The 144,179-nt window shown below is 35.3% G+C and overlaps 1 pseudogene; it reads right to left on the bottom strand.

Moving 5' to 3' along the window:
* Positions 1-63,122: 63,122 nt before the first annotated feature.
* On the bottom strand, positions 63,123-106,890 carry LOC120226284 (annotated as a pseudogene).
* Positions 106,891-144,179: the final 37,289 nt, after the last annotated feature.

Raw genomic sequence — 144,179 nt, 5'->3', positions numbered from 1 at the left:
AAAATGTGAAATCAAAATTAAAAGACTATTGAAAGTTTAATATTTAAACCTAGACCTCCTTTATCTGTTGTGAGGCTGTACTCAGCTGTCAATAGCATTTATATATTCATGAATTGTATATAGGGAACATTGATGTAGCCTAAATGATAATCACAGTATAACTATATTGAGAGAATGAGGATTATAGTAAATGTGTATGAGAGTGGGAATGGGGTGGTGAGAGGGAAGTGGCAGTATACAAAGGGACATGTAGATCCTCATCTTCCATGGAGGGATGTCAACAGGGAATGCCCACAGTCATGCCAACAGAGAAGCCAACAATTTAAAAATAGTAATAAAATAATTTCTTTAGATATATGGAGATATATATCAAAAGAATAAATTACAAGAGATGAAAGTGGTTGCTGCTGGAGAATGGTAACTTGAAGTGGGTATTAAGATATTGCTAATTTTTGCCATAAGTCCTGTAGTATTATTTGAGTCTTTAAACTACATGCAACCGTTACTTAGATATACAAACTAAATCAAAAGAAATAGCATCAGGTTCCCATAAATCTGACATTCTCCCAGAGGAGTAATTGTAGGGCTATCATTCCATGTTGCATTTCAATTGTATCCTTAATAATCAGCTGAGCTAAAGGTCATTTTTACCCATATTTGAACCTTCCTGGTTTCTCCACCTATAAAATAAACACACTGTGTGCAGTCTTATATTCCTTGCATGAATGTTCTGAGAATACTTGACATACCACAGGATAGAAATATAATCTATTTAGATCAACTGTAAGTAATTTAAATGTTATATACCATTTGATCGATGTTGAGAGGAAAAGTAAATGAGACCCTTGCAAGTTAATGACTTGCTGAAGGAATTTCTACTGGCAAATAATAATAATGATAGGAAAGTCTGAATGAAATGATAAGAAAGTACTGTCATATGCTTAACAGAGACATCCAATTAGCATTCTTTAATTCTCTTATTCACGCCAAATAAAAGTAGGGACTTTGTTAAATTTTAATTCAGATTGCTTTTACAGAAACTTGAAGCAGTTATCTCTATAGAAATATCCTGGAATATTTCATAAACATATCATGCTGCATGATAGTTCCATTAATCTAATTTGAAAATGTCAGCATGAAAAATCTTTGATTCATAGAGTATTTTAAAAATATATCTCTGATGTTTTTTTGTTTTGTTTTGTTTTGACATGTCATTCATAATCTTCTCTCGGCACTTAGTCTAGATGACTGCAGTCAGCAGAACCAACTAGCCAAGGATCATCCTTGATCTTTTTGCATACATGTTACAGAACATTTTCTTTATCATCACCTCCAGAAAATGCTATTTATCAAGGCCCTCAGGCAAAACCTCCCTAGGGTAGAGTGAGGCCCAGAATCAACTTTAAGAGTACAGGGAAATCTAGTTGAAATAAATACTAAGGAGAGATTCAGGGGAATAAATCAATCACAAAATGGATTGTGTATAAAATGGGAAACATAAGGGATCCAGTGGTTCCTTTGTATACCTTGGATACCTTTGTATACCTTTGTATACCTTTAATTTTTCACTCATTAGAGAGCGAAATTGAAGTATCTCTGAGCCCTTTACTTCTTCCTATATGTATGGGTTATTAGCAAGAATGATTAAATTAACCATATAATTTCTTCTTGCCAAAACATTAGATTACTGTAAATCTTCAGTACTTCTATGAGATGATTTAATCAAGTTTTTTGGGGGTAAGACATGTTAAGTAATCAGTACTTATCATAAGAAATAAAGATTAGCTTAGATCAAGGTCCACTTTCTGTAAAGGATCAAGCAGTAAATATTTTCAGCTTTGCAGACCGTATAATATTTGACAACTTCCACTCTTCCATATAGCATTAAAGCAGCCAGAAATTATACACAAATGAATGGGCATGGCTATATTCCAATAAACCTTTATCTACAAAACAGGCAGCAAATAGAATTTGGCTCATGAGCCATCAGATACCAACCCCCTGGATTAGGTAATATTAGAGCCAAGAAATCAAGGGTGACTAAATCTTGCCATGAATATCATGTCCACTATTTCTCAAGGAGTCCCCTAGAAGAATATACACAGTAGTAGTAGTCATGTGGGGAATCAAATACGTATGGGGTATTTGATTTTTACATGGATAGAAGTTGAGCAATTGCCAGTGCAGAGCCATGGATCTATCTGGTTGAATCACATGAATAAGCCTATAGGCCTAAATGAGAGTTTCTTTTCTATCTACACTGAAAGAGAATCTGACTCTTTGGATATTATTGATTTCTTGTGGCAGTCTCATGACACAAGAAAAAGAAACAGTGGCAATAATGCAGAGATAAAGAATGTTTTCATGGCTCCTGAAGACAGGTGGGCACCCACCAAACCACCATACTTAATGGAGTAGGGATGGGTGGAATGGAGCATCTCTAACTACACAACTGGCAACAGTGTACTTTAGTGAGATGGCTAGATGCCCAGAGAAAATATAAAAGAGATCATTCTTAAATTAGTATGAATTTGTTTTTTAGACAATGGTGATCATAATTAGTAGTGAATGTAGAATAACAGACCATTTATGGGGTCCCTATGGGAGAGCCAAGAAGTAGAATAAAATGAACTGAAACTCCTGAGAGAAAGAGAATAAATGAGGTAAAAACAAGTGATCTTTTAAAGCAGTTTCTAACAATTGATAGTGCCTCAATAAATGTTACTTTTAACTCCCCCTGAGATCTAGTGTTGACCTTTGTACAAATTGCTAGGCAGTTATTTAGACATAAGCAAGGAGAGATAAAGCAGGTGTTGGCTATACCCGCAGTGCCATCCCCAAGGACTAACTCCCACACCTTCAGAGCCACCTCTAAGGGCTAATGGAACTGGAAAGGCCTGGCCTCAGAGCTGGCTCAAAAGCTCAACTCCTAAGAGCTGAGCATATGCACAAAGGGTGAAACTTGTTCTTAACTAACTTTAAGATCACAACAAAAGCTCTTTAGACATTCATAAATACACAGTACATAAATAAATACAATTATAACAGAATGTATCATGTGTAGGTGCATGCCAGAGGCCAAAATGTTATATAACCACCAGATGTCAATCAAAAATGGCAATCAAAGCCAAATTTACCTGTACACAAAGCAGGCTTAAAAGGATGCAGCTAGAGCTTCTTGGGGCTGTTGCCACTCTTGCTGTGGCAGTGGCCTGCGTTCACTCTTGAGAGTATACTATATTTACCTTCTTAATAAACTCTATCTCTCCAGTCTGGTCTTGGGTCTGCAATTCTTTGGTGCCTCTGGGACAAGAACAAAGCAACCCAGTAACACAAATTAGTTGCATATATGGCAAATTTATAAACATTCTCAGGTCCTAATTTTATTATCAGAAAGATGTGGTAATATCAAATTAACCTTACCCAAAGCCTGTTCCTGATTTCAGCTCTATTTTAAATTCTGCAGAAAAGCCTGGCATGATTCCCTCCTGATTTAGGGAAATCAGCCTAGTATACATTTTCATTGCTCCATCTACCACAATATCATACACCTTTCTTTTATTATCACACAGTTATTACAGTTGTTTTATATTCATTTGTGGAATTACTTGATTAACTTCTATCTCCTTACTAAACTATAGGTCTATTAGGGGAGACATACCTTATTCATTCCTTAGCCCAGATTTTGGAACTATTTTATAGTAGTAATTCTAAGGAATATGCACTCAGATTTGAGAAAAAAGAAAAGAGGAGGAGGAGAAGGAGGAGGAGGAAGAAGAGAGAAGGAGGAGGAGGAGGAGGAGGAGGAGGAGGAGAATTAAAGATCTTCAATATTATTTATTCATGTGTTTGTTCATTTTTATATTCATGCATTATGAATCCACTCCTAATTTATGACCATGCATTGTGCTAGGTCCTGGTGAGACAGGCAAGGATTGGCCGGAAAGGTCACCACCTCATGGAGCATACTGTCAAGAGCAAGAAACCAATACAGCAATACACAAATACTTATTCAAATATGCTTTTAAGAAAATGTGTTAAAAGACAAGTATAGAGAGTATACTATACTTGTCTATATGGCTTGTTTATACACTATGCTATATAGCCTATAAAATTAACATATTTAGGGGCGCCTGGGTGGCTCAGTCAGTTAAATGTCTGACTTCGATATAGGTGATGATCTCACAGTTTGTGGGTTCAAGCCCCACATCTGGCTCACTGCTCTCAGCTCAGAGACTGCTTTGGATCCTCTGTGCCCCTCTCTCTATGCCCCTTCTTTGCTCACATGCTCATTCCATCTCAAAAATAAATAAACATTTTATTAAAAACCTTAAAAAATCAAATTAAATCAAAATACCTTATTTTGTTTGGGAGTGATCTCAGTAGGCTTTAAAGAGGAAGTGGCATTTAGGCTTATACTTAAAAGATGAATGCATAGGTGGAAAGATTACTCAAACACACATGCACATGCATGTGTAAATAGGCAGATTACTCACACACACATGCACATAGCCCACAAGGCAGTGAATGATAAATGCACATTCAGTAATAACTGTAGTTAAAAAAAAAACAACCTCAGAATGTCCAGAAATGGTCTAAGTTTAGACTTGAGGCATGATTTGTTCAGATCAGGACAAACACTTAAGGTTTGGATATTATCTTAGTAATAACTTTAAAGGGAATCTAGGTTAGATCAGTCTGTCTGTCTGTCTGTTTTTCCTCTATGTATACACACACATGTACACATGTACTACATTTACCACAACTCAGCCATGAAGTCTAATGGAGTATAATTAAAATATTTTTTTCAGATAATTTGGAATTTTACTGATATAAAGTGCTTTATTCATACTCATATAATTTTTTAATTCTCTATTTTATAATCTTTATTGTATGAGAACTGATCATCCACATTGCTTTCCTTCTGAATTTTAATAAGAGATAATTTAAGACACAAGTATACTCCTTTTTCCCCTTTAGTTTTCTTTTTTCTTTGGCAAGGATAATTAAAGTAAATGGAGCATAATAAAGAAAGAATATTAGCTTCCAAGCAAGAGTTTCTAAAATGAAAAAAAAAAAAAATCTCAGTACATTGGACTCATAGAAAAGAAGGCCAGTTTAAATGGCAAACTATTTTAAATGTGTATATTTTAGTTATTTTAACTACATTCAGTAACAAAAATTGGATGTCAGGACTACATATTGGAAATTCGTTTTAGGAACAGATAAGAATGATTTATAGGTAGAGAGATTGGTAAGATAATTAATTTGAAATATGAAAGACTGCTTAAAAACAGTTATCCAAATAACAGACTATTTAGACCTAATAGTCTATCCACAATTTCTTTTAGTATCGATGCTTTTCACGGAGAAAATTTTCTTCATAATTAGTAAAAAGATCAGAGTCAACTAAGATATTTATTTGATCATGTGAAGTTATAAAAGTAACAAGGTTTCCTCTTTGTATTTTTATCTTTGTATTATAAATTTTTGGAATTCCTCTAGAAGTATCACCATCACCAAAAATAAAAATGAGCAGTTTTAATGTATACACAACTTTCACGAAATAGAATAACAAAAACTCAACAATGTTTAGCGATTTTCTTGTTTTGTTTAACTCTGCTCCCGACATGGAGATTATTATTTAATTGTAAACAGAGTCAAATGATTTTTTTTCCCTTGAAACAAGTGGTGAGTCATTGAATGGGAAATGCAGTTTTACACTTATTTTAAGGGAGCCTTTTGCGAGCTTTAAAAACAAACCTTGGGGAGAAGAAGAGACCCTTGGGTGCTGAGCTGTCAATCCAGAGATAATAATAACACATGTTTTTGGAATACTGCTGCCTCAGAGATGTTATAATGTGTCAGAAGTAAACACCCCCTACTCATTCTGGTAGTTTTATTGCTTCTGGCATGTTATGATTAGAGATGTGTGTGGCTTTAAAACTGAAAAGATTGAATTGCTTAACACACTATGTATTGGAAAGCCGGGGCCAAATGGAAGCTTAATCAGCATTTTTCTTCCTTCTAAATGTAAATGGTATGATGTAGTGTCCTGTAAATGATGCTGTTTATCATATACTGTCAGACGATGCTGCTGAAAGATGCATTTCCATTTGTTTCCTTACTTGAGTTTGATTTGTAAAATCAGATTTAAACAGTGGATGAAATTGAATTTAAATTTCAAGGACAGACAACCTAATAATATTTAGCATAACTGGGACTAAGTCTAGAAATAGTTATTCTAACTTCAGCCTTTAGGATTTGAAAGAACAATGTGTCTTTATTTTTACTTTAAAATAATTAGCCCAAATGTAATGAATTTTATGGTAATTACAGTCATTAGCAATGGAAACTTAATCTCAGCCAAAGTATTCATGTGCACACCACAATTTGTGTACGGAGCTCCAAAAGATCTTTTGTTTTCCCTACACGTCTATAGTACCACAATATAAAAAATGTGATGGAGATATTGCTTTGATTTATAAGTATTTTTATAAGTATTATAGTTATTTTAATGTGATTTTTCAGTGGCTGGGAGAGAACATCACAATTTACATATGCAAATATTTCTGGCAGAGATTCATGTGCTCAAAAAATTTAGAAAACCTAAATTTACCTTGTCCATGTTCTCAGCTGATTATACCCGTCTACAATCAATGTGAACCACATATGCATGTCAAAAGCTTCCATTATTATTTTCGTTATAAAAATATCTTTCAAGACTGCCAATTTAGAAATTAGGACAATATTATTCTTAGTTCCAGGCATCAGTAGCAATATACTATAGTGTCTGCAATTCACAGACACTAAAACAGACTTTATTTTTCCATTATGCTTATATGGAAACTTTTTCATGTTTCCTAACAAATTGCAATTATGTTAAAGAGTTGCTCAAACCAGACTGGAGTCTACAGGCAAGAAGATGAGGGATTATGAGTTTATAAATGTCCACTTGGCTGCAAGTGAAGGAGAAGTAGAAAACCTAGGAAAGGGTGGTTGCTTTTGTTAAACATTGCTGCCTTAAGACACCCAAAGTGGTTCCCAGGTTTGTACTACTTCCTCTTTGTGGAGTTAGTACAGAGAAGCACTTAAAACGGCCAGTTCTGAGTTGGAGAAGTGAAGCTGGTGGAAGGAACCTGGTTCACCCTGGATCATTGGGAAGCTTGACTACGTCAGTCAACATCTGGACCTGGATTGGGTTCAACCACTATCCAGGAATTCTGGGCTCGTCATCAATTTATACAATGCCCTATATCCAGCCCTGCTCTGTGAAATCCTTAGCCTTGGAGAAAAACAAGAAGTCTATAGTGGAGTATACCATTGCTGAATGGGCTGGGGCTGGGGTGGGGGTCCTTGGTAGAAATGCCAGCTGGATCATGGATGTAGCTGAATTTATACATTAAATATTTGGAACATGCTTGATGATTTGTACTTGGCCCCAGACCTCAGAATTATTAGAAGTGAGCCTGAAACCGGGAACTTTGTTGAACATTGTTTCAGACAGTACTAGATAACTTTACAAAAAAATCTCGGACTCCATGTGTTAGTATTGACTTGAAGCTCCTCTTGGACTCCATTCTTTCACATGTATACATGTATACACATGTAGAGAACATCCAAGCCCTCACATACTATGATGAATTTTACTTTATTCTGAATACTAATTCATGAAATATAATAATATACATTTGTCACCTACAGAATTTTATGTTGCAAAACTCTACATTACAGACATTTTTTTTAGGGCTTTGGGGAACAACAGTATTTTAAGTTCGGTGCCACTTAGAAAAAAATTGCAGTGCAATCAACAATTCATATGAATACAATTTGTTAATAGAAGCTTCAATAAAAACTTTGACATATGATATGTACTTAAAATATAGAAATGTTACTTTTCCCTAATACTTCTTTTTTTTCATAAAATCTATTTTCTCTATATTTTTGAAAATCTAGAAATCGAAGAGTATATTAACAGACATTTCCCTGATTTCTGTGTATAAGCCAAGATCGACATGGTTTGTATCATGAACTCTAAAATATGGTGTAGAACTCTTGATAGTGGGTTAAATAGTAAAGAGCATTTTTGAAGTACAGTTTATTCCACAAGTATGTATTAAGTGCCTACAATAATGCCAGACAATGCAAGAGGTAGTAAAAACAATAGAGATTTATACTAGTATTTTTGTAAGAGAGATACACATATAATTAGATAATTCTGCCACAAAATGATGAATGGATGAATGTTGAAAGGAAAAATGCTTTGGGAATTTATAGTAAAGGAATGACAAATTCTGCTTGCAGGAATCCAGAAAGATATTGTTTGCTGTCAATGCAGCTAGATGTCAGGGATAAATAGCAGTTTCCAAGGCTAGAGAAAGAGGAAGAATATCGTAGAAGTTCTATAGAACTATAATTCTATAACTGTAGCGAAAAAGAGCTTGTCAGAGAAACTGAGCAATTTCATTTGTCTGATCACTGAGCCAGTTAAGTATGGCAGATGTAAGAGACAGTGTCCAAACATGAAGGGGATGAAAGTGCCAAGATAGGTAGAGATCTAAAGATGAAGAGTCTCTATGGCATGTCACATTGTATGTTATTTTTCCCCATGAGGCCTCAGGATTTGGGAAAACTCTTCATTGAATAAGTATTTTGCATAAATAGTAATGTATTTTATACATATATGTGAAAAGTAATCTTGACAGAGTGCAGAGCACTGACTACAATGGGGGCAGACCAATTGCAAAGACATAGTGAGAAAGTTTATGGTTATGTATACATAGCCATATGTATACAGAGAAGAGGCTCTGAAAGCCTGAATTTAAGCAGTGCCAATGGGTTTTAGGGGTAAATATAATATTAAATGCATTCACTCAAAATAATTCATTTAAAGTGAGTCTACTATGGGCTACTCATTGTACTAGGCAATAAGATAGAGTTTTGAATATAACACACAGGTTATTGATTCTGAGATATATTGAAGGTAGAAGTTTCAGGCCCTACTAATGGAGAGAGTATGTGTGCATATGGGTAGGAGATAAGAAAGGAAAACAGGAAATAATGAGAAAAAGTCAGAATTTTTGTGTAGAACATAGAATTTTTTATATATTAATTTTTAAATATTTGTTTATTTTTGAGAGAGAGAGAAAGAGACAAAGCACAAGCAGAGGAGGGACAGAGAGAGAGGGAGACACAGGATCTGAAACAGAAGGGCAGAAAGAGGGGGGGACACAGAACCTGAAACAGGCTCCAGGCTCCAAACTGTCAGCAGAGAGCCTGATGCAGGTTCAAACTCACAGACCATGAGATCATGACCTGAGCTGAAGTTGGGCACTTAACTGACTGAGCCATCGAAGCACCCTGGAACATGGAATTTTTGACAATGCACATATGATAGGAAAATGGAGTTTTAGAAGAAGATGAGGAGTGCCTGGGTGGCTCAGTTGGTCAACCATCGACTCAGTTTTGCTTCAGGTCATGATCTCAGGGTTCATAAAATTGAGCCCCCAATGGAGCTGTGCTCTGACAGCATGGAGCCTGCTTGGGATTCTCTGTCTCCTCTGTCTCTGCCCCTACCCCACTCCCAAAATAAATAAATAAGCTTAAAAAAAGAAGGTGAAACAGTTGATTTAGGTACATGTTTAATGTGTGTTTGTGACACATGTAGAGATGTCATTCTAGAATGCAATGATGAATGCCAGTCTTTGACCCAAGAAAATGAGAGGAGATCATTTAGATTTGGGAATTTAAAAATCATGTCTCCCCCTGAGGAATGGGGGAGGAATTTCTCCCTTCACTTTGAGGGAGAAATCTTCAAAATTGTAAGAAATAGTAAAAAACAAAAGAAAACAAATGTTGTAACAGAAGTCTAGGAGAGTTTGAGGGATATAAAGTATTCACTCTCAATTTAATTTGTGGAGATGCTGGGATGCCTCGGTAGCTCAGTCAGTTAAGCCTCTGACTTTGGCTCAGGTCATGATCTTACGGTTCACGAGTTCGAGCCCCATGTCAGCCTCTGTGCCAACAGCTCAGAGCCTGGAGCCTGCTTTGCATTCTATGTCTCCCTCTCTCTCAAAAATAAATAAACATTTAAAAAAAATTTGTGGAGATGCCAATGAACATTTAGGCAGTTGGAAGAGAAGGGAACAGAAAAACAAGATAAAGGATCAAAAGGGTATTTTATTTTTCTTTTTGTCTTTGTTTCTAATATGAGAATCCAGCTTGTGTTTTAGACAGAGAATCCAAAGGAGATTGTAGCTGTTTAAAAGAATATAATTAACTGGGCAAGATCTCAGAAGGAAGGCTGGAAAGGATAAAGTCCAATGAAAAGGTTATCAGGAGTAGAAAGAAGGAAAATCATCTTCCCCTTGACAAACGGAAGCATTAGGTATAGATTATCCTAATGTCATTTTAATCTAAAATTCATAGAAACATTACTGAGAGAAAAACAAGTTACTTTCTTTTAAAATACTCAGAGCGAGCTGACATCCAATTCCAGCTACGTAATTAAATTACATTTATAACAATGGACATAGGCCATGACTATGCTGAGACCTCAGATATGGTCTCCCAAATGTAGTGATAATTTTTGAATAGAATAGAAATCCATGTAAACAGAGATTTCATTAGCTGCTAATGAGAATTTGTGTCCACACATCCCAAATACCACTTTAAAGTATATGATAGCATTAGTACAAATGGGAGTGTGGGGACAATTTATAGTAGGTTGATGCCATCTTGTATCTTCCAGTGTAGAAAAAACAGAGCTAGGAAGCTGAGTCTGACATTCAGGTATTTAATGAAAGTCTTTAATTTCAAGAAAATTTGGGAAAACCTCTCCCGACTATTAATTACACTTTTTCAATGATAGCACTGAGAGATGGTTAGACATATATATAAGAACATAAACCTTATAATGTGAAAACAAAATTCATACAAATTTCAGAATTTTGGTATCAAAATAGCACATGTGAACATTCACCACTTTATTCATGGCTTCTATGTATATCTATTGCCCCTATTATTCCTTATTTTGTCTTTCTTCCTTTATTATTTGTTTTATTTTATTGCATGTATTGTGTTGCCTAAGCTTATTTTTTAAACCAGTCAAATATATGTGAATAGATTAATGTGTCAGTATCACACTTTTGCATTAAATTTATGAATGTGCAGTGATCACTTATTTATCCTAATGAAAATATTTGTATTTTTCCAAGATTATAAATAATGCTGCCAAGAATATTTTGTCACTACATCATGTTTACATAAACATACATTTGGTATACATGATATTAACATCACTAGAAATTTCTATGCTGCTTTCAAAAGTAGCTATACCATCTGTAGGGTATGAGTATCCCTAATATTCCCAGGGCAGGGATTATGGTCAGGAATGTCCTTTTGACACTGAAAATTGGGCATTCTCTCTCCAAGGTTTTATTTCTCCAGTGCTAGAGAACATACTGAGCAATGATATCCTAAAAGATCAACCTCTGCAAACCTCTATCAGTGAAAACCACCTTCAGGTTAGAGTGATCCAACAGGTGCTTTGAACTGCCAACTGGGAACCAGCACCACTCCTCAAACAAAATAAGCTGCTTGGGGAGCATAAGGGAATAGGAGAAACTACCTAAGAACCACGTAGAGTGGATATTATACATCCTGTCCATAGTGCTTTTGATAGCCAGGGATAGACAGTAAAAAAGCCAGGTGGCTCATGGGAGATGACTGTGGGCTACTGATAACTGAACAAGGTATGCCTCTTGTTGATGCAGCTGTGCTCAACACTGCCACCATCTTAGATACGTTGGCCATAGTCTTAGGAGTGTATTGTGCCATCTTGGACTTAACAAAAAGGTTGTTGTTGTTTTCCAGTGTACCCCAGCCACCATTGAGTCACAAGATCAATTTGCCTTCAAGTGGAAGGAGCAGCAATGTATCTTTCAAGTGCTTCCCCAAGGCTACCTACACAGCTCTGTGATATATCATGGAATGGTATCTAAGACTTGTTCTCCTTCTCCACATCAATAAAATGGGCCCTTTACATTGACCTCTCCTGTTGACATGTGAAACCTTGTCTCTGCTACAGGACACTCTGCAGACTTTGCTGGAATATCTGTGAGTGAGCAGATGAGAGGAAAATTCAGAAATTCAAGGCCCAGGTATTGCCAAGTTTTGTGGAGTCGTATGGTCAGGTCAGACCTGCACTGTCCGAGAGACCGTTATCGCCAAGGTGCAGCCTGTCCAACCCATAAGAATGTGAAAGAGGAGCCAGCTTTTGTAGAGATTGGGGGATTTGGAAGACTTTTATTCCCCACTTGGCACAGTGCCTCTGTCCCCTATTCCACCTGGTAAAGAAAGGACATGTAGAGGACCAGAGCAACAAGCTGTCTTTGAGAAGGCAAAAATGCCAGGGAAGCAGATTAAAGCTCTGGGCATCTCCCAATCAGGGCTATCATCTGAGTTCAATGTATTTGTGACTCTGGAAGGTATGGGTTGGGTACTGTGGCTGAGACAACAAAAGGAGAGAATCCCCTTAGGATTTTGGTCCCATCTCTAGAAGGGGATAGAAATTCAATATATGCCCATGCAACAACAGCTCCTCACAGTATACATTGTGCTTCTCCAGACAGAGGTAGAGCCTTTCACAAAGGAACAGCATATCATGGTAAGAACTTACCTTGCTAATCAAGGGGTGGATTGAGAATATGTTCAGTGATCTACTTTTGGTAGCGCTCAAAACTCCCACTTTGACTAAATGGCCCTATCTGCACCTGGGAGTTTCCTTGTCCACCTGCCAACTGTATCTAGAAATATGGATGCTACTAAGCCTGGCAGAATATTTAGATCCTTCAAATGGCCCTACCTCTATTCCTGTGGTGGCCTTTGTGTTCTATAGTGGGAATGGAGGAAATTCCCGCTGTTACCTGGTATACAGATGGGTCTAGTCAGGGTAACCAGCTTACCTGGATTGTAGTCACTATTGAGCCCTGAGACCTTTGGATGGAAATAGGAATGAACTGTAGCAGTTGAGGATAATGGGAAGCTGATGGATGGATGATCATGAATAAGCCCTTGTGGGGTCAGAATTTGTGGAAGAATATTTGGGTTCACGTGTAAGAACCTGAAGCTTTCCTCACTGTCTTCTATATCCTGGCTTATAAAGTGCTCACACTCCCTACAAATCAGGAAACTGGTGCTCTAGGTCAGGTACCAGTCCTAACAACTTGACCTTTCAGTAGATACAGCAGATTGGGTGCACAGAAAGAGCAACTACTTTAGTGGCTGAGAGGAAAGGCATATTGCCAAGGATGCCAGACTGTCCTTAAAATATAGTAACTTAGTTAATGCAGTAATAACATGATCTGTGTGTTCTAAACAATGCCCAAGGTAACTGATAAAGGGGTCTGAGGCCATCCACAGGAGTTCCCAACTAATGAGGGATTGGCAAATTGATTATATCAGCCCCCTCCTTCCTAGTGAGAGTTCTAAATATGTCTTGGTTTGTGTGGACACGTGTCTGACCTAACCCAAGCTTCTCCTATTGCCACACAAACCAGACTGCTGCCATTAGGGAATTAGAGATGCAGACTACCAATTATAGATACGTTTGTTGAATAGATAGTGATGGAGATCACATTTCAAAGGTTATGATACATGAGTGGGCAAAACAAACAAACAGAAAAACCAAAAAAAACAAAAAACAAAAAACGACATGACATTGAATGATGGTTTCATCTCCCTATAACACACAAGCAGGGGGATTTATAGAAAGGAAAAATGAGATATTAAAATGTTTTTTTTTTTTTATTTATTTCTAGGAGAGAGAGAGAGAGACAGCATGAGCAGGGGAGGGTCAGAGAGAGAGGGAGTCACAGACTGAAACAGGCTCCAGGCTCTGAGCTGGCAGTCAGCACAGAGCCCGACGCGGGGCTCGAACCCACGAACCGCGAGATCATGACCTAAGCGAAAGTTGGACGCTTAGCCGACTAAGCCACCCAGGCGCCCCTGAAAAATGAGATATTAAAGCATCAGATTAAATTACAAGTAAAACCACCATGGCTTGACCAACTATTAATTTATGATGTACTAATGTTATATCATCTTTCCTAGATCATAAGGATACAAAGGGATTCTCTGAATGATTTGATCCCCGCCTATGGGACTTAATAAATCAGTGGTTTGGGTCATGGAGCTCTTGGTGGAAAACTAAATTGTTACTGACTTGGGGGATCATTATCTTAATCTGTATTTCCTCTGGCATGTGCTTATAGTGCTGCTCCAGTATCTGCCTGCACTGCAGCTAGATAGCTGCCAAGTGAACTACCCACGCTAACTAGCCTGGGGACCACCCAGGGTACATGGCCAAAGGTGGGGAGACATGTTAAATTGCACGACCTGGTCAGGAAGGGTGGAGTGTTGGAGGGAGTCATCAAGAGGAGGATATGACGGCTGGGTGACACTCGACTTGGACCCCGTTGTTAGAGGCTCCTTATTCCCTCCCCCCTTCTTAGAATGTATGTTCTACACTCTTCCCACACTCAGAGATACTGCATCCTTGAGAGAGTCCTGTGGCATTGAGACCATCTAGACTACATCCGTGTGTCTGAACCCTGTTATGGACTCTAATCTCTTAAGATTCTGGCAGGGAGATGCACAGATCTATTCCTCTTGCCACCATCCAAAACAAGTCTGGTTTGTAAATTCTTTTTGTTGACACAAAATGAACAATCTTTTTTTTTTTCATGTTTATTTTTGAGAGAGGGGTGGGGAGGGACGGAGAGGGGAGCAGGGGACAGAGGGCCTGAAGCAGACTCTGTGCTGACAACAGACAGCCCAATGTGGAGCTCAGACTCAACTGGTGAGATTGTGGCCTGAGCTGAATTTAGATGCTTAACTGACTGAGTCACCCAGGCACCCTCAAATGAACAAAGCTTTTTAAAATTTTTTAAAAAACAAGGAAAAGAATTTTATCTGAGCCCAAGTTAGGACACCTGCCAGGATACATATAATTTTCACGGAGAAGAGAGTGCTCTGGAAAGGAACATTTGGTACAGGGTCATATATGTTTTCTACATAAAGAGTTACAAATCATCATGATAAAGGACATTCCAGAAAGTTATAGACTTTATCTTATGTTTTAATATGTGCAGGCCTTATGAATTTAATCTTATGGGAACCAGGGAAGTTTCTTTCTTTTTCTTATCTTGTGTTCAGAATGCTCCTTTTTCATTATTTTTTTAAATTTATTTTTAAAGAAGCAGACATTCAGTATGAGCTCGGGGCAGAAATACGGCCGATGCTTTTGGATTTTGCTGAGTCATTTTGACCTTGATAAATGTTAAAGTATAGCTTCCCTGGGAGCCCAGAAGTAGGGCCCACAAACATAAGAAGTAGCACATTTCCTCTTGCTTGTTAAAACTGCCACCTACCAATCTGGAATGGTCTGCCTCTTCAGTCTCTCCTTGCCCTCTCATATATATGGGCCAGTTTTGAAATCACTCTGGGGAAATACCAGAGCTGCAAACCAACAGACTCCACTATATCAAAGTGATATACTGTCTGCACCCTTTACTTCTTCACCCTGATGATGTTATAAACGTAATATGGAAAGAAGCACCTTGAATAGAGGATTGTAGAAGGCATAGATGCAATCGCCCCATAGTTCTGGCCCTAAATTTATCATGTTTATACATCTTTATTCTTGCCTCAATAATCTTTGCCAGAGTAAGGCATGCTCCACGAAAACAGCTGCTTTCAATGACTGCTTTGTCTGTTAATTTGTTACAATTGGGGCCTTGCCAGGTGTGAATTGAAAACCCTTCGCTCAATCCAGGGTCAGAAGCAACAACTGAAAGAGCTTCTCCAGCAACTGCCAATCAGGTTAGGCCTTTGAAAGTAAAAGGGGGAAAAGAGCTGGAGGGCAGGGAGACTGGCAGCGTTTCTGCCGCAGGGGTCCAGAGCCATGTGGGACAACACCCTCAGGGTGCCTTTCCACCATCCCGCCAGAAGTTGCCCAGCTGGTAGTCAGGCCACTTCCAACTTCTCCCAAATCGCAACTTTCCTTGGAGAATCCGAATAAACTGAGGCAATGAAGTTCTCAGCTTCCCACTTTCCTGTCTCCAGTGGAAATGCCTGTTCACCGAGATGTGAAGGTAAGCCATGCACGTCTACCCAGAGTTTCACTTAATATTTTCATTCACACTCTGATTTAAGGAAAGCCTCTGCATGGCGAGGGTCATTTCTGGAATGCCTAGAATTAGTCTGAGCTGTTGGGTTGAAGTAAGATATGTACCAAGACGGTATTGACTCTCCACAGGGCATGACTTGTACATGTTAATAGTGTTGCTTTTCAACCACGGGGCCCAGGTGAGTTTCTGGTGGTGTTTACTGGCTTAATGAAAATTGTTAACGGTGAGATGATGGTCTGCACCTGGTTTAGGAAACCCTCCCCCACCCCACCCCCCATTCTGCCATTGGGGCCGGTTGCTTCACAGTAATGTGTTTACATTAGGTCGCATGGTTCCCAGGTACTCTGTACCTATCTTTGTGGTTTGTTATTTGAGTAAGAGTACATCAGCTACCGCCCTGCAGATGCGGGACAATAAGAGCTAGTTGGAGGCTTCCAATTTGTGCAGTGAGGCAGCCTTTAGTTGAGATGCACAGTATCTTACTTCAGTGCTCCTGCCATTTTGTGTTCTTTTCTTGACATAACCAGTCGATTCTTAAGCTTTGTAATAGTGAGTCCTGTGAATTCTTTGGTACTTGAAACTTGTCACATTTAGTGAAGTCTCCACCAAGAAGAGCAAAGAATAAAACAAATACACCAAGCAAAACAACCCAGAGGAAACTGAGGGGATGAAAATAAGAGAAAACAAACAAAAAGGCCAAAAACACATAACTCATATCCTTAAGAAGAAAAGAGGTGTTTATTGTATCTAAAACAATAGACTTGGAGGCTCTTGGTGAAAAAAATCTAGAAAGTTTGGAAGATAAGTAGAGGAAATCTGAAAAGCAGGAAAGAAAGCAAAGAGATGAAAAATAGTGGAGAAAAGATCCGGATGTTTAAAATTTTCTAAAATAAGTTCTAGGATATCAGAAAAATGAAATGAGAGAAAATTAACAAATCATTCATAAGAGTGCCTAGAAAGGAAATGGCAGTCACCAAGTACCAGCCCAATGAGTTTAAGGTCCCAACTAAAGTATATTGTGCTATGTTGTAACACTAGAAATAGAAATAGGAAAAAAAGATTTCAGAAAGAAAAAAAGGAAACACCCTAAAATACAGGATTGTGTGATTATCAAATTCCAGCAATACAGAAAAAATCAAATATTTCTGGAGAAATTTTTTAAAAGTTACTTACAGGGGTATCTGGGTGGTTGAGTAGGTTAATGGTCAGATTTTGCCTCAATCATGATCACCTGATTGATGAGTTTGAGCCCTGCTTTGGCCTCTGTGCTGACAGCTTGGAGCCTGGAGCCTATTTCAGATTCTGTGTCTCCCTCTCTCTCTATCTGCCCCTTCCCCACTTGATTTCTGTCTCTCTCCCTCTCAAAAAGAAACATTAAAAAAAAGTTAAAGTTACTTACAAAGTATGATCTCAAACTTAAAAAGTTAGAAAATTACAAATATTTCAAAATCTATATTTTTAAGATAATCATAAGCATATTCTTTCAAAAAGTATCAATGTGTGGGGGAGCAACAGAGAGAAAGGGAGAAAGAATCCGAAGCAGGCTCCAGGCTCTGAGCTATCAGCCCAGAACCCCATGTGGGGCTCAAACTCACAAGCTGTGAGATCATGACTTGAGCCAAAGTAAGATGTTTAACTGACTGAGCTACCCTGGAACCCCCAAAAGATAGTTTCTAAAGGCATTACTAATATTTTGGTAATATTACTTTTTTTTATTACATTTCAAAGAAAATCTTCTTTCTTTTTCCCCTCTTTTATATTGAATGATATGTACCTTGATAGCAGGAAATAAAGAAGATAAATTTGTTGTGACCTTAAATGAGAGACTTTGATTAAACAATGTGTTTCTATGGCTGTAGTGCTTATGCATGTGTCCATGTATGTGTTAATGTCATCAGGTTTTAATCCTTTACTGTACTATTGGAGATTACTCAGCACGGGCTTTCTATTAATAACTTGAAAGAAGTGATTTTTTGAAGGAGGGATAATCTTTGTTGTCCTATTTACAGCATGCAATGCAGCTTGGTAAATTATACACAAATACAGTTTGTTGTATGAGGGAGAATCTGTACAGAGCAAAGATGACTTGCACTTGTATGCTCAGCACTAATCCCTCATGCTTTTTGTATTTGTGCCAAGGTACTTTGGGTAATTCTAATTGAGAAGAGCCATGTGGTGTTTTAAATAGAGTCATGGGAATTTGCCCCATTATAAAACTGAGTAACTATACAAAACATCCATCAGTACTGACCACACCATCAAATATTGCATTGTGGCATCAACCCAAGACATTGCATTTATCCAATCATTGACTTTACATTTACCTCAATCTATTTCAAGACAAGAAATGAAATGCTTGCTGCAAAATTACATTTCCAGCAATCTCTGATATAGGAAGGAGATGAACTTTGAATGGAGCAATTGTTTTCTAAATGGATTTTTAAGACATGGTATATTGGGTCTTGAGTTCATTGATTTGTATTGGACCAAGAGACAGACTGAAAGGGGACATCTCTCCAGAAGAGAGTTGGAGATGGGTTGTTCCCTGAATCAAAGGCTTCAGGCCAAACTGCAAAACCTGCTCACAGGGCAAATTTCTTTTGATTCCTTAAAATAAAATTTCAAAATCCTATAAGCATGAGGACATCTTATATCTCTTAGGACATTTAAAAGAGAAAAATATATTAGTTCAGTAGATGGTTCAAAGAATTGAAAATGGGATATAGGACCTTTTACCCCTGGGTTACCATTTGATGAATGCCACCCAGATTTAAAGTGATCATAATTCTTTTTATTGTGTTGAACTATGGTTGTTAAAGGAATAGTTATAAGAGTTTCATCAAGGTAGAAACCCTTGGATTCCCAGATTCCCAGATAGAAGGGCTTCTGAACCTTAAATTTATGCTAGTTGTTTGTGAGAATACATTCACTTACAATAAACCACCAGAATAAAAGGGTATGTTTTCCCCAGCTAAACATCTAATTTTTATTTCAAAGTATGTAAACATAAAGGACTTTGTCTTATCCCCAGCTAAAATAACTACAGATATTTTCTGTTCATTAAATCAAATCCAGTTTTTAATGTCACAAAGCTATTTGCTTTAGTATTATGCTATGGAAATATGTTACTTTAATAGAAAAGTTTAATCTTATTTCTCATTACTGTCAGTTGTTTCCTCTTCCTTTAAGCAGATAAAAGTTAAATCAAAATATATAGGTAGTATTCTCTCTCCTTTCATAATTTTGGAAGTTCAGTTTCTCCACCCTTAAGATGAATGAATTTGCCTTTTTTTTTTCCCTCTTCCTTTAGTAAATGCTTCTCATTAGAATTTAATTTAAAAATACATAAAACATCTATTCAAAGGGGTGACATGGAAATTCCAAGCTATTTCAGAGAACCTGAGAGGTTCTTGTGTAGTCAATGACCAATTTTATCCCTACCTTGCTTTCAAACTGTTGCTGATTTTAGAGGATGGTGATGTACCAAGAATCTCTCATCAAGGGGTTTTGCCTGTAAAAAGCATCTATCTGATGGGGCTATTCAGTGATCCTGTGGATGCATTCTATGTAAAGAATCAGGTCATGCACACTGTGGTACAGAGTTGCTTATTTTTCTAGATGAAGAATGTTAGAAGTGCTTAACAACAACAACAACAAAAACCTTTCCATGTTCTCCTTGTGAGTAAATCCAGGGTTATTCATTTGAGTTTGAATTCAAGATGCCATGGTTCAAAGAGTGACTACTCCCCCCAACCTGTTTCTCTTCAAAATACATATAAAAGGGGCACCTGGGTAGCTCAGTTGGGTGGATGTCTGACTCTTGGTTTTGGCTCAGGACATGATCCAGGGTTGGGCTGAGCACTGAGCTAGCACGGAGCCTGCTTGAGATACTCTCACTCTCACTCTCTCCCTCCCTCCCCCCCCCCCCAGCCACTTGTGTGCACATTCTTTCAGTCTCTTTAAAGTAATAATAATACAGATAAAAAAGCTTTAGGGAAAATGAGTTTATTGCCCATTTCAGATTTAAATAATCCGAAGTCTTAAAAATCAATGGCATAAAATTCCAAATGACTTCAAAGTGAGCCTGAGAAAATATATTTTCATTTATACTAGAAACTGGTGGGCTGATACAGTCAAATTGTGTCTAACCCTCTCACTTCTTCAGTGTTGAGTATTCACACCTGCTCTCCCTTTCCCTGCCCCCGCTGTTCTCTTGTCTCTTGTCTTCTCTCTTGGTTTCTTTCATTAAGGAAAAGAAAATCCGCATATTACACTTTTGACTTCTCCATTATTGCTTCATTTTTTTGGAGACTAGATGGCATATATCCTAATAGCTGTTCAAATAGAATTTAAACATAGTTAAAAACAGGTTGGTGTCAATAAATTATACTCCTGAAGTACTCAAGCATATATAGGTTCAAAGCTGGCAAAAATTTAAAGCTTACATTCTAATTGAATGTGGTGATTTCAGTGTTCAATTTATCATTTTACATTCTTCCATCAAATCTGCATCCCCGAAACATTCTATTATCTATGAGAAAAACAGTATTAATGGGCAAATATGAAATTGATTATTCAGGGACTACATTATATAATACATAATTATCAAAAATAACTAATAATATACTATATACACTTCAAGTTCTCCAATTTTGCCTGAGATTGTATAGGATATGGAAAAATATGCATGTTACCCACAAATAAATATGCAGAAATACTTTTTAGTATGCTCCATATACAGAATGACTTTTGTGGTTGCTTTTGTTGTGGAATTTTGTTTACATTTTATTTTAGCTCTTCTGTCACTTTGCCTTGAAGTTACCTATGATAATTCAAATCTACATTGTACAGTGTGCAGAAATTTAATGACAATATAATCTACCTCAAGATGAAGGCAAATACCTTCGTGGCTTACATTATCATAATTATTTCTGATGAATGGCTTCTCCTTCAACACATTAGTAATTTCATGAATTGGGTCCATATCCTACTCCTACTTTGATTTCCACACACTTGGATGTAAAGCTGTCCATTCATGAAACCACACACAATTTCATGAGGTATTTCTGATGAATAACTTAACAATTTCGGAAATTGTAACAGTCAAGATCCCCAAAATGGAGTCTTTTAAAGACTCTCTGATAGCTTTCATTGTTCTAAATATTTTTTTTTGTTTTTGTTTTTACTTTCCCAAGTCTTCATGGTAATATTCACATGTCATGATGGCTCAAATAATGTATGTTCTTACCACACTTTTTGATTATTTTACCTTCCTTTCCTCTTGTCCCTTTTCATTTTGAAGAAATCCTTGCAGAAGCAAACAAAATGGTTCTATATTTCTGAGGCAAAGGAATATAATCTTCCCTTCGTTCTTCCCCCCCTCCATCTAGACTCCGCCACTGACTCTTTTCCTTCCTCAAAGAGGTTGTTTCAATTTTTTTCCATCAAAGATGTTTCTTAACAAGGACAGTTTACTCTAATGACAAATTATTCTATTTTACAATACTCTAAGTACTTACAAAGCATGAGAGTTATTACTTATTTGTCTGTTAACATGCTTATTTTATAAAATCCTACTTAAAATGACTAATACATTTAAGTACAACAGTTCATTTAACAATAATAGGTGTAATTTTTGCCCACAAACAGAGCAGTTTTTCAAGATCATATTTTCCCCTAAGAATATGAGAGCCTGGGGGAGCCTAGGTAGCTCATTCTGCTAAGGATCTGACTCTTCATGTAGGCTCAGGTTGTGGGATCACTCCATGTTGGTCTTCATGTTGAACATGGAGCCTTCTTGAGATTCTCCCCCCATCTCCCCCCTCCCCTGCTTGCTCGCTCTCGCTCTCTCTCTTTCTCTCTCTCTAAAATAAAATAAAATTTCAAAATGGAATATGAGGGCCTGGTAACCAGTCAGCAATTTTTCATTGGTGGTCCCTAACCAGATATCATCTAGTTAACTGTCATTCTGAAATCAGTTTTCCTCTCCACTGCAGATATATGGGAACATTTCCAGTGGAATTCTAGTTAAATTCACACATAAAGATGGCAGTGACTTCAATGTCACCTTTTTTTATTCAAGAATTTATTCATTTCCTACTATGTGCCAGTCATAACATGAGAGCCTGAGTTTATAGTAGTGTATACAAAAGACAAAGAACCATCCCTCAGAGAGCTCACTAATATAAAAGGCCAACCTTTCTCAAAGCCATGTCTTCCTGGCAGTTCAGCTTCCATTGTCTTAAAAATCAATTCCAGTGCAGGGTGTTCAATCTTAAATCTTAATGTATCTTACAAATACTTCTTTTTTTAAAATTTTTCCTCATGTTTTATTTTTATTTCTGAGAGAAAGACCGCATGAGGAGGGGAGGGTCAGAGAGAGAAGAAGATACAGAATCTGAAACAGGCTCCAGACTCTGAGCTGGCTGTGAGCACAGAGCCTGACATGGAGCTTGAACCCACGAACCTTGAGATCATGACGTGAGCTGAAGTCAGACGCTTAACCGACTGAGGCACCCAGGTGCCCCAATACTTCCTAACACCAATTGAATATAAATAACTAATACTATGAAATATACCAGTGGCAGCTATACATTAACTGTATGATGAACTCCCCAGAAGAGCACAAAAAAAAACATATCTATGAAGTCTAAGTTTATTACACTTTGAGAAAGATAGAACACCATCTTGACATTGCTTAAGGAGTGTCTGAGGGAATTCAGGACCAGATATTTATAAGATTTTAAGGCCTAGGCTAGATGGTTACATGGTGAATCTTCTAAGTCTAGAAACTAGGTGGTGTTGGTCAGAGTTGATGACCTAAAAAATTGGAAATGGAGAACAGGTAACTGAGAAAGCTGTGAAAAGTTTGTCTTTGTAAGTGATTTCAGTTGCTTCATTGTTTTCTAGGAATATGGTTTCTTGAAGCAAGTAGCTAAGTTATTTTTGGTTATTCTGAGTATTATTTAGAGTACAAAAAGGAGCATATATCCAATACCAACATTGTACAATACAGGGAATCATAAATTACTTGTTTCAATGTTTAGCTCACTTAAAAAGAAGAATGTTCTTAAAACATTTTTTACATTTTTAATGAGCTACATTTGTGAAACTTTCTTTTTTTTAAAGTAGGCTTCATACCCAGCATGGAGCCCAACATGGGGGTTGAACTCATGACTGTAAGATCAAGACCTGAGCTAAAATCAAGAGTCGGACACTTGACCAACTGAGCCACCCAGTCTTGAATTTTGTTAGGATTTTCCTTTGGTTGACTCCTTTCTGTAGTGATGTAGGACCTAAAGTCACATCACTTCCTTCAGTTGGAAAACCTATATGTATACATACACATTATTTAATTATATATAATCATAAATATATAGTATTACATAACAAATTTATATATTATATATTACATATTATATGTTACATGTGTTGAGCTTTTTTTTTTTGTTTTTACTTCTCAGGGGTGGAAGGATCCTTTCCATAGTATTGACACCAAATATCCTGCTACCTCACTACTATCAAGTTCATTTCTTTATGGTTAATCCTATATGATGCTTCTATGGAGAATCATTTCTATTAAAAACAAAACAAAACAAAACTCTCTTTCATGAAAAATCCCTTCAAAAAATGTTTACAGTGACCTCCGATTTACAACAGGTACCACCTAAAACATTGGCAAGCTCTTTGGTGGTCAAATTGATCCTGACCGGATATCTTCGTATCATAATTTTCTACATTCCTTACTATTCTCCTGGGTGCTTTAGCCACAATGAATTCTCCATTACTAAATACATTTTCACCTGTATTTTCTCCTGCTTTATGAAGGACCCTTCTTGTTGTGCCTATTTAATGTTACTCTCCAAGATTCATTACAAGCATTTCATTCTTAGGGAAAATTTCTTTAATGGCTTAAGGCAAAATTAATTATTTCTAATCAAATGGTGCATTATAAACATAGTTTCCTAAGAAAAGCACTTCAACTAAACTTATTAATAACCATGAGATACAGTTATGTTAGTAATACAAATAATAGCCAAAAAATGTTTTAAAAAAATCATTCATTTATTCATCACAGATAAAGCAAAGAAAGGAAATTAAAAAAGATGATCTTACAGAACCAAAGGAAGAAAACTGCATTGGGATAAATGGGGGGAAAAAAACAAAAACCTGTTTTCAAAGTGTCAAAAACTGTAGGATAGGGGCACCTTGGTGGTTGTCAGTGAAGTGAAGTGTCCACTTTGGCTCAGGTCATGATCTCACGGTTCCTGGGTTCAAGTCCTACCTTGGGCTCTGTGCTGACAGCTCAGATCCTGGAGCTTGCTTTAGATTATATCCCCCTTTCTCTTTGCTCTTCCCCCTACTCACACTTTGTCTCTCTCAAATGCAGGATAAAGCAGTACAGTGACAAAAAATTAAGCATAAAGAAAAGTTTCAGGTAATGACAAGTTCATCAAAGTGGCTTAAATGTAAAGGTGGAGATAAAAATCAGATTAAAGAGGGCTGAGGTGTGTTTGGGAGGAGCTGTTAACAAACCACACTTGAAGTTTGGGTGTGACAGAGACCGATTAGGTAGAAGGACCTATAGTCGGGTTTTGGTGTTCCTTTGTTTGGCAGGATGGAAAAACCCCAAAAGTGATATTTTTGTAACTCAGGAGAGAGAGTGTAGCACAATTCTCACACAGAGTCCTGACACCGAGGCTTTTCTTTCCAGGAAGCAATTTTATTCCAGCTGGTGTCGCTCAGTAGGGTTCGTACCCACAGGACTGAGCCCTGAACACCACGTGGTGTGTGTTTTCAAATATTTTTTGTTTCTTTGTCTCCTGTATATGATAACCCACAAACATGCAGTCTGATTAAATGGTGTCATGTTACAAGGGCTTGAGGGATGTTGTCACATACAGGAATAGCAAGGTTGCCTTGAGATGTTCTTCTTCTTCTTCTTTTTTTTTTTTCTTTCTTAGGGAGGGGACCCTACCACAAAAGAAGATAATACTTGTATCAAAGTCCAAGGGTCCAAGAGGATATAAGATGTGGTAGTCACTAGGTAAAACATGAGTAATGATATTGCTCTTGAACTGGAAAAGTGACACTGGATCTAGAGATGGGGAGAAAAAGGGAGGGAAATGGCTACAGATGTAAATAAGTACCTGAATAAAGATCAATAAATGAGTGGGACACAAGGCAATTTGCTGAGAGAGAAGGGTGTGTTGGCTGCGTAGGACACTTGAGAGGAGAAGGTCTAAATTGCATTTGAGGAAAATAGAAGTTGTGGATCAAGGATAACTAAAAAAAAAAAAAAAAAACCTGATCAATGGCGTTCAGAGTTTGGCTAAGTCTGGAAATTGATAACATATAATGGCAACAAAGTATACATTTATGTATTTTTTTTATCATAAATCTTTAGAACATGAATTGAAACCATGTTTCAGAATGGAGACCTTTTTTGGGTTCTTTTGTGTTCTTTGTGAGACAGAAAATCAGGGTGGAATAGAGTTAAGATGTTGGTGAGAGGTACTCAGCCCTGGGGCTCCTTTTGGGAAGGATTTGGCCTTATTGCTGGCAACAAACAATGCTACAGTCTTAGTGGATGATGGCAACACACTCGTATGATGGCTGACAGATGTACAGGTCAGCATTGGTTTGGCTGAGTCGTGCCTTGTTTGTCTTCTTAGAATCTTCTCTACACAGCACTTGTCATGTCCACTGACCTCTCATAGACCACAACAAGGCATATCACACAGTCAAGTGGAATATAGGGTATTGTACACATTATATAGACGGGTTTGGCAAATTGAAGAAATATAAAACTCTATTGGGAAAAGAGTGGATTCCTGGGAGAAATAATAGAATATATTACATCTAGCAAACATGCAAGGCTTAGTGGTAGTGTATGGGTTAGAATTAAATGAAGTGGAAAGTAACTGAAGACTAAAATAAAAGTAATGAGATTAATGGGAAGAAAGGAGGGAGCCAGATATTTATATAAGATGGAGCTAATTAAAGCTTCTGAGGTAGACCACTAACCAGCAGCGGGATCTAGAATGTCATCGTGAGAGAATGTTGCTGAAGTAATAGGATGGTGGTATCACTGTTAGAGTTGTAGAGGGCAAGTAATCGTGGGACTTAAATTTAGGGTTGTCACCACATTAATGTTGAAAATGGCTAATTTAATAACAAGGGAAAAGAAGTCTGTGAAGTTCCTAGTCCTGCAGGGAGATGAAGGAGTAGTCTGGGGGTAAATGAATATAAAATTATAGAGTGGGTATTGAAGACTTCCAGTTTGTACTCCAAAACTCTCCACTCTGCCCTAACAACAAGTAAGAACCTAAAGAGACTGAAAAATCAGTAACTTTTCTTTGATCCTTAAGAGAGGGGAGGACGTGGTAAGCATCTCAAGATTGGAGAGACAGATAAGCAAGTGAAGAAGCTGGACTTCCCAAAACAGTCTCCTGGGCAAAAACTGCTACAGGAGCCAGTGTGTGGGTAAGAAAACCAGAATGTCATGGATGAATTGCTGGATCTTAGGTGTGGACATATCTGGGTTAATATAAATAGATGGGGGTCCAGTGATCAAGGACCCTAAAAATATGTTTAGGTCTAGGAGCTCAATGAGATTCCTACAGTAAACATCAGAGAAAAATCTCCTTTTGCTTTCTGCTGGGGAAGGGTAAAATAAGCCATTTTGGAATATGTCAGAGCACTCTGCTCTTTTCAATAAGGCCTGCCTCTGCCTGGGTGGTTCAGTTGGTTTAGCATCCAACTTTTGCTCAGGTATGATTTCACAATTGGGTTTGTGAGTATGAGCCTGGCATTGAACTCACTGCTGTCAGTGTAAAGCCTGCTTTGCATCCTCTGACTCTCTCTCTGACCCTCCCCTACTCATGTTCTCTCTCAAAAATTAATAAACATTTATTAAGAAAATAAAGGAAAAAGAAATAAGGACTGTCCTCTGGGAAAGTTAACCAGAGTCTAACAGGCTGGGATAGTATCAGAGACTAATTGGCTTGGGGAGGGAAATCAACAACTCCACCCCACTCTAACCATAATGTCACACCAAAGGAGGGAGAAGACAAACACTTGTGAAGTGCCGTAGGCTCCTTGAAATACTGAAACCGAAGCATATAGAATGCTTCCCCTATTCAGGCACTTGACCACCATGTTACTAAAAGCCTATTTACAGCAGTTCCTTTTACTCAGTATATCATATCTGACTAATAATAAAAAAAAATTGTAAAACATACCAAAAGGCAAAAAAAAAAAAAAAATGAAGAGACAGAACTAGACATAGCAGGGATGTTGAAATAATCCAACTATGAAGTATAAAACAAAAACAAATCAAACTATGATTAATATGATAAGCGTTCTAATGAATAGAATAGATAGTATGTAAGAGCAGATGGGTAATATAAGCAGAGAGATGGGGAATCCTAAAACAACAAAAAAATGCTAGAGATCGGGTCAAAAGAGAAAGACTATTTGAGAACTTACATAATAATTATATGTAATAATTTCCCAAATACATGTACATTAATACATACATAAATACATACATTATGACAGATGGATAGGAAACAATCAAGATATGTAGTAGCGACACCTACTGCGAGAGGTGGGATCCTTTTTTTCCCCCTTCTTTTGGTTAAAAGCAAGTCCTCTATCCCACCAACACTCCAAGCCTAAGTGTTGAGTAGAAAAGAACAGAAGTACTGGAGACAGACATCACTGGGGACTATCTCTGATATCTGCTATCACAGGTCTCCTTAGGCTTCTTTATTTTTTATTTCTTAATTCCAACTCTCCTGAGATAAAATTGACATTGTATGAGTTTAAAGTGTGCAACATGGTTTGATATGTGTGTGTATTGTGAAGCGATTATAATAAGGTTAGTTAACACACCCATCACCTCACACAGGTACGGTTTTTGTTTTTGTGATGAGAACTTAAAAGATTCACTTTCTTAACTCTCAAATACACAGTATGGTGTTGTTAACCATAGTCATCATGCCATATATTATATACCCAGAACGTACTCCTCTTTTAACTGAAAGTTTGTACCCTTTGACCCCATGCACCCACTTATCCTGCCCTTGCACACATACACACACACCCTCACTGTTGACAACCAACAATCTACTGTTTACATAAATTCTTTTGTTTTCTACATATAAATGAGATCATACAGTATTTGTCTTTCTCTTATTTCACACAGCATAATGCTGAGGCCATCAGTATTATTGAAAGTGGCAGAATTTCCTGCCTTTTTTGGTTGCCTAATGTTTCATTGCATGTCAAGCAACTTTTATGTTCCTGTTGACTGTTTGTATGTCTTCTTTAAAAAGATATATATTCAAGTCCTCTGCCCATTGTATGATGAGATTATTTTTTGATATTGAGTTGTAGGAGTTTCTTACATAGTGTAAAATTAACCTGTTTTCACATGTGTGGTTTGCAAATATTTTCTGTCATTCCATAGATTGCCTTTCCATTTGGATGATTGTTTCTTGTGCTGAGCTGAAGCTTCTTAGTTTACTATAGCCCCACTTGTTCATTTTCGCTTTTGTTGCTTGTCCTTTTGGTATGGTATTTTGGTAATGTATCCATAAAATCATTGCTGAGACATTGTCAGGAGGTTTTCGCCTACATTTTTTGTATAGGAGTTATATGGCATCTTACATTTAAATCTTTAATTCATTTCATTTAAATTTTTGTGAGTGGTACTGCTTCATTCTTCTATGTGTGATTATTCATTTTCCCAATACCTTTTCCTGGAAGAGACTGTTCTTTCTCCATTGTGTATTCTTGGCACCCTTGCAAAAGATCAGTTGACTTTGTGGGGTGTGTGTGTGTGTGTGTGTGTGTGTGTGTGTGTGTGTGCAGGGTGAGAGTATCGTAGTTTTGAGCTCTATATTTCTTTGATGAACCTAGATGTATGTTTTATGCCAGTCCCATACTGTCTTGATTATTGTAACTCTTTAATATATTTGGAACTAGAAAGACTGGTGCCTGTAGGTTTAGTGTGATGCATATAGGTTTATCATTATGTCTTTTCCTCCACGTATGTTATTTACCAGTGGCTATTAGCATCCACTTTATCACTACATTGAAAGTAGTCTGCCTTTGGGTTATACCTCCTATGTTTCAGAAAATACTTAAATAATGATCACTTAGTGATGAGTTGGTTCTTGAACAACATTATCTCAACCAAGCCATTATTGTGAATGGATATTGAAAGTTCCACTTTATGATGTGATATGATTGAACAATAGGTCCCTCAACAGCACACAAATGAGCAGGCAACCATCATGCAAGAGTATAATCTCCATTCATTTACTCTATTCCGAATAGTCTATTAAATGCATTCATTCCAACACTAATTGGCTTCCCTGAGCTGCCCTCTTTTTCCAGATACTTCTGCAAATAATATTCATATAACTTCCAAAACAATTTCTACTATAACTCTTTTGACTGCAAAAAATAACAACAAGAAAAACAAGCATTTACTAGGGTTTTACCAAGAACAAAAGACTGTAAATACATTATCTCACTTAATACGTGACAGTAATCTATAACACAAATAGTGTAAGGTAAGGATTTTAATTAACTTAAGAAAGAATAGCTAGTAGTCAAGATTTGAACAGATGACTTTGAAACAACTTTTGTATGCTGGAAAGTTACTTTCTTTTCAGTACAGAATCATTTAGATATGGCATTAAAGGTAAATGCAGAGAATAATTACAATAAAGTACCTCTGTAAAGTACCATTCATATGAATAGCTCAAAGCACTTTTTATTACATTACTTCATTAATCTTTGTGGTATCCTACTGAGTGAGGGTGGCAGGAATTTTACTTCTCTTTTATGGATTTTTTTTTTTTTAAAGTGAAACAAGAACTTTAACTTCCAGGTGCTTTCTCCATAGCACATCAATGACTGCATGAAACTAAAGGTGGTAGGCTTAGATCTCCTATTCCAAAATACTTCATTAATTTATTAAATCATACCTTTTAACCAATAGTTACTGAGTGGAAATTTAAGTTATATAATTATTAAAAATGAAAGCTCTGAAAGAACCCTACAATCTGAGAAAAGCTTTAAATATTAGGCTGTGTTTTTAATGGGTGCAGAAGACAATGGGAACGCCAGAAGGGTTTGAATTAGGGGTGACCTAATAAAAGATGCAATCTAGCATTATAAATGTTCATTTTTATTAAGTAAGTAGCCAAAGAATCTCTGATTAGATTTATGCAAAGCTCTCCTTGGAATATACAGCTTAACAGCCCTCCACCATGACTTATATAAAGGCATCACTCAAGGTGATTTGATCTGAGTCCTTCAATTCAGGACATACTTAAGAAACCCCTGTTGTAGTCAAGGTGCTAAATATAGGAGTGAGAATATCTCTGCCTGCTCCTTAAAACTATTCAATCTAATGAGAAGGATGAAATAAGTAACTAAATATTTGTAGTATGTAACTGAATAAAGATATCATTAGAGAGGTGAAACAAAGTGTCTTGAGGTATAAAGGGAAAGAAACCACTAACTACTGGCTGCAAATCAAGAGATTTCAGAGAGATTATAACTCTCGGAGTAGTGTAGATACACTTGTGGATGAAGCTCTTTGACCTCGTATCTTACAGTGGTATGAATAAACAGATTTTAAGGAAGCTCAAGGACATTTTTTAAACAAAGATAAATGTTCACTGTGCAACAATGAATGGCTGTGTAATTTTCCTTGAGAGTAAATACATAGAGAGGATCTAGCACCATCACTGTACATATGTACATATGGTATCCTACTGAGTGAGGGTGGCAGGAATTTTATTTCTATGTACATATGGTTGCCCACAAAGTAATTTATAATTAATATTATAATGGACAGTTGGGTTCTTCCCATTATTTGGCTATTGTTGATAGTGTTGCCATAAAAATCAGGGTACATGTCCTCCTTCAAATCAGTATTTTTGTATCCTTTGGGTAAATACCCAGTAGTGCAATTGCTGTGTCTTAGGGTAGTTCTATTTTTAACTTTTTGAGGAATCTCCACACTGTTCTCCAGAATGGCTGCACCAGGTTGTATTCCCACCAACAGTGTAAGAGGGTTTCTCCTTTCTCCCCTTTCTCCTCACCAACATCTGTTGTTTTCTGTGTTGGTTACTTTTAGCCGTTCTGACAGGTGTGAGATAGTGTCTCATTGTGGTTTTGATTTGTATGTCCCTGAGGATGAGTGATTGTTGAATATCTTTTCATGTGTGTGTTGGCCATCTGGATGTCTTCTTTGGAAAAATGTTCATATCTTATGTTCATTTCTTAACTGGATTGTTTATGTATTGGGTGTTGGTTTGGTTAAGTTCTTTATAGCAAATTTTGGACACTAACTCTTTATTAGATATGTCATCGCAAATATTTTCTCCTCTTCCATAGGTTATCTTTTAGTTTTGTTGATTGTTTACTTTGCTGTGCAGAAGATTTTTATCATGATCAAGTCCTAATAGTTGATACTTGTATTTGTTTCCCTTGCCTCTGGTGACGTGTCAAGTAAGAAGTTGCTCTGGCCAACATCAAAGAGGTTGCTGCCTGTGTTCTCCTCCAGGATTTTGACTGTTTCCTTTCTCACATTTAGGTCTTTGAACCATTTTGAATTTCTTTTAGTGTGTGGTGTAACAAAGTGGTCCAGGTTCATTCTTCTGCATATTGCTGTCCAGTTGTCCTAATACCTTTTGCTGAAGAGACTATCTTTTTTCCCATTGGATATTCTATCCTGCTTTGTAAAAAAATTAGTTGGCCATATAGTTGTGGGTCCATTTCTGAGTTTTCTATTCTGTTCCATTGATCTACATGTATGTATTTGTGCCAGTAATGATATGGTAGGTGGAACTTTTAGGTCATTTCTGATGGTAGGTGGGACATAAAAGCTGGTAGACTTAAGCTAAGAATGAGCTGGTAGGAATTTAGCTAGTATGTAGGGTATCTCTAAACCCATAACAGCAATAATGTGTGGAGATTCTGTTACTGTGTGGTACAGATATCCTATTATCCTGTGCATTTTAAGACTCTTGGTTCAAACTCTTTAGAGGTGACTTTTTAAAAAATCTGTATGTTTTTTCTGTAATAGGAATAGAAGAGGCCTGGGAAAGGTCCAGGGGGACCAATGAATATACATGCATTCAGTACCTTCATTTCTCACTCCTCTGCATGTTACTGTATTTCTGAAGTTCAACATACATTGGTGTTCTTCAAGGCCATTCAACTGTGTCCTCTGCTACTGTTAACATTTTATTAACTTTTGTTTTTAAGGTGTATTGATATTTCAACTATTTTTTTGCCTTCTAGAGAAGTTTTAGCATTTCTTACCTATTCATATCCTATATTATATACTCTTTGCTGACTGATATAGTCTTCTGTTTTCCTCTTATTATATTCTTAAGTGCAATGGATTATAAACACATGTGCTTGATTTGCCTTCTCTTTTTACTTTTTATTTTTTTTAATGTTTATTCATTTTTGAGAGAGAGAGTGATCATGAACAGAGGAGGGGCAGAGGAGAGAGGGAGCCAGAGAATGTCAAGCAGGCTCTGCATTGCCAGCACGAAGCCTGACTCCAGGCTCAAATTCAAAATCCATGAGATCATGACCTGAGCTGAAACCAAGAGTCAGATGCTTAACTAACTGAGCCACCCAGGTGCCCTTCATTTGCCTCCTTTTTTTTTTTTTTTTTATTTCTAGGGGAGGGAGAGAGAGTCAGAGAGACAGAGACAGCGTGAGCAGGGGAGGGCAGAGAGAGAGGGAGACACAGAACTCCAAAACAGGCTCCAGGCTCTGAGCTGGCAGTCAGCACAGAGCCCGACGCGGGGCTCGAAGCCACGAACCACAAGATCATGACCTTAGCGAAAGTCGGATGCTCAACCGACTAAGCCACCCGGGTGCCCCTCATTTGCCTTCTTAAATCATAAATTGATACCTTTTTTTATTCAGGGAAGTGATATGATCTGTGCAGTGATTTTAAAAAACCATAATCTGTGTAATATGGATTTGAGTGGTTTTAGGAAATACAATTTTTGAGGTTGTGTCTAGTCAACATATAAAAAGATCTATTATGTGAACAGTGGAAATGGGAAGGTAGAGATTTTTAGAGTTAAATCTGTGGAATCTATCAACTTTACTAATGTGCTTTGAAACAAATTTTGCTGCTCTGGAAGTGCCAGACATGAAAGAAAAAAGCATATCTAATACCATAAAATAGAGAAAAAGTATATGATTCAAGACTTAATTTAAAAATATTTTAATAAAAAGTATTTTACTCTGAAAAAATAAAACATCAATTGAAAAATGCATGAACCTGTTAGTATGACTTAAATTGTGAAAAAGTGATCACCTGTTGGAATTACAATGAAAATATAACAAACCCCAAAGTTCTAATATAAAACATCCATTATTGAACTTACTACTTCTATGAGCAAGGAATGTGGACGGAGGCCCTGGGAGATGGTTTCTCTCTGCTCGACTGTGTCTGGCCTCATCTAGAAGGGTTGGAGTCTTACTTATGAATTTGGTGATTAACATTGCTAGTTGGTTGGAGGCATCTGTTCCTCTCCACTGAAGTCTATGTAGTCTCTCTATAAGATCACTTTTCATTGACTAAATTGGACATCCTTACATCATGGTAATTAGAGTCCAACGACAAGTGCCCTGACCTAGAGAACAAGGTCTATCATGACCTAGCTCACTTCATCTGCTACTCTTCTGACCATTCACAAGTACCCATTTTATGTTGGGAAGTAGTCACAGTGGAAGAGCATAGAAATATTCCTACGGAAGCCTGGAATGGTGTTTTCTGCAGAGGACAGTTTTGGAAGGTTGTTATCTATGGAAAGTACAACCCAGATCAGTAATCAGAATATTGCCAACAGGGTATAATTTACTTGTGTATCTTTCTTGATCTTAAATATCCTCCAACAGGGTCCTAGCAGACAGATTCCATCAAAGATGGATGCTTAACAAGCTCCATGTTAGAGCCCCTGCTTGACACCCAAGTTGGTTTTAAGAATATACAGGCCATGGAGTATTTCTCACTAAACTTAGAGCCTTGTGGCTGGTGAAAGATACCTTCCTTTCTACAGTGGAGAGACATGTGTATACCAGGAACACTCAGAATCTGCAATGTGACCAAAGAGGGCATTAGGGAGACAGTTCCCTAAGGAAGGATTGATTTGGGAGCTTGAATCATAAATCAGTTTAAACTGATTAATTTTGTGCCATGGAATTGTTGGACTAATTTGTTAAAAAAAAAAAATAAAATCAGAAGTAAACATTGGACTCCTGATTTCAACTCAGGTCATGATCTCTCAGTTTGTGGGATCCAGCCCTGTCTATGCCTTGCTGGCAGCCCAGAGCCTGCTTGGGAGTCTCTCTCTGCTCCTCCCCCAATCATGATCATCCTTTTTTCTCCCTCAAGAAAGTAAATAACCATAATTTTAAAAAAGCCTGAAGAGCTCATTTTGTCAAAAACAGACATATGTACATATATAAACACACACACATACATCCATCCCTGTGTAGGTACATTAGCTTGGAATGGTGCTCTCTGCAGTGGACAGTTTTGGAAGGTTTGGAAACTCTTTATTGTGAAGTGTGTAGAATTATACTTGATCTCCCTATAATTTCAGTCTCTTCCTTTGTTTTCATCCCTCTTTTAGGTGAATCTCAGTTTGGGTTCCTGTAGTCGACTTTTTTAGTGAAAGTTGGCAAACTTTGTTTTTTGCAAAGAGGCAAATAAAACATATTTTTGCCCTGTGTAACAGACTCTATGACAACTCCTCAGAAAAGCAGAAAATCAGAAAAGCAGCCATAGACAATATTTAAAGAAATAGGTGTAACAGTGTTCCACTAGTTATTTACAAAATCGGTGGGACAGGTATGGCTAGCAGACTGTAGTTTTCTGACTTGTGATTACAGTGCAAAACTCAAATTTTCTGCTTGGTGACAGAGAAACAGTATATGGGATGTGGGTGGAAGGTTAACTTCCTTTCCACATACTAGTCAAAATCTGAATTTTAACCTTATGACTCACTATCACTTGTGGTTTCTGCTTACACTTCATGAACATCTCTGGGATTCTATAAGAAAATTTGTTTACTTCTGATCAGTTTATGCCCAAGTAGGAACTTAAGTATTCTCTAAAGTTCAGAGAAGTTATTTCTTCTGAAAAATCAGTGATTTCTCATATACTTGTTTTCAATCTTTCCAAAAGGCAAAAGATAAAAATAGACAACTTTTATTGACTCCCTTTATATCATCTCTTGCCTTTACCCTTTCAGATTTGTACTTTACATCTGTAATGTATTTTATTAGAGTATTAGAAAGAAGTAGAGGTAAAGGCATATCTTCAGCTGCTTGACTTCAGCCAGAAGCTGACCTCTTCTTCTTGAATCTGATTTCTACTGGTTAGCATACCCAGCTTTTCCAAGTTTACTTTTAGCACAGTAATAACTACTTACTGACAACAGGCTAATAATCTCTTTATGAAGCAAATCTTGAGAATGGGATAAATACAGTAAACCTGAATAATAACTAGAGAATAAGGCCTGTGTGGCTTTTTTTCTACCTAGTTAAAAAAAGCAGATTATCATAGCTACACTGGATTTTGCAACGGCATATGTTAGTAATCCAACCAATTTGACTAAGTTGTACAACTTCCGCTATGATGAGCAACTGGAATACTCCAATTAATATTTGGGGTTTTCTTTTGGTATGTTTTTCACCATATTTTTGTACATAATTTAAAAATTATTTGATACCACTCATCTTGGTTATCAAGATGGGTATAATCTGTATTATAGTAAAGGTTATATACTAATAATTCTATAATAATGTTTACTTTTTAAATATCTTTATGTATTATCTTTTTGCCACTGGGCATTTTTCTTCCAAAGAATATTAAAGAGAAAGGAAGATTCGATCCTCTAATATATATATGTTTTATTTCCCTCTAATAGAAAGAGGAGGATGATACTTCAGAATATGAACCAATATCAAAGTGTAACTGCTGAGAGAATTTATGTACATCTTGAGGGATTTTTTGTTGTTGCTACTTTAGGGCAGTAAGATACATTAGTAGGAATTAAGTTTAATACAGTCTATCCCCCATCTTTAATGGTATAAACTAGGGTGGCATAATGTTTCTAGTTTTATTCTATCCATTTTATTCAGCTGTATGGGAAAAGAAAGTATATACTTGCATTAAGCCATATTTCTGCTCTAAAAGGAACTTTTCCATCTCAGCAAGCTGTGGGAACTGATAAGTCCTTCAGCTAATCACTTGTAAACCACTGTGCAGTGACAAGTTTCCTCTCAGTGAGATATTCTCTAGCATTCTCTACAGAAACCAGTACACTGTAGTTAGACTTGAGAAATGGTGAGCCTGATCATGAGACCAGTTTTGATTATGTTAAATATCTGATTAGATACCTTAAGACTAATACTGAATTTTTATCTTGGCAGCATGCACATACATTGACAGATGATTCACTGGCTTGCAGTATAAATTAGGCATTATTCTTCTTATGAAGACACTAGGACCCAGTAAATCCCAGGAGTTATTCTACGCATTATAAGAAATGTGTTCCTCGTAAATCTAAGCTTAGGGTATAGGCCCAAGGTAATGGTATCCCATATAATATTACTCCCTACCAAGAAAGTAATTGTAGAGGAAATGTAGGCAATTGGTTTACTCTCTAAGTTTCAGAGGTTTTACTACTATATACCACATAATGAGAAATTGTTGGCTTCTTGGGATAGTGTATTGACTTATTAAAGACCTTATTAATATGCTTACTAAAAGTGGAGGGATGTCCTACAAAAGGCAGTAAATGCTCTGAGCCAGCAGTCAATAAATGGTTTTCTTTCTCCTCTAACTGGAAAATATAAGTTCAGGAACCAAGGCTAAACATGAGAGTGGTTCTGTATTGATTCTAATAACCCACTCATCAATGTTGCTTCCTATCTCTGCAAGATTAAATACTGCTGGTCTAAAGATTTTAGCTGTCAAAGAATAATATTTCTACTAAGATAAACAGTGTTTCCACCAAATTGCATGCTGGGACTGCCACTTGATTTCTTAGGCTACTGAACCAATGTGGAGGCACAATATACTCTAGTACCCTTATATTGACACCAGTGATTAACCTTACTGGTTTTAAAGCAGATCTTCATTTGCTCCTCCTGGTCTACTCTTTACCATCTCTACTCTTCACTTCATTCTAGGATGATAAATGGTATAAACCATATCTGCAATCTCTGATTTCTAGTTTGTTGAAACTATCAGAGGAGCCCCGGAAAAGGATCTGAAGGATGGAGAGAGTGAAGTCAGCCTATTTGTGTTCTAGAACTCTCCCTGTAAGATTTCCTCATGGTAACTGTTTGCCTTTACTAAAGGTCACTGCAATGAGATAGGTGAATTTACAGATCATTTTTTAATTTTAAATTCACTCCATTCCTTTATCCCTTTAGACATGAGCATGGTAGTAACTCAATTGCTAAAGAACCACAGGTTAATATACTGTTCAATTTGGGACTCGTCAGAGGTTAGCATGTCTTCCTTTGTTTAACGATATCTTGCTTGAGAGTAGTTACATGATAATAGTGAAGAATGATGATGTAATTATTATTTGCGGTGTAAACATGCATAGAAGCTGTAGAGATGCTAATAGCCAAGGTGATAGAATGTTTCTGATTGACTGTTAACAGCTTTGCAACATTGTCTTTCTTCTGTGCTCCTTACATTATCACAAGAAGTGAAAGATGAGGAACTATGTTCTCAGTGTCTTTACTAAAAGAATATAGGTTAGATTCTGCCAGGTATTCGTTTGAGTTTTGGAAGGCAGGAAAAAAGGCACAATTCACACTATTGTAACTTCAAGTAGTGACAAGCACACCCATGAGCATCGATAAACACATATCTTGTCTGACTATTTGGAAAACTATCGCCCTACTTCTGCAGGTAGCTGTGACCTAATTGGTGGTTTTCCTTGATTCCTGAATCTATCCAATTTCATCTATCTAAATTTTTTTGTTTAGAATTAATTCTTTGTGTGTGAAAGGCACACAGTGATTTATTTTTTCTTGAGTATTTTTGATTACACAGATGGTATATATTTCCTTTTAATATGTGTAATATATTGAGAAAGTATAGAGAGTAATATAATACGAATATTACACATGTATATATGTATATATACATATTTAACCACTATATGTCCATAACCAGAGTAAAGGGAGATGAATTATTTATGCTTTCACTTAATTCAGGGTGTGTTTGTGAATAGAGAGATGATTACAGTACCAAATTAGAAATGCACCTAAGTTCTAGGGATAGCAAGAAGATAAAACCAGTTAGAATGCTCCAGTTTAGAAGTATCAGGGAGGGTTTACTCAAGGTTCATTTTAGCTAAGTCTAACTATATGATTAAGGATTAATCAAGTGAACAAGAATCTAAAGATAGTCTCATTGGAGGAAAACTGTGGGAAGTGTGGCATTGAAGTAAAAAAGAGCCTAGCATGTGAAAACAAATATTTTGATACTATAGGACCACTGTAGAGTGGTGAGAGATGAATACTGAACCTAGATCATGTAGAGGTGTGTTGCTGTTTTAAAGCTCTTGGACTTTGCCTAAATGCAATGTGCAACTAAAACTGAAAGTATACTAGCTGGACATGGAATAGATGGATTCAAAGCTCATGAATTAAGAATCAACACAAGTTTGAGGCTCCTGGGTGGCTCAGTCGGTTAAGTGTCTAACTCTTGGTTTTAGCTCAGGTCATGATCTCAGGGTTTGTGAGTTCAACATAGGGCTTGGTGCTGACAGTGTGGAACCAGCCTGTGGTTCTCTTTCTCCCTCTCTCTCTGTCCCTCCCTTGGAGGCGTGCTCTCTCTCTCTCTCTCTCTCTCTCTCTCTCTCATTCTCTCAAAATTAATAAACATGAAAATTTTTTTAAAAAATCGTAACAAATTTGTATTATGTCAGGAAATGGTCTTTAAAATATTAAACTATTTACCCTTAAAATATTGCATACTACTTTATATGTGAGTAAAAGTCTCCTTCCCATAACTACAGTATAAATCAGGAGCTAACTGTAGTCATGAAAAATGATGGCAGCACTTAGACTTTTCATTGGCCAATTAAATTTAAGTTCTGTTTGTGAACTTTTGGTCTAGTTGGCCATTCATCACAAAACCTCAAAAGAGAAACAATTCCACCTTGAAAGGTCTCACAGGATGCTAAGCTATAGTTTTAGTCATTCAATCTAATTTGATAGCACATGAAGTCACTGTGAAGACTTCCTTGTTTTAACATTAATATATCCCAACAAATGTTAATCCTCGGTTGTGTCTGAATGATGAAACAAAGAAAAATCAATCTATCGTCAACCAATAACTAGGAGGTAAAATAAAATCTTCTTAAGGCTTTAATGCTTTTTTGGAAGATTTGTGAGTGACTGGGTAGAAACACATTGTTGAGTTTTTTCATTAATTTTTTAAGTTGAATGAAAATACACATATAAAGGAAAAATTTTAAAGTAAATAATGTCAAACCTGAAAAATTCTACACTAAAACTTATTTTAAAATCACAAATTACTGTAATCTAGCTTCTTATGAAGTGATCTATGAGTATTTAAGAGATAATACCTAGTTTTCCAATTTAGCCTTCCTTGTAAAATTTCTTGTTTCCAAAAGGAACATGCAATTCTGTATTTACACAAATCAATTTTATTCTGAATTGGACAGGTTTTTATCTTGTTTTGTGTTTTGTTTTCTATGTTTTGGGATAACTGGTTCAGGATGTTAGCTAAAGCTATGGGAAACATCTGACACCTACCTAGTATCATGTATGGGAGGTTGTTAATTATGTCATGTCAAAAATACCAACATGATTATAATTTTCTAAGAATCTAGTGTTCCCCTTGCAATCAATGAATGCATTAACTCACTAGAAAAAGAATTGCGTTTTGTAGACTAAGAGATTGAAGCAAAAATAATCTACATGAGAATATTTTTCATAATATGTGTTGTAATTCTTCTATTTGACAACCTAGAGATAAAGTAAAAAATTTAGCCATCATCCTGCTAGTATTTCTCACTATAATTTATAGCTCTGTCTAGGTCAGCAAATTGAATAGGTAGATGTCAACCTGTCTAGTAAAATAGTCAGCATTAAAAACATTGTTACTTTTTACACTATTTACAAAATTAAATTTCCTAAATTCTTTCTTGGCAAGTCCTTACTTTTCTTGGAAGCAGGCAAAAGTGACTATATATTAGCATGAGCATGAAAGTGGAATGCAGAAATGAAGGTTTTTGCAGAGAACAATCAATAGAAATGAGGTAACTAAATGAAAAGAGTTTAAACCATCAGTTCATCAGTAGATTTCCCTAGGTAACCATGGAATTTAAAGTGGTGACCTTCAGTGGAAATAGATGTTCTTACAAATTGTTCTAAATTGAGAGTCAAATCTGAGCTGCTCTAAGAAAAAAGTTCATTAGATCTCCTCTGTATATTAAAAACACAAACCTACACAGACAAACAAGATATTAACCTAGTTACATGAACAACTGACTTGGATATAAATATAATTTTGTTTTATCAATAAAACAGAGGGTCAAAACAGATACAAGATAAGGAAAAATACAACTCCTATTTTAGATACATTTTGGATCTGGAGTAAGAATACAACTTCTTTGGCTTCCAGTCCCAGTACAATATCACCTTGAACTTCACAAGAAAAATATTTATTTGCTTTTCTGTCATTGAGTCAAACTACTTAATCTATTTATGATATATGTCGTATCCTAATTTATTTCATGCTACTTAATATCCATGGAAGGATTTCTCTAATTAAATAAATCTTCCTGAAAAAACTTGGGAACATAGGCTTTTTCTTCTTCCCAAAAATACTGTATTTACTCAAATATTGGAAATATCTAATGTGCTTCTAATATGTAGGGTGAAATATAAGATTATATTTCTTCTATATGAATGTTTCTCTCATCTGGCTGTAGTAGAGAGCCATCCTGAAATCTAAACATTAGGCAAGAGCAATTTAAGAGATACAGATTGATTAACTAAATGTCCACATGATTACATTTTGCACATCTTTAATTCTTTCGTCAAGATCTTAGGGATGCCACTATGAAAAATATTGCTGATGGGATTTTTAAGAGATGGTCAATCTAACCTACATGCTAGTGCTCATGGCTTGGGTAGAAGGACCACCTTATGATGCCCCCTTTCTTGATTTCCTAGCCAAGTTTATCAGGATGTGTAGATGTGTACAGATAAAATAAAACGATGCCATTAAGTTCAGTATAGTCAAAGTTGTTATTAATCATCCAGTTACAGAAACATTTTATTATGATTAGTACTCAGTTATGTCCAGAAATGTTAAGAGCTAAATGTGATCTGATGATTGAAAGCACAATTCACATATATATATATATATATATATATATATATATATATATATAATATTTTTAACATTTATTTACTTTTGAAAAAGAGATGAGAGCAGGGCAGGAAGACACAGAATCTGAAGCAGGCTTCAGGCTCTGAACTGTCAGCACAGAGCCCAATACGGGGTTTGACTCCTGAACTCTGAGATCTGAGCTGAAGTCGGATGCGTAACTGACTGAGATACCCAGGTGTCCCTCTAATTTATTTATTTTTATTTTTATTTTTTAAAGGTTTTATTTATTTTTGAGAGAGAGAGAGAGGAACACAGTGTGAGCAGGGGAAGGTCAGAGAGAGAGACACACAGACTCCAAAGGTAGGCTTCAGGCTCTGAGCTAGCTGTCAGCACAGAGCCCGACGTGGGGCTCGAACCCATGAACCATGAGATCATGAACTGAGCCGAAGTTGGATGCTTAACCGAATGAGCCACCCAGGTGCCCCTCTATTTTATTTTTTTAAAGTGTTTATCTTATTTGAGAGAGCAGGGGAGGGGCAGGGAGAATCTCTCTGATTGCACAAAGCCTAATGCGAGGCTCATGAGTTCATGACCTGAGCTGAAACCAAGATGCTTAACTGACTGAGCCACCCAGATGCCCAGAACTCTAGTATTTTGGAGGAAGAGATAAAATCATTAAGAAGTTAGTGGAAAATAAAGAAAATAACATTTCTAGAGATGATAAAATAATATTTATTGGTAGAGGCTTTTATGTTTTATACCTGACATGTGATTTTAAGGAAAATAAAAAGAAATGTAGTTGTAAGTGAAATTTTAAAATTTGATGGCTTATTGTAACCGCTCTGGGGAAACTGTGGAGGTTCCTCAAAAAGTTAAAAAAATAGAGCTACCCTATGAGCCAGCAATTGCACTACTAGGAATTTATTCAAAAGATACAAAAATGCTGATTTGAAGCACCCCAGTGTTTACAGCTGTGCTATTGACAATAGCTACATTATGGAAAGAGCCGAAAGTAAAATATCCATCACCTGATGAATGGATTAAGAAGATGCTGTATGTATGTGTATCCATACATATATGTATATGGATGGATACATATATGGTATATGGTATATGGTATACATATATGGATACACATACATACAATGGAATATTACTCAGCTATAAAAAGTATAAAATCTTATCATTTGCAACAACATGATAGAACTGGAGAGTATTACACTAAGCAAAATAAGTCAATCAGAGAAAGACAGATATCATATATGATTTCATTTATCAGGAATTTGAGAACCTTAACAGATGAACATTGGGGAAGGGAAGGAAAAATGAGATTAAAAACAGAGGGAGACAAGCCATAGAGACTCTTAAATACAGAGAACAAACTGAGGGTTGATGGAGTGTTGGGTGGGGGGCTGCGTTAGACAGGTGACAGACATTAAGGAGGAGACTTTTTGGGATGAGCACTGTGTGTTACATGTGCGAGGTGAATCACTGTGCTCCACTCTTGAAACCAAGACTACACTGTATATTAACTAACTTGAGAATTAAAAAAAAAAAAAGTTTGGATTAAACTGCAATACAGAATAATAATAAATACATGTATTTTCTATATATTCAACATAACCATAACTATGTTTAAGAACTAAAAATTTGCAAAAAAAACAAATTTGGGAGTGGGTGTCACTTTTTTACATAGAAACACATTCACAGGCATTAGACCTGTAATTACTCAAACTTGATTAAAAAACATAGTTGTTTAATATTTCCAGGGAATTTTAGTTCTTGTTGATCTCTACAAAATGCATGTCATTGAGTGCTTGTTATACAAGAAATGTGTTTTCTATCTCTTTGAAAGGAATTAAGTGTTAAAATATATAATGCTTTTTGGCCAGAGCTTAGCACATATTTTTATTCTGTTTTTCCTAATTCTTTTTGACCCAAGCATTCTGGATCCTATGTTTACGCATGGTGATGCGTAGTTGTCTTGTTTCCTTTGATTAAAAAAGAGTAAGTTCATGAATTGAGTCTAGCAGAAAATGGATTGACTATACAATAAAAACATGGATACCATGAGACTTTGTTTTGCTCATTGAAACCCAATGATATTTTTGTTTGTGCTTTTGACTTTCAGTGTAAAAACAGTTGCTGCTGCTTTGTACGGAGCACCTGACTCATTAAATCACACAAGCGATGGGTGTCTGGTGTAGAATGAAGACTTAGGTCCCCAGGAAGGGATTCCTACACTAAACAGTTTTTCATGTCATGACATCAGTGGCCAGTTGATTCTTGAGCAGCACGATAGTGCAGTCCACAGGGTGTAGCCGTCCATATTGTAACCTTATGGTTACTTTGAAATACTCTTAACTGCTTTAGATAAATTAGTTTGGTTTCTATTGGGGGGGGGGGGATGAAGTTTATGGAACCTGAAGCTCGTTCCCATCTTGTCATTCTATGATAAATCATGGTGGTTACAAAGTCAGTTGTACTCTGGGGGCAAATATAAAATTGCTCTAGAAATCTATCTGACCCATGCATTTATAGCTTTCAATAAATGTTTGCTTCTTAAATTTAGTATTAATGGAGATACATTTCTGAAATGCAAAAAAGATTGATAATTGCATTAGCATTTTTTAAGAACTATTTTTATTCCATTACTAATACACTTAGACATTAAATGGTGTAACTAGGGTGTGAAAATACTCACCTTCATATTCTTTTTTAAACACCCCTTTAGTCTCAGCCAACGAATAATTTGGAAATTAACCTTTTATTTTAAACTTCAAGTTTCTTTGATCTATCCTAAACTGTTTTCAAAGAAAATGAGAGTTTAACTCTGACAGTCATTCTACCAAATTAAAAATAAACAAATAAAAGTCAGACTTTGATTCTCCATACCTAAATAGAAACACTGGCTAGTAACTTTTAACTGATAGGTCTCAAGTTGCAAGAGATGGCTAATATGCTTTAAAATTATCATAGTCGGAGTTAAAGAAATGTAATTCCATAAATGAAAAGGAAGTTTTCTTAGGCTAATTTTGTAATATCTAGGTAGGCAATACTTTGGCTTTGAAATGACAGATACACATATTTCTACCCTAGTTTCAATATGTAAAGTGTATGGCTTATACTAAGTTTTATAGGAATTAAATAAGATACAATACTTTAAATTGCCTGGTATACTTCTTTTCATATTTTAGTTAAAAATAGTTACTGTTTCCAATATTCAAGGCATTATTTTCTACTATAGCCACATTGGTACCAGCAAGAAAGTGCTAAGAGTCTGTGTATTACTTTTTACAGTGTAGGAACTGTCATTAAGAGTAATGCCTGTGAAATGTAAAGTATATTTAATGCTCTCAATAAATCTATAATCTAGTCATGACACAAGTAAATATTTGTATGACAAGTGATGCAGGAAACGACCAACTTGGAGATTAAGAGAAGGAAATAGATCATTGTGAACCAGAAAAGGAAGATAATAGTAACAGCCAGCATTGAAAGCTTTCTCTATTACCTCACTTCAAACAAAGACCCAGGAAATAAAGCTGAAATATTCTTAGTTTACAAAATCAGAAATTGAGGCTTAGGAAAGCTAATTGTCCAAAGTCACTCAGTTACAAAGAGGTACAGCAAGATTGGGACTACAAGGAGTCTAACACAAGACCTTATGTTCTTAATAATCACAAATTACAACTTTTTTGGTCCAAAATTTTTGGGCAACAGAAGGGACTTCAAGTTAATCTATGTATATTAAAGAGCTGGATCAAAGCAAAAAACAATACAGGTTGGGCATGTGGTATTTTTGGATTTTTGGAGCATTGGAAAGTTTCATCCAGTTACAGGGGAGATTTTAGATGGGGTTACTTAAAATGTGAAGTGATGAATGTGAAGAAGTGAGTCCAAAGACACCTTTGAATTCATACAATAGAGGAATTAATATCAGCCTCTACAAAAAATACACAAATAGATACCTTTTTAGATATTGTGAATAAAAGCATACAGAATTACTATGCTTATCAAAAACTTTGACATCATCTTTCTCTTCCTTAAAATGAGCTGAAAACATCCATGAAACACTGTTAGTGACTCAATATGGCAGTAGTAGTGCTCAGGCTCACTCTATACAGGACAGTGATTCACTGAAAACTGACCTGTTGTATTGAGAACTGATAATGCTTACTATGAGGTAAAGCAGTATCATAAAGATCTACTTAAACAGGTAAAAAGGATTTTATAGTTTAGCAATGTGCTAATTTAAAATATTGATTTCCACTGGTGGCATATTGCATAAAATTGGTAATAGACACAATTAAAAATTAACATTCTAAACATATCATTTGCATACATACTAATGAACTATAAGTCTTCTTTAAGTGGGGCAAGGAAAGTCCCTTGTACTGCTATTAATTTTAATATTCTAGTGTGAGTTGTGTTCATGTGAGTAGCATAAATGTAGAAAATTCAGACAGGGGTTTCCAAAAAAACAAAAAAAAGCTTGAATTACATTCTGGATACACTTCAGATTTAATATAACTGTATATAATTGAAAATATTGGGGCACCTGGGTGGCTCAGTCGGTTAAGGGTCCTACTTCAGCTCAGGGCATGATTCCATGGTTCGTGGGTTTGAGCTGCACGATGTGCTGACCGCTCAGAGCCTGGAACCTTTTTTGGCAGTGACCGAGGATTCTGTGCCTCCCTCTTTCTCTGTCCCTCCCCACCCCTTTCTCTCTCTCTCTCTCTCTCTCTCTATCAAAAATAATCTGCAACTTTGATGAATTCATTTATTTATGCAACATGGATGGAACTAGAGGGTGTTATGCTGAGCGAAATAAGTCAGGCAGAGAAGGACAGATACCATATGTTTGCACATATAGGAGGATTAGGAGGAAGCTAACGGAGGACCATGGGGGAGAAGAAGGGGAAAAATAGTTGGGGAGAGGGAGGGAGGCAAACCATGAAAACTCTTGAATGCTGAGAACAAACTGAGGGCCGATAGGGGTGGGGAGAGAAGAAGGGGAGTGATGGGCATGGGGGAGGGCACTTGTTGGGATGAGCACTGGGTGTTATATGGAAACCAACTTGACAATAAGCTAAGAAAAAAATAAAACATTAAAAATTTTAAATATATAATATTAGGTATATTTAAACTGTTACAGTAGTTTCATTTTCATGAATTATTATTGTACTGACTTCATTGAATACCATCATTGATTTTGGTTAGTAGTAGTCAGCCTTGCACTCAAATAGTCTCTTGTGCAGCTAAACGTGTGTGTGTGTGTGTGTGTGTGTGTGTGTGTGTGTGTGTGTAAAGAGAGAGGGAGAACAAACTTCATAGGATTCAGTCTTCTCAAAAGAGATTCTATAGATTTTTTTTCCTGTTTTGAATGTACGCTTATCAGGATTCTTAGCATTTATTGATGCCTATAGTTTTATCCTGTCCTATATCCTTAGCTTTTAAATGACAAATCCATAAAACTCATAAAGCTTCCTAAGAGTCTTTCTATGCAGCACCTGTTATTTTTTGGTACTTATATGGAGTTTTATACTTTCTATAAATTATCAAACCAAATACATAAACACATCTCATCTAAGATACTTCATAAACAGTAAAGATGGTTATAACAGGATGACTAATTTCCCAACATTAATCATGGATATTCTCTGATTTTAGAGCACAATGGCAAGACTATACTTTCCAGTAGGAAATAATTTGAAAGCATTTACAGAACAGCTTTGCTCTTTGTTTCAGTCTTTTAATAGCAATATATTAGATTATAACTGACTGATTCTTAATGCAAGAGCAAAATATGGAAATCTAATTTACATGTCAAAGCAAAGACAGAATGGGAAGAGAGGTTGAAAGGCTAAATTAATCATTTTATATTTATAATTAGAACGTATCTGTACCTATAAAACATGACAATATGCATACTTTTATATGAAAACAGTGATTATATCACATGATGAGTTCTCTCTTCCTTTAGTGAAGGAGCTTCCCCTCATTGGCTTCATGTTATTTTCACTAATGAAGGAAGACATTATTGATGTCTCTCAGAGAAACTTTCTTCAAAACTAGCCTCTTGAAATTTGAAACTTATCTAATCAAAATATTCCACTTTAGGAGCAATACCCACTCACTTTATTACTATGAGCTTAATGGTTCTAGAGGAATTGCATTTAATATTCCCTTTGAATCTGATTTTTCAAAATCAATTAATTCTTAATTCTAATTTCAGTTCTTCTGGGCCATTGATTCTTTTCCTCATTACGCTCTTTTAATCACTTGACTTCCTCAAAAAGCAACAGTTCAAGTTTCTAAGAGAAAAGTTTCCTATAAAAAATTAAATGCATATAAATGTAGTAACCTAAATATGTCTTCACTATTTATACCTTTTTCTCTGCATTTGTAGTGTGAAGAAGTGTACACCAAACAAAATGAGTAATCTCTCCAGTTTCTTCTGCACATATCTCGTCAACCTTCACTAGCATTCTTGAAGCCACCTGACACATTATAAGAATATTAAATGCAGTGTTATCTTTGTACCCTGTTCTGTCATGAGTGCGATAAACTTTTTAAAACATTGAAACAGACTAGAAAAATGCTTTTGTGTTCTGTCAAATACATAAATAACTATTTTCTTACATGTTTGCAGTCCTTTTCTTAACTGGAATCACAAGTACATGTGTGCATGAATGCGTGTGTGTGTGTGTGTGTGTGTGTGTGTGTGTGTGTGTATGAATTTCTAGTACCTCCTATTTGGAGCCTTAAAGTCCCCCTTGTTGTTTTTGTGATATTTCTCAAAAATTTTTTCTATGTTCATTAATGCTTTTATTTTGAGAACATAATTTTACCAGGTTTTCTCTACAACTAGTGTTCCAGATTCTGTCCAGTTTAATTCAACAATCCGTAAATTCACAGAACTGTTGGAAATTTGGGGGCAAATAATTACTGATCATTATCAATTTTTCTTCCTCTACTCAGAATATTGCTGATAACCTCTATTAAAATATCAATTCATAATCGTTTATATTCCTGTCACTAATTAGTTTTATACTGACCTTCTTCCACCAAATATATAGTAAAGGCTCTCTGAGGGCAGAGTGTTTTTCAAATCCAATGTGGTTTCAGTATATGGCACTATACAAGGTCTTTTTTACAAAGAAGAGCCAAGAGCTTGAAGACCATAATATTTCAAATGCACAGATTACCTTGAAAACACTATTTTGTAGACCAAATCTATAAATTCAGTTTCTAAAACAAAGATAACACTTTTTCTAAAAGCTTTCTCTGCTTTAGTGCCATTTTAATCTCCGTTTTCCAAGAGGCCAGTGACCACTTGGTTTTCCCTTTATTTTTCTCTCAAGGACTGTTCTCAAAATGGAATCCTAAAGAGAATATGAAGGCACTGCTGGAAGGGAATACATTCTTGATCAGGAATAATGTGTTACCATTCTGAAGTGTATATAAAATTCAGAGAGTGAGTATATCTTTAACCAAAACAATAGGACTTGAATTTTGAAAGTTTCAACATTGACAAACTAGTGTGAAATGTATGCTTGAGTAATAATACCAATTTGGCACCCTTTATTTTATATCGAATTACCTAATTTTGTTGAGCGAACTTTAAGAAGAGTCGTTATGACTTTATGCAAATAATTTCATGTAATTCTAGAGCAAGACTATAAGAAAAGTATTATCTCAGGTTTACAGGAGAAGAAACTGACATCAAAGAGATTAAGGAATTTGCCTGAGGCCACACAGTAAGGGAAGAACTCAGAACATGGATTTCTTTAACTCCAAATCTGTATTTTTTCTCCTGATTTGCATGCTCACTGGTTTTAGAAAGTTACTTTCTAAAAGCATGAGTTAGGTGATATATCCAGAAATAAAGAGGAGTTGTTGATGTTTATATTACTCCTACTATTATTGTCATTTAATAAAATAGACACATACATACACACATAATACATACTGTATAAGTTCCTGAAACTTTTACTCACAGCAAAGGTATACTTATCCAAAAGCAAAAAAAAAAAAAAAAAAATCCCATACAACAGAAGTACTTAACCATCACTATGAACTAGAATCATGTAAACTTTGAAAAATCGAGATCCTCACTCAAGACTAGGCATTATGATTTAATTGGTGTGAGGTGAGAGACTTGCATATCTATCCTACTCCTCTATCTGTCTAAAATATTTAATTCCCGGGACTGAGGACCACTGCATATGTAATACAAATGTGCACACAATGGAATAAAAATCCGTTTTACAAAAATGTTTTGATGTGTTTTATATCCAGAATAGATTTTCTAAAATGTTGATTAGTTACCCGTAAGCACCATATGGAAACAGTACAGATTGAGTCTCCTTACTGCTTGAAAACTCAAAATGTAACTGTATAAGAATAGGCGAGTATAGTCTGCAGTACAAACCCCAATACCTAAGTAGTTGAACTCAACAGTTCATTTCTCACAGGTGCAAAATTTACTGATTACCAATACTTTCCAAGGTATCAATATAGTGACTGAATGATCCTCACTGCTTCTGTCTTATTGACTCCTTACTCACTGTGATGAGGAAAGAAAACACAAGGAGAGTTCAGCTCCACTATTTGTCAGGATGGATTAATCATAGCCCATTTGTTAGAACTATTCACAAATCCTCACATAATTTCAGGATGTTGGGTAATGTAGTGAATATGGCATATGTGGTCGACAGTACTGTTTCTGCCACAGTAGGTGAAAAAAAGGGTTATGTTTATCTGCTTTTAATTAGAGAGGAAGGAGATGGAGGTGCTGGATGGCTATATATAGTAGTACAAACAATAGAATTTTGAAATGTCCCACATAGCTTCACTGTCCTTAAACTACAAGTTTTCAGAAAATGCTTTTTCTTTCTTTTCTCTTCCCTCTGAATGGGTGTTTTTTTCTGTTCCTGTTTTCATCCCTGGGAAAATTATCTCTTGAATTTTTAGGATTGTAGTTCTCTTGGGGTAAGATTACAGCAAGCAGCTTTTCCTCTTAGCCCTGGGAGGTGGGTTGGTTGACATTATTTGAAAGTGACTGCCTATGATAGTAAAGATGAGTTAGTTTGGATCTCCTACTTAGTACCCATTAGATGAAAAAATCTTAACAATTAAAAGCCATAAAAGGCTTAGAACATTTGTATTTTTCCTATCTTGGTTTGGTACTACATAGGAAAATAAATGAAAGTGAATGATTCATTTGGGAAATTTTTTAAGAGCAGCCACCTCTAGGCAGCTTCTGGTATGTACAGGCTAATGATAGTTTATAACTTTTATGGAGGGTCAAATACAAAGAAGCTTTGCGTAGTCCAAGGAGAAACACCATTTTGAGCAACAAGAGGAAACACATTTTTTTCAATGTCAGATGCTTGAAATGAGTTGTTTTATCTATTAGCAATTAGTTTTATTTTCTAAGGTTAGGTGTATTTTAGGAATTATCTGTTCAAAAGGTTGTTCTTTCTGTACAATTTTACATGCATTCCTTATTTTGTTTTTCTCTTGGTCCTTTTTAAATTATAATGTCCTTCCAAATTGCTCAACCTAATTCTCGAGCAATTACTCAATCCACTTAGCTGTTGAATTATACAAAGCTTAACCAGAGAGGCCTCCTTACCTTGCTGGCTGATGATCAACTGAAGAAGAAAAGCAATAGGATTAGTGTCATGTAAGAATGTAATATCATGTATAGTAACATAGAAGCTAAGAAAAAAAAATATTTGGTAGAAGATATTAAATGATTGATAGACATGGTGGTATTTAAACTGAACTGTAAAGGATGATGAGGATTTTCACCAGTGGAGATGGGAACAGAATTACAGCAGTAGCAAGGTAAGTAATTGTGTAGATATGGGGAAATGTTTAGTGTTAGGAAGATTAAGTGGTCCTATATAGGTCAACAAAGTCTGCCTTAACAGCACACTTTCTAGAAAATATATGTTACAGCCTGTTTAGGGAGGATCTACAATTTAGTTTCTAAAGGTTAAGCCTGTTCTATAAGCAGTCAAAGATTCTTGGGCTGTGGTTAATATGATTGTACCAGGCTTGGGGGGAATTACTTAAATATAGAAAAGATGCTTGACAAGGACAACATTTGAGAGGTTATTGAAATTTCCTGTGAGACCAGATGGGAGGTGAAACTAATATAAAGGAAGGGGGATAAATACCAAAGATAGTTGTGAGCAGATGCCCTTATATATTTATAAGTACAGATGATTGGGTAGATTTTGGTAGCTTTATCAAAGGACCAAAGCAAAACAACCTAAGAACACAAATTGCACTTTGTGAATGAATACGAGCTTAACTTCATATATTTCGGAGTATTGGTTTGGAAAAGAGAATTATTTCAGTTTAGCAGGCTGAACTTTGCTTACCCTGACTAGCCATACTCACTTAATCTTGTTTCAGCAGGATATAGAAAATTCTGTATATATGTGAGGTTAGATTTTACCTGAACCAAGGGTTCTCTAATCTCTTGTGTGCTATATCTGATCCTCATGTCCAGAACTTTATCTGACTGGCCATTTGATTCCAGCTTGGGCATACTTTCTGATACCTGATTGCTAGACAGTTTTTTAGCACTATTTCCTTCTTGACCTTTACTTTTTTCAAACTTCATAATCTGTAACATCCTATTGGCTTGCTATTTGTTATTACTTCTTCCCTATATCTATCTTGTTTCTTCTGGTTCTGGATTTTATCCTTTCATCCTTAACCTACCACTGCGTTTGACCCAGAAATAAGGCTTATACCTCACTCGTAGTTAATATGATACATAATAAAGAAGCATCAAAATAGAATTAAGATAGAAATGGCTATCCTGGATGAGTCTATAAGGTCAGTTCACTTCCTTAGTAATTTTTTTTATGTAAATGGAAGCTATGAGAAAATATTTGGGGATGGAATTGTCCAAGTCTGAGATTCATTTAGATGGTTAGCCTATAGATCAGGGATAAAAGTGAGTATCAGCAGAAACTTAGTCATATAAAAGTCACAACTATTCCAGGTCTTTGCAGTGCTCTGACCAGTCATTGAAAACCACTAGTATTAATTGTCAAGCACACTTGAATCATCATTTGATAGAATTATTAGAAGTCATTTTCTTCCAGGATATGTAGACTTCTGGCATATTAAAATTGGAATGGTATTCATGTGCGATCTAATTATACAATTTAGGATAGGGTGGCCCTTTCTCCTTTTTTAGTTTTGTCGCATTATGTCTGCTGCTTTTATATTCAATTAACACTAACTGCTGTGGTCATACATGTGACTTGTATCAGTGCAATAAGTATATAATTTCAGCCTGAGTTTCAGACTGTTTTTCCATATACTTTATGATGAATTTAAAACAAACTGAATCATTTGAAAGATAGCATCTCTCACAGTACAGCACATAAAATTCCCAGAGGATGGTATTTGTTTCTTTGAATGACAGTCAACACTGTAGAAATTTAGTTAGAAGAATTATAGGTCAAAGATCTTGGATGTGAGTGACATTGGCAGCATAAAGAAATGATCAGGGAATAAGTTTTTTTGAACTTTGCCAGTCAATTTCTAGAAGTCAGAAGTTTTATAAAGAAATGTAAAGGAAAGGTTTGTCAAATGCAGTTTTATTCTAGAAAAATGAAAACCATATGAAATAAGTCAGAAAACAAAAGACAAGTAAGCTGAAGTTCAGATGACAATTACTGGAAGAGAGGAACTTCCTATTTTTCTTTTTACTTCTTACTTTGAAATGATTAAAATTTAATGAATAGTGGCCAATATAGTACAGATAGTTCCCATATACCCTTCATCCACCCATCTCTACAGTTCACAATTCATATGATTTGGTTCATTTGTCAAAATCAAGAAATTAACATTGGCACAGTACTGCTAAGTAACCTAACTTCAGACTTGTATTTTATAAGTGTTTCCACTAGTATCCTGTATTTGATTCAGAATTTGATACAGGATACCATGATTCACTTAGTCATCATACCTTATCAATCTGTTACTGTTTTTTCAGTCTTTCCTTGGTTTTTTTGACCTTGACACTTTGGAAGCATACGTGTATGGTAGAAGGTCTCTCAGTGTAGATTTGTCTAATGTGTCTTGTAATTAGATAATTCAATGAATTATAGTCACTGATCAGAGATCACCTTAACAAATATAAAAGTAATAAAAATGTTTGAAATATTACGAGTATTGCCAGAATGTGAAACAGAGACAGAGAGTGAGCAAATATTGTTGGAAAAATGACACCAATATGCTTGTTCAACACAGGGTTGTCACAAACCTTCAGTTTATATAAATGGAATATCTGTTAAGTATAATCAAATCAGCTGTGCTTGTATTAGTTTGTTTGCTGACTGAGGTTTAGGTTCTAATCAAAATTACAAGCAAGATGTTCTCTTTCTGTACCTCAGGATTAAAATTATACCAAAGTGATGCTTGCACATAACTTCCACTTTTTTCTTGAGACATGATGCACAAAATTACTGTGGAATAATTTCATTTATTTTTACTGGTATTGGATTTTGGTACTTGATTAAATCAGCATTTGCATATACTATAATTTTTGTGCAATCTAAATAAGGTAGCTCCCTTCTTCCCTCCTCTACCCAAATTTGGAAGAATCTGGAAAGAGCACATTCTAGAACTTTAAGTCAAATAGATTTTACATTCCTCGTATTATCTTTGAGTTTTTTTTTTTTTTTAAGATAAATTGTGAGTGTCCAGATCTTTGGCTGAAATACATAGGATGATGTTTGCAGATACATCTGATGGAAAATTAGATTTTACCAGACAACAGAGACCAGACTAGCTGATCACAATGATGCATTCTCTTTAATGCCAGAATTTATGTTTCAGTGATATGCTTCACTGATGGAAATAATAATGGTTACCATTCACTGGTCATCTAACTAATTGTAATTTACCAAGCAACCCTAGAAGGCACTCATCATCAGCATCATTTTATTATTCAGAGCTGTTTGAAATGAATGACTTAAAGTACCACTGGTAAATCTAAGTTTAACACCTTGCTGCTTGCATTATTTCTCATTTTTTTCTCATGAGGCAGTATTTATTCAGTATTTTTATTTTTATGTGAGACAATATTTATGACCAGGAATTGCTAGAAAAGAGAGGGAACTGGACTCCAAGATGAACTTCAAACCCACCTCAGTAATTGTAGTCCTCAAACCTCCATGTTCTAAAATGTTGAACTTGTGCACTCTCTGATTCTACTTGTCAATCACTATTTCCAAATTCTGCAGTTAAGCCCACCAAATGCCATCCAGTTGGCCAACTACATATTTTGAATTTTAAGAATAGTGTGTTCTACTCAGTTATGTTATATTACATTCTTAAAACAAAATTATACTCAGAGAAGGTGACTGGACAGAGTGTTAGAGGGGCATTCCAGCCTGACTTTGAATGATTGTTCTAAATGTCCTTATTGAGTAACATTTAGCTGTGTTCTTGAAAATATAAATTGTGGTATATAATTTGATGATTTTTGTGACTGCTAACTGTGATAATAAATGAAGTTTATAGTAAATGTACCTAACTCAATCTCAACTGAAATGAAATTTAAGTCATTTCCCCTCCCAGTAAAAATTTCTATATCAGCCTTTCAACCTTGGAAAAACGTGTGAAACTTGTACAGAGTGGCCATCCTGAAATCTATACTTAAGTTAGTTCTATAGAATATAATGAATTATTTGGTAAGATTTGGCACAGTTTCAGAAAAGTTTAGTAAATGATACAACATTCCCTTCTTATATTTCACTTTTTTTGTGTTGTCTTTGTGCTTTGTACGTTTCTTGTAAAAGTAACTGGAGAAGATAAATGGACAGCACAGATAGATTTTAAAAGTAAAGAATCAATATATCAAGCTAGTATATGACATATTTTCCATATTGATATCTCCTTTGTCTGCATGCTATCATGCATTCTATGTAAGTAAAACTATAAAAATATTTTTATGCTTTCATTATTAACTGTATTGTGCCTATTGCACTTGAATTTAGAACCCAGAATTTTCTTTTAAATACTAAGTTGAGTTTTAAAGATATATGTAGAAACTACCAATGTTATTTATTCCCCACCTCCACCCCACCCATGCTTATTTTGCAAAGATAATTTCTTTTCATGAGTTTTTCAGATTTGGCCTTTGTATGTCTTTCACTCTTACAGCACAGCAAAATGCCTTCACATCATTTTGGCTTATGAAGATAAATACATAAAAACCCATACTGCCAGTAATATTTCTCATTTTTCAGAATGTAATGTTTTCATCATAATGGAATAATAGAATGGGGGAAGATACGATATTAATAGGATATGGTGACTCATTAATTGTCACATATCAATAATTTGTGTAAATCAAGATGAATGAACATAAACTACACAAAGTAACTGAGAGGTTTAAGAGAACTTACAATAATTCATTTGGTACTTAATGAATTTTTAATTCATGCAAGTTTTAATAGAAGGAACATAAAAAGACATTACAAAATTTATGTTGAGATACACCTAATTTCAATTAATTCACTGAACCACTTGAGCAGAAAACAGTTGGCTTTACGAATATTAGGAATCGTGTCTGATTGCATGTTATCATATATGTTACATTTGACTTCTGCCACATTGTAAGGCATGATATAAATAATATGAATTCAGATGTGCAATAAAAATGTCTATATATACAATGGATGTCTTGATATAATTTAATAAAATGAACCACTGTAATTTATGTTTGATAACATCTTAATTTGTGTCACATTTTGTTTTCCTTTGTGCTAAAAATAATTTGAATGAGAATAAAGAAAATAATTGGATATCTTAGCATATAAACATGAATTTGAGGTTGAGAAGAATGTTTTCTTTTTTTAATAATTTTTTTTTACTTAAATCCTTAGTTAACATATAGTGTAATAATGATTTCATGAATAGAGTTTAGTGACTCATTACATACACATAACCCCTAGTGCTCATCCCAATAAGTACTCGTTTAGCCCATTCCCCCACCCAAAACCCCTCCAGGAACCCTGTTTGGTCTCTGTATTTAAGTCTTTTATGGTTTGTCTCCATCTTTTTATCTTTGTTCATCTGTTTTGTTTCTTATATTCCACATATGAGTGAAATCAAATAATACTTGTTTTTCTCTGACTTAATTTTGCTTTGCCTAATACATTCTAGTTCCATCTCCATTGTTCAAATGGCAAGATTTCATTCTTTTTAATTGCCGAGTAATATTTCTTTGTGTATGCATATATACACACACAAATACACGCACACACACACACACACACACATATATACATACCACATCTTTATCCATTCATCAGTGGATGGACATTTGGACTCTTTCCATACTTTGGCTATTGTCGATAATGCTGCTACAAACTTTGGGGTGCATGTGACCCTTCAAATCAAGATTTTTGTATCCTTCAGAAAAATACCTAGTAGTGCAATTGCTAGGTCTTAGGGTAATTCTATTTTTTTAAATGTTTTATTTATTTCTGAGAGAGAGAGAGAGAGAGAGAGAGAGACAGTGTGAGTAGGGGAGGGTCAGAGAGAGAGGGAGGCACAGAATCTGAAACAGGCTGCAGGCTCTGAGCTAGCTGTCAGCACATAGCCCAACATGGGGCTTGAACCCACAAACCATGAGATCATGACCTGAGCTGAAGTTGGACGCATAACCGCTTAACCGATTGAGCCGCCCAAGCGCCCCAGATGATTCTGTTTTTAACTTCTTGAGAAGCCTCCATACTGTTTTCCAGAGTGGCTGCACCAGTTTGCATTCCCACCAGCAGTGCAAAAGGATTCCTTTCTCCGTATCCTTGCCAACATCTGTTGTCTGAGTTAATTTTAGCCATTCTGACATGTTTGTGGTGGTATCTCATTGTGGATTTGATTTGTATTTCCTTAATGATGGATATTGAGCATCTTTTCATGTGTCTGTCAGCCATCTAGCTGTCTTCTTTGGAAAAGCGTCTATTCATGAGTTTTGCCCATTTCTTTACTGGATTATTTGTGTTTTGGGTGTGGAGTTTGATAAGTTCTGTATAGATTTTGGACACCAATCCTTTATCTAATAAGTCATTTGCAAATATCTTCTCCCATTCCATCAGTTGCCCTTTAGTTTTGCTGATTGTTTCCTTTGCTGTGTAGAAGCTTTTTATCTCAAAGAGGTTCCAATAGTTCATTTTTGCTCTTGTTTCCCTTGCTTCAGAGACATGCCAAGTAAGAAGTTGCTGTGGGCAAAGTCAAAGAAGTTGTTGCCTGTTTTCCCCTTAAGGATTTTTATGGCTTCCTGTGTTATGGTTAGGTCTTTTCATCCATTTTGAGTTTATTTTTGTGTGTGGTGTAAGAAAGTGGTCCAGGTTCATTCTTTTGCATGTTGCTGTCTGGCTTTACCAAAACCATTGGCGGAAGAGACTGTCTTTAATCCATTGGATATTCTTTCCTGCTTTGTCAAAGATGAGTTGGCCATACATTTGTGGGTTCATTTCTGGGTTTTCTGTTCTGTTCCATTGATCTGAATGTCTGTTTTTGTGCCATTCTTTGTGACCTCTTTTATAACTAACCACACTATACCCTGCCTTCTACACATACCCACCAACAAGGAGGATCGGCAAGGGGCCCATGGGTAGAGTAAATAGAGGAGTCCTGTTTATGTAAGGAAGGACTATTATTTATCTTTATCAAGGTCAACTCAAGAGAGTACATCATCACCTGTCAATCAGAGGCAAGAGAACACATTGATTAGAAGTGTCCCAAGGGCCCTGCAAAGCAATGTTCTCAAAAGTCCTAACAGAAGACAGGAGTAGCTATTTCTTCTCCACATGATGTGGAACTTGCAAACAATGGAGTAAGCAACCTAGGTGCCAGCAGTGGGGATCATGGGTTAAGGAGCAGGTGCTGCTATCCCTGTCCCCCTCGAGTGCTATGGGCCAGAAGTAGCAGAGCAGTAAGAACATGAATGGATGAAAACCTCCCACACTGCACTTAACTCCCTGGATTCAGTAGTGACCACTGGTGACTCAGAGTACTAAATTCATACTGTGTCTGGGATGTGTTTTAAGCCAAACTCATATGCGAGCACCATTCTGGTGACCCAATCTCATGTGATCCCATTGATCTGAGTGTCTGTTTTTGTGCCAGTACCATAGTGTCTTGATGATTACAGCTTCGTACTACATCTTGAAGTCTGGGACTGTGGTGCCTCCAGCTTTGGGTTTCTTTTTCAGGATTTCTTTGGCTGTTTGGGGTTTTTTTCTGGTTCCATACAAATTTTAGGATTGTTTGTTCTTGCTCTGTGAAGAACGTTGGTGTTACTTTGATAGGGATTGCCTACAATATGTAGATTGCTTTGGTAGTATTGACATTTTAACAATATTTGTTCTTCCAATCCATGAGCATGGAATATTTTTCCACCATTTTTTAAATGTCATCTTCAGTATCTTTCATAAACTTTCTATAGTTTTCAGTGTATAAATTTTTCACCTCTTTGGTTTATGCCTAGGTATTTTAGGATTTTTAGTGCCATAAAAATTGATTAAGGATCAATTCCTTGATTGCTCTTTCTGTTGCTTCATTATTGGTGTATAGGAATAAGACTGATTTCTATGCATTGATTTTATATCCTGAAACTTTGCTGAATTCATGAATCAGTTCTAGCAGTTTTTTGGTGGAATCTTTTGGGTTTTCCATAGAGTATCATGCTGTCTGCAAAGAATGCAAGTTTGACCTCCTCCTAGCCAATTTGGATACCTTTTATTCCTTTGTGTTGTCTGCTGAGGCTAAGACGTCCAATAATATGGTGAATAACAGTGGTGAGAGTGGACATCTCTGTCGTGTTCCTGACCTTAGGGGGAAAGGTCTCAGTTTTTCCCCATTGAGGATGATATTAGCAGTAAGTCTTTCATATATGGCTTTTATGATCTTGAGGTATAATCCTTCTATCCCTACATTCTTGAGGGTTTTTATCAAGAAAGGATGCTGTATTTTCTTTAACGCTTTCTCTGCTTGAGGATCATGTGGTTCTTATCCTTTCTTTTATTGATGTGATATATCACACTGATTGTTTTGCAGATACTGAACCAGCCCTACATCCCAGGTATAAACCCCACTTGGTTGTGGTGAATAATTATTTTAATGTTTTATTGGACCTGGTTGGCTAATACCTTGTTGAGGATTTTTGTATCTAGGTACATCAGGGAAATTGGTCTGTAGTTCTCCTTTATAGTGGGGTCTTTGTCTGGTTTTGGAATCAGAAGTTTTAATTTTTTAATGTTCATTTTATTTAATTTTGGTTCATTTTAATTTAAACAGCCACATGTAGCTAAAGACTATCATATTAGACAGCATGATCTAGACCTTCTCTAGTCTGCCACTTACTGGCTCTAGGATTTGAGTGAGTGTTTAATCAGGACTCAAAGTTGGACATCTGGCCCCCACTGCAACCTCTTTTCTCCTCTAAGCCCACACTGAATCTGGTGGCTCCTTATCTTCCTCATTCTCCTCAAGGTCACCTTCTCTCAGTACCTCCACACCCTTCCACGTCCCCCTTCGAGTCCCACTGATGACTCCCACTGATGGCTAAAAAATCCATTGGGGTGTGTTGTGCCACATAATGGCTTCTGGTCTATCTTCTCCCTGTAAGATTTATGCTTTAGGGCCTTAACCCACAGTGATGTTAGACTCCTCAGATATGTGGACATTGGAGGGGAAAAGGCAGAATCCCTTGGGGCCAGAGCTTTGGATGTCCCTCACATGTGACCATGGACCCACCCTTGTTCTGCTGCTTCAGGGACAGCCCCACACCCTTGGGATGCCTTGACTCAGCAACCCAAGGCCATGCCAAAGGCTAATTTCCCTGGTTTTGTGTCCAGCCGGAAACCTGCATGGCCAAGGCCACCCTGGCTGGCCTCACACGTGGTGTGCACCCCTGGTCTGAGAAAACTTGCATGCATGGTGAGGAGCTGTGGAAGCAGAGAACCACAGAGGCAGGAAGCTTGATTCCAGTGCTGCTCTGAACTCTCTGGGTGACCCCAGTGTATTCACCCTCCCAGCAAACCTCTGCTTCCTCCTCTGAAGGCAAGGAGGTCTGAAAGAATAAACAATGAGAGTTAGATTAAAAACACAAAATCCTACAGAAATACTGAAAAATGATTCTCAGCACTGAGGACAAGCCTCCAACAGCCCCTGCTTCCTGGGGGTGAAGAGGAGAAACTGTGTATAACTCAGTAGTACATTATTACAGCAATGTCCTGGTACTATCGATAGCTGCAATCACTAACATTTATTCAGTGCTTTACAGTTTATTGAATATAATTCTATAAGGAGAAACCCCCCCTTTGTTTCTCAGAATAGCCTGGTTAGGAAGGTGGAGGAGGCAGTATCTCCATTTTCCAGATGAAATTCCTGACATTTAAGGAGCTGATGTGACTTGCACAGGGCCCTGTATCTAGTGAACGGTAAAACCAGGACTGGGATGCACATGTCCCAATTTATTGTCTAAAACTTTTATCAATAAAAAATCTGGTGATGGGACCCACCTTCCAACTTAATGCCAGCCAATAATAAACCTCTGATTCCTGTCAGTACCCAGTCTCAGTTGGGGGAAACCACCCCAGATTCCAAGGCATATGGTTTGCCATCCTGGGCCCTTTTTCTAGGCTTGTTTTGTCCTGCCAGTGCTATATTGTGGCTTAGTAAGCCCCCTGTGCTTTTGAAGAAGTTCCTCTTAAGAAAAAGAATGAGCAATATCATTAAGTAGCCAACCCTTTCTGGTTTTCTTGAATGGCAGGCAGGGCCAGGCAGAGAGCCTTCACTGAGAGCCTGGCCTCTTGGTCAGGACTCATGGTTTATACCTGTCTCTGACTCTGAATCCACTTGGAACAACTGGTTTCTGGAATGTTCTTTCCCATCAAAGCCTGAATATGTGACTTTCCAGCCCCACAGAGCCCTGCTCTTACCCATCTGGACTGGCATCTGGACTGGACCCACTCCTGGGTTCAGGAAGAGGGGAAATGGACATTTCCTAACCTGGGTTCTCTTGGCCCACAGCTATTCAGAACCCTGACCCCTCCATGTACGAGCTGAAAAGTTCTAAATCCAGTAACACCTCTGTCTTCTTGTTCACTGATTTTGATTCACGAGACCATGTGCAACAAACTAGAGAGTCCAATGTGATTAGGTTGGGGTGTGCTGTGCTGGACATGAAGACTCTGGATTCCAAGAGCAACATGGCCGTGGCCTGGAGCCACAACTTTGATTTGGGATGCAGGAGTACCTTCAACCAGACCTTCCACTCCTGCTCGGAAGAGTCAGCCTTGGTGCCTGTGCAAGCCCAGTCTCCTCACTTTGGGAGGCCTGGTTATTCCTGGAGCTCAAGTGTATGGCATCTAAAAGCTGCTATGACTGGCCATCTCAGCCTCATCAATTGTCAGCAGAGCCCCTACCATCTTGTTACTGAGCACCAGTGAGCTCCTTGCTGACAGGTCACAAGCTGTCATGGGCAAAGAGCAGATGGGGAGAAGGTGGTGGGAAGGGCACTGGCCTTTCACTTGCCCTAAGTTCCTGCCTCCTTGCCTCTGCTTACACTGTTTGCCACTTGCTGTTCTTCCAGGCCCCAATCTAATGCTTTTTTCCAAGTGCAAGCCAAATCTTCCACATGTTCACATTTGAATGGAGTCACTCTACACACTACAGTTACAGACTTTCCTACTGACCTAGAATTACTGAAAGGCAATGGAAAGTCAGTATTCTGTTTAAAGGCTGGCATGTATATTATAAATTTCAAGAACATGCCTATGCAAACACAAATTTTATCTAGAATACCTTTTCTGATGATGTAGAATTACTGTGCTTATATTTAATGACTAAATATTTATCTCTAACTTAAGGCTATTCAAAGTGAACAAGCCAACTTTATGATGAAACCTATTGATATCCAAGGAATATAATAAACTACTTGACAAATTTACCATCTTAGAAACTCCCTCTGTTAAGATTGAAATGGTAGTGGGGCGCCTGGGTGGCTTAGTCGGTTAAGCGTCCGACTTTCGCTTAGGTCATGATCTCGCGGTTCGTGGGTTCGGGCCCCGCGTCGGGCTCTGTGCTGACTGCCAGCTCTGAGCCTGGAGCCTGTTTCAGTCTGTGACTCCCTCTCTCTCTGACCCTCCCCTGCTCATGCTGTCTCTCTCTCTCTCTCCTAGAAATAAATAAAAACCTTTAAAAAAATTTAAAAAAAAAAATTGAAATGGTAGAGTTAGCCTTCTGCTGCCTAGAAGGCAATACCTGCTATAATGTAAACATCAGTAAGAAAGCTTATTGCCAAGTACTGCCAGCAATACGTGGGTAATTGGCCAACTCCTAAGAGACAGAAAAAGCCGCAACAAGCAAATGAAATACCCCAGGAACAATAAAAATGGTTATTTCTTGTCATCACTTTATTTCTCTTCTACTGTTCCAGGCTCTGAGTATATCAGGCATAGTGCTGCTTTGGGACAGCATATAAAAGCATCGGTTTCGCCTTCCAACTCTTAGTTCTTCCAATGAAGACACACAAGGATAATGGTCTTTTAACATATCTGGCAATTTAGAAGTCTTCTCTTAAATATGTGGAGAACGTCTCACTGGTGTTAGAAACTTTAACTTTCTAAATGTATAATCTGTATTGTCAAACTGTATCTTCTTTTTTATACATTGTAGGTATGGTGTAGTAGACACATTATATTTAATTAATCAACTCCCCCTGGTTTCTGTACTGGGGGTTGTAACATCATTGGTTGAAATGGATAGTTTATCTTCTTTTTCATCATCTTGAAATACCACATTTCTAGTTTTCTCCATTTCTGATTTTCCTGATTCTAGATTGACCCTTCTATCTTCAGTGCTGACTTCGTGGATGTATTCTTTGGTTGCACAAGCCTCCTCAGTATTTTCTCTATATTTAATTTTTTCTTGACTCTTCATTACCAGAATATCTACAAAGGTATGTTGTATCTCTTCAGTAGGCTGAGCACCTGCCAGAATGGCTTTCTCATAAAGTGTGATAATATTTTCAGTAGGACTTGTGAGAGGTTCACTAAGTGCAAGGCATATCCAATATTTAACAAGATTTTTTGGTAACTGAAATTTTTAAAATCAGGTCATTCACTATGCCAGTATTTCTTCTTTTGGACATCCCTCACTAATCAGGTTTAGGCATTCAGAAAATGTCTTGTTTACTTTATCGGTAAATAATCTTTGTTCATCTTCTACCAGGGCAGTCCAAAAGGACTGAGCTGGGTTTTCCTGTCACCCTGCAGGCTCAGGCTGAGTAACTACTGGGCTAGGTGGCCTTTTCAGTGCTTTCCTTTTGCCAGCTTTCCACTCACTCAAACTAGCTTTTCTCTCTTCTGCTGTTTCTTTGGGCTGAGCTGATCTATCCATCACTGCTTTTGCTATTGTATGCCTGCCAGGGTCTCCAGTGCCATACTGTCTTACAAATTATTGGTGTTCATTTGGGTATTTTAACTAAATACTATGTAAATAATGAGCATTTTTACATATTCATTGATGTTGTATTGAATATTTTGTTTACTGTGCTAATACCTATTATTTTGAAGATGAAATGTTTAAGACTAAACTTCATTTTCTTTTGGGTCTCAACTAGTACTACATATTTGTCTTACCCAAATTACCAATTCAAGCTAATTTCTAATACTCTTATAAATGTACATATTTTTTCATAAAAATTTGTGACCCTGCATTTTTTATGTATTGAATCCCCTTCCATGAACACTAACTCTCAGTGCCATTTAAGACCCACAACACTGAAAACATCTTCTCATCCAGAGGTTGTCTCCTCCCTCTCTAAACAGCCTCACTTCTACAGTATCATGGTAAGATGCTTGAATTATAATTACTTATGTGTACATACATACAGAAAACTAGATTCAAGAAAAGTATTAGGGCCTATCTAGGGCATTCCCTCACTTTGCAGTTAAGGAATTTTACAGCCTGAGAGGAATGACTGAAATCATGGGTTAAAAGTTGACTATCTAACCATCTATGTAAATGATAAAAGCTCTAAACTCAAAGGGAGCTTACTGATGGTTCCTGACAGTGATTAGTAACAACAGGCTCCATCAATTCAAAATGATCCCACATTCTAAGCAGATTAGTAGGGCCACATATTCTTAGGCCCAGTTCATGTCTGTGTTTCTTTGAGTCACAATGCATTTTTATATTATTAATTAACTGGAGAAGATTTGCCACTTGGTTTGCAAAATGAGGATATAATCCTACATACTTCCCAGAGCTGATGTGTATGGTTTTAAGCAAAGGTGTATGTTTTTAAGTAAGAAGAATGATAGTAATAGTTAACTTAAAAAATCATGAGTTTCATGGATAATACGTTTAAATATATTTACACCAGGAGCTTGTAAGGTACTCAAATATGGCATTACTCTATTAAACAGTGTAGTGTTGCTTTACTTAAAAACCAGAATCCCTGTTTGATGAATCCATTTTAGCTTCTAATATATATGTTACCTTGGTGCAAGAACATGTTAAATTCATTTTTTGATCTTCCATTTCATGTAACATTATTGCTTTAAAAAATCAGGTATGGGGATGCCTGGATAGATCAGTCAGTACAGCATGCAACTCTTGATTGTGGGATTGTAAATTTGAGCCCCAACTTGGGTGTAGAGATTACTTAAAAATAAAATCTTTGGGGAAAAAATGTTAGGTGTCAGTAAATATGTATTAAATACAAATTAGATGACATAGAACAACACATTGAATGTTAAAAATGATAAGATATAGATAATTTCTAGATCTGAACATACACATAATACAGTGTAATGTACAATGACTCGGATACAGTGATTCTGATTGTATAAACTAATTCTCATGAGCCACTGTAAATGATGGGAAGAACTGATCAACATTAATTGAATGATTTCTTTTGACAATAAAATATTTCAGTAAGTCTGAAAGAAGTGAGATGTGATTTTTATGTTCCAGGAATGTAGGTAGACTATCAAGTGTTGAAGGCAGTAATGAGAAGAGGATATTCTAGGAGGCTAGGAAATGAATGATGAATGTAACTACCTAACTAGTATGAGATTGTGCAGATCTGTAGACTATATCTGTGAAGCATGGAATGACAGAGGTTTGGAGCTGGAAAGAACTTTAGAAACCAACTAGAATAAAAGTAAAAGAGACCTCTGAAATTCCATGTATGCAAAAACTATATGGGTTTCTCCATTTTCTTATGAGATTTTTTTTTCAGATACTCAAGTGATGTGTATATAAGAAGGAGGACTGGGGAATATTAATATCTCAATTTTATACAGGACATATTTGAGACTGGGAAATGAGTTGCCCAATTTAGTATGTGTATGTTGTGTTTATGCATAAATACATAAAATTGATGAAATCATATTGATCTGTTGGAGAAACTTTATAAATCCAAGTATTAATATAATAGCTTACCTAAAATATACTTCTGGCTTTCTACTAATACAAAATTGTTATCTATGAATGATGGTGATTTTATTTATTCTTCAATTCCTACTTAATTATTTTTCTTATATTATAAGTGACTCTGGCATTTCCCAAGACACTTAAATATTATTGAAGACATTGGACATTATCCTATCACTCATAGAAAAGGAACTTTTTCATATTTGACCAACTAAATACAAAATTTGATGTATACACTTTCATAGGTAATCTTTTCAGTTTTAAAAGGTACCTTTTTAATTGTAACTGATAATACTTTCCTCATTAATGAGTGTTGGATTTTGGTGTAAATCCTTTCTGTATCCATTAAATTACCATGTTTTTGTCTTCTATGAAATTTGTTGAATTTTTTGATTTTTGAATGTTAAACTCATTCCTTGGGGGACAGTATACCAAGTCATGTCATATTTTTCTTTTCATACACCACTGGAATTATTTTGTTATAGTTTTGGCTTCTAATTTTCTTTTCTTTTTTCTTAAAAATTTTTGTAATGTTTTATTTCTGAGAGAAAGGCACTGTGAGCAGGGGGTGGTGAGAGAGAGAGAGAGAGAGAGAGAGAGACAGAATTCAAAGTAGGTTGCAGACTCTGAGCTGTTAGCACAGAGCCCGATATGGGGCTTGAACCCATGAACCATGATATCATGACCTGAGCCAAAGTCAGATGCTTAACCGACTGAGCCACCCCGGCACCCCTATTATTTTCTTATATATATTTCTTATATATATTCATTAATGATTAGATTGTGATTTTTCTTTATAGTTATGTCCTTGTGAATTTTGTCAATGTTATTTTTACCTCATAAAATAACTGGGAAATACTCAACATTTTTCTATTTTATAGAATAATTTATGTATAATTTTTCTTATCTCTTAAATACTTATAAGAAATCATTGGTAAAATATCTGGTGCTAAGATATTTGTCATGGGAATATTTTAAATTAATTACAAATTTATTTTTACAAACAGATACAGAATTACCCAGATTCTCTTCTTTAGGCAATTTTATATTTATTTTCCTAAGACGTCCCATTTTTATAAAGATGTTCTTAGTATCTTCTTACTAACTTTAATGTATGTAGGATATATTAGTTTTTTTTAAATTCCTGATATTAAAATGTGTGTTGCCTTTCCCCTACCTCCATTTTAAAAATCAGACTTGTAAGGAGTTGATTGATTATAACTTGTCATACCCTTTTTAACTTGATAAAATATTGTTTGTTCTAGCTTTTTATTTTGTTTCTGTAATGTACTTTTAAGACTGTACATTATCATGGCTTTGCTAAAATCAGTAAGTTTTAATATATCGTATTTTCATTATCATGCTTTTGATAATACAATTTTTATTGGGATTTTTTTCATCCATAGATTATTTTAAAATATGCTATTCCCTTCTTGAAGGGATTTCCAGTTTTGTTTTTATTGTTGATTTCATTTTTTTCAACTTTTGAAGACTTGCTTTGTTGCTAGTAGCAACAAAATAGTCAATTTTTATAAATACTTTAAAAGAATGAGGAGTATGTCTTTTTTAAGCTGTAATGATTAGTTTGTTGAATTGATCAAATTTGATAATTGTGTGCAATTCTTTTATATATTTGCATATTTTCTGTTTTTTTTAAACCAACTATTGAGAAAGTATTTTGAAAATTTCTCTAATTAGGATTAGGATTTTTTTCATAAGCACTACTTTGTTTTGTGTAGTATACTTACAGTATGTATTTTTTATCTTTTTTTTGGTTACACTGAGGTGTGATTTTATTTATTTATTTATTTATTTATTTATTTATTTATTTATGTTTATTATTGAGACAGAGAGAAACAGAGCATGAGGGGAGGAGGAGGGGCAGAGAGGAAGAGAGACAAAGAATGTGAACCAGGCTCCAGGCTCTGAGCTGTCAGCACAGAACTCGACGCAGTACTCGAACCCACAAACCATGAGATCATGACTTGAGCCAAAGTCGGATGCTTAACTGACTGAGCCACCCAGGCGCCCTGAAGGTGTGATTTTAGTAAGTGATAGAGGAATTGTTATTTTCTAACACCCTCTAAGAGTTGAACCTAAATTTAGCCTATTCACACTTAATGTAACTACTTATTAATTTGGAATTTTATCTACTATCTTAGGAGTTAGTGTTTGGTCCACTGGATTCCCTCCTTCTCTTGGTGCTGTCTTCCCATGAACTCTTTAATATACAACTTGTTGTTGTTATTTACACAGTTAGGAGTACAGATTTAACAAAATGTTATTTCTACTTGGGAAATGGACCTTAGGTTAACTTTCACTTAGCTGTTTTCACTTAGCAGAGCCCTGAAAATAGCAGTATTTCAGTTGTCATACTAATTATCATTGATAAACTCCCAGTAGCTGGATTGATAAGGAAGGCCATGGATGAATTTTAAATATCAGCTTGAAAGACAGCTTTGATTTTCCTTGTTTTTAAAATGACTTATAAAGCAGGTGATTTTGTTTCTGTTGTTTTTTTGGCAGGGATCTAGAAGCTATGTCCAAGCCTCATGTGAAGCCTCTGACTTCTAAAATAAAGCTTCCACATTCAGATGTATTGTTACATCACACTTAAGCTTTCACTTGGTAGGTCAGAGAATTGTTCCAGAATTTTTATAAGAATTCTCACTGATGCTTCCCAGTGGCATCCTGAGTCTCCTGTCATCTTTGTTCTTTCAAAGCTAACTCGGAGCACCTGGGTGGCTCAATTAGTTGAGTGCCTGATTTCAGCTCAGGTCATGATCTCATGGGTTGGTGAGTTCGAGCCCCACATTGGACTCTGTGCTGACAGCCCAGAGTCTGGAGCCTGCCTCACATTCTGTCTCCCTCTCTCCCTGCTGCTCCCAGGCTTGTGCTCTGTTTCTCTCTGTCTCTGAAAAATATATAAAGGCTTAAAAAAATAAAAATAACAAAAAAATTAAAAAGTTGACTAAACTGTGCTGGGATAGTCTTTTACATCTAGAGTGTAAAAGGTACTGCGGGTGTTCTATCAAAATGGGTGTTGTATTAGTTATCAACTGAATTATAGTATGCATCCTTGGCTTACAATAGTGTAATAAAACCAGACAATCCCATGGCCTTGGAACATTTTAACTACATTTACCCTTTATCTTTTTGCTATTTTTGCCATGAATTTTAATTATGCATGTGTTTTAAACTTTGTTATATTTATAGTCAGTGTTATTTCCTTTATTCTTTATTTACTTCCCCCATTCCTGTGCTTTACTCTTGAATCATTGCCATTCTGGGTGAATACTTTGTGAGGTTTTTGTTTGTTTGGTTGGTTGGTTGGTTTTTGTTTTGAGAGAGAGAGACAGCGATTATGCAGGTTGTGGGGGCAGAGGGAGAGGGAGAGAGACAATCTCAAGGAGGCTTCTCACAGAGCCTGATGCAGGGTTCATTTCCATGACCTTTAGATCGTGACCTGAGCCAAAATCAGGGGTCTAAGGTTTAACTGACTGAGCCACCCAGGTGCCCCTGTGCGCAAACATGTTGATTTAGTATGTTTAGTATCCGCTTTCTGCTGTGAATTACCTCAGTTTTTACTCATCTGCAAATATTTAGTTTTCACTTTTGTAGGATATTTTTACTGGATGTGTAATTCGATACTTGTAATATTTTTACATATATATATTTTTAAGTTGTCCCTTTTCTTTTTTTTTTTTTTTTAATTTATTTTGGGGTAGGAAGGGTTGGGAGGGGCAGAGAGAGAGAGAGAGAAAGACAGAGATCCAAAGTAGGCTCTGCACTGACAGTAATGAGCCCAATGTCGGGATCGAATTCAAGAACTGTGTGATCATGACCGGAGCTGAAGTCAAACACTTAACTGAGCCACCCAAGTGTCTTTGTAATGATTTTTAAAAACTTTTCATTTAAATTCACCATATATTTAACCCAATCCCCTACTACATCTCCTGTGGTAACCATCACTTTGTTCTCTATGGTTAAGAGTCTGTTTCTTGGTTTGCCTTTCTCCATCATTATTTTCCCCTTTGCTCATATGTTTTTTTTTCTTAAAGTCCACAGAGGAGTGATATTATGGTATCTGTCTTCCTCTGACTTATTTTCCTTAGCATAGTACTCTCTAGCTCTATCCACCTGATTGCAAATGATGAAATTTCATTCTTTTTATGGCTGAGTATTATTACATTATGTGTGTGTGTGTGTGTGTGTACCTTTTTTTCCACTCATAAGTCTTTGGACACTTGGGATTTTTGCATAATTTGGCTATTATAAATAATATTCCTATAAACATTGGGTGTATATATTGCTTTGAGTTAGTTATTTTTAGATCTTTTGGGTAAATACCTAGTAGTGCAATTGTTGGATCATAGGGTAGTCCTATTTTAATTCTTTGAGGACCCTCCATAATTGTTTTCCATAGTGGCTGTACCAGGTTAAATTTCCAATAGTGCAAGAGGTTTTCTTTGCCTCCATAACCTCACCAACACTTGTTTCTAACATTTTTTTATTTTAGACATTCTGACAGGTGTGAGGTAATCTCTTTGTAGTTTTGATTTGTACTTTCCTGATGATGAGTAATGCTGAGCATCTTTTCATGTGTCGATGGGCCATCTCTATACCTTCTTTGGAAAAATGTCTTCATGTCTTTTGCCCATTGTTAACTGGATTATTCATTTTGAGGTAGTGTTAAATATTATAAGCTGTTTATAAGTTTTAGAAACTTAATAAATTTTGCAAATATTTTCTCCCATTTCATAGGTTCCCTTTTAGTTTTGTTGGCTGTTTTCTTGACTGTACAGAAGCTTTTAGTTTTGAAGTCCCAGTAGCATAGCTTTGCTATTGTTTTCCTTGCTTCAAGAGACCTATCTACAAAAAGTTGATATGACCAGTGTCAAGGAAGTTACTGTCTGTATTTTCCTCTAGGATTTTTATGGTTTCAGGTCTCACATTTAGATCTTTAATCTATCTTGAATTTATTTTCACGTATGGTGTAAGAAAGTGGCCAGTTTCATTCTTTGGCACGTTGCTGTCCAGATTACCCAGCACCATTTGTTGAAGACCCTGTATTTTTCCTTTGGATAGTCTTTCCTGCTTTGTCAAAGATTAATTGACCATGTAGTTGTGGGTTCATTTCTGGATTTTCTATCCTGTTCTTTTGATGTATGTGTCAGTTTTTGTGACAGTACCATACTGTTATGATGACTGCAGCTTTGTAATAGAACTTGAAGTCTGGAATTGTGATGCCTCCAGTTTTGCTTCCATTTCAAGATTCCTTTGGCTATTCAGGGTCTATCGTGGTTCTATTCCAATTTTCAGATTGTTCTACTTCTGTGAAAAATGCTATTGGTATTTTGATAGGGATTGCATTACACATGTAGATTTGGGGGGTGGTACAAATAAAAATACTTAAACAATGTTAACAATACTTGTTTTTTTCCAATCCATAAGCCTGGAATGTTTTTCCTTTTCTTTGTGTCCTCTTCACTTTCTTTCATCAGAGTTTTATAGTTTTCATAGTACAGGCCTTTTACCTCCTTGGATAGATTTACTCCTAGCCTAGCTACGTTACTGTTTCTGAAGCATGTGTAAATGGGGCTGATTCCATAATTTCTCTTTCTGCTGCTTGGTTATTTGTGTGTAGAAGTGCAACAGATTTCTCTATGTTGATTCTGTACCTATGACTTCCTATGTATCCTTTATCCTGAATTTGTTGATCATTTCTAGCAGTTTCTTTTGTGGAGTCTTTTCTCCATGGTCAGGAACAAGACAGGGATATCCACTCTCACCACTGCTATTAACATATCATTGGAAGTTCACGTCAGACAACAAAAGAAATAAAAGGCATCCAATTGGGCAAGGAAGAAGTAAAAGATTCATTATTGAAGGTGATAAGATATTTTATATAGAGAACTTGTATTCAGCATTTTAAAGCTTTTATTCCATTGTTTCCTAAACTTGATCACTTCTCTTATAAGTCAGCTGTAAGTATATTTTTGCAAGATTGTTAATAGATCTGGCTTTTCTGCATACATCTTGATATTGGTCTTCAGTCTTTTGTATTATACAAAGAATCATTAAATACTGAGAAGGATAGTGAGCAGAATATCTACTGACCTCACTATGCTTGTTTTCTATCTTTGATCTTGGCCTCTCTTTGATGGTCTCAGCTGCCTTTGATATTTCTTTTTGTTTCATTAGTCTTTACTTTTTCTAGCTAATAGTATTGGTCTGAAGCAAGATAATTATTCAGTCATCATATTTGGAAGAGGCAATCTGTACTTAGTGATATGTGATTTACCAGTAAAGTCTGTTCTCGTGTTTTTGTTTTTGTTTTTTTTTAACTTTGCCACTTAAGTTTTCAGTTGGGCAACAGATTCACTATGGGAAGAAAAAAAGGAGCTGCTAGCATATTCTTTGACCTGGTACAGCTGATATTTCAAATAATGGAATTTTGTGCAAAATCATTTGCATTTGGTCCTAACATGGATTCAAACTGCCTAATTTATACCCTGAATCTATCACTTGTTAGCTCTATGACCCTGATGAACTTGCTAAATGTCTCTATGTTACAGTTTACTCATATGTTTATTAAGGATAATATTAGGTTTCCCCATATTGCTTTTATGATAGTGAAATTAGGGAATTCATTGTTAACTCTAATGATGATGGTGATGTTATTCTAACTAAAATGTCAAGTGCTATTGATATGACATATATAAAACTATGGTATCCTGTATAAGATAGCTATATATTGTTGTATGGTGGTATTTCCCAACTATACTAGTACAGGTGTTAATACTAGCACAGGTATTGGAGCAGCTAATTTCTGTAGGTGATGTTTGTAAAAAAAAAAAAAAAAAAAAAAAAAAAAACCATGATGTTTCTAAGTCAAAGTCACCCAAACTGAGGTTGGGGACTAACATTTCCGTATATCATCCAATACACTATATCTATTTTTGGTCCAATATAGGACCACTTTTTAATAAATAGGGTTGAGTATTGATTCTATATTTCTAGGAGAAATCTTATTTTCCTGAAATGTGTAATTTAAATTAACACCTAGTTTTACCTTTTTTGTGTGTATATTTTAACAAAACTTCCCTGTTGTCTTGTTCTGGTGTTTTCTTCACTCAATACTAGATGGTTTAGAGGAATTGCTAAACTATGAATTGCATTCTTTGGTATCTCTGTGAAGTTCTGTGGTATATAACTGTTCGTTCAGTGGAGTAGTTATGTATTTTCTATGCATTGAGCATGAAGTAGCAGCTTTCATTAGCAGGTTTTCACAGTCAAAACTGTTATTTCTCTACCAACATCTCTAATTTAAAATTCAAGCTGCTTGTTTGCAGACAGAGAAATTGGAACTTGCCAATTATGTTAATCATCAGTTATAAAAATCTCTTCAGTGTCTTATGATCTGAAGAACAATTGAAAATTCACTTTTTAATGCCTGTGTACAACTTCCTGTCACATTTTTTCTGTCATTTTGAATGCAGTACAAAGGGATTTTTAAAAGCCATTTTTTGTCAAATAATGAATATTATTAACTTTTAAGGGATTTAGCTGGGGTTTGCCCCTGAATCAACTTACTAAGTCTTCTGTAGTTGAGTAGAAATAATGAATTATTCTGCAGAAGTTTAGATTACTTTCTACCATCCTTTGGCTTAGAAATTTGGGAGTCATAGCTTTAGTTCATTATGTCATATTCTAAAAGGCATTAAGATGTTTAAAGTCACTAATTTAATGCAATAGTATAAAAACTTAGATAATTATTCTGTTCTATGGGGCCAGAATAACATAACGTATTAATCACTCATACTAATGATGTTATTACCTTAATATTTGTTACACATTACATGTCACTAGAAAACCTATTACCTTTGTTTCCTCATCATACAAAATTAGTTTTATAGCTAAGTCTCATTGTCTACCTTTTAAAAAGTACCTTTAACAAAGCAAAGTGTATACATACAATTTAATGTGATATTATACTAGGTCAATATCAGTGTTAATTATTGAAATTAAATTATTATGAGTGCTATGGATTCTTTGATCTGCAATATGTGTTGCTTTCATAAAAGAAAACATACATAGAAAAGTAATTCCTTGAAAGTTCGAAATGAAACATTTTGTATATTTTCCCTATTTCTTTGTTTAAAAATACTTCGTCTACTTTGCGAAATTTTCTAAATTCTTAGGTTATTTTGAGTGATCTTTAAGGGCTGATATCAACAAAACTAACTTTTTGTATAGAATTCAAAATACACATAATTCATACCATTTTGGGGGACATTCAGAAAGCTAGTCTATCATTCAATGTATGCTGGGCAGGGATATTAATATTACAATAGTAATAATATCATAGTACCTATACCTTATGTAGTGTGTACTGTTTTCAACATAGATTTGATGCACAATGTATATCCTAGTCCTTCATACCTTTAGGATTCTGGTTTAGAGGGCCATGGGAGACACTACGCTGCTGTTCTTGCAATAATCATTGTCAGGCCTCGCCCCCGTCAACTTTGGAAAACTCAAGTGAATTTAAAAGCTGGTGAACATATTAGTGAAGGTGAATGTGGATCTGCAGTCCTTTCATCCAGAGATTTCAGAGTGTTGGGCCTCTGGTTTATAGTTTGTATATCATGAGAGGTAACCCTCAAAAAGTCTCTAAGGTCACTGAGAACGTGATACATTGCTAGAAATATGTAAAGCCAAAAATTGTCTCTTATCATTTACAGAACATAAGGCAAGAGGAATAAGCAAAGATGGAAAGTTAGTTAAAATTCAAAAAAAAAAAAAAATAGAGGGTCTGAGAGTATAACACATGGCAATTCTTTATTATCTATTAAGGCATCTCTCAAATATTTCTGTAGGTTAAGGACTAGATAGAGATTGAAAAAGGAAAAATAAGATATACCCTTCTAGAAACTGGAGAATATACTATTAGGATTTGATGATTTTGTTTAGTAAGTTGTAACCTTGGAGTAGTGCATATAAAAATATTGCTGTTCCACTATTGGCAAATGGTCACCCCTAGAAGTTTCTTCAGTCCTGAACCTCAGAGCCTTCATTTGTAAAATGTCGTTCTCCAATATAAATGTAAAACACTCCCACTGGTGAACAAAATTTATAGTAGATAAATGTAGACATATAATAAGGTAACATTAATCTTAAGAAGTGAGAAACATTCTTTGAATTTCTTGAGTTATGTGATTTTTTTTAAAAGCCAATGTCTAAAAAATGGAAATACAACTCCTTTTAAAAATGTTTAATGTCACACGGTAGCTCCATATTGATATAAAGGGATGTTTTTATCAGTAAGAAAAGTTGCAGGATTAAATGTCCTCATCTTGCCTATAGAACAGAAATAAGAAAAGGAGATTTTGGGGTGCCTGGGTGGCTCAGTTGGTTAAGCATCCGACTTCAGCTCAGGTCATGATCTCACAGTTCATGGGTTTGAGCCCCACATTGGGCTCTGTGCTGACAGCTAGCCCTGGAGCCTGTCTTCGGATTCTGTGTCTCCCTCTCTCTCTGACCCTTCCCTGCTCATGCTGTCTCTGTCTCTCTTTCAAAAATAAATAAAATATATTTTGAAAAAGGAGATTTTTGCTACTCTTCCTGCTTTCAGCTTAAATAATGACATAGGATGAGAAATCATGATCTCAAATCCTCACAATACTCATATTTAGACTCAAAATTATAGATGTAGACTGATACTGAAATATTAGGAAGACCATCAGTACAATGGATGCCTGAATTACACTGTAATCAAACAAGAAGTTGTAATCATAGGAAGCAGCGACTTCCAAGGGAGGCTGAATAGTGCCAAGACTGGGTAGAGAAAGCTTTAGGTCTAATCCTATTAAAGTTACAAATAGAAAGAAAGAATATATGTATGAGGAAAAACAAAAAAGCAAAACATGATGGCATAGAAGCTTATAAAAACATTAAAAGGTGTCTTTAGGAGTGGTTTTCCAACCAGTGTCCATAACTGAAATTTCTGTACCCCAATAGCCAATTATATCTGTTATCAGAAACCTATATTCTAAATGTCATTATTGTATTAAAGTCTGGTTCCCTAAAATGCAAATTCCTCCTACTTTGGCCCATACCAAGAGAATGATGCATTATAATTTGGTTCTCCTAGTGCTGTGTCTAAATAGAATGTTTGTGTTCTTTCACTCTAGAATGTAGATTTTAAAGTATAAATCAATGTTTGTGTATAGTTCAACCTCATTTTACTATAATATCAACAGGAGTCAACTTTCCAAGAATAGTCACATCTGGAATTTGACAACATTAAGTCTGTGCACCGGTTGAAAGCCTTAACTATCAATTCACTCAGAAAATATACCTTGTCTGTTTTATCCACTTGAGGTATTAGGGATAAAAGATGATGAGAGAAAATATTCAAAGGAAGTTGATATTTTCTGTCTTTGTATTACTGCTTGGTGTTCAGAATCCTTCCCCAAATTAGAATCTGTTGAAAAATTAAAACTATATTCTGATCTGGACACCTGGGTGGCTTAGTCGGGTAAGCATCTGATTCTTGATTTTGGCTCAGGTCATGATCTCTTCATGGTTTGTGAGTTCGAGCCCCATGTCGGGCTCTGTACTGACATTTTAGAGCCTTTTTTGGATTCTGTCTCTCTGTCCCTCTGTCTCTGCCCCTCCCCCATACTTGCTGTCTCTTAAAATAAACTTAAAACCCAAAACTATACTCTGATATTAACATCATGGATTCATATCTTTATTTCTATTTTGTATTATAGTAAGGGAATACCATTATATTCAGTAACAGTTTCTGCAAGACGTGCCTCAGTGAGTAGAGATAAGAGTAACATTATGTTCCAAATCGTCAAGCCTTTTAATTCTCTAGGACAGTTTCATAGTTCACATGTCATAGTGAATTCTTAGGCCATCGATAAAGATTTATAGAAAATCACTACCTAAGAACAGGTACTCCAGTGTAAAAAAAAAAAAAAAAAAAAAATTCTACTTTACTGCAAATCAGACCTACTGGGATTCTGGCTCATTATTTTGCTTGTTTTTGTGGCCTACACTAACTTAATCCTGTTCAGAAGGGAAGTCTAAATCCTCAGTATTTTCTCAGCAAAGAAGAGACTCTAGAAGTGCTCCAGAGGACTTGAAGTAAATGTCAATAGATTTCCTTTAAAAGAAAATGTTCTGTCCATGAGAACTTTACTCAGACATAGCCAATTTTCATGTTTATATTCACTTATATATACCATTTTATAGACATGCTTCTGTCTTTGAAAATTATACATGTCCTCATTTGATATTATCTAAGATGAATATTTAATTCCAAAATAAAAAAGGAACATGACAGCATATTATTCACATTATTTTTGAACTTGTTGGCATTAAAAATATTAAGTTCTGTGAAAAATGCCCCCTCAGAAATGTTTTCTTAGGAGGTTTCTCATGCAGAGAGTAACTAACAGGGCTTATATACCAACAAACAGTCAACCACACTGTGGTTAAATATCTATTATTAGTGAAATTGACAGTTGGTTATGCCTTAAAAATAGAATCATCGGCAAAGATACTTTAATACTTTGACAATACTAACCCAGCAGGAAAGTAACACAATAGATAGGACTAGGTCAAAATCCACTTAATAAATATATGACTACGTAGGAGCTAATTAATGCCACTCTAAAGGCTGGTTGTTATGGGTAATCAGTAGCTCCAAGGCACAAATATGGAAATACAAGTGGGCTTCACTGTAATTCACACAGCTTTAAACAACTTCTGGATTTATCCAGAGTGTGAGGCAGAGGAGAAGCAAATCTATGATTCTGTCAAATATTGAACAAACAGATGGGCACCAATCAGGATTCTAAAAGATGTTTGTTGGAGAAGAAGGTGGAGCTGATGCAGGTGCCGGGGTCAGTGGAGGCACCAGGGGCAGAGGGGCCTGGTTAGAATTAGCTAGTTTGCCAGCTCTGACCAAGTGTGCAGTGCTGAGGGCTGGAGTGCTAGTCAGCGAGGAGCTGGGGTATTAGCCTAGGAAATTAGAACTATTATAGTCAGAGTAACCATGGAGGAAAAGGGTGAAAGCAACAGGAGGAATAGAAAATGTTTTGCCTCAAGCTGTTCATGAGCTAAAGGTTACCCCTGGCAATGGATCTTTAGTTTTGTTTCAAGAAAAAATACTTTGACTAAGGAAATGTTAAAGGCCACTTTAGGTTTATTGATAAGCCGGGTAAAATTAGAGATCATCAATTTGAAGAGACAAGTGTACTTTTTTATCCTGTGATTTTTTTTAAAACAGGAAAAAAATGGTTCATCTTAAGATTGATCTGCATACTATATGCTTGGGCCAGTAGATGTAATAGGAGTTGAAATAATTGATAATGCAGTTACTAATGGAATGTCTCCCTTACCATCCATCATGGCCCTACAATCCCTGGTGAACTAGTGATTATTAACAAACTCTTACCAATGAACATTTAACTAAATTGTTACAATGTATTAAAGTCACTTGGTGCAATATAGTCAGTTTAACAATGTTGCCAGTGTAGGAAGATACCATCACCCTTTATCATACTTTTAAATGTATACTATATAGTCACTGCTAGATGGGTTCACATTGGGGGAGGGGAAGGGGGAGAGAGAGAAGAGAGAGCGCTAGCACAAGCAAGCAAGCATGGGAGAGAAAAAAATAAAGTGAAGGTCCAGGTATGACTATCTCCTCTATTTTGCTTTGCAAACCATTAATACTCCAGATTTTGAAATATATTCTTGAACTGAACTTTACCACTGTGTTTTGAACAGTATTTTGTAGGGGAGGTTCCAAATGATGGATAGGTTTTGCAAAGATTAATAATTAAAATTATTCGGTGTATTCTTGGGAATAATCATTCAGGGAGGATGCTACCTTTTAATCTAGTCTTCCCCCTTAGTAGTTTATGAATATATATTTTTGTGACTCACTGGAGGAAAATAAAGCTTTCCAACACTAAGGCATGATAAAAATTAATTGTATTTTTAAATGATTCTAATGTGCAATGTTTCTCTTTCAAGGAGTAAATATCATTTAACTTACAAAAAATAATAATTTAAAGGTCACAGACTCTTTTTTTCCCCTCTTTGACACCTTTGTGCATTCATCTCATTGTTTGACTGTTTACCTCATGCATTCAGTAATATAAATTCCTTGGCATTTAGTTGGATCTTTTTTCCCCTTGTGGTTTGAAGTTCTTTCCTTTTTTTAATTAGATTGACCTTTTGGTTCAGTTGAATGCCCTCAACCTGACAAAGAATAACTGTTCTCTTCTGAGGCAACCAGAAATGAACAGAGAAAGAGTGAAAACACTGACATAAAATGAAAAATTTTGATGCAGTGATCTGGGTATTATAATTGTATAATCGTTACTTCTCATAGTCACTAATGTAGAGAAATGCCCGGCTCTGCACAATTCTCAGAACTTTAATGTTGTGAGCTGCTTCTCATCTTCCAAGTGGACGCTTTTATAGTGCTCCTTAAAACTAATGTCTTTAAATTGTTTTTAAAAGTCTAATAACACCTGACCTAGCTTACCTTTCTAACACCCAACCACTGGTATTAAACAGATAAAAAGAAAATTGACTGTTCCTTGTGGTTGTTCTGTCACTGTGTCTGTGTGCATATGATATATGTACACACCTCTGTACGTGTGCTCATACACACGCAGCTTTTCTTTATATAAAATAAATTTTAAAGAATATTTCCAACTACAGCTATTAGTTGAGGTTGAACCCAAACTGTCTAATTATTCAAACTCTGTAAGATTCAAATATTTATTACATGCACTTACACACATGACTCATAGTGTATAACGCATATGAAATTATGAGACTAGGTAGTAGCCAACTTATTCTGACTAGTGCCTATGTGCCAAAGCTCGAGACATAGTGTAGGTAAGAATTTACTGTGAAAACTTATGTTGACTACAACAGAACCATAATAATAATAATAATAATAATAATAATAATAATAATGCAAATTCTAATATTCTAAGATCTCCCTTTTCTTTCCCAAAAGAAAAAAAGATTATACCAACCTTACGCATTTTTAAAATAAACTGACTGATGCATGCTCTATTTGTTCTGAGTTATCGGTTGACCATTTAGGTAGTTAAGATTATTCAGTGGAGAAAGGATTGTCTACTCAAGAAATAGTGCTGAGACAATGAGATATCTGCATACAGATGGATGAATTCAGAGGCTTTTCCTAAACCATATACAAAAATTTACTAAAATAGATAACGTAAAAGATAAAACTATAAAATTCTTTGAAGACAACACAGGGGAAAACTTATACACATTTGAGATACACAAGAGTTGGAGAAACTATTTGCAAGTCATATATCTGATAAGGGATGTGTGTCTCAGAAAATTAGCTTATACAGTTCAATAATGTGACAACCCATAAACAATGTATAGATTTAAAATGGATTTTTCACCAGTACCTGGGTGGCTAATATAGTTAAGCATCTGATGATACCTCAGGTCATGATCTCCTGGTTCGTGGGTTTGAACCCCACATTGGGCTTTGTGCTGACAGCTCAGTCTGGAGTCTGTTTCATATTCTGTCTTCCTCTTCTCTCTGCCTCTCCCTCACCCTTGCTCTGTCTCTATATCTCTCTCTGTCTCAAAAATAAACATAAAAAATTTTTTAATGAGATAAAAAAGAACTTTCCCCCAGAAAGGTATCTAAATGGTAAATAAAGACACAAAAATGCTCAAGATTATTAATTATCAGGGAAATGAAAACTGAAAACATAAGATACCACTTCACAAATACTTGCTAAACTATGAATAAAAATATTCCCATCCTTTTCTTATGGAAATATCAAATGTGCCAGCCATTTGGAACACAAATTGACCGTTTCATTAAAAGGTAAACATAAATTTATCATGCTAGCCAGCATTTCTGTATCTCGATATATCAGAGAAAATAAATTATACATTAACACAAAGTCTTGTATGTAAATGGATTTAACTTTCCACTTAAAAGGCAGAAATTGGCAGAATAGAGATTTAAAAAAAACCGTGATTGGGGCGCCTGTGTGGCTTAGTCGGTTAAGCGTCCGACTTTCCCTTAGGTCATGATCTCGCGGTTCGTGGGTTCGAGCCCCGCGTCGGGCTCTGTGCTGACTGCCAGCTCAGAGCCTGGAGCCTGTTTCAGTCTGTGACTCCCTCTCTCTGGCCCTCCCCTGCTTGTGCTGTCTCTCTCTCTCAAAAAAAAAAAATTAAAAAAAAAAAAAAAAAAAAAAAAAAAAAAAAACCGTGATTCAACTGTTGTGATCTACAAGACCGTCACTTTAGGTTAAAACACAAATATATTGAAAGTGAAGTATGAAAAAGACATTCCATGCAAACACACAAAACATATTTGAACACTTAAAGTGAAAATTTTAATGAGACATGGACAGCATATATTGGTAATAGGATTAATCCATTTGGAAGGTATAACAATTATAAACATATACATATCTAACAACAGTCTCCAAATATATGAAACAAAACTTGTAGAATTGAAGGGATAAATAGATTGTTTTACAGTAGTAGTTGGAGACTTCAGTACCCCACTTTCAATGATTGATAGAACAACTGGACAGAATAGCAACTAAAAAATAGAAAACTTGAACAACACTATAAACCAAAAAGAACTATCACACATGTATCAAATATTCTACTAAACAACAGGTTACATGTTCTCAAGTACACATGAAATGTTATGCAGAAACACATCTCAATAAATTCATTTTTAAAAACCTCTCTTAACCAATGAGTCAAAGAATTTTAAATGAAATGAAAAAAATGCAACATACCAAAACTTACAGGATGTAGTGGAAGTATTGTTCAGAGGGAAATTTATAGCTTTAAATGCCTACATTATAACAAAGGAAGATATAAAACCAATAGCCTATGTTTCCATCCAAAGAAAATAGAAAAAGAGCAAACTAAACTCAAACCAAGCTGAAGAAAATATGATGGAGCGTAATGAAATAGAGAATATAAAAACAATGGAATCAACACACCTAAAAGTTGATTCTTTGAACAGATCAGCAAACAGATCAGCAAAATTCATAGTCCTTAGCTAGATCGACTGGGAACAAAAGAGATAAAACTCAAAAAACTAGTATCAGAAATAAAATTGGGGACATTATGTATAGGCTTACATAAATTTAAAGGAAGGATTTTTAGAAAGTACTCTGAACAATTGTATGAACTATATAAGTGAGTTAGATAGGTGAAATGGACTTATTCCTATTAGCCCAACAAATACTGAAACTGACTCAACAAAAAATAAACAGTCTGAATAGATCTATAATATGGAAAGAAATAGAAACTTCCCAACCAAGAAAAGCCCAGAGCAAGATGGCTTCACTGGTGAATTTTACCAAACATTTAAAGAAAAATTAACAATTTTTTACAAAATTTTGCAAAAAATAGGACAGCAGGTAATGCTTTAAATAACTGATTAATTTTATAATGAAGCCATTATTGAAAGGATTGCAAGCAAACTACAAATCAGTATATCTTATGAATTATTGATGTAAAAATCCTCAGCAAAATACTAGTATTAGTATATAAAAATCTAGCAGTATATAAAAAAAGAGTATATACTATGACCAAGTGGAATTTATTCCAAGAATGCAAGGGTGGTTCATAGTATAAAAGTAATTGATCTAGAACGAAGGAAAGACAAAAATGAATGACCACTTTTGCTTATGTAGAGAAGGCATTTCACAAAATTGAACATACTTTCGTGACGGAACAACAATAAAACAATCAGAAAACTAGGAATAAAAGATAATTGCTCAACATGACAAAAAAGTTCTTAATGAAAAATCCAAAGATACTCAATGATGAAAGCCTGAATGCTTTAACCCTAAAATCAAGGAAGACAAGGATACTCACTTTCACTTTTGCTATGCAGCACTCTACTGGAATTTCTATCCAGAGCCACCAAGCCAGAAAAAGAAATAAAGGCATCCATATTGGAAAGGAAGATGGAAAACTGTCTTTGTTCTAAGATAACACGATCTTATGTATACAGTATCCTAAAATATCACAGAAGCTACTAGAAATTGTTAAATGTATTCAGCAGAGTTGCTGGATACCAAATGAACATATATAAATCACTTGTATTTCTATACACTAGCAATGTTCATTCTGAACATTCTGAACAATCTGAAAAGAAAGTTTTAAACCATTTCCTTTTACAACAATAGCAAAAAGAGCAAATCCTTAGGAATAATTTTAACATAGGAGACACAGGACTTGTGTATGGAAAACTGCAAAACATAGCTGAAAGAAATTAAAAATCTAAATAAATACTAAGATCCTGTATTCATGGATAAGAAGTCTTAAAGAGTTAAGATGGCATACCCCAGCCCCTTCCGAAGTGATCTGCAGATTCAACTCAGTTCTTACTATGTGATAGAGAACTGATTTGAGAAACATGACACCATTTTTATGGGAGACTCTTCTGATTTCTTTTAATATGGTATTCCTGTTATTTTATCATTCTTTTAAATGTTTTGAAAATGCCAGGGAAATAGACCACTCAAATAATTTATATTTACATTTATTGATAAATTTAAAATTTTAACTAATGTATTCTGAATGTTATGCTTAATTAGTAGTTGATATTCAATTAATGTCTTCAGTCCTTTCCTCTACCAGAATCACTTTGACCATTTTATTTGTATCTGGCCTCATTTTCTCATTTACTTTTTAGTGGATATGCTAACAAGGATTGAAATAATCAAAAGTTTAGGCAGAGAGCAATAGAGTAGAAGCAAAGGGGTCTGGACAGTGCCCATAGTGGATATGTTATTATTGAATCATCAATGATTAAGAATAATCGATGATTAATCAGAATTGTAATAGAGTATAGTAAAAGGTACTTATACCCTGTGTAAAACTAGTGAGCTTTCTGACATCTCCTTGACCATGATAAAACTAGAGTTACTTAGTGTTATATTTTCTTTACTTTTACATAAATAAAGAATCATTAAAGCTAATCAAAGACTGGTATCGTGCATGGTATTTTAGGTTCTCTGCTGAATACAATATTTTTTGCTTTTTTATAGCATGTATGTAATTTACTGTTGCAAGACTCAGCAGTTACCAGAATGAGGTATAAATGGTAATGATGGTGATTAACTTCCCTGCTTGTATACACTGAGGTTTTAGTAGCATGCTAGGATGCTTTTCATAATATTCTTGACTATAAGGAACACATGCTAATTGAACTTCACATCCAATTTCAACTAAATGCATTAGTAGAACATTAGCTCACTTAGAAGAAAAAGAGAAAAGCTGAAGTCTTAATTTTGGAATCATAAAAGAAATTTATAATTATTATTAAGGTCACCTCTGAAGAAAAAAAGACTCAACCATTCATGTCACATTTCAATGCTTTTCTTGGATATGTTATACATCTATTTGTCTAAATTTTTCCCAAGACACAAGACACCTCATTGTCATAACTTTGTAATAAAAATACATGGAGTAATAAAAACAGAGTACACTGTTTTAGGAAAGAACATTTATTTTAAAAAAAATGTTTCTTTTCACCTTTGTACTTGTATAGACTAACTTTTCCTTCCCTTAGCTTTTCCTGTCATGACCCCATGCTTCTTGCGTAATCCTGACCAAACATTAAGCGTAAATTATCTTTCATTTTTAAAATGTTTTCTTTATTTTTGAAAGAGTGCAAGTTGGGGAGGGGCAGAGAGGGAGACAGAGGATCCAAAGAGTGATCCATGCTGACAGCAGTGAGCCCAATGCGGGGTTGAACTCCAGAATCTGTGACACAATGACCTGAGCCAAAGTCAGATACTCAGCCAACTGAGCCACCCAGGTGTCCTTGTCTTTTATTTTTAAAGGGAAGAAAATGGCTCACACAAATCTCAAAGTGAAAATTGTGTAATGAATTGGGGAAAATAAAAAACAATGTTCTATTTTCTTTTTATTTTAGAGAGAGCATGTGCCAGCAGGGGAGAGGGATAGAAGGAGAGAGAGAGAATCTTAAGCGGCCTCCATGCTCAGCATAGATTCCCACATGGGGCTCTATCCCTTGACCTTGGGATCATGACCTGATCCGAAATCAAGAGTCTGATGCTCAATTGACTGAGTCACTCAGATGCCCCAGCATATTTTTTTAAATGTGGTCTTTGGCAAAATTATAAAAGGATAAAAGAACTTGTTTTACTTCTTAAAACTTAATCTTTCTTAGCTTACTACCTTACATTTTGGGGTCACTAATTCTGATACTGCTTGGTACCTACCTAATTTTAAACTTTCTTTTTTTTAAATATTTATTTATTTATTTATTTATTTATTTATAATCATGGAGTATTTTATTGTTTTCCATAGTATAAGACACTTATTTTCAAATGTGTTTTTTTCTTTTGAAGAAAAAATAATCATAAGTGAATGCATTGATAATTATCTATTATCAAAATAAGACACACTTATGTACAAAATCATTTCCTAACTTCTTCTGAATAAATCACCATTAGGGAATATTTCTGATTACTTAAAAAAAAAAACACCCTTTCAGAGGATTCCCTGTTTTTAGCATATTTTTGCTGTATTTTTTAAATAGTTTATTGTCAAAATGGCTTCTATATAACACCCAGTGCTCTTCCCCACAAGTGTCCTCCTCCATGCCCATTACCCCCCTTCCCCTCCCTCCCACTCCCATTAGCCTTCAGTTTGTTCTCAGCATTCAAGGGTCTCACATGGTTTGGCTCCCTCCCTCTCCCCAACTATTTTTCCCCTTCTCCTCCCTCATGGTCCTCCTTTAAGTTCCTCCTAATCCATGTATATGTGCAAACATATGGTATCTGTCCTTCTCTGCCTGACTTATTTTGCTCAGCATAACACATTCTAGTTCCATCCATGTTGCTACCAATGGCCAGATTCCATTCTTTCTCATTGCCATGTAGTATTCCATTGTACAGATATACCACATCTTCTTGATCCATTTGTCAGTTGATGGACACGTAGGCTCTTTTCCATGTTTTGGCTATTGTTGAGAGTACTGCTATGAACATTGGGGTCCGTGTGCCCCTGTGCATCAGCACTCCTGTATTTTTGAGAAGGAGAGAGACAGCATGGAGCAGGGGAGGGACAGAGAGAGAGGGAGACATGGCATCCAAAGCAGGCTTCAGGCTCTGAACTGTCAGCACAGAACCCAACGCAGGGCTCCAACTCACGAACCATGAGATCATGACCTGAGCTGAATTTGGATGCTTACCTGACTGATACCCCCATGCACCCCAACTACCTACGTAATTTTAATTCCCCAAACTATTTACTGCTTCCTAAAAGGAAACCAGTTTGTTTTGGTATCCCTTTTCTTCCTTATAGTTCATGCCTCAGTGGAGACTGACACAATGTCATGCTCTAGAGGTAGTCCTGACTGGTATAAGCTAAACATGGTGGTCCCTTTCCTCTTGCTAGTGATTAGGTTAGCTGTAGACATATATCATCATCTCAGCTGATGATACATGACTGACACTCTTCTCCAAAGAAGAGTATACACAAAATTTATCTGATTTTTATTTTTCATTTCTAAAAGTGACATGTAGATTTGCTAAAGTTGTCTAGTCAGAGGGAACATCTAGGATTCTAAAGATGAATACAATCTGGAGCCTTTGGGATATTTTTGAGCACTGATTTAATGTCTAAATTCTATCTATATGACCTTGTCGTATGAGGTAATCAATTTCATGATTGTTCAAAGTTTGAACTCTTAATCACTATTATTCTTTGCATAAGAATGTATCCTAACTAGTGGGCATCTATTAAATATTATTTTACTACTATTACTACTACTACTACTAGTTACTCTAGGCTATTCTTAGAATTATTTTTGCTGAAAAAATTCACTCTGATGGGTGGATAAAAATATGAACCAACAATCTAAATACTTCTGTAAATGTATCTGTGTAATTTGAATATATTTTTGATAATCATTTATGGAACATTCATTTATTAGTAATAAAGTGATTAAAAGTAGACACAACTTCAGTCATATTGGCAACCGAGGTGTATATCGAAAGGTAGACATAGGGAAGAAAACAATAAAAAACAAATTTTTATAATTATGACAATTGCTATATAGGACCAATTTAATGTATTTTGAAAACACACAACAAAAGCAAGTGAAGTGAAAAGGGGGTTGAAGTAGACTAGATATGATAATTGAGATGTCTTCAAGGTAGTAGAATAGGTACAGTGTGATTGGATAATTTCAGACAGAGGAAAAGGACAGATGAAGGCTTGAGATCCGAAGGAACATGGCATCTTCAATAAATTAAAAGTAAGGTGGCTCGGTTTTACTTTGGTGGCAGTCTGGCCACATGAAGTGATAAGGGAGTCACATCGTGTGCCTTCAGAAACAGCAACCAGAATAAACACACTCTTGCATGAACCCAGGTGGTACCAATCATACCCCACACTGAGACATGAATCAATTTAATATATTTTTAGCAAAACTGTCTTATGAAATCCTACAGGGTCTAAAGACTTTATGGCAGAAATGGTTTGATTATATCTTACTGAAGTCACTGTATACTTGTCTGGAGAACTGCTGGAGAGGGAGAGAAACTGAAACAAAGATGAAGCGGGGTGGATCTGGCAATGGTTAGACCTCTGCTCACATAAATGCACTCTTGGTACAAAATACATTTCCTTATTCTCATTGATAAAGAATTGCCTAATTTTTTGGTAATTGAATACAGCATGCGAGTAAGCCAGGAATTTCAGTTACATAATTTTCAAAAGTAAAAATTTGTGTTTATATCCAATATTAAAAATACCAAATTTATCTTTTTACAAGCTAAAATAATTTTGTTTTAAAGCCATGTGAAAAATGTTGTCAGATGCTCTTTTCAGGAGAAGTTGAAGGTGGTGGGAGAACATGAACTGAAAAGAAGTAATACTACTATTAATTAATAAAGTTTTAAATGAAAATTGGAATTCTAAGATATTCAATAAATAATCAAATTCATTCTTCACTTATGACTAGTAGATCAACTCTTATGAAGAAATAACTGTAGTCTATAAAATGATCATTTGAAATTTAAAAAGTAGTATGTTTTAATTGTGTTTCAAATGCAATTGCTTGGAAAATTTGCAGTGATATCACAGCAATGATATTTTATACGTTGTGACAGACTGAACAACGAGGAGGATGCTGAGCAAAAAGCTACACTAACTTTACTGCTGAAATAATGGAAAATCTTTGGAAATAATTCTTTCTTTAAAAAGTAAATTCCAGCCCAAAGTTTTGTTTCCTCTTCAAAGTGGAGAGACCTTTTTACATCTTGCTCTTACCTTATTTAATGATAGTGCTGATGTTCAGTGAAATATGGTATCATGGCATAGAAAGTTTAAAATTCATAGAAGAAAATGTAACAGATAGTTTTGATTCCTCTCTGAAATCATTTGTGCAATCATCCACGTGGAGGACTGGATGTTTTCTGTATACTTATTAGGGCTATTGAAGTTGGAGTTTTAACTTATAAATTTTAGTAGTTTCATCATAGATATGCAGAATCAGCTCAGACCTCAGCCTATGTAAATAGATGTGTATGTGTGTATATGTGTAAATTAAATTGACTCTTAAAAGTTTCTGAAATCCTTTAACTCACATATGTCTGTGAATTAAACAGTTCAAAGATCTCAGACATTCACCAATAAAACAAAGCTAATACATTTTTGAAATGGATTCCACAAGGGAATAACCTTTAAAATAACCTAGTATAAAGGAAACAAGTCATTTCAAGTGAGAAATACCATAATGTTAACTCTCCAAAGATGAATGAGCTTAATAGTGCTTTTTAAATATGATGTTGGAATATATGAGTAATTTTAATTTGTATGCTTAAGGAAGCATCAGTATTTAAAAGATAGGTATGAGTACATCACTAACAAAAGAGTATGACAGAGAAAATCAAATGCTGATAAATTTTTTAGAGTATTTGCAATGAAATCCAACTTCCCTAAATGTATCTAATTATCTAGATACAGACACCTATAAATATATAATATAGATTTATTTCATGAATACCCATTAAAGTAATTATGATAGGATTGTTTTTCTTAATTTTTTTACTTTTATGTTTTTTTAAATCTTTTTACATTTATTTATTTTGAGAGACAGAGACAGAGCACAAGTGGGGGAGACGCAGAGAGAGAGAGAGAGACAGAATCTGAAACAGGTTCTAGGCTCTGAGCAGTCAGCACAGAGCACAGAACCCGATGCGGGGCGTAAACTCACAAACTGTGAGATCATGACATGAGCTGAAGTCAGATGCTTAACAGACTGAACCACCCAGGTGCCCCCTTTTATGTTTTAATCTAGGCCCCAAAGAGTCCTTTTATTTAAGAATATTGTTTTATTTAATTCACATGTTTGAAAAAGCCCATAAGCTAAACTTTAATTGGGTTTAATATGTTCTATTCATTACATATAAACCATAGAAATGGGAACAACAAGAATGTGTTTTAGGGGTGTTTTTAAAGTGTAGAACTCTCCAAGTGTGTACAATATTTTAAGAAACTAACTCCTTTAAATAAAGGAGGAAAAAGTTGTAAACTAATAGCTTTTCATTAAATTTATCTTAGCTTCTTTCTTTTTATCAGCAACTGGCCTTTGTTGTAGGTTTTTGGCATCTTTTCTGTCATGAATAACCTTACGCTATTTTCTGTTCTGTTTAATTATTCTCTCTGGCTTAAAGCATAATCAGCATTAAACCAGCTGTGCAACCTTGAATGATACCATTTCAGTAATACATTGATTTTTTTAAAAAGCACAAAGTGACAATTAATTTTACCTGAAACTCTCCCTCCTGACTATGGCCTGTACACAATTTTAGAACTTGTATCCATTTGCTGCTAAGTAGCACTGTCCCTACTATACTCATCATAGCAATGAATACTCTCAAAGTCTGACACTGTGAATGGCCAGACGACTACTAAAAGCCAGGAAAGACCAGTTTTTTAGAAGGTATCCTTATCATCATGACTAGCCAGGTCATGGAAAAGCTTTTTAATAGCACAAGAAACAGACCAATTTCTTGGGGAAAAAAGTGGGGGGTTAGGATGTGATTTTCTGAAAATACTTTCTACTAGGATATAATTAGTCCATATATTAAGATGACATGCATGTGAAGAAACCATAATCTTGTTGGGAAGGTGCTGCTAATTCATTCAGTCAACAGCAAAGTTAGATTGCTGGCAGAAAATGCCTTAAGCAACCCAACAAGAAATACATTAATCATGAACATGTAGTGTCCAGGTTTGAATCTTGGATAGTGATGAGGCATAGGACTTACAGAAAATGAATCACATGGGTTTTGGCATGAATTCTAAATACCAATTTTCACCTTGGGTGACCCATGCAGGTTTATGGAATTATGAAATTCTAGAAAATGATTGTATGCTGCCATTCTATGCCAGAGATGATGTCATAAAGTCATTGATTATTAGTGCTGTAACAAACCTGGGTGATTGAGTCCCAATTCTTTAGTTAACTGTTATATAAACAAACGAGAAGAACTCAAGTGAATTACCTATTGTAATGTAAACCCTATTTCTTTTTGTAGCTTTTTTTCTTACTTTTTACCATCATTACTACTGTGATTTTGAACTTTGGATAACATTGTACATTGTCACATAGAAGATTTATTATCATAACATGGATAAACAACATTGCCTTCTATGATAACCCCAACCTCTGTTCTTCCTTAATATAAAATGCATTCATTTTTCTTATAAGAAGTCCAAACTCCGATATTTCAGATGACAGTGGGTCATCCTGGTCATTCAGGATTCAAGGTTTGTTTAATATTCTGGTTTTACTGTAGAGTCTTGTCCTTTGCTGGACCATCTGCAATAGGGCAGCACGTGGAGGAAGACAGGAATATAGAGGATTATGCAGGAAAATTTTATGGATCAGGCTGGAAATTGGATACATTCTTTGGTCATACCCTGGGAGACAGCCCAATATCTTCTCTCATTCTATCTACCGTAGAGCTTTTCTGTTGATCTTTACAGTGGTTCCAGCAGTCACTGAACCAGAAACACAACAAGTTAGCAGCCCATAATCCATCAAATACATGATGGTGGAGAATGTCCAGAAAAAAAAAGAAAGAAAAAGAAAATATGGAAATCAAAAGACAAAGCATTGCAGATACATTTTAATGTTTGATATCCTGGTATGCATGCTTTATGAAGACTCACATTGCAATAGAGGTTTGTAAGGAAAATTCATTTATTAGACTCTGATACTGACTTCTGGGAAACATATCCCTACTCTAGCAATCATTCTCTGAGGGCTTTGGCTGCACCCTTTTTAGGTTCTTTCTTATTATCCTCAGTGATCATATATCACATAAGAATATGTTCTGAAGGGAGTTTAGTTGTGCTTGCAGTTTACTTGCTGTTTAGATTTTTTGTTGTTTGTTTTGGTTTGCAAAACCACAGGCATTTTAGATAAGAGTCCTAGATATATTTTATTTTTTAAAAAATATTATTGAAGTGCAGCTGGCATACAATTTATATTAGTTTCAGGAGAACCTTTTTTCTTTTGGCTATCTAATTTCCATCAAAACTTGGAAAGCTTCTTGGGGTGCCTGGGTGGCTCAGTCAGTTAAGCATCTGACTTCAGCTCAGATCATGATCTCATCGTCCGCGGTTTGAGCCCCACATCAGGCTCTGTACTGACAGCTCAGAGCCTGGAGCCTGTTTCGGATTCTGTCTCCCTCTCTCTCTGCTCCTCCCCAGCTTGTGCTCTGGCTCTCTCTGTCTCAAAAATAAATAAACATTAAAAAAAAAAACTTTTAAAGCTTCTTATCTGAGTCCAATCAGTTCCATGGGACAATAAACGAAATCCAAAGTTCTTTCACAAAGTTCTTAAACACTTTGAATTTCTTAACTTTCTCACTCTTTTATTTTCTTTCAACTATTTCTTTTTTACTCAATTTAATTTTCCTGAATCATTTTTGTTCACTTTTTTTTCTCCTCCATACTCTGCACTTTCTAGAGGAGAACCTAGAATAGTTGTCTTTCCAGTCCTGAAAGGATTTCAATCTCTGGCAATTCTCCAGTCCTTTTTAAAGTTTTTAATATCATGTTTTTAGAAACACTTTGCTAAATGCGGCTAATAATAACCAAAGCACATTATTTATTCTGCCTTTTCTCAATCACTTTTTCTAGAGTAATAGTTTGATATATATGACTTGCTTTCCAGGTTATGGCAGATGGAAGTTTGTCACAGTGTAACAGAAATCTCTAGGGGTTCAATCTGTATTATCTGTTTTCTTGTCCTATACAAATCTCACATGGTTTAGTTTTTTAATGGCAATACATCAATTACAGTTAATGTTTTTGTATTATTTATTTAAGAAAAATAATTGTTTAGGGTAAGTATTAAACACGTCTCTCAATTTCAGTGGCTTAGCACAATATAATTTTTTCTCTCTCACCTCAAGTACACTGTGGATATTTCCAATCTTTGCATAGCATTGGACTTGTTCATCAAAGCACTTTCTTTGCCATCTTCCCACTTGTGATGGTTTGTCTGCCTCTGGCTAATAGTTAGGGGAAGAGAAGTTATGGAAATTCCTTGGATAAGTTATCTTCTGGTCCAGTACTGGAAGTGCTGTACTTCAACTTCAAAGAAAATTCTTTGGTCAGAACTTGGTCACAGAGCCACATTCGTGTGTAAGGGATGCTGGGAAATGTCTGGCTTCTCTAACAAGCAGTAGAAACATATTTCATGAACACGGAATATCTGCTGTATAGTCTTACTGTTTACATATTTTTCACTCTGTATTATAAAAACTATAACAAAAGCATCATGGGATTTCATTGACATTGACAAATTTCATGAGTACCCTGGTTAATTTTATTTCTCTGCTACAGTATTCTTATCATTTCAAAACAAGATATCCAATATATTAAGCAAGTTATGCCATGTCAGAAAATTCCTCTAGGGCAAATGTATAACTTTATCAATTGGTTAAAGTTAAGGACAAGCAGTGCACTCATAACCAAACTGAATGATTTTTGGAAAAATTCTGTTAACTCCTAGAGTATATAAATGTACAGAACCAAATTTTACTTTGTTTCCATTCTCCTGAAATGTACCCTATAATTACATTTAATAGTCCCTAAGTAAATACTATGTAAACTGGAATCTTCTTTAAAGGAGAGAAGCAATCACATATTCACACTGTAATGATGGGGTATTTGCATGGCAATTACCAAGCCATTATATTGTCTTTCCTTTAATTTAGTCAACTTCATCTCCTGAATCTTGTTCAGGGAAAGTGGTTGAGCTAAATAACTTTTAACTACCAAAGTGTATATTTGTTCAAGCAGTTGTCATTGTCATTTTTTTGGTTATTCTGATATTTTTTCTTATTTTAATAATTTAGTAAAGAACATTTTAGACATCGTTTAAACATTTATGCAAATAACCTATCAAACTGATTGTTTCAAAAATATTCCAATCATAGTAATTATCCACATTCACTATGGAGAATTGAATATTAAATTACAGGTAAAGAGTACAATAAAATTATTCCAAAATACAAACTTAGGTGAAAGTAAAATCAAAGGTTAAATTATAAAATAATCCTTTTAGTTATGTGTCTGAGTATCATGTTGTCTTTTAAGCTAAATTTTTATTGAAATATAGCATGCATACAAAATGCACAATTTATCAATTTATAGATTGAGGAATTTTCATTAATTGAGTTTACCCATATAATAATTACTCATATTGTGCATAGAACATTATCAGCATCACAGAAACTCCTTTCCTGCCCTACTTGACTTATTATCTTCCTAAAGTTAACTTCTATCTTGATTTCTATTGCTATATATTAGTTTTACTTGTTTTAAAATCGTCTTAAGTTGAAATTATACAAACTGTAATATAATGGATCCTGGGTTGTGTTATCCAAATCCCTTTCTAAACCTAAGGCGCTTACTCCCATGGCTGCCAAGAATATTGTCTGCTGACAGTTCAATATGTGGCCCTTTCAGAGAGTTACTCTTAGAAAAAGGAAGCTGCATCATCCAAGATTACTTATTCTCCAGGGAGGCAAACTGCATCTAATGCCTGCCAGGTGAGGACACTAGTTGAGCCCTTTTACCTCATTTGGGACCAATCTAAAGGGCCATCTCAACTCCTGAGTTTGCAGTGGAATCATCATGGGCTTCTCTTGTACCATATTGCTATTGAACATCTTCTTGTACTCATTTTAGCTTCCCTCAATCCCTTCAAATATTGTTTCTGAGATCATTCTTCAAACTCTGTCCTACAATCTCTGCCTCAGGGACTATTCCAGGGAACACATCTTAGACAGTGGTGGAAGTGTTTCTAGGATGAAGTCTGTGAAATGGGTGTTTGGCTTTGAATAAAAAAAGAAGGAAAAAAGGGGGGGGCACCTGGTCAGGTAAGCATCTGGCTTCAGCTCAGGTCATGATCTCATGGTTGATGGGATCGAGCCCCACATCAGGCTCTGTGATGACAGTGAGGAGCCTGCTTAGGATTCTCTCTGCCCCTGCCCCACTCACACACAACCTCTCTCTTCCCCCCTACCCTCTCTCTCTCAAAATAAATAAATGTTAAAAAAACAAATGTGGTTTTTTTTTGAAGTTGGACTCCCTGCTGGCAGGGATAAGAACTATTATTGAAAGTAGGTGGAAAACTAATAAATCTTGGAATACACTAATGATTTAATTATCAAAACTCTTATTAGTGTTGAATAAGATAGTAGAGAATGCACGATCTATACAATGCCTGATGTATTTGAGAAGTATAGGTGAAGGCCTAATTTTAAGAACTGTCGAATTGAACCACTACTGGCCACTGCTGGGTACTCTCAAAGCATTGAAGAAAGACAACAAAAGTCTGAGTTTGATTAATCACCAATTAAGATTAAGTTTAAAAGCCAGAAGTCCTCTTTGGCAGCTTGGAGGTCCTCATCTCTTGCAGTTGGATGCAGAAAGAGGTTGAGACCTGACGCTTAATTATAAAGTAAAGCAGGACTCCAGAGAGGATGAATTCTCAACTCAAGTAGATTTTATATTCCTAAGAGGGCTTCTTATTAGAAAGAATAGGTACAATGGAATTTGGTGTGAAATATCTGGGTCAGGTTATTTGAGAAACTTGAAATCTTGAATCCCCATTATTCTTTGGGTCTTTCCACATATAATATCATATGAAGTTACCCAGAGGTGGGTCACAAAGGGAAGAAAAAGGAACAAGGCTTAAAAGCAATGACCAAACATGGAAAAATGGAGTCAGGACCCTCATTTCAGATCGTAATCTTTGTATAATTTAATTAATGTCAGTTTTGCCCAGTTGAAAGGTTTCCAGATGACCCTATGGTATTTTTAAGGATTGCTTTCTGAACACCTATTTTGACTCTTCAGAATGATGAAACTGCTGGAAATCTCATGGTTTGGGTTTCATTTATATTTAGATATTGGTTTCTTATCTCTCTGGTTGGTCTTTATATATTTAGAATTTGGGGGAAAAACACAAAAATAAAAGATTCATGTTTCTCTGTCTCTCTTCTCTTTGGGAGCTTGGCCCCATATGTATCCAGTGCTTTCATAGCACAGAACTCCAAGTCTTGGTTTCTAAGTTCTCTAAGGCTGCAGAAAAGTCTGCTGGTCCATCTTTTTTCCATCTTAGTAGTAGCGTTTTGCTTAGATTTGCCCAAACCAGATTACAATCCTTGTGGTAAAACTGACTTACTTATGTTTGATTTCCTTTTTTTGTGTGAGTGATCTTAGCACTCTTAAGTTTTTGATCTCTCACTAGATCTCCAAATTTTAATTGTATCTTTATATTTATATATGTATATTCAAATATCAATCTGATCATTCCAGTGGAGTGTTGGACTTCTCAAGTTGTCCATCATAACTAAAAAGTCTTTAATCAACATTTTTAAAATAAAATTTCCTGTGTTCTTTTAAGCCTAGATACAGAGAGAAATATGAATATAAATATTAAGTGTCTAAGAACTGGTAAAATCAAGTGCAATTTATATAAAATGCTAAGATAAGTCTGGGCATTTTTAAACTTTATGTCATTACCATTATTTTTCTATTTTGATATTTGGTACTATAGTTCTACCTATTTTGTAAATAAATTTCTTTTTTATAACTAAGTGATTTTTTTTTTTTTTTTAGAAAATACCATGATAGTTGAGTTGGTTGAGTTCAGCTCTACACTTTTTCAATCCACGTCTTTGTATTTCTGCACTATGTCCAGTTAGATGTCTTTCATAATTAGATAGTATATGTTAGCATCCTGAAAATTAGATTTTGTCAACACTACAACTCTATTTACCATTTAATAGACATTTTGCAAGTAGAATCTTAACATATTTAAACTCAAAATATATTTTACTTATAACTATAACAGACTGCTTTTTCTACCTATAAAGTTATATCATCTACTTTTTTAAAAAACTTTGAATTTCTATAATTTTTTTTGTGTATTCTTTTAGAAAATGTTTGATCTTCGTCTCTGTCAATTATCAATTCTCGGAAGCAGAAAACTGAATTTTTTATTGCCATTTACATTGAAAATCAGTACTACAATATAGCACTAATAATTAGGGGTGTAGGGACATTATATATGATTTACGGATCTTTGTATAAGGTAAAAATGTGCCTCAGATTATCTGGTATGTCTTAGACTTCCGAGCTTTTTTTTTTTTTTTTTTTTTGACATATTTTAGATACTGAAGGTACATTGATATATTTATTAAGATCTTAAATTTTTACCATTTGTAAATTTTGTAGAATTATAGTAAAACCTAAAATAAAACTAATATTAGAAACCTTCATTAAAAGCAATAAATGAGATTCTATGGCTTGGTCAAAGGTATTTTATTTTTATTTTTGTTTTTGTATTTTCTCAAATTATTTTATTATTTATTTATTATCTTTACTCTTTTCTTTCTTTTTTTTTTTTTTTTTTGCTGTTGAAGTATGAGGCATAGGTGTTTTGTTACACCTTGAAAATTAAGCTTTGTTTTTAGGCCTTGAAAATAAAGTGGGAATAGAGTAAATTTAAAAGCTGCAGGGTACCATTAGAAACAAACAGAGGAATGTGAAATGTTGATTAAAGATCAAAGGATAGTAGCAGAATTAATTATCTGGAAGCTGTGAAATCACTTACAAACTGCATAAAGCCAAGGTAAGGGAATTGAAAACTTATTACTAATTAATTCTTATAATAATAAAATGGACAAGGCACATCATAATATTTTAGTGGAAATTTGGCTTTAGTATCCAAAATAATTTTTGAATATAATATGATTCAATTGATTAAACTCTAAAAATCTGACTTCAGAACATGTAATCCACATGGAAGACAGGTTGCAATCCAAGTGTAAGTGCTATGGAGTTATTAGGTTTCTGTGTAGAGATTATTGGGGGGGGTGGGGGCGGGCTTAAAGAATATGAATGTAGTAGCATAATTATAGTGAAGTGTGATAATACCAGTAACTCTGTAGGAGACATAGAGTAATTCCAACTCCACCACTGAGAAAATACTGTAGAACATAATATGTATAGACAAAAAGACTATGATGTTTCAAAATGGAAAACTGAATTTTTGCAAAAATTTATACATTGCATTTTCAAGTGGAACAATAACTTTCAGAGTACAAATCTTCTAAAACTGGATTCCTCACTTAATACCAGCAGCACTTTCCCCCAAGACTGTCAACTCTCTCACCCTCAGGTTTATTCTTAAATTCTAACTAGTCTAAGTATTGAGTGAAAAATGTTATTCATTTTCACCCTCATTGTTTTAACATCAAGTGATGTTGCTAGAGAAGAAGTGCACAAGACTTGAAAACTGGAGCTATAAAGTCATACTTTCCAGATATACCTGGGATCTAACCAAAGTCATAAAGCTGTTTGTGGTCCCACAGATTGTACAAAACACATAGACACCATTTTTAACTACTGGGAAACACTGTGTCACTCTTACAAAGGCAATGCTTTCTAATATTTTAGAGATTATAAATAATGCCAGAAAAAATCCGAAACCTTCCATCCCCTTTACTCCCTAGTCTACTAATCTATTCCACTTTTCCATTCTGTCATAGAGATTGTAATGTCTCTTCTTTTTCAAAACTCCTCTCTTTTCTTCTGCCTCCTACAAATATTTGTCAGGAATCTTACACCTCTAATTACCTTCATTATTCATTCATTCATTGTCTTTGTTTCTGTTCTTTCTCCTTTTCCTCTGTTGCTGTCCTTCCTTCTTTCTTTGATCTTACATTTTCTCTACTGTCTTTGTGCCAATTCTGATTTATAAACATTCTTTCATAAGGAAAGCAACAAATTGACCAGGGAGAAGACTGTCATTCTCTATTTCCTTTGAAATTCCTTATTTCCTTTACCACATATCATCCAGAAAAATGTTTTGTACTTATTTTTTCAGTTTTCTCAAATTTCTCAATGTCACACATTTCTTAAGGCGTTATTGTCTGGCCATTATGCAAACTATTTTACTTAGTATTTTAAAAAATTATTTTCAATATCAGTTTATGGTTATCAGCTTACCAAAAATTATACTCATTGGCTTATAAGAAATGTTTGCCAGGTTTTAGCTCTCTGTAGTATTCGATGGTGTTGTCCGTACCCTGATTTTACAATATGTTCTTCATTGGCTTCTGCAACTCATTTGTTCTGATAGTACCTGATTGTCCTTGTCTTTCTAAATGTCTGACAGTTCTTGCTTTTGTGGGTCATTCTCCCCTACCCACAGTTTAAATGATAGACCTCAGAGCTGTTTTAAGTTTGATTACCTTATATTCTTTTAAACTTTTACTTGACAAGTTTAATAACATATTAACTCATAATTTTATCATTTCTAAGCTGAACACTCTCAAATTGGTATCTTTCTCTAAACTATACTGAGTTTCAGAATGCCATCAGTGAAACTTTATACCAATATTTCCATATAGAATTCTCATTTAGAATTATTTTAACTCAAACTGTTTTACTGAATTCAAGACTTACCCTCACAGGATATTATATAATATATGTAAATTATCTTGTTAACAAATTCTATTAGTATTTAATCCCTCCTCCTTTTTTTATCCTAACCCAGTTTCATTGACATTTTTATAGTCATTTTATTAAATTTATTACTGAACTTGCTCTTAAATATAGATTTTCTATTGCAAGTGTTTAAATGATTACTGATTACCCTGTACTTGGAATATATCAAGAAAAATATCTGGTCTGTCTACCAATAATCTCTTTTCATACTGGCTTACCATGTACTATATTGCCAGATTTTTTCTTTTTTTTTTAACATTAAAAAGTTAAAAATGTTTTTAATGTTTATTCATTTTGAAAGACAAAGAGTGTGAGTGGGGGAGGGGCAGAGAGTGAGATGAAAACAGAATCTGAAACAGATTCCAGGCTCTGAGCTGTCAGCACAGAGCCCAACATCAGAGGCTCAAACTCAGAACCGTGAGATCATGATCTGAGGCAAAGGTGAATGCTTAACCAACTGAGCCACCCAGGCGCCCCTATATTGCCAGATTTCTTCTTAAAAAACAAACACACTCGCTCACAACTAGAGGTGTGTATATGAGCCAGGCTTAAATTTACATATCTATCTTTGCCATAAAAGATAACATCAAATTATTTAGCTTAGTCCAGGAGGTCCTACATAATCTCTATCATATCTTATTCCAGTACTTCACATCCACTGCCCTCTTTTGTACTTTGTGATCTTCACATATGTTTCTGGAACATAAAACATTTTTTTTTTTTTTTTACAATGTTTTATTTATTTCTGAGACAGAGACAGCGTGAGCAGGGAAGGGTCAGAGAGAAAGGGAGACACGGAATTTGGAGCAGGCTCCAGGCTCTGAGATAGCTGTCAGCACAGAGCCTGATGTGGCCTCGAACCAACGGACCATGAGATCATGACCTGAGCTGAAGTTGGACACTTAACCAACTGAACCACCCAGGTGCCCCCATAAAACGTTTTTTTTAATGACTCTAGTGTTTCTGATTTGTTGAATGCTCTTGTTGATTTTGCTTTCAACTTGGAAAATTTTTACTTGGTCTAAATTCATACTCAAATGTTTTTCCCTTTGTTAGGTCCCAAAACATATTTTTTCTATCTTCTTTATTATAATTGCATGTTGCTTTTCTTGTCTTCTAGGTAAACTGACTAAAAATCAATGTATACGTCCTGAACAGACAGGGCATGTTTAAAGAATTGATGGGGTAGATTTTTCAGGAATCTTATATGAGGATTTCTATGAAGGCCTAGGGCCTTGTGAAATGTAAATGTATTGAAAAGAAACAATTGCATTCATTTAGAGTACTACTCCAAATCTTTTTTATTTTTTCCTAATCCTGCATTAAGGTTAGGCCATTACTATGATAATGCTACAGAAAACAAAGATAACTGTCTTTTTGAGATGTTCTTTAGTTATCATCTGCTTTACAGTTCCATATTTTGGAAGTATCTTCCTTGTTCCTTATTGTCTCTGGTTTATTCCCCCAATTTCCCTTTATATTGTCCTTAGGCAAATTATTGTTCTTGATATAACTTGCTTATCTAAATATTAACAGTAAGGACGGCACACCATAAAGTACCCATATTGATTGATCGTAGACAAAACAAACAAAGTAAATGATAAAAATAATATGCATGGAGTTTTTCTATAATACAAGAACCAGATAAATACTATCCTCTATCCTAAAATAGAGAATATGACTTTAAGAAAATGAAGGCAATGAAAAATCATTGAGAAATGAGAAAGAATATGATAATAGGAAATGACACTTTTTCACTTTAGTGAAAGATACCTAAGGTTTAAATAAAGACATAAAATAAATGAAACAAATTAAATCAATAATCATTAGAAAAGATATATCTTAAATCTGAATTAGAGAGGTGGATGTCAAGTTTGAAAAATAATATAATTTCCAGTAGATAAAACCTAGACAGATAAGCAAATAAATACATGTACCCCAAGATATGGTGATGTATTAAGAAATTATGCAAAAGGTTACAATTTAGGCATAATTTACATACCTAAAATTATTAACACTATAATAGAGTAATATAGTCACTAGATAAAAATCTGAATCTCCAGATCAAATGGCATATTTGTCCAAGAAGGGTTGATAGAATGCTCTATATTTTAACTGATATCCTTGTATATTATTGAAGTAATACAGTAAACAGTTGAATTCCATTGAATTTTGGGGATCTCTGCTTTCAGTTATCACCAAGATAAAGAAAAAACCCTGTGAGTATTCAGGCAAAGACTAGTTACAAAAAAATAAGAAATGTTCTGGTTTGTCTTAATGTTCTCCACTACAACATTCAGTGGAAGATAACCAAGAAGCTTACATATCTTAAGGGAAAATGAGCAGGAACCAAGCATTTCTTTGGGTGGAGGGGGAGGGCAGCCAAGTTCTCATTTAAGTGTAAAAAAATACAGAAAGTTGCAGACACATAAAGCCTTTAAAGATGGTTGCATCCAAGCATTTCTGGAAAACAAAGTAAAAATGTTAAAATCCAGCCAATTTCTGTAATATGGATAAAATAAATCAGAGATTTAGTCAGAAGACTTTCAGTAAGCATTGCATACATTTAAATATGTAACAGAATGAAATATATGTTCTATCAGTGGAAAACTAGTGAAAAAATATGGCAAAAGAAAATATTGTGCAGCCTTAAAAAATGAAGTAACTTTTTTCATACTAGAATGGAAAAGTATCAAGGATGAATTTAAAATTTCCTTTTTCTATAACCTATGAGTGTGGGTGTCTGAAATTCTACCGTGTATAAACTATGGGGATGTGTGTTAGGTAAAGTGACATAATCTGCTCACTGAAACGTATAGTCCATAAAGTGGATAATGAACCAAGCAGAATAGACTTTTATGATTTGTGTTATAACTGCCCAAAGATAGATGTTTTAGATCAACATAAAGGGTCCTACATAGTCATTCAGGAATGCAGCCTGCATTATGGTCTATAGCTTTAAAGTTATACACAAAATTTTGATTATCATTTTCTGGATTGTACTCAAGTCGTGTATGTGGCTACACATATTGCAAATGAAGCTGCAGGAATATATGCCCAAGGAGAAGTGGAGAAAAGAACAGAAGCTATTGTTTTTTTACTATGGCATTCATGATAAATAAATAAAATATTTTGAGGATTAAAGCATTGAGCTGTTAAAATATGATCAAAATGTATTTTTCCTTTTTGTGACTAGAAGGAAAGAGAATATTAATGCCAGAGGATACATGAAAGATATTGTTCTGGAAGATGTGATGGATGGAAAGGAAAGTTGAATGAAGAGTTCAATTAAAATTTTAACTGTTTTAGGGTTTGTTAATCCTTCTGTACCTGGGAGGCACAACCACAACCACCAGGTCACCTAACCTTGTTAAATCCCATCATGTTCTTCCCCAGTGTCATCAGCAGTGAGCCCTTGGGAAATGTCTCCTTTGAACTGTTTGATGTCAGAATTCCGAAGAGAGCAGAACACTTCTGCCTTGAATCCTGGGAAGAAAGGTTATAAGGATTCCTGTTTTCGCAGTATTATTCTGAGGTTTATGTGCTAGGGTAGTGACTTCCCATGCCCTAATGGCACTGGTGGCAAGTCTCTCTCTGGGGAAAATTTGATCATGGGAACTTCATCTTGAAGCATAAGGGTGCTGGCATCTTGTTCATGGAAAACACTGGACCCAACATAAACTGTACCCAGTTTTTCATTTGCATTGCTAAGACTGAGTGGTTGGATGGCAAATGTGGTTTGTAGCAAGGTGAAAGAGTATGTAAATGTTGTAGAAACATGAAGCACTTTGGGACTGCTACCCAGCCCAAAATTGGCTCCTGGTCACTTAAGGGATGATTACTCAAGAGACAGTTTTGATTTTGATTGGAAGGGAATTGGATCATTATTCAGGAGTCTGTCCACCTGGGGTGAAGGGAGATTCTTGTCTGAAACCCATTTCCATCTCCAAGGCTTCTGTCTAGCCCTTCTGTCTTAAGGGTTAATTTACTGACCTAAGGCCCTTGACCTGTAACAGAACTAATTTACACATTTAGCCCATCTGTATGTTGTTGATTTTATATCCTGCAACTTTGCTGAATTCATGTATTAGTTTTAGCAGGTGGAGTATTTGGGTTTTCCATGTAGAGGATCATGTCAACTGCGAAGACTAAAAATTCGACTTCTTCCTTGCCAATTTGTATACCTTTTATTTATTTTTGTTGTCTGATTACTGACACTAGGACTTCCAGTACTATATTGAACAAAAGTAGAGAGTAGGCATCCCTCTCATCTTCCTGACCTTAAGGGGGAAACTCTCAGTTTTTCCCCATTGATGATGATATTAGCTATGGGTCTTTTGTATATTGCCTTTATGATGTAAGGTATGTTCCTTTTTTATTAATTTTTTTTTTTTGAGAGAGAAAGAGACAGAGTGCAAGCAGGGGAGGGGCAGAGAGAGAGACAGACAGACAGACAGACAGAGACACAGAATCCAAACAGGATCCAGGCTCCAAGCTGTCAATACAGAGCTTAAGATGGGGCTTGAACTCACAAGCCATGAAATCATGACCTGAACCGAAGTTGGATGCTTAACCAACTGAGCCACCCAGGGTCCCCAAGGTTTGTTCCTTCTACCCCTACTTTCTTGAGGGTTTTTATTAAGAAAGTATATTTTAGGTTGTCAAATGCTTTTTTCTGCATCTATTGAGAGGATCATATGGTTCTTATCCTTTCTTTTATTAATGTGATGTATCACAGTGATTTGATTTGTGAATATTGAACAAGCCCTATAGCCCAGGAGAAAATCCCACTTGGTCATGGTTAATACTTTTTTAAATAAACTTTTGAATTCAATTTGCTGGCATCTTGTTGAAAATTTGTGCTTTCAGATTCATCAGGGATATTGGCCTATAATTCTTCTTTTTCATGGGGTCTTTGTCTGGTTTGGGAACTAAGGTAATCATGGCTTCATAGAATGAGTTTGGAATCTTTCCTTTCATTTCTATTTTTGGAACAGTTCAAGAATTGGTATTAAGCCTTCTTTTTTTTTTTTTTTTTTTTTTTTTTTTCAAATAGTTTATTGTCAAATTAGTTTCTACATAACACTCAGTGCTCATCCCCAAAGTGCCCTCCTTCATGCCCATCCCCCCCTCCCCCCCACATCCATCAGTCCTCAGTTTTTGTCAGCATTCAAGAGTCTCTCATGGTTTGCCTCTCTCCCTTTCCCCCACCATTTCCGCCCTTCTTCTCCCCCTTGGTCCTCCGTCAAGTTCCTCCTAATCCTCCTATACGTGCAAACATATGGTATTTGTCCTTCTCTGCCTGACTTATTTCGCTCAGCATAACACCCTCAAGGTCCATCCATGTTGCTACACATGGCCAGATTTCATTGTTTCTCATTGCCATGTAGTATTCCATGGTATAGATAAACCACATCTTCTTGATCCATTCGTCTGTTGATGGACACTTAGGCTCTTTCCATGTTTTAGCTATTGTGGAGAGTGCTTCTATGAACATTGGGGTACACGTGCTCCTATGCCTCAGCATTTCTGTATCCCTTGGGTAAATTCCTAGCAGTTTAAGCCTTCTTTAAATGTCTGGTAGAATTCTCCTGAGAAGCCATCTGGCCCAGAACTCTTGTTTTTTGGGAGATTTTTGAAAACCAATTTAATTTCTTTGCTGGTTATAGATCTGTTCAATTTTTCTTTTTTTTTAAATTTCAGTTTTGGTAGTAATGTGAGTTTCTAGGAATTTGTCAATTTCTTCCAGATTGCACACTTTGTTGGCATATAATGTTTGATAATAGTCTCTTATTTATGTTTCTGTGGTATTGGTTGGGATCTCTCCTCTTTCATTTGTGATTTTTGTCTATTTGGGTCCTCTCTCTTTTTGAGAAGTCTGGCTGAGATTTATCAAGTTTGTTTATACTTTCAAACAACCAGTATTTATTTTCATTGATCTATTCTACTGGGTTTTATTGTTTGATTGATTGATTGTTTCTATATCACTTATTTCTACTCTAATCTATATTATTTCCCTTCTTCTGCTGACATTGGGCTTTATTTGCTGCTCCATTTCTAGCTTTGTTAGGTGCAAGTTTAGGTTGTGATTGGTACTTTTCTTGCTTCTTGAGATCGGCCTGAAATGCAATGTACTTTCCTGTTATGATTGTCTTTGCTGCACCCCAAAGGGTTTGGACTGTTGGCTTTCATTTTCTTGGGTTCCATGTGTTTTTTTAAACTTTTTTTTCCTTTAATTTCCTGGTTAACCCATTCATTCTTCAGTGGTATGTTCTATAACCTCCATGTATTTGAGGGTATTCCTAATTTTTCTTGTGGTTGATTTCAAGTTTCATATTTTTGTGATCTGAAAATATGCACAGCATGATCTAGATTCTGTACCAGTTGAGAGCTGATTTTTTACACAGTACATGATCTATTCTGGAGAATATCCATGTGCATTCAAGAATGTATACCCTGCTGCTTTGAGGTGAAATGTTCTGAATATATCTGTTAAGTCTTTCTGGTCCAATGTGCCTTTCAAAGCCATTTTTCCTTTATTGATATTCTACTTGAATGACCTGTCCATTGCTGTAAGTGGGATATTAAGGTCCCCTACTATTATTGTATTACCATCAACGAGTTCCTTTATGTTTGTTTTTCATTGGTTTATATATTTGGGTGCTCCCAAGCTGGGCACATAAATATTTACAGTTGTTAGATCTTCTTGATGGATAGACACCTTGATTATGATATAACGCCCTTCTTCATCTCTTGTTGCAGTTGTTCTTAAAAATCTAGTTTGTCTGATATTAGTATGGCTACTCTGGCTCTCTTTTGATGTCCATTAGCATCATAGTTGGTTTTCCATATTCTCCTTTTCAATCTGCAGGTATTGTTGAGTGTAAAATGAGGCTTTATAGGCAGCATATAGATGGATCTTGATTTTTTTTCATTATGAAACCCTATGTCTTTTGGTTGAAGTGTTTCACCCATTGACATTCAGAGTAATTATTGAAAGATATGAATTTAGTGCCATTGTGTTACTTGTAGAGTTGGTGTTTCTGGTGATGTTCTCTAGTCCTTTGTAGTTTTTGTTGCTTTGGTCTCCCTTGTTTTTTCTTTATTCACAGAGTCCCCCTTAAAATTTCTTGCAGGGCTGGTCTAGTGGTCATGAATTCCTTTAGTTTTTATTTGTCTGGGAAACTCTGTATCTCTCCTTCTATTTTGAATGACAGACTTGCTGGATAAAGAATTCTTGGCTGCATATTTTTCCCAATCAGCTCATTGAAAATTTCCTGCCACTCCCTTCTGGCCTGCCAAGTTTTAAGTCTGCTGCTAATCTTATGTATCTACCCTTGTAGGTTGAGGATCTTTTGTTCCTAGCCACTCTCAGACAGCCCACATAGTATAGCGAAGGCAGTCAACTTGCCCTGTGCCACAAGTCTCCTGCATTTTTTTTTTCTTTGACACTGAGCTGAGATTCAAAACCTGTAGTCTTACCGGACCTAGTACTGCATGGATCTGCCCCCTTCCTCTGGTGTAGAACCACTCCACACTGTGTCTGAAGCCTTCTGTCCCTGAAAAACAGTCCCACATGTGCATCGCTGAAAGCAGCAAAGGTTATATTTCCTCTGGGTCAGCTTCTGCCCTCTGTCAATGAAAGGTCTTTAGCTGGTGCCCGCAGGGTCTCTTCTTGGGGAGGCAATATGCACTTTTGCAAAGTATTCCAGGAAGGGGAATATTCTCTCCCAGTGCACCCTGGAGATCCCTACACCTCAGCTATGCATTCAATGGCCAGCTCCCTCCTCCCCAGGAGGGTACACCACAGATACACTCCAGAGAAAGCCACATACTTCAAAAACCTCAGAGTTTGAGCTCCAAACTCTGTTTACAAAACAAAACAGGAAAACAAAAAACAAAAAACAAAAACAAAAACCCTGTGACAGTCAGTACTTCTTGCTCCCCAGAGTACTCTGTGGTCCAGAGAGGTTTCCCTTTTGTGTGAACTTGATGCTGAACTTTCTCAACCTCTCTCTCTCCCCATTTGGTCTTTCCATGGAAAGGGTTCCCTCCACTCCACGGAACTGCCAGTTTTCTCTCTCCTAGTTCACTTCCATGTACCTCACACCTGCCATGCTGTCTCCCTCCAACTGTGAAGATCCTCCTGCCACTCTGCAGATCTATTTCCTGGGTGTTTCAAGTGATCTTACTACAATATAGCCGTGTTTGAGGAACAAGGAAAGCCCAGAGTTCCCCTACTTCTCTGCCTTCTTAACTCTTCATTCTGTACAAGGTTCTGTACAGATCTGAGGTGTCCAGATCCACAAAGAGAGGTCAGTAAAGTCATTTATGTGACCTAAAAGAAAAACATTTTACTGAAAAAAAAAAAAAAGCTAGGCTAATCACAAAGTTGGGCCAGCTTTAGACAGACTTGCAAGCCTCTGTGGCCTGGGAAACTGGGAGGGAAACTTCTGGTTCTTCAGTCCTCAAGACTGATTCTTTCAGCCAGTGGTCTGAAAATCTCCAAGAAAGTAAATTAGTTCTGTTATAGGTCAAGGGCCTTAGGTCAGTAAATTAACTCTTAAGACTGGCTGGAGGCTGTAACAAGTTCAGGGATGGCAAGGCTGGCAAGACCACCACGGACGACTATGAACATCTCTAAAAACTGTGACTTGTATTTATCTGGACCATCAGACTGTTCCTTTTGTGCCTCAGCAGAGCACCCTTCTACCTCTGTCTGCTCTCAGTTTTCTATCTTTGTGCTCTCATTACAGTGTTTGGGGTCCTATATTTTCCTTTTCCTCCTCCAAGTCTACCTTGGTTGTAAGAGTTAGGTTTATAATTATAAAATATGAACTAAACAACAGGTTAAAAATTTTTAACTGTTCTGAAGTTTTATTGAGATCTGATTGAAGGACAAAACTATCTTCCAGATGCCTTGGATTATTTTGTGATAAGGAGTTCAGATATTTTACTATATGAAGAAGAGAATTACTTGCCTCTTTTCAATTATAAACAAAAATTATGAAATAGAGACATTGAACATTTGTCCATATCTGTATGGATATTCAAATGATAAAAGTCTCTTTATATTTACACTTGGTTTTCCTCTTGCGGTTGGTTTTTCAAAAGCTTTGTTCAAATACCAGGTTTGATCCCTCACTAAACTCGGAACTTACTTTGTGAGGAAACAATTCTTTCTCTTCAGTAGATCATCATTGAAGACAGTGTACTTGAAGTTTAAAATCCCCATTTCCTTACTCTTTTTTTCGATCAATTATTTCATATACTCATGACAGTAAAAATTATTAAATAACATAATTTTGAGCCCTGTTTAAATAAAAGATTTTGAGATATAATTTCATGAGAAATTACTTCATTCTTACTATGAGACTAAATGTAGACAACAGCACAGTATTGTTCAGGATAAATGAACAGGGTGATTATACCAGGAGGGATAGCCTTCTCTGTGGTGCATAAAGATTCTTAGGCTCAGAAATCTAGTCAAATACAAGTAGGAATATCCCTGAGTGACATTTTCTGGCAGTGGATGAAAGCTCTTTCCTTTAGGACATTCAGAGGTCGATACTTACAGTTTCACCAGAAACCACTGTCTATTTAAAGTGTCCCTTGTTAGAGGAATGATGGGGATATAGAATTTCCTCAAATTTAATTCCAAAAGATAGAAGGTACTGTCAAAAACAAGCAAAAAAGAATGTGGCAAATGTATATAACAGTATAAAACTAAGTTCTTCTATATACCTATAAATGAAGGCTTCAAATAAAAATGAATATGGTAGTCAAGTAGAAACGAAGCCATGAAGCTTAAAGCCAAAATTATCCTGTGTGCTGAAAATCACTTCCACTCTTTCATTTCTAGAAGTGATCATAGATCTGACATAACTCTGAAGGATTATTTTGCAAGTCCTTTCTGTTGTCATTCTCTTAATCTCAGACTTTTGAGTATTAATGAATTGAATTGGGAATAAATAAGAGAATGCATATAGTGTCAAGCCTAGGTACAATAAACTGTTATGCAATAATAATGATATGGAAAACTTTATTATTCCCAAGATTCACATGTATATATAATACCGGATCAGTTTTAGAGTCACTTAGCTTGCTTAAACACCTTGGGGAACTATGGGATAAACAAGATTTTTTTTCCCTGAAACTTATTAGAAGACACATTATGTGCATTTTGGGAGCTGAAAATCAGGAGGGGGCTAGGTAAGGAGTGTAGTGAATTTAAAGCTGTTTGTAAAGCCCTACTGATATGTTAGTTCATTGACTGCAATAGTGAGTTCACAGGCTGTAATGAGGAAAACCTGGACAATCCCTGGGAAATGTGAAAAGGCTGTTTTCATTGAGGACTATTTTCCTTAATTCCACACAGGTGATGTATGTATTATTTATATATAAACTACTGACTCATCTTTCAATTTTAAAGAGAATGGTAATTGGAAACATTTAAGTGAACGAAAGCATTTGTGTGTGTATGCGTGTGTGTGTGTTTGTGTGTGCGTGCATCCATGTGTGTGGCAAGGTCACCAAAATAATTGTTGAAAGACTTTTTGAATTGAATATAGTTATCTGCTTCACTCAGTGGAATAGTAATTTCAAAACAGTTATTCCTCACATCCATATTTCCTTCAGTTCCTCAAATCCTTATTTTCTTCAATGCTGGAATTATTACAAATGAAACATTTTACATCATCTTCCTCCTAATCCCATGCTAGGAATTGAGTGAACATTTGTCGGGGAACAGCAGAATCTTGTATTTTTTTCATTACAGTTCTCCTTATACTTGCCTATAATAATTCATAAATATTTTACCCAGCTTATTGTACATAGTTATAAAACCCTTTTTCAGGATGCATTCTCTGTCTCATTCTTATGTTCATTTTTTACTGGCTTTGACAGTTCTCCAAATTCAAGTAAATCTATTTAAAACAAATGGGTCAGGCATATTTTCAAGCTGTTTATTATCTCTGTACATTTCTTATGGAATGAACAACATAGACGTAGTGTCTGTTTATACTAAACAGGGTAAAATCAGAATATTTCTTTTGTTTATAAGGCATTTATTCAATGAGGAAGGATCCAAGTTGGTCAGAAGGACCCAGAAATCTCAGAGAATGAATAATTCTTTAGAGAATTCCATAGTGCTGTATATCTCAGCACATGTTTGAGGTCAGGGGCACTTAGATCTCTAGCTCAGGAAAGAAGTTTAGCTCAGATTTTGAATGCTCAGGTGATGGTGATCCTTTGAAATAGTAAGCATAGGAAAATAAAAACATCTCCACCTATTTAATTAAGATGTACTCCCTTACTCCAAAAAGCTAAATTTATATGTGACAAAGACATGCACTTTCCACTGAGAATTTCACCTATCATTAAATTTCATAAATCCTTTCTAAATTTTATTTTAAAACTTGGATCTTCTAAATGGGTACCATTTTCCCAAAACTTATATGTTTGTAATTTTTATAAAGTGTTATTATAGGTTTTTTATTTTGTTCTTCACAGATTGGAAAGGCTAATATCATTCTGTCCATTTTACAGATTAAAATAAAAAGAGAGACTTAGCTTAAATAATGGATCACTGGCCATATCGAAAAAGCCTTATCCTGATTCCTGTTCACTGCTATTAACTTTGTAGTTATGTTCATTTCACTTTCTAGGATTTTATTTACTCAGACTTAACCATGTATTTTTTTTTAAATGTGTACAAAATTTATTTGTGTGTGTGTGTGTGTTTGTTTATATTTTAGAGAGAGCATGAGTGGGGAGAGGGGCTGAGGGAGAGAGAGAGAATCTTAAACAGATTCCATGCTGAGGGTGGAGCTGAACAAGGGGCTCAATCCTCTAACCCTGGGATCATGGCCTGAGCTGAAATCAAGAGTTGAACACTTAGCCTACTGAGCCTCACAGGCACCGCCAAACACAAAGTAATTTAAAAGGTGTAGAGTCACTTAAAAATATCTATTTAAGTGCTTCCTTTGTAGGAGGAGCCATAGGAATATGAAATAGGCTATATTTCAGTTAAACACAAGACAGAGAGGCCCTATAGGAATTCTGCCGTATTCTTAGTCCACCTCCCCCTAACGGGGCATTCCATCACTTGCAGTAAGAAATATGCTTTATTTGAGGCCCTACGAGTAATAAGCAGCAGAAGAGGGAGTTGTGGATGCTGGTTTAAGCCTCAAAACTATTCTTTTTTTTTTTTTAATGTTTTATTTATTTCTAGGAGAGAGAGAGACAGTGTGAGCAGGGGAAGGTCAGAAAGAGAGGGAGTCACAGACTCTGAAACAGGCTCCAGGCTCTGAGCTGGCAGTCAGCACAGCGCCCGAGGCGGGGCTCGAACCCACGAACCGCGAGATCATGACCTGAGCGAAAGTGTGACGCTTAACCGACTAAGCCACCCAGGTGCCCCGCCTCAAAACTATTCTTAAAGAAATTCATTTGATCTTGCTTTGTGAACTCTTTCTATTACTTTTTTTTTTAAAAGGTAAAATCATTTAAAATCTTCAAGGTTTAAAAATATGTGAACCCATTTTGTACATTTCAGCATTACTCCAGTTCTAAAGCTTTTAGTCATGTCATACTGTCCATGAAATATTTGATAGATTTGCTCTTGAGCATCATATTTGCTTCTACAAACATTCCTCAAGTACGAAGAATTTATAATTTTCATCATATCTGACAGCACTGGCAGACACACTCTCACTTGACTTGCTGCATATTTTCGATATACATAAATTATGAAAGCAGCATTTGTTTGTTTACAATTTTAAGCTCTCAGAGCAGCAAAACAGATTATAACATAGACTTCTTCAAAATTAAATGAAAAGGATATTCAAATTATTTTAGAATAAAATACCCTGTAATTTGTTGTAGAACATTGAAAGTATTTGAAGCAACAAAAATAATGGCAGTGAGAAGAAAACAAAACTGGGGCAGCTCAGTTGGTTAAGCATCCAACTTAGGCTCAGGTCGTGATCTCATGGTTTGTGGATTTGAGCCCCATGTCAGGCTCTGTGCTGACAGCTCAGAGCCTGGAGCCTGTTTCAGATTCGGTGTCTCCCTCCCCAATGCAGGCTCTGTCTTTCAAAAATGGAGAAGTGTTAAAAAAATTTTTTTTCAATAAAAAAAGAAGAAAGCAAAACTGATAAACACTGTGAGTTAAACACTTTGGGCTATTAGTGTATGTACTGCTTTAAATACACATTGCTAAACTGCCTTAACATCAAAGAGTATTCGGATTTGTAAGTTCAAGGTAGTATACAGCTTTATGTTTCAAGTTTCAGCTTGGTGAAAATTGAATCAGCTGAGTTGCAAAATCAAATTTATCATAAAAGTAGTAACTGACCATTAACTACTATGTAACGCTGTAAACATGACCCTATCACAAAACTACAAGACAATCTCTTCTAGAACATGACAAACAGTTAAGAGGAACAGGAAAAGTCAGTGTATTTGTCACTAAGAACAAGAAAGATAAAAGGAACGTGATCTTGTGCTGTTTCATTGTTTTCTTCACAATTTTAAGACACGCACTGTGCTCTTAATGGCAAATGCCTAGAGGAATGGTGCCTTCATTTTAAATTACAGCTATGTATGTTTAAGACATTGTATCGGCATTTTCAAGGAGTTCTTTTCTATACTAGATATTTTGTTTTAAGTGCAGCAAAAGGCCAAGCTCAAATTCATTCCTAATGAGCCATGTGTTAATGTCAAAGTCTCTGCTGTCCACTCAAATGCCAAAGAACACATCTGACTTTATAATGAGCCAAACAGTTGTCTCTTCATAATCTCTGTTAGCCTTCTGTTAGATAGCTGCATCCAAAATTTATAACACAGTGATGGAGGTTGTTACTGTAATGTCTGAAATCCAATCAAAGATGTAAAACTTCTTATGTTGCGTCAGTATTATTACCAAGTCTTTACCATTCTATCTCCACATCAAATAAACTGGTGCAACAAAATCCAAATGGAATCTTGCCTGATTTTAATTTACTCTGTACGCTAATGGGGGAGAGATCAAAACCAGATGACAGGCATCAAAACAATCAGCCAGTAGCAGGGTGCTTGGAATATAGGCAAAAGTCTGAAATGGTACTGCCAAATCTTCCCTCCCTCACCCCTGGAGAACACCCATTTCAACTAACCACCTTATTTCTTATACTTTTAGGTTCTAAATTTGTTTGGTTCCTGATTTCACACTCACTGACACTCAAAAAGTTTAATGTTTATCTTTTTTTATTCTCTAGATAATGTGTCATACCTGCTTAACATGAAAATGAATATCTTTACATAGTCATGGATAATTGATAGGATATCTAAAAATATGAGGGCTTGGGGATGTTTTCAGTGAAGTGCCATACATATACATAACATGACAACTGTGAGTGGAGATTAGATGTATAATTCAGAAAAGTCTGTAAAATTGAGGGATAAACATTTTTGTTTCATTTCCTAGTGAGTAAGTCTATATTCCTAGATAGATTTTCAGAGTATTTACACTTAAGTTTAATAGGGAAATTAGAATATTCATACATAAGTTGGAAACATATTTTACTTTGGTAGTGATAGAACTGCATAGACATGCATCAGGAGAAAAACAAGAAATAAGTAGAAAAACTCACATTAGAAATAAATTCAGTTAAGTGTTACTGTCTTTGATGGATGAGACTTTAAGAATTTTTACCTACTTGTAATTTGTGAATTGTCAATAATGAGACTGCATTTTTAAAGTTTCAGTTTAAGTACATGAGTATCCATCTCTGGCACCACATAAATTAAGCCTGATACTGAGTTCTACTCAATGGAAGAAAGGGGGCAAGCATAATAAAATGATGTCACTCTCTGAATACATTTGCTGCATGCTTCAGGATCTATCTAACATTTTATTGTTTTTTTTTAACAAGTTTTTTTAAATGTTTATTTTAGAGAGAGAGAGAGAGACAGAGTGCGAGCAGGGGAGGGGCAGAGAGAGGGAGACTCAGAATCTGAAGCTGTCAGTCCAGAACCTAGTGTGGGGCTTGAACTCATGAGCCAGGTTGTTCTTGACTTGAACAGAAGTCGGACACTTAACTGATTGAGGCACCCAAGGGCCCCTAACAAGCTTTCTTAAACATGTTTTAGTAAAGGAATTAGCAACTAAAATGATACTTTACATACAATTTCTTGCAATGTATATGTTTATAAAATAAGTAATTTTAAACAATATGAAATATAGCATGTACCTAAGAATTAATATTTTTAAAATGTGCAAAACTTGTGCAGTAAATTTGCAGAATGACAAGCTAATTCTAAAATTAACATGAAATTACAAGAGAGCAAAATAGCCGAGATGGTTCTGAAAAAGGTAAAAACTAGAGGACTTACACTGTCAGATGTCAAACTAGTCACCAAACTATTGTGATTATGACAGTATTGGCAAAGAAGAGATGGTAATTGTTGAAAAGATCAACTTACTTCAAAGCTAAAAGTGGAAATTGGTGTAGGATGCATCTCCAGCTGAGGAATAAGGGAGAACAAAGAGTGAGAGAGACTGATTCTCAAATTTGTATCTTTGGCTCTGATATCTCCCTCGAGTTACAGATTCATAGGGGTGCCTGGATGGCTCAGTCGGTTAAGCGTCCGACTTCAGCTCAGATCATGATCTCACGGTTCCTGGGTTTGAGCCCTGCATCGGGCTCTGTGCTGACAGATAGCTCATAGCTTGGAGGCTGTTTCAGATTCTGTGTCTCCCTCCCTCTCTGATCCTCCCCTGCTCGCTCGCTCTCTCTCTCTCTCTCAGAAATAATAAAATAAAAAACATTAAAAAATTAAAAAAAGAATTACAGATTCATATATCCAGCAATATAGTAGGCCATATCATTCTGTTGTGTAATATACACCTGAAATTTAGCGTGTTCTAAAACTGTGGACTTATAGTCTTCTTTCAAATCTGTATCTCTCTTAGTAAATGTTACAGTCCCATTCAAACAAAAATGTGGTTATGATCCTTATTTCCTTTGTTTTCCTAATTCCATCCAGTTTATCTTTCTTTCTTCTCTACTACTGCTATGTAGTCTAAAGCACATTTATATTGGGGCATCCAGGTGGCTCAGTCAATTAAGCATCTGACTTCTGCTCAGATCATGATCTCACCATTTCTGAGCCCAAGCCCCATGTTGGATTCTGTGCTGACATCCCTGAGCCTACTTCGGATTCTGTGTCTCCCTCTCCCTCTCTGCTCCTCCCCTGCTCATGTTCTGTCTGTCTGTCTGTCTGTCTCTCTCTCTCTTAAAAGTAAAGAAACATTAAACAAAATAAAATATTTTTTAAAAATTACATTTATCTTTTGCATAAAACAAAGCAATTGGTTCCTACTTGATTTCCTGATTCCCCTCTTGCCCACCTCTTTACAATTTGTTCTCATCACAGCAGACTTACCTTTAAAAAACAAAAATTGTGCCTCTGTACAAAACAAATATAATAATAATAATAATGCTAAGAATAATTGTCACCTTCCAACCTCTGCACACTCTTTCTCTTACGTATACTATACTACCATACACAGATTCAATGTGATTTTTTATTCTTTTTCTAATTTCATGAACATACATAGTTTCTATCTTAAATCCTTTGAACAAGCTGTACTCTTTACCTGAAAAATCCTTTAACTTGATCTTTATAGGCTGACTCCTTACTGTTGTGACCATAGCTGTCATGTTTCCTCTACCTGGTCAGTCCATTTAAAATAAAATCTTGATACCTAGGCTATTTAATATTTGACATAATACTTACAATAATCTGATATTACTGATATGCACAATGTCCAATTCCATATAAACTTAGAAACCAGGACCCTGTTCTTAGCTGTATCCCTGGCACCTAAAATATTGCCCACCCTGTGTAACTCTTTTTAAAATTGTGAAATGTCGAATGACTGATGAATTGCAATGAAGGGCATAACGAGACCAATGATTGAATTAGAACTGGAATCCTCATCCTAGAGAAGGTAGGAAAAAGAGTCAAACCAAGATAAAATATTAGAATAGGGAAACCAAGAAGCTATTTTCTCTGCAAAGACAGATACCAAAGTGAAAAACTTATTCATAATATTCTTCTTTTGGAAATTTGTCTCAGATTGGAATATAATAATTACAAGGTTTTCACATATTTTGAGTAGCTGTATTGGCATAGAACCTTTACACCTATACTTTCTATTATCATACTGTCCCATGTTGCTTGTATTAGATTCTTGTATTGTCCTTTCGCCTTTTGTTCAAATCTTAATAGGTGTAACGACTACTTACTCATTATTCTAACAAAGTTAGATAGTTAGGAACTATGATGTAGGTTATTATCTAAATACTCTAATGAAACTCCTTTGCACATGTAGTAATGAAAAATAGTAGATAGCAAACACTATGTACTTTCTTTTCATTAGGAAAACTACAGCCTATTCAAGTAATGTAACTTTATTTATAGCTTCTATTGCCACTATTTAATTTATTCTAAGAATTGCTAATAAGCCAATATTAAAACAATAGAGGAATAAATGTTTTAAGATAAGCAGCATTCTAACTATGATTCAAAATTATAATTCAATGTTCATAAACTAGTTCCCTCCAGGGTAGAAAAAAAGGTTTGTGTTGTGTTATGATATTACAGTGTAAATCATATTAAATCTGTGGTTTAGAATTATGTTCTAATGAATAACTTGTGATAGAAGGCAATCAAACAATTCAAGAAAATGCTTAGCATCAGTTATAAAAGTGTAGTAAATATAAATAATTATCAAATACATCTAAATGAATGTGATATTTTATCTAGGACTACATTTGAGGACATGGTAGTACTATGAACCATAATGATATAGTTGTAAATTACTGTGTTTTAATTTCTTTCTCTTTTTTTACTTTTTGCTAGTAATTGTTTTGTGTTCCCATATTAATGATATTTAGTAAATTTTTTGTATTTTATGCTGTTTAAAGTTATAATATACTGTCCTCAGGCACCTGGGTGGCTCAGTTGGTTACGCGTCTGACTTCAGCTCAGGTCATGATCTCACGGTCAGTGAGTCTAAGCCCCACATCGGGTTCTGTGCTGACAGCTCAGAGCCTAGAGCCTCTCTCTCTGCTCCTCCCTCGCTCATGCTCTGTCTCTCAAAAATGAATGAATGTTAATTTTTTTTAAATTATAAGACACTGTTCTTTCAATAAATACAGTAAAGCTCATATTTTAAGTTCCAACTACTTGATGGTATAGCTCACATTTTACATTTATAAAGCATTGAATTTCAATATAACTACTTTATGGAATAAATCAATCTTTAAGAACTATGATATGGATCATCATCCAAGTACTCTTCTTTCTTAGAATCAAATGATCAGCCTTGGCAAAACATTATGTTTGTATCCACTTAGAAATATGGTATGTATGTATAGTATGGTATGGCACGGTATGGTACAGAATGGTGTGGTATATGTGTGATTGCCATATATACTTAAAAGATCCCAACAGATTGAGTAAAACTCTCAACCCAGATCTCAATTAATGGTATATAGAATAACAACTGTAGAAGGCTAGAGGAATCCCTTTACATCTGTGTCATGTTACTGAACTCTATCTCAGCTAATACGCAATCTGTTCCCTGAACTGGTTGAAAGCTGAAACCCTGGATTAGACTTCTTTGGTTCAAATCTCTGACTTGCCACTTAATAGCTGTTTGAACCTTGGTAATTTACTTAATTTCTCTGCATTTCAACTTTCTTATGTATAAGGAGGAGATAACAGTGGTATCTAAGCATTATGATTTGAATAATTGTGTCCCCCTCAAAATTCTAATATTGAAACCTTAGCCCCAAAAGATAATGGTCTTTGGGAAGCCTTTGGGAAGTGGTTAGATTATATGGATACCCAGGTTCTTCCATAATCTTATTGGAGATTTAATATCATAAAACCTCACAAAGAGAATATTTCACAAGGAATGAAATAATTATCCTATAATTTTTCTCCACATAAAACTATTTCTTATATTTAGAAGGGGCAGATATGATAGGAGTAGGAAATTACCATTTGTAAAGTTTTTAGAAAGCATACACAGTTGAGGGTTAGATCTAGATACATTGTTATTTCCATAATATTTCTTGAGCAATAAGTCATTCAACTTTTCTAACACTGTTAGCTAAAAATATCCATCTTTATTTAATTTTTCTGATCATGATAAGTATAATCTTCAATCCCCATCATCTATGTCACCCATCCTTCCATCCACCTCTCCTTTGGTAATCATCGGTTTGTCCTCTAGAGTTAAGAGTCTGTCTCTTTGCTTGTTTCTTTCTTCCCCAGTCTCTTTTCCTCTCCTTTGCTTGTTTTTGTTTCTTGAATTCCATTTGAGTGAACTCATATGATTTTGGTCTTTATCTGACTGACTTGCTCTGTAACTCTATCCATCTTTTGGCAAATGGGAAGATTTTATTCATTTTTGTGGATGAATTATATTCTACTGTGTATATATACCATATCTTCTCTTTCCATTCATCATTTGATGGAAACTTGGGCTGCTTCCATAGTTTGGCTAATTATAAATAATACTGCAGTAAACGTAAGGATGTATGTATCCATTTGAATTACTGTTTCTATAATTTGGGGGTAAATACCCAGTAGTGTACGTAGTGAATCGTAGGATAGTTCTTTTTAAAATTTTTGAGAAATCTCCATACTGTTTTCTGCAGTAGCTGTGTCAGTTTGCATTCCCACTAACAGTGCACCAGAATTCATTTTTCTTCACATCCTTGACAACAACTGTTGTTTCTTGTGTTTTTAAGTTTAGCCATTGTGACAGGTGTAAAGTGATAGCTCATTGCAGCTTTTGTAAAGTTTGTTTATTTTGAGAGGGTGCACATGCACACACAAGTGAGGGAAGGTCAGACAGAGGGAGAGAGAATCCATATTCAGCATGGAGCCTGATGCGAGGCTCTGTCTTATGACCACGAGATCATGACCTGAGCTGAAATCAAGAGTCTGACTCTTTGGGGCGCCTGGGTGGCTTAGTCATTAAGCGTCCGACTTCCACTTAGGTCATGATCTCGGGTTCGTGGGTTCGAGCCCCGCGTCAGGCTCTGTGCTGACTGCCAGCTCAGAGCCTGGAGCCTATTTCAGACTCTGTATCTCCCTCTCTCTCTGACCCTTTCCTGCTCACGCTGTCTCTCTCTGTCTCCTAGAAATAAATAAAAATATTAAAAAGAAAAGAAAAAAGTCAGACTCTTAACTGACTGAGCCACTCAGGCAACCTATCTCATTATAGTTTTAATTTGCATTTCCCTGATGATGAGTGATGCTGAGTATCTTTTCATGTGTCTCTTGGCCATCTGGTCTTCTTTGAAGAAATGTCTATTCATGTCTTCTGCCCATTTTTAATTGGATTACTTTTTGGGTGTTGAGTTGTATTTCTTTATATATATATACCATTTGCAAATATCTTTCCCCATTCCATAGGTTGTCTTTTAGTTTTGTTGATTGTTTCCTTTGCAGTGGAGAAGGTTTTTATTTTTATTTAATCCCAATAGTTTATTTTTGCTTTTTGCCCTTGCCTCAGGAGACAAAATATTGCTCACTAGCAAAAATATTGCTACTGCCAATGTCAGAGAAATTACTGCCTGTGCTTTCTTCAAGGATTTTAATGTTTTTAGGTCTCACATTTAAGTTTTTAATCCATTTTGAATTTATAATTTTTGTATATGGTGAATGAAAGTGGTCCAATATAAATCTTGTGCATTTTTTTATCTAATTTTCCCAGCACCACTTATTGAAGAGACTTTTTCCCATTGTATATCCATTCCTCCATTGTCAAAGATTAATTGACCATATAATTGTGGGCTAATTTATAGGGTTTTAATTATATTCCATTGATTTATGTGTCTGTTCTTATGACAGTACTATACTGTTTGAATTACTACTGCTTTGTAATATAACTTGAAGTCTAGAACTGTGAATTTTGTGTTTTAATTCTGTCTTAGTTTATATTAAACTAGGATCTTAGGATCTATATATTGGGTGTGGTAAGGCATTACATTTTATAATAGTCAAGGCATCAAGTCATTGATTTTTTTCAGCTCATTTATTTTCTGGTATGCATAGAAATTAAGAGATTCCAAACTGCATAGAAGATTGCTCAGAGCACAGATCTACAGAGCTCACGTAAATAATGTACATTGTGAGGATACATTCATCTAAAGAAGCAATATGGTTATTACTTACCACATTTATTCACTTATTCAGCATTAGGTTTTGAGCATCAGTTATGTCCTAGGCACTATCAAGCATATTGCAGAAACATCTGATAGCAACAGTAATCAAAACAAACTCCCTGTCTTCATGGAAGAGAGAGATAAGTACATAAGCAGATGTGTAAATTAGATTGTTTTGGAATGTGATGAGTGGTATGAAAGATATCAGAGAAGGTGACTGGAAAAGGAAAGAAAGAAAGAAGAGTCATTTTCAATTATCTCAGACTTCTTTGAAGAGATGACATTTGAACTGAGAACTGACTAATGAGATAGGTGTAGTTGGATGAAGATCTGGGGAAGAGTGCTTCAGGCAAAGGGAATATTTAGTCATGCTAGTGAAATAAAAATGACGTTATCTTGATAAAAGGAGCATGAAGATGCTCTTTGTTCACCATAGGTGGAACAAGGTGGGGGAATAAAATGTTAACAGGAGATGAAATTAGCAGAGTATAGGGAATGGTATTTTGAAGTCTCTTGAGCTGTGTTAAGGTTTTGGATTGATTTCTAATCATAAGAATATCTTAATTTTCTGGAATCTCAGAGATACATAGAGATGACAGATGATAGATAGATAATTCAACTTTAATTAGGTAGCATGGAACAAAACTTTTCAAAAACCTTTCACAGTCATTAATCATGGTAATAAGCAATGACCAGTGAACTGTGGTTCCTTCATATCTTTTAAAATTTGCCATGTATTCTGGCAATTACTTCTCTACCTTGCCAAATTCAGCACCAAATGCTTCACTGTCTCTCTTACATATTAATAAGATAAAACATGTGGACAAGTTTTTCTCTTGGATTCTTGTCTCTAGTATTTTTCAGTGTGGAATAGTGTTAAGTAAAAAGAATAACCTGAAAATCTACAGTAGAAACCAACAATACCCACTACACCATGCTCATAAGCTGGTTAGGGTATTCAAAGACTTTAACCTAAAAATCCTGGCTCCCTGTTTCAAATTCTGTGTCTCCCTCTCTCTCTGCCCCTACCCCACTCATGCTCTGTCTCTCTCTGTCTTAAAAATAAATAAACTATAAAAAAAAATTTAAAAATCCTGGCTCCTTCCCTGTCCAAATGAGGCATTTGGTTTTCATAACAGTTATTGGTATGAGGGGTATTGATACTTTTATTCATTAAGTATTTAATATAGTCAAACATAACTAATACAATACCTTTAGAGCATCATAACTTTGAAAAAAACAAAAATGATAATTTGCATAAAAGGGTATTATAAATTTAGGTTAAGTAGAAAAATATGTGACAAATTACATAATAAAGATATCTACAAATTCTTTGGGAACATAGAATAAATATCTCCAGTATTGAAAGAATTAGAGATTCTAACCTCAGGAATCCAGAAAAGTTGGATATATTTGTTTGTATCCCAGTAAGGATGTTGGACCCCTTTCAGAAATAGACACACCCTCCTCCCTCTGGCCTCCCTCCCTTCCCCCTGCCACAGTAGGAGCTAAAGCAGTAGACTGGGCCACTGGCCAAAGAGAACCAAATCTACTCTTAGTTTGGAATTTCTAAAAATTTAAACAAGTCAAACTAGAAAAGTATAGTCAAGGAGTTTGTTGATATTGTGTTTGTTTGTTTTTTAAATCTGTATTTCATCAGGTAATTCCATAACAAAGACTAAACTCAAACATTGAGTATATATAAACTGTCTTTCATAGAGTGCTTGCTCAATAAATATTTGAATATATAAGGAAATATATTCTAGTTGTTGTGCTGCTAAGGCCTCCCTGATTGGTACCCTGCCTATGTTTTGTAACGTCAAATTATCCTCTTGGTTGTATTGATCAATTCTTGTTCACTGTAGTTCTTGCTTACCTGTAAAGTCCTTACCTATATTTTTGGATTTCTTCTTGATACTGATTTCTATTTGAGATTATTCACAATCACTATTAATGTGTTGGTTTAACTGACAATTCATATTTCTGAGACATACTCCCATTTAAATACCCTTTTTCTATGGCCAACAGGCAACAAACAGGTCTAGTGAACATATTTTATGTGTTTCCTTTTTGGTTACTAGATATTTTTGGCTTACTAGATGCTCTGTTTTTGCTAAATTGCTACCATGCTAAGTTTAATTGATGGTACCATGCAAATATCCTTAAAGTAAAAAGTGTACCTAGGTCCTTTTACTCAAAATGAACACTTGAAAACATTGTGATTTTGATGCTGCTGTTAATTACAATATTTCTTTCAAGCCATTGTTAATTAAATTACGCTTAGATTTTATTATTTTCTGTCAAAAATTTAGTTGAGTTTTTGTAGTATATGTAACTCTAGTAGTAAGTAAAGAGTTTAATTCTATAGTTATTATTTTCTCTGCCATTTATATAAAAATGTTTCACCTGGGTATTTTTATGGCAACCCTAATTATAGCATTTAATAACCAGAACAGTCTGCTGTATATTAATATTCACTCATAGATTGCAAGCATCTTAATGGTCCTCATCATTTGTCCATTCTAGTTGTGCCAATACAGAGCATTATGTTTTTCTGGAACATAAAATGTGCTCAGTAAATGTAATTGAAGACATGGATGAATGAGAAAACCATGTGAAAACTTGTATCAACATTAAGAGTAAGATTACTTGGCATTCTTTTCTTTTTAACATTTATTCACTTTTGAGAGAGAGAGACAAACAGACCGACAGAGTGTGAGCAGGGGAGAGGCAGAGAGAGAGGGAGACACAGAATCTGAAGCAGACTCCAGGTTCTGAGCTGTCAGCACAGAGCCTGACGTAGGGCTCAAACTCACAAACCCCAAGATCATGACCTGAGCTGAAGTTGGATGCCCAACTGAATGAGCCATACCCAGATGCTCCAAGGTTACATGGCATTTGTTTTTAAAAATAAATAATTTTTTTTAAGAACTTCAAGGACAATAACTTTAATCCTTTCTAAAAACAAGGTAAAATATTGCTTTCTAATCTTAAATAAATACTGACATTTTCAACTATTCATTTTATGTATTTGTCAAGACAGAGACATTTTTGTCCATGACTTTGTCCATGACTTCACATTTTAATTCTCTTAGGATTTTCTGATAAATACAATCTGGTTCTCTTGATTTACTCTAATTCCTCATCTGGCTCATAATTTACTGCTTTGAGAATTTTGACTTTGCCAATTACATATTCAGATTTTTTCTTAAAACACCTTTAGCATAATGATTTCCTTTTGTCATATTACGCTAATATAAAAGGCATGTATACAATAAATTCTGTAGCCTTAATTCTCACCATTTTTCTTTGATGCATTAGGACATAAATGAAATAACATAGTATTACTTCCAGCATATGGTTATTTTTTATGAATTGCTTTTAAATTATTTCTAAGCATTTATTTTTTTATTCTTGGTATTTATTTTTTTCTTTTCCAAGTTTTTATTTAAATTCCAGTTAGGTAACAAAAAGTGTAATATTAATTTCAGGTACAGAGTTTAGTGATTCAGGACTTCCATACAACACCTTGTGCTCATTACAAGTGCCATCCTTACCTTAGTCCTCATCATTTATTTCACCCAGCCCCCAGCCCACCCCCACTCTGGTAACCATCAATTCTCTGTCGTTAAGAATCTGTTTCTTGGTTTTCCTCTTTTCGTTACCCCCATGTTCTTTTGTTTCTTAAATTTCACATATGGATGAAATCATATGGTATTTGGTTCCTCTCACTGACTTATTCCACTTAGCATGTCTAGCTCCATCCATGTCATTGAAAATGGAAAATCTTTTTTTAATGGCTAATATTCTATTGTGTTATACACACACACACACACACACACACACACACACCCCGCATCTTCTTTATACACTTGTCAGTCGATGGGCTGACATAATTTGCTGTTATGGATATTACTACTATAAACATTGGGGTGCATGTATCCTTTCAAATTAGTATTTTCATTATTTTTTGGGTAAATACCAAGTAGTGCAATTGCCAGACCCAAAATAGTTCTATTTTTAACTTTTTGAGGAAACTCCACAGTGGCTGCACAAGTTTGCATTCTCACCAGCAGTGCAAGACCATTCCCCTTTCTCCTCTTTGTGGGCACCTATTATTTGTTATATTGTTGATTTTAGCCATTATGACAGGTGTGAAGTGATATCTCATTGTAGTGTTGATTTGTATTTCCCTGATGATGAGTGCTGTTGAGCATCTTTTCATGTGTCTATTGGCCATCTGTATGTCTTCTTTGGAAAAATGTCTATTCATGTCTTTTGTCCATTTTTTAATTGGATTATTTTTTGAGTGTTGAGTTTGATAAGTTCTTTATAGATTTTTGATACTAACCTGATATGTCATTTGCAAATATCTTCTCCCATTCCATTCCAGAAGTTGACTTTTAGCTTTGTTGACTGTATCCTTTGCTGTACAGGAGCTTTTCATTTTGATGAAATCTCAGTAGTTTATTTTTGCTTTTGTTTCCCTTGCCTCAGGAGACCTATCTTTTAAGAAGTTACTATAGCTGATGTCAAAAGAGGTTACTGCTTGCGCTCTACTCAAGGATTTTAATGGTTTCAAGTCTCACATTTAGGTCTCTAATACATTTTGAATTTATTTTTGTGTATAGTATAAGAAATTGGTCTAGTTTTCTTTTGTTGCATGTTCTGTCCAGATTTTCAAACATCATTTGTTGAAGAGACTGCATTTTTTCCTGGTTTGTTGAAAATTAATTGACCATATAGGTGTGGGTTCATTTCTCAGTTTGCTATTCTGTTCTTTTGTTCTGTATGGCTATTTTTGTGCCCATACAATACTCTCTTGATGACTACAACTTTGTGATATGTCTTGAAATCTGGAATTGTGATGCCTCCAGCTTTGCTTTTCTTACTCAAGTTTGCTTTGGCTGTTTGAGGTCTTTTGTGTTTCCATACAAATTTTAGGATTGTTTGTTCTAGCTCTGTGAAAAATGTTGTTGGTATTTTGATAGGGATTGCATTAAATGTGCAGAATGTTTTGAATAATATAGACATTTTAACAACATTTGTTCTTTCAGTCCATAAGCATGGAATGTTTTCCCCTTTTTTGTGTGTCATCTTCAATCTCTTTCATCAGCTTTTTATAGTTTGTAGAGTACAGATCTTTTTTTTTTTTTAATGTTTTATTTATTTTTAGGAGAGAGAGAGACAGACAGACAACGTGAGCAGGTGAGGGTCAGAGAGAGAGGGAATCACAGAATGAAACAGGCTCCAGGCTCTGAGCTGGCAGTCAGCACAGAGCCCGACGCGGGCTCGAACCCACGAACTGCGAGATCATGACCACGCGAAAGTCGGTCGCTTAACCGACTAAGCCACCCAGGTCCCCATGTAGAGTACAGATCTTTAACCTCTTTGGTTAGGGTTATTCCTAAACATATTATGGCTTTAGGTGCATTTGTAAATGGGATTCATTACTTGGTTTCTCTTTTTGATGCTTCATTTTAGGTATATAGAAAGGCAACAGATTTTTGTACATTGAGTTTGTATCCTGCAACTTTACTGAATTTGTGTGTCAGTTCTAGCAATATTTTGGTACAGTTTCTTTTGGGGTGGGGAGTTTCTACATAGGGTATCATGTCATCTGCAGAGTGAATGTTTGACTTCTTCCTTGCTAATTTGGATGTCTTTAATTTCTTTGTGTTGTGTGGTTGCTGTGGCTAGGACTTCCAATACTGTGTGAAATAACAGTGGGAGAGAGGACATCCCTGTCTTGTTCCATTCTAATTAATATTAAATTTTATTCTATATTTTATGCTTTTACTTAGTTCTGTTTTCTTGATCCCCAAATGTCATAAGCATGTGTTTGTATGTACATTTGAGTGTTTTAATGCAGTGTTCTTTAGGTTGTTTTTTACTACTTTGTATATGGGAACAAATTTACACCTTTGCAAATGATGTGATTTTGAACACTTAAATGTCATTCAGTAGCTCTCTCTTTCTTACTCTTCCACTCTTTTAACTTTCTTTAAAAAAGCAAAAAAAAAAAAAAAACAAAACAAAAAACAGAGAAATCCAGAAAACATGCAGAATTTATCTACCTTCACTTTGAGCCTCTCAAGAATACCTTAATCCAGAGTAACTCATCCTTTGACCTTGAAACACTTTTAAAGCTAAGAAAGAAGAGTTTTTGCTATTTCTTTCTCACCATTGCTGTTTACTGTCATGACAACTCGTGTTTATGCTTTTTTGTTCACATTTTTCTCTTTCCAATTTGTACATTTAAACTTACATCCATCAAAGTAACAAAGAAAATTCTAATATTGACAGTTCCAACTTCTGGAATGTTTTAGACTTTTCCCACTGAGATAATTGAGTTTCTCTTTCATTATTTGCATCGGTGAAGGAGCAATTTTTTACTCATTTATAACCATGACCTCCATGCCTAGCTCAGGTCTCATTATACATTAGGTGCTAAATAAAAGTTATTCAATAATGTTTATATCTGGATATTAATAAATCATATGTCAGTCAGAATTCTTGTTTTTAATTTCAAGCATTTAATCAGGCTTCTGATTGTAGGTAACCAGTCTCTAAGTTGTCCGTTGCTGTGTCTTCTGTGATTTAACGTCAGTAAATATGAAAACAAATTAAAATTGCATGATTTTTAATCACTCTTTAGAATATTTTCAGAGACTTAAAGTTCTGTGCTGCTTAGCAAGTCTATTATGAGTTTAGTGAATACTTTATCAAGGAAAAATAATAGCAGGGCATTCCTGTACTTGTTTCTCCAGGAGGGAGGTTCTTTTTTTTTGCTTCAGTTTGCAAATTACAAATGTTTTGCCTTTTGTAGTCATTTTATACTATGTGACAGATTTTTTTTAGATTTCATATAGACTTGTACTAAAGTAACATTTATTTAAAAAGATAAGAGGGACTAATGAGACATGGACCAAATATAGTAGAGTCATAATTCAAATTTAGTGTGTTAAAAGTAAAACACATAAGTAAAATTTAATGTGTACATAGTCCCTGAGCCTAATAAAACTTTGAAAATGAGAAGTATGGAAAATTATGAAGTATGAAAATCAATCATTCACAAATTTTGTGAATGTTAAGAAGCAAAAATTATAAAAATCTTTAAGTCAAGTGAAGACTGAAGATAACAGGTCTGTGTCTCCATGTAGAAGTAGTTGAAATTTTACATCTAGTTAATTAGATATGATGTTTTTTCATAAACCTGTTCCAAATTTTATATTCAAAAGAAAGGATAAAATTAACCTGAATGTGGAGAAAAATGTAGAGTCACAAGGCAATTACAGTAATTAATTACAGTAATTAAGATATATAAAATTATGAGTATTATCTCATTTAAGCAATATATTATTAATAATGTAATGAAAAATTATACAATATGATATAGTAACTCATTTCTGGATAAGTTCAGTGGTACACGACAGGGTTTTTAGAACAAAGATCTTTGTTATTTACCTATAGAGTTTAAAACTAAAAATGAAGCATTCTGCAAATTTCCTGTCTTCTATATCTTCATGTTTACCAAAATACCACCTCTGCACTAGGAAGATAATGTATAAATGTAGAAACACATTCCCCTTTTGAAGTTTTACGTCAGAGCCTTTTTGTATGAATATTGTATCTTTAACTAATTTCGTTGAAAACAAACTGACTTTTGCAGCAATAATAAAAATATGTGGTTGGGAATTATGTTTCCAGCACAAAATGCTGAATATTTGACAACATTTCTTAAACTCTCCTTTCCCCCCAGTGCTTTAAAATAGCCACATGGAACTTAATTCTATAGGTGTATATTAAAAATAAATATATACTCTTTTAGCAATTCATAAGACATGGAAGGTTCTGAAAAAAATCTTATAACTGTTTTCAGTTATAACCCACTTCTAACCCACCCATCCTCCGTCTCCATCCTGCCTTTCTAATGCTGTTTATTACTGTTTATGTAATCCTATATGTTTCTTTGATTATACAAACATTTATGTACACAATATTTAATTGATATCATATGCCTGTGTTCAAGCAATAATAGGTTATACTCAATTAGAAGTAAACACCTATTGCCATGGCAATAGTTCCAATGCAAGACTGTATTTTCAATTCAGAGAACAAAATTTCCCAGTTGCATTCCCAGTAGTTCCTCAGAAACAGCTAGTAAGAATACATACAATTTATTACTTCTGCATAAATGACTGCTTCTGTTAGAGAACATAAAAAATAATATATTAAAATAATACGTATGCTGGAGCATTGAAGAAAGTTTTAGGCCAAAATTTAAAATCACAAAGGCAGAAAATAGGAAAATTAAAGCTTAGCTACCAAAGTTATCAACATTGCATATATTACAAAATGAAGTTCAACCTGAAGATATTGATTGCTGACAGCTCCATACGCGGTTCTTCCAAATTCAAAATCACGACATCAAGACAAAGCGGCATTTCTTTACAAAAACGTACATGCTTTCTACTTTAGGTTCTTAAACAGTAAAATGTTTGTAAGTTTGTTTTTGTAGGTATTAACATAAATTGTTTAATTGTAGCAAGTGTATGGAAAAGTATTAAAATTTCCAGCATTTCCTAATATTTAATATTTTAGAATTTCAAAATAGTCATGCAGAATAGGGGAAATCTAGTTACCATTTGGACATTTTGAAATGAATAAACATTGAAAAATTGTTTAGGGTATACATACATGGAGATTTTAAAAAGTAATTATATTGAGAGACTTATCACGCTATTCAAATGAATATCTTCTCTGGAATAATAAAATTTATTAGTAATAAAAATATCTATTTTTTGGGTTCTTTATGTCTAAATTGACTAAAGCGATAACACTGAGAATTCTTATCCCGAAACAGAGCTTTATTTTTTCATAAATCTTTAGGAAGTTTCTTTATAGCAAAACAAACATATGCATACATAAATAACTACATATATAATTTATTGAATATGTAATTTATTGAATTTATATTTATTGAATAAGTACCATCTGCCAAGTGTTAAAGCATTAAAGGATAAAGTGGGGGACAAGGTAAGAGTCTAAGCTCTAGAATATTAGTGAATATTAGGAGATATGGATGGAAATAAAGTATTCAAGGGTTTGAAGACTAATTTCGATGAAAACCTCAATCTAATCTAATGTCATTGTTAATATCACATACCACTCGGGGTAGTTAGATGTATTTTTCTATTTGACCTTTCAGATCTCTATTTTGGCAGTCAGTCATTTGAAGGAAGAGGTCATGTCTCAAGAATATAATACAGTAGTCTCTCATTGCTACAGAAACCATGCATAGTACATATATCAATAAAACATATTTGACATAAATTTGCCTTTATTTTGCAATTCTTCATATTCAGCATCTTTTCTATACAATAGGTTGGGACTTGCTCTTTCTATTAAACTCACTTTTGATAAGCTGTGACAGATGATATATGTTACCTATCCCAGTGGCATTTCTATTTTTAAAATAAAAAAAAATAAAATAAGAGAAGCTCTTCAATTTCCTGTTGCCTAAACTTTTAAAAGTTTCTATATAATAAACTTTTTTTTTGGTAGTCTCCACACCCAACATGGGGCTCAAACTCAAAACCCTTATATTAAGAATTACACACTCTACTGACTGAGCCAGCCAGGTGCCCCTAAATAATAACCTTTCTCACCCAATTCTGAAGTAACCCAACTGAGTCATTTCTATAAAAACAAGCTTAATTAATGCATAAGTAAATCACTCAAGGTAGATTTCAAGCTTTTGTGCAGTAACAAACAAACAAATAAATACACAAATGTAGAGGAAGGACTCTTTACAGAATCCTTTAAATCAAGCCTGTAAAAGCCTAGCTACTTTGCAAACTGATAGGGTCAATCTATGTTGTTTTAAACCCAGAGTGCCTTATAAAGCCTACCTAGATTTCAAATCTACCAAAAAAGTTGTTAAAGTCGAATGGGAAAAAATAATGACAGGTCTTTAATACTGAATTTGTTCATTTTGTGTCCATTTAACTCCTGGTCTACGTAAGCTGTGCTCATTAGGGGTTTTTTTCAGTTTTTTTTTTTTTTGCATCTGGTTCCATATTTTAACCATTGAGAATCCACAGCATTTAAAGTTCCATATTGTATATATAGTGGTGAGCACAGCAGACAGTCCCTGCCTTCAAGGAGTTTATTGTTTAGGACAAAGCAATGTACTTAGATAAAGCCAATTTGCCAAATGCAATGAAATGAGTATAGATTGAAGTTATAAAACCTGGTGTGATTTGTTTAGTGCTTGATTTAGTTTAATGGGATATTGGTGCTTGCATTTTCCAAAAAAAAGCCAGTATTTGAACTAAGGTTTGAATGCTTATGGATTTTAGGTAAGTAGAGAGTGCACAGTATAAGGAAAAATAAGGAGGAAGAAAGACCAGCAAGAAGACAGCCATGAAATTTAAGATTGCAGAAATAAGAGAAGGCATGATTTATTCAAGAAATTCTGATGTAGGAGCATCTAGGTGGCTCAGTCAGTTAAGCATCCAACTTTCGCTCAGGTCCTGTTCTCACCATTTGGGAGTTCAAGCCCCACGGGCTCTGTGCTGACAGCTCAGAACATGGAGCCTGCTTCAGATTGTGTCTCTTTCTCTCTCTGCCCCTTACCCACTCACGCTCTGTCTCTGTCTCTCTCAAAAATAAATAAATATATTAAAAGAAAGAAATTCTGAGGCTTAGGAAGTACATGATAATCCCCAATATTATTCAAGGTGTAAAGAAGTCCTTAAAAAATGATGGAAGCCCTCCAAAACGACATCAGAGCCACCTTGAAGGGGCGTCCACTGGCCAAATCAGAGACAATTATGGCAATGGAATACATAATGTAGTATAAAGGATTGTAACTATAAGATAATATGTCATGACTCCATTGTTGATATATACAAATGAAGAAAGAAGTTAACGCTCTTCCTTGAAGTTTAATTTCAAATAATAAATGTAGAAAGCATGATGATGGAAATAGAAAAATGGCCATTTAAAAAGTGCCATAGCAATACTTATTTCAGACAAGATTCATCAATGGATGTTAAATTTAAGAAATATATTTATTTTGAGAAAGAGAGCACATGTGTGTGAGTGGGGTAGGAACAAATAGGGAGAATCCCAAGTAAAGTCTGCACTGAAAGTGCCTCGATCGCATGAATTGCGAGATCATGACCTGAACCGAAAAGTCTGATGCTTAATGGACCTGAGCCATCTGGGTAACTGGATATTACAGTTAATAAGCAAAAATATTATAACAATATCTTTATATATTATCAAAGTTTATCTCTGTAAATTGTCTATTAATTCAAAGAGAAAAATAAAGAAGACTGACAGTACTTAAAGAAGTGAACAGTGTGTACATCACCTGCAACGGGACAAATCAGTATTATATTCCTCTTGATATGTGTCCCTTGAAGGATACAACATCACTTCTGTGCTATTTCTGCCCCAAATCCTTAACCTGTATTGGATCATAATGACATTTCAGGAAAATGCAAAATGAGGGGTATTGCACAAAATGACTTCTCTATCTATACTCTTTAGAAGTATTAAAGTCATGAAGAATACTTAAGGAAATGTTCCAGATTAAAGGAGAATGATGAGACATGAAAACTATCTACCAGTTGTGATTCTGAACTGAATTCTGACTAAACCATTAAGTATTTGCTTTTGCTATATAATATAGGAAATTAAATAATTGTTGTATTTGAGATCTATATTGCATCGTAGTTAATTTCCTGATTTGATAATTATATATAGTTATACAAGAGAAAGTCATTGCTTTTAGGAAACTCATTTTGAAGTATTTATAGGTAAATTAAAATTCTATTAAGACTAATAAAGCAATTGTATCAAAGGCTAACATTTGGAGAACCTGGAAAAGTAGTATACAGCAAATCTTAGGGCTATTTTTGCTTTCCTTTTTTATAACTCTAAAAATTATTTCAAAATAATGGCTATTGTTGAGAATGAGCATCAACTCTAAGCTTAAATCAATGCCTTTAAGGTCACTTGCAATGCCAGATTTTTATGTCATTTTCTATTAAAGGAAAATGAAAATTACATGTTAAAATCCTGTGATTCTTATGTCCCCTTTGCTGCCTATTTTTTTATTTTCCTATTTTAATTGAAATATAGTTGACATACAATATTTCATTAGTTTCAGGTATACAACATAGTGATTTAACATCTTATTACAATATACTACTAGTTGCCATCTGTCACCATACAAAGTTATGACAATATTATTAACTATATTCCCTATACTGTACTTTTCATTTACATGACCTATTTTTTACAATTGGATGTTTGTATTTCTTAATCTCTTTACTTCACTCCCCGCCCCACAACCACCAGTTTGAGCCCATTTTCTTGTTTATTTGTCTTGTATTTTTAGATTTCACTTAAAAGTGAAATTCTATGGTATTTGTCTTTCTCTATCTGACTTACTCTAGCTTAATACCTCTAGGTCCATTCATGTTGCAGATGGCAGGATTTCACTATTTTTTAATGACTAAGATTACTCTGTGTGTGTGTGTGTGTGTGTGTGTGTGTGTGTATTTGTACATAGTTGTCTTTAGTCTTTATCCATCCTTCTGTCAGTGGACACTTAGATTGATTCTCTATCTTGGCTATTATTAATAATGTTGCAAAAAATATATGGATACATATATCTTTTCAAATTAGTGTTTTTCTTTTCTTTGGGTAAATATATGGAAGTAGAATTACTGGGTCATATGATATTTGTATTTTTAATTTTTTTTGAGGAATCTCCATTTAGTTTTTCATAGTGGCTGAACCAATTTACATTCTCTCCAACAATGCAGAAGTGTTTTCATACCCTTGCTAATACTTGATATTTCTTGTCTTTTTGAGATTAGCTCTTCTGACTAGTGTGAGGCAATATCTTACTGCAGTTTTGATTTGCATCTCTCTGATGATTAGTGATGTTGACGTCTTTTCATGTGTTGGCCATCTGTATGCCTTCTTTGGGAAAAGATCTGTTTAGGGCCTCTGTCCATGTTTAAATCAGATTGTTTAATGTTGGGTTATATGAATTCTTTATATATTTTAGATAGTAAACCCTTATTAGATAAGTCATTTACATTATCTTCTCCCCATTCAATAGATTGTCTTTTCGTTTTGTTGGTAGTTTCCTTCAGTGTGCAAAAGCTTTTTAGTTTGATGTAGTCCCAGCAGTCTATCTTTACTTTTGTTAACTTTGCCTGATGATACAGATCCAAAAAAAAATACTGCTAAGGGGCACCTGCGTGGCTCAGTCAGTTAAGTATCTGAGTTCCGCTCAGGTCATGATCTCACTTTGAGCTGTCTGTGCTAACAGCTTAGAGCCTGGAGCCTACTTCAGATTCTGTTTCTCCCTCTCTCTCTGCCCTTCCCTTGCTTGTACTCCATTTTTGTCTCTCTGCCTCTCTCTTTCTCAAAAAAATAAATTTTAAAAAGTAGTAACAAAAATATTGCCAAGACTAATGTTCAAGTGTTTACTGCTGCTATTTTCTTCTACAAGTTTTATGGTTTATTATATACTTCTTATTGACCTTACAGTTGGGTCTTTAATCCATTTTGAGTTTACTTTTGTGTGTAGTGTAAGGAACTGGTCCAGTTTCATTCTTTTGCATGTTGCTGACCAGGTTTCCCAGTACCATTTATTGAAAAGACTGTCTTTCCCCCATTGTATATTCTTGCCTCTTTTGAGGTAGGTTAATTGACCATATAAGCATGATATATATCTGGACTCTCTATTCTCTTTTACTGATCTATGTGCCGGTACCAAACTGTTTTGATTACTGTAGCTTTGTAGTGTATCTTGTGTCGGAGGCCGCACCGGCTCCGACAGGTCCAGGGGTCCCTGAAGGATGGACGGTGTTGGCGAAAGAGAGTGAGAGAGCCCCGAGATCCTTTCTGATCACCAGGCAGGTATCTCTGTCCTGTCGTTTTTGTTGTCTTTATTTATAGGTCAAATGTTAACATGGCATCAGGAAATGGAATTTTTATAATGGATAGCTCTTTATGATAAGGTGTTTTTGGAAAATGTACAGAAACAGGTTTTACAGAAGTCTTCTTGCAGAACTTCCCCAATTATAGTGAGGTTGAGTAACTAAGAAAATAACAGGGTGTTCACATTATAATAACGTTAAGATTAAGTCATAGGTTTGTAGATACTCTTATCCATCCTCATCACAGCTGCCAGGGTAAGGGAAGGTGTTTGTGGAAAGTAGGCCTTCGGGAAGGGGCTACTCTACACCATCAGTTAGCAAAGGTGTATGTACTAACTTATCTTCTGCCCTTATCTGTTCCTTTTCTCTAAGTTAGGCTCTTTGTCTCCGGGCAAGACTTGATTTTCCAGTTATATGCTTTATTGCACCAGAGAGCCAACCATACCTTTAAAGAGTTTAGCTCATTTCCAATACATCGAATAGCCTCTACAAGGTCATTTACCTTTGTGTCTAGTTTTATGATTTCTTGATAGCTAGGGCATGAGAGACATTTTTGGTTAGTTTATTTACATGTTGAGCTGTATGAACATCTTGGACTAACGCAATGGGTAGAAACAGAATTGTACATGTAAAGGTCAATCTTTTATGACTAGGGGTCATTAGCCTGTTCATAGCTCAAGGGAAAGTATGGAGGGAAACAGGACCTTCTGGAGACATGATGTCTGTTCCCATAATCAAAAGAAGAAGTTCCCACAATAAGTTCCTTCACAAGGTGCAATCATCATACCAGGGCCGGAATAAGGGGACAAGTCACTCCCAATATTGATCAACAAGGTACCTTGGGGGTCGGTGCTCAAGCAGAAATAATTGAGTGGGGGTAGATATCGGTCATCATCTGACTGGCAAGAGACCGTGCAAACTTGCTTTAACCTCACCAGGAGTTTTCTCGACTAGTGGGCTCAGAATGGCTCCCAACAATCTTGAATTCTGGGATTATGGTACTATAGCTTTGTTCTTCTTTCTCCAGATTGCCTTGGAGAAAGGCAATCTGGTCAGGTCTTTTGTGGCTCCTTACAAGCTTAGGATTATTTGTTCTAGTTCTGTGAAATATGAGTGTTACTTCAGGAGAGATTGCATTGAATCTGTAGATTGCTTTGGGTGTATGGATATTTTAATGATATTCATATTTCCAATCCATAAGCATAACATATCCTTTCACTCATTTATGTTGTTTGCAGTTTCTTTCATCAGTCTCTTACACTTTTCAGAATACAGTTTACAGAGTACAGTTTTCACTTCCTTGGTTAAGTTTATTCCTGTGTATTTCACTCATTTTTGATTCAGTTGTAAATGGGATTATTTCCTAATTTCTCTTTCTGCTAGTTCATTATTAATGTATAGAACCACACCTGATTTCTATATAGTAATTTTGTATCTTTCTCCATCATTGCTTTATGAATAAAATGTAAAATTTTCATGGAAACAATGTAGTAAGTTGCTTATATCACATACATACATTCTACATATTTTACACATACATTGAATGCATACATTATATTTCCAAAATTATCATTGGGCACACATACACACACACACACAGATTTCTTAGCCAATGGAGAAGGGAGAAACCTACAAGGATGTCTAACTCAATTAAATATATAGTTGATAATAATAGGAAAATAATGATATATAATTATAGTTGATTGATTCTGAAAAGAGAATATAAAAAAAGAGTCAAGAATAAAAGGCCATTGTGACTTCCATCATTAATGAGTGAAATTCCATTTTAAAACTAAATAAATTTTAGAGACCCATTGCTTGGTTTTCTATTTGAGCAGGGTAATAACCTCTTCTGAAAATTAATACTCTTCCATTATTCTTCCCCTTTAATAAAACAATATTATTAAAATAAGAATGCTAGAACTTGTACTCAAAGTATTAGACTACAATTTAATATGTACTAAGTACTAAGTTCAAGTTCAGGAAGTTAAGAATGTACCATTTTACAAACTGCTAAACACTCTGTAGGAATAGAAGAGTCTGTCAAAGATACTTTATCTTGTGTATGTCTAGGGTGCTATTTTTCAAGACCAATTGAATATTGTGAGAACTTAAGAGGTATATAACATCAATTAGGAAAAAAGAAGGGATGCCTGGGTCGCTCAGTCAGTTAAGTGTCAGACTTCAGTGGCTCAGGTCATAATCTCACAGTTCGTGATTTGGAGGCTCACGCTGGACTCTGTGCAGACAGCTCAGAGCCATGAGCCTGCTTCAGATTCTGTGTCTCCTCTCTTCTAGTCCATTACTCCTCTCTGCTCACACTGTGTGTGTCTCTCTCTTTCAAAAATAAATAAACATTACTTTTTAAAAAACGAATAAAAGGAAAAGGTTTAGAATTGTTTTTCAGAGGCATTGTTTTAAATGTGTACATTTCTCCAAGTTACCACATATAAATTGGTAACTGCTATTTTAATCTCAGTTTGGAGATCTTTTAAAAAATGAACTGGATTAATGTAACTCAGTTTATGTGTGTGCAGGCATACATTTATGTATACTGAGTATCTTTGATTAAGTATGAGATAAAACAATTCATAAAAGAATACTTTTTTGCAACTTACTGTCAATCTTGAGCTGCTCTTATTTGGATATAATCTTGAAAAATAATAACTCAGGCCATGTTGAAGACAAAGATGGATAGAGAATAGATACATATAGACATTGATATGTTCTTTCACATTGAAGTAATTTATCCAAACTTTAGAGGATTTTAAAATTGTGAAAATATAGTATGTTCCATAACAAAAAGAATGTCATCTAAAAATTAAAATGAGTTCTAGAATGACTAATATAAATGAAAATGTATTTAAGAAGACATTATGTCCTGCCCTGCAGGAAAACATATATTCATATTTTCAATTGCTTCCATTCTAATAGAATAAAAATATAGAATAAATACACATGCACATACACATACCCCAAGTTTCTTTTAGGTCCTTAAACTTTTATAATAATGCTTAGTAATTGTTTTTTATCTCCATTAATAGATACCACTCAAACACATCACTTATAAGCCATATTCATATCCTGTTAAGTAAAAGGATAAAAATGATCAAATGAAGAGAATAGTTAAGTCTGGTAAGGGGAGTTGGGGAGAGAGACCTCAGAGGTGTTTTTTTTTTATTCTAGTCTAAAAACAGTAATTATAGGATTGCAAAAAATTAAAACAGTATGAGTAGGCATTATCTTTAATGAATTAATTGCTTCCATAATAAGTGCAGTATTCAGTTCTGAAGCATTGGCAAATGGCTTGAATAAGCACTGAAGAAGCTAAGTGGAAGGCAACCTCAAAAGAATACAGGAACTCTAAGCCACAAACACCTGTTAACTATTCTGAGCATCTTCAGTACTGATTATGTCATTTCGTTTGGCACCCTTTGAATGCATGGCATTGAAATTGTTTCCTGCCTAGCGATCTAGTTAAATGAGTGTACTGTGTTTTCCATCGCAATTAAAAGCAAAGAGTTGGTGGCATTTTTATATCCTTATGCACCACTTCCTTTTTTACTTAAATACCTAAAATTGAATCCTGCCTTTCTCTAATCAAAGAAACCTCAAATACAGTATCTTAGGCCAACACCTTTACTTCCTTTTCTCCTTTGACCACCTGCCTGACCTATTTTCTTATTATTGACTTCTTGTTATTCAGTTAAGGATGATAGCAGTGGAGCCCAAGAACACTTGGTTCTATTTAAAACAAAAGCCTACTGTTGCATTCAGTGTCAGAGCTGAGGTTTATAGCATTGAAGAATTGCCTTGATAAATGGCCCTGACATTACAGCTTCCACGACTCCACCTTCAATGTCATCACAACACAGCGTAAGTGTTAAAGTATGGCCATCGCTGCTTCCCCAAAACATATTAACTTGATGCTTACTCTATCTCCGGATCCCATAGGCACAATAAATGGAGAAAATAACACATTTACAAACTGATAAAACCCAGCAAAGCTAATAAAATCAGACACTTTATAGCTCGGCTAATCGTGTCCTTTGAAGGGCATCAAATAACACATCATGTACTGCTCAGGGGGAAATCAAATTAGGTGCAGCAATGTCCCTTCAGAACGAACACATCTGAATAGACAGAAGCTATTGTAGCTAATAAGCTTGCATTGTGGATGCTTTATCATTAATACAATGTTTATGTTAAGTGAGCATTATGCAGGTTTTGTTTGAAAAGTGAGTAAAGCATTCCTTAAATTGTTGCTCATTTTTCATTCTGAATCTGTTTTCTATTTCTGTTTTGATTTTATTTTTAATGTGTCATAATGTGGTGTGCCTCCCTGTTAATAGTGTTTAAAAGTCATTTAGCCTATAAGGAATTGACCAAGCTACTCATTCCAGAGATAACCTGCCTTTCATTTTCCCCTCTTCTTATTCCCAATTCCAAGTGATCACCCTATCATTGGCTTAGGAAAACATAAATATTTATAACAAATAGAGCCAAGTATCTTGCCCCAGAATGTTTAGCCCGGTCTTAAACCAAAGTCTCTACAGAGAAAGTGCCAATATTCTTTTTTTGCCAAATTCTTGAATTCAGAGTTCACATTCTTAGTTATGTGCCAATTCTCTTCGATCAAAGCTTCAATTACATATAAAAATTTTAAAATCTCTTTTTGCAAGGAAGATAGTTAAGAATCTCCAAAACTAGAAGTTATTCCTGGAAAGAGGTTATTAGACCATAGAAAGAGGATCTGGGAATAAAGGTCTTAGAGACATTGAATTAATGTTCTAAGGCAGGGGTCAGCAGTCTACAGCCTCTGACCCAAATCTGTCCTACCTGATTTTATAAATAAAGTTTTATTGGATACAACCATAGTTAATTATTTTTAACAGGTTGTCTGTGTCTGTCTTCACATAGTTATAATAGAAACCATAAGGACCAAATTATTTAAAGAAGCCAAAAATATTTAATATCTGACCCTGTACAGAAAAAAAAATTATGTCAATTTTAAGGGCATGACTCTCTAGACTTTATTAAAGGGGGAAGGAAGAAAAGCAAAAAGAAGATTTTTCGTGAGACTAAGGCCTATATATGTAAGTGAAAGCGAATAAAATTTTTGCCACAAAAAGACTAGAAACCAAGGAATCCATACTAATACAAATGAATTATTTAAGAAATAAAAATGGAAAAAAACGACAAATCTCCTATGCGGAATAATTCTAAATGGTTTATGTAAATATTTTGCCTTAAGGAGATGGGACATTTACTTCCCGTTCCTTAAAAGTAAACTGTATATAGAGACTTTCTTCCAAAGAGTACTATATTAAAAGGAGGAAAAGAGAGAGCAACTTTACAGTGAGAAACCTAAAGAACAAACATATAGTGAAAGTCAATATCCATGTTATTAAGTCATGTTGATATGATATGATGAAAGTGACATTTTAGTTCTGTGGTCTTCCTCTCACAAACACTTAAATCCAGTCTAATCATGAGAAAAACATCAGATAACTCCCAATTGTGGGACATTCTATAAAATAACTGCCCAGCACTTGTCAAAAGTGTTAACCTCATTAAAAGCAAGGAAATTCTGAGAAACTCTCACAATTATAGAAGACTAAGGAAACATGACAACTAAATGTAGAATAGTATCCCACGTGGAATTCTTGAATCAAAAAGGTTTAGCCTAGAAATTAGGATATATTAATGAAGCATGAACTTTACTTAGTATTAAATGTATCAATATTGGCTCTTAATTGTAACACCTTCCATGCCAAGGTAAAATGCTAATAAGAAGGGAAAGTGGGTGTGGCATATATGGGAACTCTGTACTGTCTCTGTAATTTTTCTATAAATCTTAAGTTGCTAAAATTTTTAAAAAATATTCTTAAATGTCTAGGAACTATGTTGTGACAATATTTGATCATTATCTGGCTCCAGATCTTTTCTATGAATTTATACTCAGTGAAATCTCATTCCTCTCATACATAAGGAAGATTATAAAGTAAGTTTAAGTGAAGGAATTGTACAAAGTCTCAATAATATGAAGCTCCTTCATAAAAATACTCAACGATTGTAAACACTGTAAGCAAAAATTAGTTGAATGTAGATCACTACAAACCCGGACTCCAGAATAAATTTTAGTTTCTGTACTACCGACCTGATAGGTGCACCACACTCAAGTCGCTGCTGACAAGGTTCAGTGACTTGGTCAGCTCGTCACAGTTATTTTCTAAGCACCATTCACTCTTGACAGCCTGTATCTTACTATCAAGGATAGAGAAGGAAATGACTGAATCTCTCCATTCATTTTCTTTCCATTGTTACTGTCTTCCCTGCACTTATGTTCACTCCTTGCGCGTTTTCTTATTAACACTGGAGACTTGTTACCCCACTATATCTAACTGGGAGAGAGATACATTATACCTGTATTCTGTGGTATAATTTTCTCTTTAGAAAATCAGTATCATATTGAAAATGGATATGCTAAGATTACAGAATTCATTTATTAAAGTATATTTTCTAATATATTCATTCTGAAACTTCAAAAAGTGGGATGAATGTGATTTTTTTATACTTCTCTGGTACTTTAAATTTATAAAATATATTTGTGTTCATATTTCTCACAACTTACTCATAAGAAGTTTGCAGCCAATGTAGATCAGACTTCAAACTGTTGATAATCTTTTTCTAGCTGTATGTTCTTTTCATAATGACAATTTCAGTTTTGTCACCTTCATATGGGTACACAGATGTTAAAGATATCACTAATGATATCACATCATTATGATATCATGACAGTTTTCTTTCTGACAACTAGTAAATAGCCAATAGATTATAGCTGTAATTAATAACAAAAAATATTATAGCTATCATCTTCATTCCTTGGATAGCTAGTTGTGATTCAAAATAATTAAATGACATGTTGATTATTGTACAACTAGCAAATGATAGTATTAAAGTTGAGCCATTGCCTTTGAAATACCCTGGTTCATGCATTTACTGATATAAGAAATATGTATTTATTACCTATTATCACCATCTGTTGTCATTTCTGAAGCTTAGATTCAAATACAAAGGTAAGGAGCAATAAAAAATGATGATAAAATATATATAAATATATAGAAAATATATAGTAGTTTAAAAAGAGATATGTGTGTAAGAAGGGAAACAGGGAATATGGGTGGCAAGCAGAAATATTTTTAGCATATGAGTAAACTGAAATACCTCAACAGGAATAAAGACATATTAAGACCAATATAAAAATAGAACTTTTTTTTTATTAATAAAGCCTTGTACCTTCCATTTCTGTTTCTTTGTATTTAAAACATTTTGTTGTTATACCTACTCCCTTACGTTAGACAGAAAGCCCTGTCCTTATATTTTTAAATTTCAGAAATGAAGTCACAGCAAATGGATAGTAATTAGAATGCATCTCTAGGCTAATAGAGACATCATGTATTCTTTATTTTTTTCTAGAACTTACATAACAACCTTTTATTTCAAATGGTAGATAATCTTTGAATAATTTTGTCTTTTTGCTCTAAAACATTTTTTTCTGCCATAAACTTGTCTAGTTGCTAGATGGTAACATGAAATAATCATTCAAACTATTCAAAACAAGAGTGGAATATTATTATTTAAAAGGTAATTGACCATTAGAGGAAAAAGAAGAGAAAAATGGCAACCAATTCTTTAAATATATTTTTAAAGTATGTGAAAAGAACTATGAATTAATTTGCAGAAGCTGGTTCCCGCTGGTATCAGCAGCTCTGGAAAGCAATCAGATCTAGTTCTATTAGCATAAAAATTAAAAACAAGTAAAAAATTCAGATGTTGCATTTGTGATCAATTAACCATCATGTGTTATGTTACTAAAGATTTTGCTTCTGCTAACTATACTACTAACCACAAATTTGGAATGTCACTATTTTTAACATGTGTGTAATTAGTCTAAGCAAGAATATTGTCCAGAAAGGGAAATAATTGTTTTGGCATCATTTATGCACTGATTTCACACATTTGTATTAATCTCCTTTCCCTGGAAGCATCATCCCCAATTCCTAACACTAAGATACAAGAAAAAAAAAGCAGAAAATTGATTCTGGGCAATAGGAAAATAGATTCCTTGAGAGGAGATTCTTGAAATTATTATATTTCCCTCAAATAAACAGAATTTTTAACACGCTACCATAAGGTCCATTTTTTTCATTAAAGTCTACTGAGAATCAAAGAGAAAAGTATCTATAACTCCAAAGAATTGTTAATACTAGTATCTTTATACATACACTGCTAAGATGAGTTAGGTTTATTTTTCACACAAACATATAATGGCTCTTCTCCCCTTGTAACTAAGGTTCATTGTCCTCTCATTTCTCTCAGCAAATCAGTGGACATTACTTGAGGTTAGAGTCGAGTCAAGTCAATTAATCAGGATCTTCAGCTGAGTACAGAGAATGGAAGTTTTCTGCTTGCCAGAACACCTGCGCGCCTCAAATGGTCTTGGTGCTTAATTGTTTCCAGGTGCAGCACATGCTCATTCTGGGCTAACACAGAATTGTGAATTTCTGCTGCCAGAGGACGCACTTTGGAAGTTGGACTTCATGAGTAAGAGAATTAACCCTCAGTTAGAAGATGTATCTATCTGTGCTGCTTAATCATTAAGATGGAAATATGCAGAATACTCTGCATAAAATAAGGAACAGATTTTTTTTTTTTTTTCAAAGCTAACAGATCCTACCCTTGCAAGACTTCAAAGATCTGTGTACAATGAGGGGCGCCTGGGTGGCTTAGTCGGTTAAGCGTCCGACTTTCGCTTAGGTCATGATCTCGCGGTTCGTGGGTTCGAGCCCCGAGTCGGGCTCTGTGCTGACTGCCAGCTCAGAGCCTGGAGCCTGTTTCAGTCTGTGACTCCCTCTCTCTCTGACCCTCCCCTGCTCGCGCTGTCTCTCTCTCTCCTAGAAATAAATAAAACATTAAAAAAAAATTCAAAGATCTGTGTACATGTGTTGGTGATAACTTTGTAAAGTTTACTCTATAAATATTTATTGAGCACCCTTTATGTTTCAGGACCTTAAAATACAGCAGGAAGCAAAACAAAGATTCTTCCTGGAGGCTGTATTCTACTGAGTGACATTTTCTTCCTTCCTTCCTCCACTCCCTCCCTTTCCTTTCTTTCCTTTCTTTTTATCTTCTATCCTATCTTCTTTCCTTTCCCTGTCTCTGTCTCTCTCATTTCCCTACTTTGAAATATTCTTAAGTAGGATAAACATCTCTTTCAGAATCCAGTTTCCATGAAATAGTTGGACCTAGTTTTATGTCAGCTTTAGAGCTTGGAAATGAGTGGATAGTCAGTTTGGTCTTCCTCTACATTCTAATTTATCTCCAGTTTAGATTACCAGAGATTAAGAACCCCTATTTTTGGAACCTGGTCTGTTTCTTACTTTCTTATCTTATTTTACCAGAAATACTGTTCGTATTCGGTTTTAATAGCCATTTTATATTTATTTCCAAATTGATTAGGATATTGGATCATTATTAACTACTCTAGCCCTCTCCCACTCTACCCACTTTTTCTTCTGGAATATAGTAGCCAAAATTTATTTCAGGGAATTGGGATTTATACTCCTCTCCCGTGAAGAATGTGCACTTCCTACCTTAAAGCTACAGA

The sequence above is a fragment of the Hyaena hyaena genome, unplaced genomic scaffold (genome assembly GCF_003009895.1).
Source record: "Hyaena hyaena isolate Hyena2069 unplaced genomic scaffold, ASM300989v1 scaffold_1642, whole genome shotgun sequence".
NCBI lineage: Eukaryota > Metazoa > Chordata > Mammalia > Carnivora > Hyaenidae > Hyaena > Hyaena hyaena.
The sequence above is the reverse complement of the archived record's forward strand: the minus strand, read 5'-3'. Positions and strand labels throughout refer to the sequence as shown.